Raw genomic sequence first — 144,179 nt, 5'->3', positions numbered from 1 at the left:
GGACCACCTTCTGTTCGCCAACAGCGTAGGTTTTGAAGTGGTTGGATACTGAAAGCAAGTCTGGTTTATCCTCATTGTCACTTTTGGCTTTAGCCATGATCTTTTTAGCCTCACGTTCTGCCTCTGCTAGGGCTTTATTGCATTTTCGGCACCCAGCTTTTGTAAGCTTGGGTGTTTCTGGCTCTTGAAGGACGATTTTCTATTTGTGCCTTCCCTCCAAGGATATCTTACTCAATTCCTCGCCACAATCCTTTGAGAACTTATCGTGTACCTTAGTGGCCTCTAGGTACCTTAGCCACTGGGCATCGTGGGTTTTCTTTGTAATAGGGCATTTTGTCAGGCTATATACCGTTTCTATTTTTGCCACCGTCTGAGGCGCTAAGCACTGCCCATGGCTTCATGCTATAGTACCTTCTGTACTTGATGTCTCCCCTCCTGATTCCTCATCAATGATCTGCTAATTAACCATGCAGATAGAGGTCGTGGGGACGGTTTCAGATTCCAAATACTAGGTTCCCTTGGGTTGCATCACATCAATGATAGCCAGCACATGCATCCAATTTTCACTGAAGTCCAGAGGGTGGAAGTGACGCATACATTTTCATTTCCTCTTCATCCTTGGAATCTCCCTTCGAGGGTTGGCATATCTATATAGAGGTGGTTTGTTTACGACTAAATCGTTTTATCAAACAACTGTCCCTCCATGGGGTGTGCTTTCCATGTTCTCAGATCAATCTTTAAGATTTGCAAATCCCTATGTACATACACATGATCCAAGGCCCAATCATGCACCAATTTGGATTCCCTCATGAAGGGTCTCCCTAATATTATGTCATATATGTCAAGTTGGTGCAAGAAGTCCAAGACCACGAATGTACGATGATAGCGAAACATAAAAAGTTTGAATTTAACATTCTCCAGAAGCCCAATGGGCCTCAAAGATGTTCCACCAGCCATTTAAACGATCAGATCTGCTTTTTTTAGATCGGGTTTTTCTCAGTTTTCCTAGCAATGTTTTGTAATGATACTAACCCCCGCCCCACCATTCGAATAGCCAGCGCGCCTGGTACCCATTATGATGAATTGGAATGGTAGCATTTGTGTCGTTGCTTTCGTAGTAGCGTCCTAGTTGGTTAACTGCTATCTTAATGACTCGGGTTTTCCTTGTATGCCTTGAGTCTTATCTATAGTATCGGCTGGCTTTAGTCTGCCCTCTACCCATTCTTTTACGTCTGTCCATAGGGTTGGTGATTTGCGTAACAGTTGTCCTAATGGCATTTGGACAGGCATGGGTAGCACAGCCGCGCGAGACTTCCTATGTCTCTGGGTTCTTTGGAGATAGAGGGTTCTTCACATGTAGGTGTCTCGTATTCTTCCATAGGGAATGAATGGATGTACTCCCCCAACCCATTTTCCTCAAACATTCTGGATAATGTGTTTGCTTGGGACTCCTCTTTTGTTCCTTTCAGAATTGGGGTTGGCACATCCAATTCCCTATCCCGGGTTGGCTCGTTTCGTGGATAAACTTTATCCCTTACCCGGTTGGCTCTCTGCTTGGCTTCATAAAGCCGTAGGTACTCTTCGACTAAGGCCTTGGTATCTTCGAGCTTCCTTATTTCCTCATCGGCATTGGGATATTAACCGATCCCCTTAGGAGTTGTTGGTTGCTCTCTTTGCTTTTCCTGGTCATATCCTCTATGATTGATCCCTTGACACTCGTCTTTCTTCGATTGGGTGGATCCGGTATCAATTGTATCTTCTTCGGAGGCTCTTCGATCAATACTTGATTGATCTTAGCCTGTGGTGGTAGAATTGGTGGCGGCGGCAAAGGTGAATCGTCTTGTACCCAGAACATCCACCTAGGTAAATAGGAAGAGTTGGGTTGTCCATTAGTAGTGCAGTAATCTATATAGGTGGTGCCAGTAAAGCCAATGGGGCTCTAAGTGCTTGTAGCTATACAACATTTTACACATTGAAGTGTCATGATTTCTTGATTTTACACAGTGAAGTGTCATGATTTCCTGATTTTACACAGTGCTTATAGCTATACAACATTTTACACATTGAAGTGTCATGATTTCCTGATTTTACACAGTGAGCACAATAGAGTAATGGCCTTGCTCTTAACTGTGGACACTCGGTGGTGGTGTGATTAATTTGCACACATAGAGCACCACACCAATTCCCTACGGGGGTAAAGGTGATTATGCCCATGCCCAGATGTTTCTCTTCCTTCCTGGCATTACTGAGCTTATCCACTGTCATGTTTTCGACTTGCTTGCTTTTTGAGTTCCAATTTCTTGGTGGCGCGAGACACGCGAAGTCGTAGTTGTTGAAGATGTTTTAACATCTTCTGGTTGCGGCGATTCTAACATGTTATCTTCATATTCAATTGCCAGTTTTTTGCAACATGCATCAAGAGTAGCAGGTCGGCGGGCTAGTACCAGGTAATCATGCATTTTATGGTCTCTAACCCCTCTCCGGAAGCAAGGCAACAAGTGATCATCAATTAATCTCTCCTAAAGTTTGCACCTCGAATTTAAGTGCTTAAGATGAGGAACATAGTCTCTCACATTGACTCATCTTTCTTTTGTTTGATATTATGTAATTGTGCCAAAGGGCTCCATCTGTCTCACCACTTCGGGCAAAACTGGGCACAAAAACATTCGTTAGTCTTGTGAAGTTATCCTCATGCTTAAGGGTTCGGAACCACTGATGAGTTTTTCCTTCCAATGTCAGTGAAAAGGCATGTATCATTGTCACATCACTGATTGGCCCGCAGGTTTCACATGTGGATTCGAAAATCTCTACATGTTGGATAGGATCCTCGTCCTCCCCCCAGAGAACTTTTGGACAAGTTTTGAAATGATATGGGGTTTCATCTAGGAAGGTCGGGATTCTAGAGTAGTGCCTAGTTCTCTAACCATCCCGTGGCCCATCTCTGTCGCCATATTTAACAGGTCTGCCCTTGTGGCTACATGAAGGTCCATGGTTGGATCTATCGTAGGCTTGCGAGGAATTGCTGCCTCCCTTCTTAGACGTCGTCCCCTTCCTGTATTGGCTCTTCTAGGTATTTTAGGTCCATGGGATGGTCAAGCCGCGGTACCTTGGAGTGACTCCCCATTAGTCACCTCCGTACATGTTTGCGGAATCAAGAGTTTCATGTCTTGTAGGAACATAGGGTTATTGATCATGTGCTCAATATCCTTTTTGGTGTAGAGTCAGTCCTCTACTTCACCTGCCATGCTTGCTAGGTTACCCTCCTCTTCTATGGTAGTAAACCTTTCCTCCATTTTGGATTCCTCGTTTATGGGTTCCAAGTTCGGAATCTCTCCTCCCTCACTTCTATCCATAACTATTTCTGGTTCCTTTCCTCGTGACTGGAGTGGGTTAAAACTTCCCGTTTCCTTTTGCTCAGCTCTCGTGCTTTGAGTATCGAGCTCTTGTTTCCTTAAGCTCAATTCTTGTAGTTGTCTTTCCACCTCACTCTGTTTGAGGTTTAACTTTACTTTCTCGGTGGTGGGGGAGAATATTTGACCCGTCCTAGCTGCACTTTCTATGTCTTGTCTTATTTGGGGGGTGCCTGTATTTGACAGCCTAGAATTCGACATTTGGAATGGCACTTCTTGTCGTGGACCGAGTCAAGCATTGGTTGATGGACCCATGCCCGCAGATTGCGCTTCTTCATCATGATTGGTTTGGAGACCGAAAAATCCCCGGGCGATATCAATGATACCATTGGACTTGGTTGGGGAGGGTGGTTTCTCCTCTTCCCCCAAACCCAACGTATCTTAGCCCTTCTTCCATGGACTCTTCACTACTAGTTTCAGCAATGGTCAGGTTTCTTAAAACACTCAAGTGTGTGCTTGTGGAATGTCTGACCCCACACTTCTTTGATAGGAAGATCCTGGGTGATTCTATGCACTATCATCAGGCGTAAGATCATCTCCGATGAGTTTTCCAGATCTTAAGTGCATGTATATATGATTTGATTTTGCTTCCGATTCTATCGCTGTGTTTTAGAAGCCGTGAAACTGCAGAGAATGGTTCACGGCGTGAAATTACAGGAAATGGTTCACGACGTGAACGTTATCCTGCACTTTCACATGCTCAAATTTTTTTACCTTTCGGGTTAGATCCCGTGTTTTTGATATAGGCTGCCCTCCTTACCCAACCCTTGTGGCCCTGGTCTGTCTAATCGTTGAATTTGGCCAACCCGTGAATCTGCAGTGAATGTTTCACGTCATGAACTAGGAAGAGTCTCACACTGTGAACAATTTCAAAGGGGTTCACGTTGTGAACCAGGAAGGGTTTCACGCCGTGAACAACTTTAGAATGTTTCACGTCGTGAATGCTTTACTGAACTTTCACGTGCTCAGAAATTTTGGCAGACTTCGCGGTGTTAGAGGTGTCAAGATAAGGTTGTCTATTTTTGGAAAGGCAATCTCGTGATTTTCGGTGTTAATTGCAACACTGATTTCCTGAGCAATTCGTGGCGTGAAATTGCAGGAAATGGTTCACGGCGTGAAACCCTTTTTCTGCACTTTCATGTGGAACTTCCCGTGTCGAAAGTTGTGATTTTGGGTGCGTAATACTTATCCAATTGATACTAAATTGATTGTGCCACTCCTAAGGAATGAAATGCAAGTTCTTGGCACAGTCAATGGTCCCTTATGTTTTTGATTTTCATGAATTTTTGAAAACGAAAGAAAACCAAAGACCAACCTGCTCATTCACATTGGTGATTTCAATGATGCGAATATTAAAATTAACAAGAACAAACAGTGAAGCTTTATCCTAAAACTACTCCACCATAAACATACACAACATGACAACCAATTTCTCACAACTTCTTCCTACCACACACATCTTATCCATTCATTTTCCACACAATGCGCTGCCACACACATCTTATCCATTCATTTTCCACACAATGCACTACCACACAACTTCTTCCTACCACACACATCTTATCCATTCATTTTCCACACAATGCACTACTAGAATGCAAGAGCAATAATCAATCCTATGCAATGGGAGCTGAAACTCCAAGAGGATGGAAAAAATAAAGGTGTTTCCCTAGCAGCGATGCCAAAAATGTTATGGACTACCTCACCTCCAAGAGGGAACTCTACACATTCACCTAAAGGATGAGCAATAGATCACAACTGTCGTAGGGTACTTACCAATGCTTCGAACTTGAGTCCCTTGAGGCCTCCAAGCTCACTTGTTAAGCTCCAACCTCCAAGCTGTCAATGTAGAGTTGCTCACACCGTCGCATCAGGTAATCACTCTCTCTCACTCTCTCACACAAGCATGAAAATGGCACAATGCTAGAATGCTCTCACTTCTTCAATCTCTCTCAAGACACAAGGGAGAGCTCTCTATAGCACAAAGGGGATTGTGTCTTTTCATTATGAGAAAATGCCTTATATACATTTGGCCCTTATTCACACTTGGGCGCCCAAAACTCATTTACTAGGCCTTGGGTGGCCAATATCTCATAATGCACAACTTTTATAGTGCCGTTTCATGACACTTATTAATGTCCTCAATTGAGGATCATGTTTGTTAATCCAAAATAGGATTAACACATGTAGCCTATTTGTTGGTAGTGTGCCTGGTTACAACTTTCACAGCCTTTTGTCTAGAAGTTGTAGCGTATGACTTGGTAGGTGGATATATCCTCCAAAACTGTTCACTAAGGCCAAAACAAAAAGGTTGCTATATCTAACACAACGATTCCGACAATAGTGAAGTGAAAAGCTGCAACCTATTGATACAATTTGATTCTTTGGATCATCTACCTTTTGAAAGCTTCTAGAATCTACTTCATGTAGTTCCACTGGTAGACCTACCCATGGCGGCTACCCCAATGATGCTCGGAAGTTTGTGAACCCAGCCTAAGGGTAGTTACACTCCAATGGGGATGGCAAGTAGAGATCCAATGGGAATTGAACACACCACCTAGACAAAACCCACCCTAGTAGTTGGGATGGCAAGTAGAGATCCAATGGGAATTGAACACACCACCTAGACAAAACCAAGGGCCTTCTATGTTTTGAGGTCCCCGGCGGCGGCTTTCGCTTTCTTGTGTGCAGGCATGCTTCTAGGCATATCTGGGTCCAAAACTTTTGGTGCTGTCCATGGGTGCTTCTATGCATGCCCCATCTTACCTTTGAAAGTGGTCGCATCTAGCCCTTTGAAGATGGAGGCGCAGCAGAGACCCATGAAGCTTCTGTTCGTGGAGATGGGCGTTGGATACGATCAGCATGGGTGAGGTTTTACGCTTGGTGGGCAGTAGCTTTTGTAAAATTGTGAAATCTGATTATACGCGTGCGTGCGTGCGTGTAGGCAGGACATCACTGCAGCAGCCGTCCGCGCTTGCAAAAATGCCATCAGCTCAAACTCCATACCAGCATTCCGAACAGGTTGCTCTGCTAAAAATAAAATTCCTATGTCTTGAAAAAAAAAAAGATTCTCAATTTTAGTGCTGTGCAGACATTTTCTCTGCACAATTTCTGATCTGGCTTTTAGTTTTTGTTATTTAAATGTTCTTTATCTTGGACATATTTTGGTCTTTGAAGGCATTTAATTTTTAAATTTCTATAGACCAATTGCATTTAAAGGTGCTTTCACAAAAGAATGTTTTTCCCCATTTCTAAATGGTGCTCTAAGAAGCTTAGATGTGGCTTATCCATGACGAAGTTAGTAGGTATGAGGTGTTAAGCATTGATGCTAGTTTTATACATTAAATCCAAGGATTCCTCAATACTTAAATGTGCGGATTTATCCAGGAGCAATTCCAGGAGTCAGTTGGCAGGAGATGAAGCTAAAGTTAAAACTTGGTGTGCCAAAAGCCACTCAAGACAGCCTTGATATCGAGAAAGTGAAAGCAGTTTTCCCCTAGTAAGTACCACCACATATGTTTAATAGAGTCCAATATTGCAGATCAGTCTATTCTGTACCTTATCATTTCAAAACAACAAAGCTTAGCAAAAGGGAGAACACAGCTGGTGGATGGGTGGATGGATTGTTTTGGAGGGCTAGAGGGAGAAAGGGAGAGCATTAACATCTTTTGATGCTGAGTGCGACCTCTGAGGCCCAAACCAAAAGTACAAAAGTGTATGCAAGATCTGAGAAGCATTTTCCCACAAATTAACCCTTTGTACAAATCATTTCTTTGCTGAGAGAGGACAACCCATTCTTTGATAGAGCTAGTATTAAGATATGCCATGCGTACAAAGTCCCTTAGATGTGAAATGAGAGCTTTGCATGAGGAATACAAGTCATGAAGAACTTGTGTGGTGTGCCTTGTTGGGGTGGGAGAGACATAGTAACACACCTTTTATTTCTACTATCAGCCATGGACTTCGAGTTCTGGTAGTGATATGCTGGGTGGAAGGGTTACATAGGAGTGGTTCACCATCCATTGTGCTTATGAGGCACTTCCTCTCCATGAAGATGACGCCAGTAGTTTCAAATTCCTCAGTTCCAACGTGTCAGTGTAGCAGTCAAAAAATCAAGCTATCAGATCTACCTCACGTCAGGATAGTTTTGCAGTTTAATTGTAAAGTTATTTCTAGCTTTCTACGTTGTGTGCCATATATCTCGAAGAACCGTCCTAGCTTCATTGAGGACTTGCCTGAACTCCCCCATGGGAAATGTTAGTTACGGTATGTTTTGAACACGTGTACGAGTATTGAAAGTATGCATCAAGATATGATACATTAAGTACATTCAAGTTTTTCTATTTAAAAAACATATAATTAAATAATAGGAAACATTTAACGACTTATCATTCATGACTCACAATTATCATGAACATGCTATCTTAAAAAAATTTGGGAGAATAAGCAATGGGGAAACTTGGGAGAAGCAAGGGCATGTTGTAGCATCCGAGGAAGGTCAATCGTCGCAATGCAATCCCAAGAAGTACTTCAGAGGCAAGCGGAGATCTTCCCCGCTTACCGAGGAACGGTTGGCAAAGGCATGAAAGGACAACCTATGCTTCGAGTGCAATCAGCCTAGCCATCACTACAGGGATTGTCCGAAGAAGAAGTCTTAGGGGGGCAAGACTTGGTACAGGTTATGGAATTACAAGGTAACTCTTTAATCTTTTCTATCATTTGGATAGTAGTAGTTATGAGGGGTGTCAGATTAGTAAGGCTGCCTATGGCCGGCAACTCACTCCGAGCCGAGGGATCCGTAGGCGGCCATTAGGTGCAGATTCTGTTTGACAATGGCCCTACTCACAATTTTGTCTCTTCATGTTTTGTAATTCACCTGGTCGGGTGTGAGTACTACCTGGCATTGTCTCGTAAATAATTAACACTTAAATACTTAATGAAATGAAAACAACACAAGACAAAGACAATGCTGAAAATGTAAATCGACCCCCCCCCCAAATACCAAGTATATTGTTGGAGTATTTTATTTTATACAATGTTCCTTGGGCTTTTAAGCCATATTTTCCATAAACAAGAAATTTGAAAACATATACCAAACAATATATTCCGTGATGATTCTGTCGATGTAGAACTTTCCTAGCAACTCCTCACCTCTCACTGGAGTGAAGCAATCGCGAAATGGGTGTTTTGGGTCCACGCGACGACTCGCATCTCTAGTGTGCTTGTACTAGCACTTGGATTGTAGCCTCACGGTGATGGAAATGTTGAGATGAAGAATTAGCACTGAAGGTCTTTCTTGAGCACAAAACCTAGCAGGACCAGACTCGTAGATGAATTTTTGTCGCATAAACATCAATACTTTCCCTGCAAACTCCACCAAAGATAGATACTTTCCTCGCAAAGTTTTCTAATATGCAACGTTCCCATATTGTCAAAAGGAGCTCTCCAAAATAAGCTCGTCGTCGTGTGTAGCCTGTCAGATGTTGGGTGTCTAGGTAGCGTGCATCCGACAAGTGTCCAACTACAAGTGCCAGCCATCCAGCAAACATAACAAGTGGCACTCCATGTTGGTGAATCATTGATGGAAGTACCTACCACCAACCTCTTTATCCGCTACGTGCGCTCTGTGGCAGCCATCCAGCAAACATAACAAGTGGCACTCCATGTTGGTGAATCATTGATGGAAGTACCTACCTACCACCAACCTCTTTATCCGCTACGTGCGCTCTGTGGCAGTTACTAGGTCTATCACTTACCTTGGAGGACCGCCACTTGCACACCATCAACAAGGGTGGTGTGCCCCTAATATTGGCATTTAGTGGTAGGTTGCATTGGAAAAGAACACACCTCATTCAGTGGCGGCCACTTTATGGTCCAAATGGTGCACCTACTCACCATGGTTGGACCACTTATATAAATGAGCAATCTTGGGATTGGCGAGATCAACCGGTTTTAGTGAAGGAATGCAATTGTTCTTATTCTTCTTCATTGTCTACATACTGTGTATGTCTCTTCTCTTCAAGTGTTCTATTGAAGTGTCATTTTGCCAATTGTTGGTTGTCACGTCTCTTGGATGCACGTCAAGCATAGTGTCTTGTCAGAGTTGTGTGCATGCATACTGAAGTGGGGCAATGTAGTCGCACATCTCCCTGGTCAAGTAGCAACTCCCAAGGCATACTGCCACGAAGTGAATTTGTGACACAGTTCGGTGTCACAAACCCTAATGTGCCGGGCAGCAAGGTCTACTATAGGTACGCTAAAATTCGATGATCCTGATGGGGACTTTCAACAATTAGGAGTTCCTTGTGAGTTCTAGAGTCTAGTGTTGCATGCCCAACATGTGCTCTCGTGTCGAGTCATCAAGTCCACTGAAAAGCCCCTTGTGAATTCGTTGTTACAGTTGTAGGAAACCTAATTTCAATTTTGTCCCTCCCTATAGCCCTCCTCCACCCTTACCCCTACCTTCACTCATGGCCAATGCAAATCTAGACGGAAGAACTCTTGGCGATTGTGTAGGGACATGTGAATGCCAAGCTGCCACGACGATCATGTGCAATGCTTCTTGGCCATGTCCAGAAGGAGAGGTTTGGATAGGGAAGACACATGTGGTACTCTTCCCTTCCACCTTGGAAGGATCGGCTGACAAATGGTTCAGTCAGTTTCGAGTGAACCACTTTGCCATGTGGACAATCTTGTGTAACACACCTTTCGTCCAACAAATCATTAGGAGCGGGTGTTGCAGGAATTGCGTCTCGGTGAAATAGTCTCTAAGCTCATGATAGAGGCGATTTGTCTTGGTGGCCTGCTTGCCTACCCATCCAATATACTTCATGGTGTGTTGTTGGGTGAATGAGGCTTTCGCGGGAGTTCCAAGATTGCACAGTGCCTTGTGGAAAGATTTCTTGAACCTTGTAAGGTCCTACCCATGCAGGGACTAGCTTCTTTGCTTGTTTAAGGTACCGAGCCTGGAAAAGGAGCACCAAGTCACCTTGAGAAGAGCGCGGCTAGCGACGTAAATGTTGATCGTGACATGCCTTGCTTTTGTGCTACTTTGCTTCAAGGGCCAGGTTGGCAAGGGCACGGGTTTCTTCCAAGATTGAGAGACGGTTGATGGAGGAGGAATGAGAAGCACCAAAGCAAGAGACAACGAGGGTGCCCACCCGGAAAGAATCATGGTTAAATTTGAAAGGGGAGATGACATCAAGCCCAAAGGCCAACTCGAAGGGGCTGTATTGAGTAGTGTGGATTTATAAGCAGTGTGAAATGCCAGAGTGTGCCAAGAAGAGCATCCACCGATTTTGCTTGTCACAAGCCTTGCGGAGAAGGTGACAGAGCACTTTGTTAGTGCTCTTGGAAGACCTAAAGATGTGTGAAAGGCTGTTTTTTGTACATCTTAAGGCTTTATTCTCACTTGATGGTAGCTGCTTTTAAGATCAATGTGAATAAAGCATGATGAACCATCCAAGATATCATCAATCCTCGGTTAGGGAAATGGATTCTTGATAGTTGTCTTATTTAGTGCCTTGTAATCCACACACATATGAAATGAACCATCCTTTTCTGCATGAGAAGACCATGTGAGCAAATCGCGAAGAGCTTGGTCGCACTAAACTCTTCTCTAAGAGTTCACCAACTTATTTCATAATCTTCTCTTGTTGGTAAGCACTAACATGAAATGCGAGCCTATTAGGAGGCGAACTATCTGGCCCCAAATCATTGTGGTGATCCTCTGGCCAAGGAGGCATTTCATTTGGCAATGTATCTGCAAAGCAATCTCTTTACTCACTTAGAAAATTCAGCGTATCATGAGTGAGAGAATGCACATTGCTATGTTCTAGATCATCACGCATAAAAACCAAGTACAAAGAAACACTCTTTTTCATTGCGTTATTGATTTGTACATGAGATACAATGGGTTTAGTATCACCTGATATGCTTGCATCTATAAGATGCTCTCAGCCTTTGTGCATAAAAGAAAGCTTGTTTGTCTTATAGTTCTTGCAAAGCTCAAGGTGAGCATGCCACGATTTGCCAAGCAATACTTCACATCCATTGAAAGGTGCAATAAGAAAGTTCTTGTCACAAAATTCCTCACAGCTTCTGTTTTCTACTATTCATGTGTGGGATATGGAGCGTGGCATGACATACATGTATGGTTGGTGGAGCTTGACATGGTGTGTTTGTATGGCATATGGAGTCTGACATGATAGTACACGTGTGGCTTGTGGAGCCTGACATGGTGTACATGTATGGCTCATGGAGCCTGACATGATGTGATTCCTTGGGACTAGCTATCCTGGAGATTTTTTGTATTTATGTTCTGAGAAGGTTATGGAAGGATCATGAGCCCTGATCAGATGGGTGTTTCTTCCAGTCTAGCTGCACTCATGTGTGTGTAAAACCGGTCTATGGACACATAAAGCGGTAATTCATTCACAAATAACCTGGACTTACTCAGACACACAATCACAGAATCCTCGCTATAAAACCGGTCTATGGACACATTGGCCCCGAAGTCCGGCGCCCCTTGCGGTATTTCTTTATTGTTAAAAAGTTGGAAAATACAAAGCACGAGTGCAACAGAGCACTCTACTTGCACCAGCTGAGTTTTACAAATTCTGGGAGAAATTTGCCAGCATAACTGCACTAAAACTGTTCCATAACATCTCAGAATGAGTCCCAATTGACAGGCTCACTTCCATAGGCATCAGACTACCCAATGGAGTCCAAAACATCACAATTCAGCTTGCTGTAATTTTCTGCACAGACCTGTTTTCAGCTTTGTTTTCAGCCCAAATTAACCCTTGTACTGTCCTGGAGGACTTTAGCAAAGTCCTACTGCAGTTTGGCATCAACTGGGCAACATAACAGCCCAAAAACAGCACCTAAACAGTGCTGAAACAGCGTTGTATTGAAGAGGTTATTACCCTCTTCCGTCCCTGCTTTGGTGTAGGAACTAACTACACCGGTTCCTGTTCAAGGAGGCAACTAGCCTCTGCATATAAGCATGAAATTCACACAACTGTACCTGATTTTATCTGATGAGAGCATTACCATAGTCTGCAAGAGAGAGAAAGAGAGAGAGAGGCTGTGGGGAGCAAGCTCAACCCTCAATACATGAGTTGTAGGGCAAGGGAGTGCACCACAATAGCTCTTAACCTGCAACAATCCACCATAATGGCTTCAAATGAGCCTCATTCAGCCCAAAATCCCACGCTTCCCTCTTCCCAAAGTGGAAAATGCACATAAATTTGACACTTGGCACATTTTTAAGCCTTTTCCACATGCAATCTTCCAAGCTAAAAATCTCCTGACTGGTTCACATTCTCACAACAGTCTTTTGCCAGCTTTTGGTCCCCTTGACATTCTGCACAAATTGACGCGAACACTTTTCAATTCTGACACTGCCCAAAATAGCAGTTCCCTAGATTTTAGGGATGATGTCATCTGCATTCCTTCTGGTCTCCTGAGCATCTTTGACCACTATGGTCACTTCAGAATTTGCTTAGAATTCAAGATACATTCACATTTCGGTGGCGGCCACTTACTAGTGTAAACCGGCCTATGCCCTCATTCAGTGGCCATGTCCTGGACACTGTCATTCATCTTTCAGTGCAGTTCTCAGGCTTAGCCAACCATTGGTCCAAAGTCCCACTGGCTGATCCATTCTGACATTGCAATGGCCCAAGCCCTTCCAAGAGATCCCGAGGGAAAAACAATAGCAACCAAAGAGAAAGAAAAGAAAAATATATATATTTATAAAGAAATGTAAATAAGGAAAACAACTGCAAAAAGTTTCACCTCCTGGTGACATCGGCAATGGAACCATAAAACCGGTCTATGGACACATAAAGCGGTAATTCATTCACAAATAACCTGGACTTACTCAGACACACAATCACAGAATCCTTGCTATAAAACCGGTCTATGGACACATTGGCCCCGAAGTCTGGCGCCCCTTGCGGTATTTCTTTATTGTTAAAAAGTTGGAAAATACAAAGCACGAGTGCAACAGAGCACTCTACTTGCACCAGCTGAGTTTTACAAATTCTGGGAGAAATTTGCCAGCATAACTGCACTAAAACTGTTCCATAACATCTCAGAATGAGTCCCAATTGATAGGCTCACTTCCATAGGCATCAGACTACCCAATGGAGTCCAAAACATCACAATTCAGCTTGCTGTAATTTTCTGCACAGACCTGTTTTCAGCTCTGTTTTCAGCCCAAATTAACCCTTGTACTGTCCTGGAGGACTTTAGCAAAGTCCTACTGCATTTTGGCATCAACCGGGCAACATAACAGTCCAAAAACAGCACCTAAACAGTGCTGAAACAGCGTTGTATTGAAGAGGTTATTATCCTCTTCCGTCCTTGCTTTGGTGTAGGAACTAACTACACCGGTTCCTGTTCAAGGAGGCAACTAGCCTCTGCATATAAGCATGAAATTCACACAACTGTACCTGATTTTATCTGATGAGAGCATTACCATAGTCTGCAAGAGAGAGAAAGAGAGAGAGAGGCTGTGGGGAGCAAGCTCAACCCTCAATACATGAGTTGTAGGGCACGGGAGTGCACCACAATAGCTCTTCACCTGCAACAATCCACCATAATGGCTGCAAATGAGCCTCATTCAGCCCAAAATCCCACGCTTCCCTCTTCCCAGAGTGGAAAATGCACATAAATGTGACACTTGGCACATTTTTAAGCCTTTTCCACATGCAATCTTCCAAGCTAAAAATCTCCTGACTGGTTCACATTCTCACAACAGTCTTTTGCCAGCTTTTGGTCCCCTTGACATTCTGCACAAACTGACGCGAACACTTTTCAATTCTGACACTGCCCAAAACAGCAATTTCCTAGATTTTAGGGATGATGTCATCTGCATTCCTTCTGGTCTCCTGACCATCTTTGACCACTATGGTCACTTCAGAATTTGCTTAGAATTCAAGATACATTCACATTTCGGTGGTAGCCACTTACTAGTGTAAACCGGCCTATGCCCTCATTCAGTGGCCATGTCCTGGACACTGTCATTCATCTTTCAGTGCAGTTCTCAGGCTTAGCCAACCACTGGTCCAAAGTCCCACTGGCTGACCCATTCTGACATTGCAATGGCCCAAGCCGAAGCTTCCAAGAGATCCCGAGGGAAAAACAACAGCAACCAAAGAGAAAGAAAAGAAAAATATATATATTTATAAAGAAATGTAAATAAGGAAAACAACTGCAAAAAGTTTCACCTCCTGGTGACAGTGTGCATGACTTTGATTTTATATTTGGATGACTTGTTTTGTTTGCCTGGACAATGCTTGAGATTACTGCCTGCGTTGTCCATGGGCTGGGGACACCTCGGCACCCTGTGGACATGTATGCGCACACCTGTTTGGGATTGATAGGTGGTCTACATGTGTTTTGCAGGTGGTAAGTGTCCCAAAAAACCCAATTTACAGCTTTATGATTTCACATACTAATAATTATGTGTGTAGGTTCACACACACTTTTAAGTGACCGGACAACTTATAAGTTGTACACGCTAGACATGACTTATTTAATACACGTGTTGGCCAAAAGATGGGCTCTGGGGGACAAGATTTGGGCCATCTGCATGTAGGCGCCCCGATCTGGACAAGATTTGGGCCATCTGCATGTAGGCGCCCCGATCTGGACCTAAAAAGCACATGTTTCAACTATTATTGGCGGAGGAGCTCTATTGTTGGGAAAAACTCCAGTTTTGCTCATGCGCATGCTTTCGGGGTGCATGAGAGTACTGGTCGACCAGTTTTACAGATTGCTACAGCCACCGACCGTGACAGAAACCCACCAGGTGTATGGGAGATGCTGGCCGAATTCTTCTAGACGCTGTCCTACTGCTGGCCGACTGTTTTACAGCCCTGAAAAGTGGCTGGCCAGGTCATTAGACAGGGGAGAAGAGCTGGTCGATTCATCTGGGATAAATTCACTGCTGTTCGAAGACCGTATGGCTTGTGTTCTGCTGCTGGTCGACTTCCCCTATGGCTTCTGAGAGCTGGTCAATTGCTGTAGACAGCCCTTCAAGGCTGGTCGACTTACTCTGTAAGCCAGACAGGTGGAAGATGAAGATGCAGAGTTGTCCTGGGCTGATGTGGGAGTGCTATGGGCTGTCCATAGTTGTCGTGCATGTGCTTGATGCTGGGAATGCTCTCTTGTGCTGAGGATCGTCATCAAATTTAGCATATGTTTTGTTTTGCTTTCGTACTGTACTGGAAGAGATAGGTGCTTGCCAGTGGAGAATCCCTGATCACCTGTGAAGTTTGTATTTGGAAGCAGACTCCTTTTTGGTAATGTAACCATCAAGGGGGAGGGGTCGGCCCATCTTTTGGCCCCTAGTGTGGTGTATTGTGCAGAGTTGTCATCTTTCCTTTATCTGGCTGCTTATGTGTTTATTCAGTTTTCATGATTGATAAGATTTCCGTGTTACAGTTGCCCTTCCATTACATTGGTATCAGAGCTTGGCTTTCTATAAAGCTTGTGCCTTATTATTTATATGATACTGGATATGGCTGTAAGGAGTCATTATCCATCAGAGAAGGTTGGGATTTTGAGGTAGCCCTCGTCTTACTGTTGCGCCTCGAAAGAGGTTACTTTTGGTTTAAGCAGCAATGAGCGTGTGGAAAGACTTCGTGGCTCTCCTTTATGTGTAGGGGCACTGTTGCACCCTTGCAGTCTATTCAGTATCATACTTGGGAAGTTGGTAGAGAGTGATTCCGGGGCCCGTAATTTCTTTTCTTTCTAAAAATCTGGCAGATACATTATGGCCAGCCAGTCAGATCATTATGTGGAGGACTCTATCACCCGTATTCATCGCATGCGGGAAGAGGATAGAGACAAGGACCATGTTGGGGCTTTGGCAGATAACGATCCACTGTTGTTTGCTAGGGCTGAGGGTTAGCAGGACCTTGATGCTTTGATGAATGAGCTTAAAGAGCTCCGTGCTTTGCAAAGGGACTCGGATGTACACAGAGGGTTATTGAATCAAAGTCTCAATTTAAGGTTGATGTGGTCACTTTTGATGCAATTGTCCAACAAATGGGAATTGACAAACCTCAAAGAGTTGGCTGTTGCTTATTTGAAAAGCCATGGTGATGTTGTTTCCGATGATGAGGGCAAGTGGGTCTTCACACAGCAACCTCGCAGGTTATCCCATGAAGGGAATTCTGATGATGTTGTGAGAGGGCATGCAGCCCGAGCAAGTGATGTAAGTGGATATGCAGCCCGGACAGATGTTATGAGGGGGCATGCAACCCATGCAATTGAGGTGAGAGGGCATGCAGCCCGAGGAGATGATGTACATCGACATGTAGCTCGAGCGGATGATGAGGGGTTTTCAGCCCATATGAGAGATGCAGAAGATCTTCATGCATTGTCGGCGATATCTCCACCTTCTAGGTATGTTCATGCTCCTAGAGTTCCATCCAGAGTGGAGGGTGTTGCACGGGAAATCAGCCCTAGACTTGGGCACCATCGCCATCATAGACATAATGAAGAGGATGAAATTTTAGAGCGTCGTGATGCTCGTCACAGCAACAAGTTAGGGGACAAGGACATCAAATTCGAGAGCTATAATGGAAAGCTGGATACCACCAAGGCGCTTGCTTTCATAAGGCAATTCGAAATAGCCTTTTGCACCAAGGACTTCATTGAGAAATCTATGCTCAGGCATGTGGGCATGCATCTTAAAGAGACTGCAAATGATTGGTGGATGGCACAGCTCTTGGATAGGACGACAACTCGTACATGGAGTGCTTTCAAAGAGCAATTCTATGATCAGTTCCTTTCTCCTCACTTCAAAAAGGATGTATGAAAGGAATGGGATTTGCTAACTCAGGATAATGGCGAGTCCGTTTCCTCTTATGTCTCAAAGTTTTGGCAGATTCTTCTCAAGGTTACACCTTTCATGACGATTAGTGAGGACGAGAAGAAAAGAAAGTTTGAGTTAGGGCTTTATAGGATCATTCAGAAGAGCCTTGCATTGTATCCCCACAACACTTTACAGGAGCTCATATATTCAGCTACTATTTTTGAGGAGCTACATGGCAAGGGAGCATCAAAAAGACAAGAATTCAGCTCATACAAGGGAAAATTCAGAGCTGGAAATGAGCAGAAAAAGGGTGGACAGCCACCTAAGTTTGTGCCCAATGAGTCCAAAGATGAAAAAGGGGCCTCGAAAAAGAAGCCGGGGGGTAAAAAGGATGATTCTAAGTTGTCTAGACACCACATTTTTGATTGCACGAGAGAGGGGAAGTGTTTCTTATGTGGGAGCAAGGATCACATGAAATCTCAATGCCCTCAGAATCCCAAAAGGAATAATGTGCAAAATACAAAACCTAGTGTGAATGTTATACCTGATGTTCAAGGTAATATGGCACATGAGCCAAAGAGCATAATTCTATGCATAGCTTGGGGCAAGTTAAAGGATCAAACAGCTTTATTCTTTTGATAATGCATCCACAGATAACTTGATATCCATTCAGATGGCCATTGCTCTTGGGCTAAAGGTCGAGGAATTGGGCATGGACTTTCATGTAGATGCCTTTGAGGCAAGGAAGTCAAGGTCACTCCCATAATTGGGAAGCTTCGTAGACAGATTTAGGGATATTTGGATCATGAAGACTTCCTCGTAGCACCACTTACGGGATGTGATGTGATACTTGGGATGCCATGGGATTATTGTTTGGATCCCAAGATTTTACACAAAGAGAAGAAAGTTATGTTTACTCATAGGGGTAGGGAAGTTTGTATTGATGCGGGTACTACTGGGAGTACCATGTAAAAATACGTAGCGGAGATGATAACAAAATCTGAGATCACAAGAGCAAGTAGAGTGCAGAAAATAGACAACACAAGAGAAGGAGAGAGATAGGCGTGTAACTCTCAAGATCCTGCAATGAAAACAAGATACAATAGGTGGGGGGCCATGGGGCCATTTTATATAGCCCCATGAGTGCAGTCGGCCAGTAGAAGGACAGCCGAGAGGACATAAAATGCCCACGACCAGTGAAAACCATCAGTCGGCTAGCATCTCAGGGTCGGCCCTCACATGTGTGGAGTCGGCAAGCAGCAGAGAGCAAATGGGACTGCGTGTGACCAGTCAGCCAGCATCTGATACAGCCGACAGGTCCTACACTGCCTCCCACACTCTGGAAAAATAGGGAAAAAATACGAGGAGTGAGGAAAAATGATAAAACACCTACAAAGGGCGGGCACACCCACAAGAGAGGCCCTGGTGTCTGATAAAGACAGGAGATGACTTCTAACACTCCCTCTCAGCTCTTGGTTGTGAAATCAACCCTAGGGAGCTGGAGTGCCGCCTGAGCGTAGCCTGAGGTCGATACTTCGTGAAGAGGTCCGCCGCATTGTCCTCCGTCGAACAATAAAGTAGCAAGATGTCACCAGCCAAGATCTTCTCACGTACAAAGTGATATTGTATCTCTATGTGCTTGGTCCGGGCATGGAAGACCGGGTTCCGAGCAATAGCTATACAACTCTGGTTATCACACTGGATGACTGTTGGCTCCTTTTGTGGAAACCCAATCTCGCCTAGCAGCCTCCGCAGCCACACAACCTCGCAAGCAGCACCACAAGCAGCTCAGTACTCTGCCTCTGTCGAAGATAGGGCAATAGTTGGCTGCCTCTTACTACTCTAAGAAACTGCTCCTGAGCCGAGGGCAAAACTGTAACTTGAAGTGGATCTCCTCGTCTCTTGATCTCCTCCCCAATGTGAGTCACTCCAACCTTGGAGTCTGACTCCATCCCCTCCTGTGTAAAAGAGTCCTAGATCCTTCGTACTATGCAGATACCGCAAGATCCGCAATCCTGCGTCCCAATGAGACTTCAATGGCATCTGCATAAAAGAGCTCAACAGCCCCACGGAGAAGCTCAAGTCCAATCTGGTGTTCAGCAACCAGATCAATGAACCAACCAACTTCCGATACTGCGAGGCATCAACTGGCTCACAAGGATCATTAACAGTTAACTTTGTGTTTGGGTCCATCGGCGAAGTAATAGGCTTGCAGTTCTCCATCCCAAAGGCCTCAAGCAACTCATGAACATATCGCTGCCGAGAGAGAAAAAACCCCCTCTGGGTCTGCCAGATCTCCAATCCCAAAAAGAAGTGGAGTAAGCCTAGGTCGGTCATCTCAAAGTCTTTTGACAAGGTAGCCTTCGTCACGCCAACGTGCTCCACATGACCGCCGGTGAGAATGAGATCATCCACATAAAGATGATAATCGTAACCATGCCGCGTTCCTGAAAGAGATACAGGTTGGGAGCTCTGAAAACCAGTCCGAACAAAGAAGGAATTGTTGGAAATAAGTGCACACTAGGTGTACTATTTCTCTAGTCTAGTTTCAGTTGAGTCTTTGTGTCTTGAGTCTAGTGCCATGTGGCACCTCTACATTTATCCCATAAGTCAGTCTACTCAATCTTGTACTTCTCACCTATATATTGTAGGTGTCACATCAATGAAAGTATCAATCTTGTGTCTTGTCTACACTCATCTCAAGGTATGTCTAAGCTTTGTGTTTCCTTTTAGTCTTGCTCTCATTTCAGTTTCAGTTTTAGCTTTGTCTCTCCCATTTTTCACAACATGGTATCAGAGCAGTGCTACTATGCTGCATTTTTCTTTCCATTTTCTGAACTGCTTCATCACTGCCTCGCCACTGAAACCACTGTGTGTTTTTTATTCTTTCCGCTGACCAAAATAAAGGCACGTCTGCTGCCATCAGATCTTTTAGCGCCACTGCAGCCCACCTGTACCTCTCACAATGCTGCGTCGCTTTGCTGCAACGCTGCCCACCTAGCCACTGCCACCTTTGCTTGTTGTCTGTCATTGACTTGCTGCTGCAGCAGGTCACCCACCTCTTCGTGCCTACTGCTCACCTGCTCGCGCCCCGCTTACTCCTGTCCATCATCAATCTATTATCATTGTACGTGCTGCAACCATTGTCTCTTTCATTTGAGATTGTCACATCTCTCTCTCTCTCTCTCTCTCTCTCTCTTATCCATTCACCACAATGGATGTTTTTCACCCTCCATAGCTGGAGTCTCTCCTGGTTGACATGTCTTCTCAAAAGGCATTTTCCCCTTTGTTATTTCCCATTTCCTCTCCATCTTCACATGTGGGTTAGCTGTCCATTGGACCAGCCAGACCTGCAGCAGCAAATTTAAAGCAGCAATCAAGTGTATGTTGTGTTCTATTTTCAGTCTACTCTCTATCTCTTGAAAAATAAAATAAAAAATAAAATAAAAGGTAAAAAATAAAAATCTCAATACTTAATTTCATTGACTTCTCTATCTTGTACGGGATTAGACACTGCCCTTGCATTTCAGCAAGTGGTAAGACCTTCCCTTCATCTATCTGTCTCTCATGTACGGGATTAGACACTGCCAACTATGGTAAGACCTTCCCATCTCTCTCATATTTGTCTATGCTTTCATGCTATCTACCACCATTGATCACCAATGATGTAGATCATGGGGTAATATCATGTCTATTTGTCTACATGGACTTATCTTAGTCCCTATCCAAGAGGCACCCCTGCATTACCCACTCTAGCAGGAGGATTGACCTTGAGGAGGGATTATCTATCTAGGTCCATCTCTCTGTCTATCTACAATCAGTCAGTCTCTCTGTCTATGTGTCTATCCTGTGTGTCTATCTTGTCACATGTCTTTGACACTCTTATCTATCAGTCTATATGCCTCTCTTTTGTGGATTAGCTACCCACATTCTCTTGGCATTTTTTTGTCTATGTCCCCATTTATCTTCTATTTGTCAGTCTCTCTCATGTCTATCTGAAAGTCTCTCTCTCTGTGGGACCACTCTACTGGCTGATTGTCTCTCTCTCTGTCTGTCTATGATCCACTCTTGTTCCTACCCTTGTGGACCCATATGAGGATATCACTTGAGGAGGGGTGTCTCAGGATCTTTTGTCTCTCATGTCTTGTCTCTCAGTCTATTAGTCTTTATGTCTGTCTTCTAGTCTTGTCCATCTTGTCTTCTAGCTTGTCTCTCAATCCTTGTCTAGTCTCTCTGTCTTGGTTTTATCTTTTGTCATGTCATAGTCTTGTCTTTTTGTCTTCCTCCTAGTGTCCACTTAAGGAGGGTGTTGGAAATAAGTGCACACTAGGTGTACTATTTCTCTAGTCTAGTTTTAGTTGAGTCTTTGTGTCTTGAGTCTAGTGCCATGTGGCACCTCTACATTTATCCCATAAGTCAGTCTACTCAATCTTGTACTTCTCACCTATATATTGTAGGTGTCACATCAATGAAAGTATCAATCTTGTGTCTTGTCTACACTCATCTCAAGGTATGTCTAAGCTTTGTGTTTCCTTTTAGTCTTGCTCTCATTTCAGTTTCAGTTTTAGCTTTGTCTCTCCCATTTTTCACAACAGGAATGAATCTTCTGATTCCAAGCCCTGGGAGCCTGCTTAAGACCATAAAAGGCCTTACGTAACCTGTAAACCATCCCTTCTGATCCTAGAACAACAAAGCCTAGACAACATACACCTCCTCCTGCAGGTCACCATTAAGGAACGCAGATTTTACATCCATTTGATACACTGGCCACCTCTGAGAAGAAGCAAGGGCAAGAACGGTCCGAATCGTGGTCATCCGTGCTGTTGGTGCAAAGGTATCCTCGTAGTCGATGCCTGGCCGCTGAGCATAACCTTTAGCCACAAGTCTGGCTTTGTGTTTGTCCACCGACCCATCTGACGCATATTTGGTCTTAAAGACCCATTTGACACCAATGACTGACTGTTTCGATGGCCTCAGTACCAACTCCCATGTTTTGCTCTTCTCGATGGCATTAAGTTCCACGTGCATGGCTTTCCTCCAAGTATCCTGTGACAGGGCTTCCTTAACGGAAGTGGGCTCCTTGTCCCGCATAATACGAGACATCAAAGCATAGTTTACTTGAAGAAGCTCCGCTATATTGCTTTTGTCGCAGACTCTGCGCGATCTTCGAGGGCCATCCTTTGTGGTCCACTCGGAGGGTAACTCCGTGACACCCAACTCCCGAAGGGTGTCCAACAACCACCTGGGTACACGAACAGATCGTGGAGCCTTCTGCTGTTGCGGGGGCTCTACTCCAGCTGCGGGCTCAACCTCCTCTACTGACTGAGGTGGATCAACTGGAACAATGGTCTGGGAATCATCATCAGACTCTTTTGGATCCAGAAAGAAGTCACGGGACGGAGTCATGTGCCTGGAAGCACCACTGTCAAGAATCCATTCCCGGGTATCCTTTGTGGTGAAGCCAACTGCCTCCTCGCTCGAAGACGATGAAGCATTGGAGTCCATCATCTCTAAGTGCACAAATGTAGGAGTCTTTGCAGTTGAGGCTGAAGAATCAGCACTCTTCCCAGTCCGCTTGGGACACTTCCTCCAGTAGTGGCCTTTCTCACCACAATCATTACAGGATCGCTCGGCCTTCAGTTTCTCTCGTTCTGTTTCAGGCTTCTTCTCAGAAGACTCCTCCGTTGAAGCTTTCCCTTTGCCCTTGTTGTTATTTCGGCCTTTCGGCTGTTGGCCAATTAAGGCCTCCGAACCTCCGCTGTGAGGAGGGTTTGTGAAACGTTCTTCCTGGTCCAAGACCATGGGCACAAGCTCCTCCAAGGTAATGGTGCCGAGCCTGCCCCCACTAGTAATCAAAGAGGAGAAGAAAGTGGAATACTGAGCACGCAAGTGGGACAGCAAAGTAATGGCCATATCTTCTGATGATACGTCCTTCCGAGTCTGGAGGACTTCCTGCTGAAGGGCGTGCAGCTTGTTAATGTGCTCCCGCATCGTCGATGACTTTGCAGGGTTCATGACCCGCATCTGCACTTCCAAGGAAATCCTCTTCATGGGCATTACCCTGTTATAAAGAGAAACCAAGTGCTGCCATATGCCATTGGCCAGCGTCATATACTTTACGCAATTGATTACGTGTGGTGTGCAGTTGAGGAAGATAAATGACCGGACCCTGGTGTTGACACGATCCCACATGTGCCTGTGCCTCGCGGTCCTTCTTCATTGACAGTAACTCCCCTTCCTCTGCTTCCGGCCGTGGAACCTCGATAACGATGAAATCAGCAAGGTCATATGACTCTAGCACAGACTCCATCATCACCTTCCAAATGCCGTAATTGTTCCTGTCCAACTGACGGTCCTGTGGGAACGTGGGGAGAGTTGGAATCTTCACATGCTTCTCAGCCATCTCTAACAAATCTGCCATCGCGGGGATGTAACTGAAAAGGGTGGGTGGGTGGGAAAAAAAAACTTTAAACCTGCAAGTGGCTGTCTAGCAACTTAGCCCGCCTTCCTCTTGCTACTTCTCTTCCCGAACAGTCCCTAACAGTTCACCAATCAGCAACGTAACAATCCCCCTCTTGCTCAGAAAACTCCCAAGATCTTTCAAGAGCCTAGGGCTCTGATACCATGTCAAAATACGTAGCAGAGATGATAACAAAATCTGAGATCACAAGAGCAAGTAGAGTGCAGAAAATAGACAGCACAAGAGAAGGAGAGAGATAGGTGTGTAACTCTTCTCTGTTGGGGTAAAGGCGTTATGCCCACCCTTATAGTGTGTACAAGCCCATAAGTTATAGTACATAGTACACTTAGTACTTTTAATGTACTAAGTGCACTATGTGTACTAGTGCAATATACATGTGTGATAGGGGAGTCACACACTCATATCATGAGTTGACTTATCCCCACAACTCTCTCTCTCTCTCTCCCTTGTTCTTCTCTGTGTATGTCTCCCACATGAATTAACCTAACCCTAATTCTCCTACACAACTGGTATCAGAGCCTTCAGTTCCTTCGAGGACAAAGAAGTGGGATTTTCTTCAGGTGTTGCTGAGGACAAGGCAGCTGCAATTGCTGACAGTCGTCTTTGAGCATGACTCTCACTTGATTCTCCATCAACTTAGTGGCAGAGCTTGACGACCAGCTAGGCAGGCAGCGCAGCAGGTAGCCTACGCTGCCCAACAGGCAGCAACCAGCGCTGCCCAGCTTTTCAGGCCCAGCTAGGCGTCGACTGGCTGCTGGGCGTGAAGCGAAGGCTACCACAGCCGAATAGAGGCGAAGGCGTGTTAATCGCTGGGCGTCAGTCGTCGGCTGGTCCACAAGGCGGATAGAGCTCGTAGCGCTACAAGGCGTGCAAAAACGCTGGCCACCTAGGCGAGTGGCGCTAGGCGAAGCCAGGCGAACACGCGTATGAGCGAAGAAGCGCTGGCTACTAGGCGCTAGGCGTGGGCAAGCGTGTAAGCGCATATGGAGTCGGCTGCAACATGAGTCCAAGGCAGTAAAGCGTATTAGCGTGGAGCGAACACAAGCGCACAACTGGCCGCGTAGCCAACAACAGCAGGCGTATATTCGAACGTGCAATCAGCCAACACCTTGCTAGAGGTCTCCGCCTCAGTTGTGCAGAAGCCGTTGCCCTTATTGCTTCTCGAATCCACAGCAACAAGGAGGAGCAACAGCACCAAAAATCATCAACCCCACTTTCCTGCAACAGAAAATCAGAAATCAAGGTATTTGCCTCAAATTTTTTTTGGGGATTTGCAATTGAGCAGGTGCAATCATTAATTGAGCAGATACAGGCGCCGAATTGCTCAATTTTTGAGCAAAATTGGCAAAATTGGGTGACATTGGTCACAATCAGGATCAATTTGTAGGAAATTGGTCACAATCAGGATCAATTTGCAGGAAATTGGATGTCGAAATTTGGGGCTTTTGATGTAATTGTGCAATTAAGCACTCATACATGCTGTATGATGTGAGAAATCGCACATTTGGGCAAAATTGCAACAAATTGCAGTGCAAATCAAGGGGCTTTTGTGCCGATTTGGTTGATTTGCATGCAGGCAATCGCATTTGATGCTGTGGATAATGTGCTGATGCCTTACAAGCACTCAATGTGCCTGTAAATCAAGGGGCTTTCATGTATTGGATGTATATGTGACGAGGGGGAAGCATCGTGAACACTCTGGATGCCTTCATGTGCGTCAATGTACCATGTATGATCAGAAATTGATCTTAAATCAAGGGGCTTTTCAAGTTTGTATGCTTGTTGAGCTTGACAAAGCAGCAGGCAAGACATTTATGCCTTGAATCCTCAAAAATCAGCTTGCAGTCAAGGGGATTTTGCCCAATTTCTGTTCGGGACTGTTGTATGCAGTGTTCGTGACTGTAAAAGTCTGATTTTCACTCATTTGGACAGCCAGGAGAGCATTTATTGCTACTGTTCCTGCTGGTACAGATTTGGCACAACTTTGTGCAAGTTTTGGCATGGCTGTACACTGTTTTGAGTGACCAAAAGGCTCAATTTCAGCTGCTGTACTTGCTGGTACAGGTTTGGTACATCATTTGTGAGCAATTGGTACTGTTGTACAGTACTTTGGAAGGGCAACAGAGCACATTTAAGGTGTTGTCCAAAATCTGCAGCAACCAGATTTTGGTGATTTCATCACATAAAGTGGGAGAAAAGTTGCATTTGTGCTTCCGCAGTGGGAGATAAAGCTTGGGAGAACAACTGTGAGCACTTTGTGTGCTTTTGGTGCAGTGTTTGCACATTTTGCAGGGAGTCAGGCATTGACAGGTTGCATATTGCTATGGCAACCACAGGTGAGAGCTCTTCATTGCTTCACATCAAGAAGCTTGAAGGCTCGCATAATTATGATATTTGGCAAACCCAGTGCTACAATGTGTTGCTTCAGAAAAAGCAGCACAAGCCTATCAAAGAAAGGGGTGTAATGCCCGCTTCTCTTACTGCTGAAGAGTGGGAAGATATGGATGAGCTGGCAAGATCTACTATCATGTTGTCTGTGTCAGACTCTTTACTTTTCAGCATTCGTGAAGAGAAGACAGCTTGGGGAATGTGGCAGAGATTGCAGGACTTGTATGCCCAACAAAGTGCCTCAAGCAAAGTGTATTGGTTGAAGAAACTCATAGGTCTTCAGATGAAGGAAGGGGCGTCTATGACAGCCCATCTAAATGAGTTTAATGGTATTGTCAGCCAGGTCATTAATCAAAAGTTGGCAATGGACGATGAGTTCAAAGCCACTTTTCTCTTATGCACTTTGCCAGAGAGTTGGGACACATTCAGGACAGCCACTAGCAATTCGAATGCTATGCTGTCATATGCAGATGTTGAGGGTGCTCTTCTTCAAGAAGAGATGAATAGGAAAAACAACTCTGTTGGAAAGTCCAATGCAATGAATGCACGTGGGAGATCCCAGCAAAGGGGGAAAAGCCAAGAAAGGGGAAGGAGCAAGTCTCGCTCCAAAAAGGATTTGGAATGCCATTATTGTGGCAAGAAGGGACACATTAAAAAGCAATGCTACAAATGGAAAAATGATCAAAAGAAAAAGGGAAAAGGTAAAGACAAAGAGAAAGATGAAGCCAAAGATGTAAAGCCAAAGGGCAAAAGTGGAGTCAAGATTGAAGAAATCAATGTGTCACATGCAGGTGGCAGTGAGGATGAGGTCCTATTTACGTCTTCACTTGATGCCCATTCACTTCTTACAGGTGGTCATGGTATGCACTCGTGGATCATTGATTCAGGTGCCTCCTTTCATGTCACAGGTTGCAGAGACTTGTTTGTCAGGTATACTGCTGGCAATGAAGGAGTGGTTTATTTGGGTGATAACCATGCATGCAAGATTCTTGGCAGAGGTGATGTGAGGCTTGTATTTTCAGATGGCTCACAGCTTATGCTCCATGATGTCAGGCATGTGCCTGAGATCAAGAAGAATCTGCTTTCTACTGGACAGCTTGATGGTGCTGATTATGTTACCACATTTGGTCGTGGAAAGTGGAAAATTAGTAAGGGCTCACTGGTTGTTGCCAGAGGCTCTAAGGTGGACACTCTTTACTTTATGCATGCAGGTGTTTGTCACCATGCTAATGTAAATGCAACCGAGCTGCCGGAAATTTCTATGTGGCATAGCCGGTTGGGACACATGAGTGTCAAAGGAATAGAGCAATTGTCTCGTTTGGGTTACTTGCCTTCTCTAAAATTTTCAAGTTTTCAGTTTTGTGAGCATTGTATATATGGCAGGCAACTGCAGTGCCCCCACAAGAAAGCTCTTGGACAGAAAGATGCTCAGTTAGAGCTTGTGCATACAGATGTATGTGAGATGCCTCAGCTTTCTTTGGGAGGGGCAAAATACTTTGTGTCTTGCCACACGCAAGGTGTGGGTTTATCCTCTTCGTTTGAAGAGTGATACATTCTCAGTGTTTCAGAAGTTTGTTGCTCATGTTGAGAATCAAACTGGCAAAACACTGAAGGCTTTGCGTTCCGACAATGGTGGAGAGTACATGTCTAAACAGTTTCAGGACTTTTGTGATGCTAAAGGCATCAAGAGGGAGCTCTCTACTCCTTATGATCCTCCACAAAACGGGACAGCAGAGAGGATGAACAGGACCATACAGGAGAAGGTCCGTTCTATGTTGTCACATGCTGCGTTACCTCATGGTTTTTGGACTGAAGCTGTTATGACAGCCGTTCACCTTATAAACAGGTCACCTAACACGAGGCTTGGTGGGAAAGTGCCAGAGGAAGTATGGACAGGGAAGCCTCCGTCATACAAGCACTTGAGAGTGTTTGGTTGCGTTGCGTACGTGCACATACGCAGGGAAATGCGCACCAAACTTGATCCTAAGTCTCACAAATGCATATTCCTAGGATATGGTGTCAGAAGTGAAATGGGGTATAGACTTTGGGATCCCGTGAATAGAAAGATCATACGCAGCAATGATGTCATTTTTGATGAAACATGCATGTATAAGGAGCCTGCAAGGCAACAGGAGCCTGGCAGAGTCATCTTTGATGATGATGGACATCATGGACAACAACAAAGGGCTGTAAATCAGCCATTACAGCAGGAAAACCAGCCCTTAAATGGTGCTGAAAATGGTCCAAATGGACAGCCAGAGATGGCAGAAGATATCCCTATGGATATACCACAGTTAGAGGAGATACCGGGCATGATTTTTCAGCCTTATGGCATGGAACAGGAGCCACCAATGGGTGATATGCAGGCTGGACAGCAACCTGCAAATGATGGTCATTGGGTACGGAGGTCCACAAGACCCTCCAGAGCCCCTGACAGGTTTGTTCCAGGGGTTGACTACTTGATGCTTACTGACTGTGGGGAGCCCTCATGTTATAAGGAGGCTTTACAGAGGGCAGACAAGGCTCTTTGGGAGCGTGCCATGAAGTCAGAGATGGATTCTCTGCATAAAAATGGAACTTGGAAGTTGGTGCATTTGCCTGTAGGCAAGAAGGTTTTGCCATGCAAGTGGGTATACAGGCTCAAAGTTGCATCTGATGCAAAGCCAAGATACAAAGCCAGGTTAATGGCTAAGGGCTTCAAGCAGGCAAGAAGGTTTTGCCATGCAAGTGGGTATACAGGCTCAAAGTTGCATCTGATGCAAAGCCAAGATACAAAGCCAGGTTAGTGGCTAAGGGCTTCAAGCAGGAATATGGTGTGGACTTTGATGAGATCTTCTCTCCAGTGGTCAAAATGACCACACTTAGAGCTGTGTTAGCCTTAGTTGCACATGATGATCTGGACTTGATTCAGATGGATGTGAAGACAGCTTTTCTTCACGGTGATCTCCATGAGGAGATATATATGCAGCAGCCAGAGGGTTATGCAGTGAGTGGAAAGGAGAAGCTTGTATGCAAGCTGAAAAAGAGTCTTTATGGGCTCAAACAGGCACCAAGAGAATGGTATCATAAATTTGATACATTCATGAAATCACAGAAATTCAGGAGAAGTGACATAGATCACTGCTTGTACACCAAGAAAGCTTTGGATGGCAGTCTATTGATTCTCATTTTGTATGTTGATGATATGTTGATTGCCGGGAAATCTCGTAAAGAGATGGATGCCTTGAAGAAGAGGCTGCATGAAACCTTTGATATGAAGGATTTGGGTGATGCAAATCACATCTTGGGTATGCGGATACTTCGGGACAGAAATCAGCATGTGTTGTATTTGTCTCAGAAGGAATACATTGGCAAAGTCTTGCAGAGGTTCAATATGGACGGGGGGGAGAAGACTAGTACTCCTTTGCCTCCATATGTGAAACTCAGTGCTATGGATAGCCCACAGTCGGATAGTGACAGGGCTGATATGGCCAAGATTCCGTATGCTTCAGCTTGTGGCAGTCTCATGTATGCCATGGTTGCTACTAGGCCGGACATTGCATTTGCAGTGGGAGTGGTTTCTAGATACATGGCCAACCCTGGCAAGAAGCATTGGGAAGCAGTGAAAGGTGTCATGAGATACCTGAAGGGCACATAGGATATGTGCATTTGCTTTGGCAAACAGGATGCATTAGTGCATGGTTACACGGATTCGGATTATGCCGGTCATCCAGATAACCGGAAGTCTACTACCGGTTATGTGTTTACATTCACAGGAGGTGCTGTGTCATGGATATCCAGGATGCAGAAGTGCACTGCCTTATCTACTACAGAGGCCGAGTATATTGCAGCCACAGAGGCTTGCAAGGAGGCATTATGGCTATCTCGGTTAGTGGTTGATTTGGGTTATACAGGGGATATTCCATTGTTGCATTGTGACAGTCAGAGTGTCATTCAGTTGGCAAAGAACCCTGTTTTTCATGCAAAGACGAAGCATGTGGATGTGAAGTATCACTTCATCAGAGAGGTGATAGAGAACAAGCAAATTCAGCTTGTTAAGATTCATACGGATGACAACCCGGCTGATCTGTTGACAAAGAGTTTGCCTCCGAAGCGGTTTGCTCATTGCAGACACTTGATGGGCATTGGATGAGGCCAGTTTCAGCCTTGATATGGCCTTGTATATTATCATGTACATGCTGATTTTTCTTTTCCTTTACTTAAGGGCACTTTGCCTTTAAGTGGGAGGTTGTTGGGGTAAAGGCGTTATGCCCACCCTTATAGTGTGTACAAGCCCATAAGTTATAGTACATAGTACACTTAGTACTTTTAATGTACTAAGTGCACTATGTGTACTAGTGCAATATACATGTGTGATAGGGGAGTCACACACTCATATCATGAGTTGACTTTATCCCCACAACTCTCTCTCTCTCTCTCCCTTGTTCTTCTCTGTGTATGTCTCCCACATGAATTAACCTAACCCTAATTCTCCTACACATTCTCTTTACACAAGATCTCGCAATGAAAACAAGATACAATAGGTGGGGGGCCATGGGGGCCATTTTATATGGCCCCATGAGTGCAGTCGGCCAGTAGAAGGACAGCCGACAGGACATAAAATGCCCACGACCAGTGAAAACCATGAGTCGGTCAGCATCTCAAGGTCGGCCCTCACACGTGTGGAGTCGACCAGCAACAGAGAGCAACTGGGACTGCGTGTGACCAGTTGGCCAGCATCTGGTATAGCTGACAGGTCCTACACTGCCTCCCACACCCTGGAAAGATAGGGAAAAATGGGAAAAAAATACGGGGAGTGAGGAAAAAAATACAGGGAGTGAGGTAAAATGATAAAACACCTACAAAGGGTGGAAGAGAGGCCCTGGTGTCTGATAAAGACAGGAGATGACTTCTAACATACCATACCCGTTGTAAGCCACATTTCTATTTCCAAGGCAATAAAGAAATCAGCTTGTTCTTACTTGGTCTTTGTTCGTGATAATGTTGAGCATGATGCTGTGTAGATCAAGATAAGATTGATTTCTTAAGTGATTAAGCTGATTGTTTTGCTGACTCCCTACCTGGATAGTTACCCCTAGAGAGGCCAGAGGATCATTGTATTGACATAGTCCCTGGTAGCTCTTTTCCTAACGGAACTCCTTATAGGGTGAGTGCTACTCAACAGGACACTCAAGTGAATGATTTACTTGAAAAAGGGGTTGATAAGGCCAAGTTCTTCGCCTTATTGTTCTCTAGTTTTGCTTGTGTAGAAAAAGGATGGGACGTACAGAATGTGTGTTGATTACAGCGTCTTTTACAAGATTACCATCAAGAATAGGTTTTCGATTTCTAGAATTGATGATATTCTTGACAAACTTGAGGGAGCTGCTTGTTTCAGTCGCATTGATCTTAAGAGTGGCTACGATCAGACTAGAGTGGTACCTCAAGATGTGCACAAAACGGCTTTCAGAACTTCATTTGGGCTATATGAATATTTGGTGGTGCCATTTGGTCTTACAAATGCTCCCGCTACTTTTAATAGAATGATGGACATAATTTTTAGACCTCACTACAAGTTCACATGAACTTTTTTTGATGATATCATTATCTTTTCAAAGAGTGAGGTTGAGCATAAAGAACGTCTCGCCATTGTTTTTGAAGTGCTTAGGAAACACAAGCTTTTCATCAATGGAAAGAAGAGTGAATTCTTCTTGTTAGAGATCCATTATTTGTGGTGGCATATCACGCAGACCTCAAGTGCATGTAGTGACTACCGCCTATCATCGGGGCTTGGCAGGGATGCGGGATATGTATGCTTTGGATGCAGTTTTTCATCTTATTTGGGCTGATCTGAATGATGGTACTACTGCTCCATCTGATTCGATTTGAGATGGTTTTTTGATGATGCAAAACCGTATTTGTGTGGTCCAAGAATTGCGCCAAAAGGTTATGGGAGAGTGTCATGCTCTTATGTAACTTAGCAGAAATTTGATTGGGAAAAGTATTTTTGCTATTGATTGAGTTTGCATACAATAACATTGTGCATTCTTCAACTAATAAGGCTTTCCCTCATTCCATTGGGAAGAGTGCATAGGCTCGAGATTGGACATCATTGGTGCTTCTACAGCCATGTACAGTTCAGCCCAACTCTTGGCCTTCAGAGATCTTGCGTTTGGCTTATCGTCAATCCATCTTCAAAGATCTTGCGTTTGGCTTATCGTCAGTCTCTTCAAAGAAACAGGATAGGGGGCCCTTCATGTCAGAATATGCTGCGGAGATGAAGACAAAATTTGAAAACACAAGAGCAAGTGCACTGCAGAAAAACACAACAATAGAGAGGGCGAGAGAGAGGTGTGTAACTCTACTATATACACAAGAGAAAACCCGGAATACCCAATACAAACAGTGTGGGGGCTAGGGGCCATTTTATATGGCCCCTAAGAGCCAGTCAGCCAGCAGCAAGGACAACTGACATCATCAAAAAGACACCGATTTGCTGAAGTCCCAGTCGGCCAGCACACGTGTGCAGTCGGCGAGCCACAGAGAGAGACGGGGAGCAGCAAGAGCAGTCGGCCATCACCTAGATCAATCCTAGAACCATAGGACAACCTCCCACACCTAGTAAAAATAGGGAGAGTGGGGAAAAATGAGAAAACACCTAAATCGGGCGGGCACACCCACAACAAAGGCCCTGGTGCAAACATACAGAGAGGAGATGACTACTAACACCCCTCTCAGCTCTTGGATGTGGAACCAACTCCAGTGAGCTGGAGTGTCGCCGGAGTAAAGACAACGGCAGTGACCATGACGGCCACAACGGCGGAGATGTCGTCCTAGAAGCCCAGCCCGCTCAACCTCCACCCCTTCCCCCCATCAACCTCCACCCCCAGCCCCTCACCCAAGCACTAGCACACAGCCACCCCCACCCCCTCCTGGCACCACAACACTCCTCCTCTTCCCCTCCCAATCATCTACACCCCCCCCCCCCGTTTTCCCACCTCACCCTCACCTCCCACATTGACATTGAATTTCGGCATGCCCACCACTCATTTCCAAGGATAGCCGTGGCACGAAACCCAATGTTTCATGCACGCACTAAGCACATAGAGATGCATTATCACTATGTCAGAGAGAGGATTCATGCAGGGGAGACCACATTATCTTACTGCTCTACACATGACAATGTTGCAGATCTGTTCACGAAGGCTTTGTCTTGAGAGAAGTTTGAAGCTTTCCGCAAAGCTTTAGGCTTACTTTTCTACAGAGAGTGATCTGCTATCGACCTTGTACATGTTCACATTGCCACTACAGGAGGGTTTATTGGCATATATGCTATGAGTTATGCCACATATACTATGAGTAGTGCCACATGTGAACATGGGCTAACCAAGGGCACTTTTGTCCCTTTGGGTTTTTCCCCTTGGATATTAGGTGTGAAAGGACACCACACTTATTTGATTGTATTATGATATTGTGGAGTCAACTCCCTTGCACCACACATCTTGTATCCATCTACTTTGAGTAGCAATCACTATCTCTCACACTCTCTTGAGAGCTTGCTGCTGTGTACCATCTTGGTGTGTGTGTGTGTGTGTCTTTGTTTCTCTAAAACCCTAATCCCCAACAGGATAATTGGGTTGGGTGGCGGCCGTACTCCTCGAGGCGTCCCCTTGTCGCGCGCTTCTTCCTGAGGGTGGGGTGCATGAGGGTTTCGATTGAGGAGTCGGATGTGTCGGCCATGGTGAGGGAGGGTGGTCAGAAAGGGAAAGCTTAAGAAAAAAATTTGCAAGACTTCAGGTAGGCTGAAGGCTGAAAGTGAGGAAATTAGAGGGTGGGGCCCATATATATAGGATCTAGAAGGATACGACTGTGGTAAGAGGCTGGTAGAGGCGTGGCATTCCGAGGAAATAGGCGTACCGTTTGAATGGTACGAGTGTACTTGTTGGAGCAGCGTTTGGTACCAGTGTGGCATTTGGTTGGAACGGCCGTGTCCTTTGAGTGGTGAGGTTGGAAAGGGTGCGGCAGTTGGGGCTAAAGTTGGAATGGCCGTGGCACATTCGAGACGGCCATGGCAAATAGCGATGAGAGTGGAACGGCCGTGGCAGTTCATCTAGATGTTCGTACGGCCATGGCACTTGGAATTTTGAATGGTACGACTGTGGCAACTTTGAAGTGCTGAATGGGCCGTGGCAAAGATAGAGGTGAATGGTATGGCCGTGGGAAATTTGGTACGGTCGTGGCAAATTTTTTTTTTTTGAGGCACCCTAAATTAGGTTTTGTACCCTTGGGCTATGTTGCCAGCACTCCATTGGGGATTTTGTACTGACTGTGTGTCCAATTCACCAAATGGAGGAGTCGGTTCCAATTAGGTGATGGCGAGGTTGGGATTTCCTTGGGAAGTTTAGAGGCTGGTGACGAGGGAGTACCTGAGACTTGATAGGTTGAGGGTTGATTGGGAGTACTCCGATATAGCTTGACAATGATGGGTGGAGGAGCTGCCAACGTCGAGGGTATATCTTTAGTATGGAATGCTAGCTGCGGTTGGGGGGTCACAGTGTCGTCATGAATCTTTTGCGTCCCTTTCTCCTGCGCAATTGTTGTGGTGGAGGCCACTTTGGGTCTCCGTTGAAGGGTGGGTGACTGCGGAGTGACAAGAGTTGGGAGTTGGTGCCTTGGTGATTTGGGGACCCAAATGTGTCGATTGCCCTCATAGAAATGTTGAGCCTGTAATAGAGGTTTTAAGATCCACAGGAAGGTTGTTGTTGGGCAGGGCTGAGGGTGTGATTGAGGATAGTGGGGCCTTGGAGAGCGTTTGGGACCGCGTTTGTCCTGTACCCTGTGGGCTTGTGGTTGTCAAATTGGTTGCGTGCGAGGGGGACGAGGAACTCGGGGTGCCGGTGTGTGAGGATGAGAGTTGGATCATCGGGGGATCCACAAGGTAGAAGTGCCCTCATAATACCCTTGCGCGTTTAGGAGCCTTTGAGGTACCCATAGTCGAGAAGGCGTTTGTTAGTGTTGTTAGGAGAGTTAGTGTGGTTAGTTTTCTGTGGGGGGTCAGCAACTTGTGTGGTTTTTGAGATGTGGGATTGGGCTGTTGTCGAGTGGGGTAGTGGAGGATGTGAGAGCCAGTGGTGTGTGCGGAGTGGGGAGCGGCCTCTTTTTGAGCTGTGTGGATTGGAGGGTGGAATGATGTCGATGAGTGGAGGGGTGAGTTGTTGGCATGGGGGAGCAACGGGTACGGGTTCTTCGTCTGTCTCATGAGGACAGTAACTTGGCCTGTCATGTGCATCATAGATGCCATGGACATTCTCAGGGCTAGATCCAGAAGAGGCAACCAGATAAAGAGTAGAACCGAGGAGTACAGAGCACTTGTGGCAGAGTAGACTGGCATGGAGAACAAGCTGAAGATCAGAAGTGTGTCGGCTGCAGGACATTGGTGCTGGCTGCATAGAAAGGACTGTTGGCTGCTCATGGAGGAGGTCGGCTGAACCAGCATCAGGCGCATCAAGATCAAGGCATCAGGTGCATCAAGATCAAGGAGGATCACCCAGTCGGCTGAATTAATAAGCATTTAATGCATTAATACTGGCCGACCAGCAGTCGGCCAGTCTACCCTTTGTCCAAGGGACCTATAAAAAGGCCCAAGTACTCATTGTTTTAGGCATTCAATCCCACTAGGGGTTTGGATCACTAGAGGTCCCATAGGGGACAGATTTTAGGGTTAACCACCTTTTTATGAAGGCAGCCAAGGGCTGCAAGATATGTACCCTTTTTGTACCATAGTATATACTGAAATTCCAGCACTTCTCACTCTCTCTCTCTACTCTCTCTCTACCTGCGTTTTTGCATCAAATGGTGCGTTTTTGCATCAGAAGGTTTCCAAGAGTGTTTAGGGCTGAAAGAAGACTACCCAGAGCTTCCGCGTGTTACATTGGTATCAGAGCATCAGGCCCAGCAAAGCTAAACACTGATTCAGTCCCATATGATGGTGTACAGGTCCAAGGTACAGGAAAGTACACGGATTCGAAGCCCAAGGCGGGAACACAGAAGCGGGAAGAACTCCCAGGAGGTTTGTTGGTGGTGTTCCACAGTGCCAGATGGGGATGGCAGTTCCGTGACCCAGATAGGTTCTCAGGTAACGGTCCCAAGGGAGGTTGATCCTCCAAGGGTGATGTGAGAGTGCCAGACTCAGTTCCAGGAATGAAGACCAAGACGGTGTTTCAGAGCCAGGGCAGGAATGGATTGTGGACTAGAGGAAGACCAGATGCATAGATCTTCATCAGAGACAGAGTGGTTTGGAGAACAGACTGGATTTTCAGAGAAAAAGGGCTGAGGGGGATGTCATGTGCATCATAGATGCCATGGACATTCTCAGGGCTAGATCCAGAAGAGGCAACCAGATAAAGAGTAGAAACGAGGAGTACAGAGCACTTGTGGCAGAGTAGACTGGCATGGAGAACAAGCTGAAGATCAGAAGTGTGTCGGCTGCAGGACATTGGTGCTGGCTGCATAGAAAGGACTGTCGGCTGCTCATGAAGGAGGTCGGCTGAACCAGCATCAGGCGCATCAAGATCAAGGCATCAGGTGCATCAAGATCAAGGAGGACCACCCAGTCGGCTGAATTAATAAGCATTTAATGCATTAATACTGGCCGACCAGCAGTCGGCCAGTCTACCCTTTGTCCAAGGGACCTATAAAAAGGCCCAAGTACTCATTGTTTTAGGCATTCAATCCCACTAGGGGTTTGGATCACTAGAGGTCCCATAGGGGACAGATTTTAGGGTTAACCACCTTTTTATGAAGGCAGCCCTTGAGGCAGCCAAGGGCTGCAAGATATGTACCCTTTTTGTACCATAGTATATACTGAAATTCCAGCACTTCTCACTCTCTCTCTCTACTCTCTCTCTACCTGCGTTTTTGCATCAGATGGTGCGTTTTTGCATCAGAAGGTTTCCAAGAGTGTTTAGGGCTGAAAGAAGACTACCCAGAGCTTCCGCGTGTCATGAGGACAGTAACTTGGCCGGAGGCCAACTGTAGGGTAGCCCTCCTTGCATCCCAGTCAATGTTGCACCGGTTGTGGTCCATCCAATCCCTTCTGAGGAGTATCTCTTCGCGCATTGTTTTTGCAGGCATCACGTAAAACTTCCCTACCAAGGGATTATTTCCAATGTGGAACAAAAGCGTGACTGTGCCTAAGCAGTGAACTTCTTGAGATGCCATTGTTGTGACTGTGGTAGGAGTATCTTTCAGTGGGGGTTTCCCGAGGGAAAGCCATGTTTCGTGAGACATCAAATTGTAATTAGCCCCTGTATCTACAAGAGCTAATTTTTGGATGAAGCGCGTCGGGGTGGTCATTCCTAAACATAACCAAGCAGGCTTCACCTCTCCCATTCTTCCTCTTCGAGGTCGAAATGCGTAAGCTTGGGGCCAAGAACTCCATTGGCATAACCGCTTCAGTACCATAGGTCAAACTGAAGGGTGTGGCATTGGTAGTTGCCATGCAGGAAGTTTTATAGGCCCAAAGCGCTACCGACAACTTCTGTTCCCAATCGTTGCGGTTGGCCTCAACAGTTTTGGTGTGAATGATGGCACACAAAACTTTGTTTGTGCTTTCGGCTTGGCCATTAGCTCAGGGCTAATATGGGGAGGACTTTCTATGAGTGACAAGGAATTCTTGTAAGAGGAATTGGATTACTTTATAAATGAAGTGCGTTCCATTGTCGCTCACAAGCTTAAGGGGGCTAATATGGGGAGGACTTTCTATGAGTGACAAGGAATTCTTGTAAGAGGAATTGGATTACTTTATTAATGAAGTGCGTTCCATTGTCGCTCACAAGCTCAAGGGGCAACCAAAGCATGTGATGACTGACTCGTATAGGAATTTTGCGGTGGAGCGTGCATGAGCTTTACTAGTAACTCGAGTTTCGACCCATTTGGTGCAATAGTCTGTGGCAGCGATTATATATGTAGCTTGAGTGTACCAAGCCACGGAACTAATGGGACCAATGAAATCAATGCCTCACTTTTCGAATGGTTGCAAGGACACAACAAGGTTTAGGGGCATGCTGTCGGTAAAGCGGGGGATTGCCGCTCGTTGGCATTCATCGCACCGCTTGATGTATTCTGCTGCATCAGCCATTAAGGTGGGTCACCATAACCCGGCTGTGAGGACTTTGCGTGCAGTGATATCTGCTGCAAAGTGTCCCCCAGCACAGGGACAGCGAGCCTGTTCTAGAAGGAAGACATATTTGTCTTCATGGACACATCGTTTGAGAATCCTGTCTTTTCCTTGCTTGTAGAGTTGGCCTGCAATGAGTTGGTAGGGGACTGCCGATTTAATTAGGCATCGGGCACGGTCCTTGTTTAGGAGGGGGTCCATTGGTAAGCCATTGGCTAGAAAGTGTGCTACCTCCTCGTCCCACTCAGGAATTAAACATAATTGGAATAGGGCGTCATTTGGTAAATCATTATCAACTCCCATTGGTGGCTCGCCATTAGGGATTCTTGACATGTGGTCTGCCAAGACATGCTGCGAGCTCTTCCTCGTTGTGACGGTGAAGTCGAACTCAAGTAAGATCAGCAACCCCCTGGTGATTCTTCTTGTTGTACTTACAGGGCTTGTTTACCAGGTATAGAAGAGCTTGATGGTCTACAAAGAAGATAAATTTGGTCGCCAGAAGATAAAAACTTCTTAGTGGTGTAAACCATGGCCAACCCTTCCCTTTCAGTCGTGGTATAATTTCTCTCGGCCTCGTTCAGTTGGCGGCTGGCAAAGTTGATGGGAAAATCCATCTTGTATTCACCAGGTTGGGCCAGCACACATCCAACAACAAAAGCAGAGGGGTCAATGTGGACATGAAAGATAATGTCCCAGTTGGGGGACCTAAGAATAGGAGCACTAGCCAAGGCTTTCTTGAGGGTCGTGTAAGTCTATTGTCATTCCTTTGTTCACTCGAAAAGAATTAAGAGTCTGTAAAGAGGTCGAGCTATATCAGCATACATAAAAATGAATCACCGATAATAGCCAACATATTCTAGGAATTATTGGACTCCCTTAAAATTGGTGGGTGGGGGGCAGCTCGAGGATGATGCGCGTCTTGCTATCGTCCGTGGAGATTCCTTGTCGGGAGACAATGTGTCCCAGGATAACTTTATGCCTAACCCAAAACTGGCATTTGAGTGGGCTCAATGAAATGCGATACAGCCTGTATCTTTCTAACACCTTACGTAAACAGTCAAGGTGTGCCTTCCACGAGGAGTTGACGCAGAGCTCATCCATAAAGACCTCAAGGAGTTTCTTAAGATATTCCTTATAGGCCGTGCACATTAATCGCTAGAAGGTGCCGGGGGCATTGGTCAGCCCTTCAGGCATGACGCAGTATGCGTAAGTTCCCCATTTTGTGGCAAAGGCTGTTTTGTGCTGATCCTTGGGGTCGATCAACACCTGGTTGTAGCCGGAGAATCCATCAAGGAAGCTGTAGGCTTCCTTTTCTGCGACTTGTTCAAGCACATGCTTCGTGAAGGGTAAGGGATAATGATCCCATATGGTGGTGACATTGACCTTTTTGAGGTCCACGCACACTCTTACCTTCCCATTCTTTTTGAGCACTATCACGATGGGTGATACCCATTCTGTGTGCTCTATTTCGTAGATGAATCCGGCGTCAATGAGTCTATTGATTTCTTCTCGGACCATCTTGGAATACTTCGGGTTCATAGGATAAGCTCTTTGTTTGAACGGTCTTGATCCATCAACCATTGGAATGGTGTGCTTGACTACTTTGGGAGGTACATCTTTCATATCCGTGTACTCCTAGGCGAAGCAATCCTGGAATTCTGTGAGAGGAGAGTGATGAGCTCGGTCTCTTCCTCGGTAGAGAGGTCGTCTCCAATGTATACTGGCCTCGGGTCTTCGCCCGGGCATGCCGGGTTAATTTCTTTTACCTTGGTTGGACCATCATATGAGGTCCTTGGTTGTCCGTTGTGGGACCTTTGGGCCGAGTCATATTGCACAAATCTGTCGGCCATCTGGAAGGTCTTGAAGTGTTTGGGCACTTGTTGGTCTCTTCTGGCCTAGTGCTTTCTTCTATCAGTTTTTTGGCTTCTTTTTCTGCCAGCGCTAAGTTCTTATTGCGTGCTATGCGTGTAGAGCGGCAAAGGTTTTCCAGTTCGGGTTTGGGATCAACGGGCTCCATTGGCTTTGGGGTGGTCGTGTGGACTAGAAGGGAGCTATTTGTGAACTCCTTTTGCCATATTTGGTTGAAGTGGTCATGTGCTTCAACCGCCTCTACATATTTTAGCCAGTGGGTGTTTGAATCGTTAGGGAAAACATAGCGTTCTGGCCCAGGGAATCCATCTGGCTTGCAAGTTCTGTGTGAGCGTGTTTCCCTTGATGGTTCCGCTTTATTGGCCCTTTCAAGTTCCTGAGTGGCGACATTAGGCAAGTATGCAGTGCTAAGCATGTATAGAGATGTGATCTCCTGCATGTTTGCTGTAGTAAACCTAGTTCCCGTGCGCCTTGGAAGTATGTCCAGGGTAGCAAGGGTATGCAACCAATTTCTTAGAGTCTTCTAGCTTTGGAAGAGGTGCACATTCCTCACTATCCTTTTCATCATCTAGTGTTTTATGGCACGTTTGACACAGATGGACTGCAGTGGATTTGGTTGTTGTTACTGAGTCCTCTGTGAAGGGTCTACCGCTCATGGGATGTACCTTCCACGTGCCTAGACTGTTTGATCTTTTCTTTGAACGTAGATGTGGTCAATATCCCAATCGTGGATCATTTTGGTTTCCCTCATGAAAGGTTGCCCAAGGATGATGTCATATGAAACAGGTTGACGTCCGAAGTTCATCACCACAAAGGTGTGGCAGAAGGTAGTTCCAAGGATCTTTATTTTCAAATTCTTCAATAGACTAATGGGTCTAGCGGTGGCTCCGTCAGCGAGTTTGACCAGTAATGTTGTGTCATCCATGGCAAGTGCTCTCCATTTTCCCCAACATTGTTTTGTAACAATGCTCACTCCTTCTCCCCCGTCGAGGATTGCTGTGACCTGGAGGCCATCGAAGGTTATCGGCAATGCAGCATTGAGTTCATCGACTTCAAAGTATTGTTTGAGCTTATTTACTCGAACTGTGGGGGTGCCAGTGATCTCGTGGGGTTCAACAAGCTTGTCTTCCTCCGACTCATTAGAGCTGTCTAGCTCTATGGATTCTTGCATGCCTGCCCTGAGGCGTCCCTCCATCCAATCCTTCAGATCTTTCCATAAGCTTGGGCTCCCTTGAAGAAGATGCCAATGGGGATCTGGATCTAAGAAGAGAGGAAGGAAGAGAGAAAAGCAATGTCTCTAGGAGGCGGAGGTTGCTCCATGAGGAAGATTGCTTTGGCTTATTCTTAAGCTCTTATGTGTATACGGTATTTGGATGTGGATCTCTGTGTCCGTTCTTTTAAGATGGTCATCCTTCAGATTTCTGAGATATTCAGGTACCTGGTTTCCCTGGTGGGAGGTAGTTGTCGCAGTGGGTGCTGCTGCTTGTGTTGGCCTATGTGGGGGTGATGGGTTTGGGAGCTCTCTAGTATATACATGAGCTTCTTCAGTGGGTCTCATGTTGGAGACCGAAGGACATGGCTCAAGGTTAGTAGTAGGGGGCTCATCTTCTATCTGAGCTTAGTAGTCCTTGACCAATTCTTGGGTTGCCTAGAGTCTTTCCTTCTCCTCTGTGGGGTTAGGGTATTCGGCAAGCTTTTTAGGGAGCTGGTTAGTGTCAATCTGTTCCCTGGCTCTGGTGGTTGAGTGTAGCAAATCTTCCTCTTTTGATGAAGAGGTTAACACGTGTGGTCGTGCCATCTTTCGAACCACTCTTGATAACTACCCGGCTATCTCCTTGCCGATTTTCGTAGTTTTCTTTCTCGAGCGTCTAGTTGCTTGTGCTTGTTCAGGGACATTCTTTGAAGATAAGACCTTTGCTTGTCTCTGGTGTCGCGAGGTTGATGCCTCTGCTGCAGCATGAGCTGCGGCCCTTTTTTTGTTTTGCAATCTGGTTATGGCGTTGAGAGGGACCGTGTGGATGAAGCCGTCTCTTACACTCAACAGGTTAATGCTGGTGCTGGGATTAGCTTCACGAGCCTTCCCTGTTGTCCCTGGTCTCAGCGGACAATCCTTAACATATGGTCTATCCCACACCCAACATATGAAGGGGTTAATGTGGAAGTGCCTACAAAGGTACTTGCCATCCCTTTCTTGATTGGACACTCAGCCACTCGGTGAGGTCCTGCGCAATGATAGCATTGCTTGGGTGGTCGTTTAGCCATTGTATTCATGTCGTGGCCTCATGGCATTGGGGCAGCTAAGTACACTGGAAATATTTGGTCACCCTCCATCACGTAGTGGCTTAGAATTTGGGAGGGTGGACTGGTTGGCTCCAGAGGTTCGTAGGTAGGTGCTTTGGGAATTTCCCCCTCGTCCCCTTCTTCAAAATTTCTTAGTCAGGGTTAGCTGACGAACAGGTGTGACTCGTGGTAATGGGGGTTGAGGTGGGAGAACTGGCGGTGGTAAGGACATTTCGGGTACCCTAAGAATTTCTCTTTGGGCCTTTTCTTAGGCTGGTTGAGGTACATTGTGAAGAGCAGGTGCTGGCAAGGCGAGTGGTTGCCTTGGGTTTGCAGGTAGGGCTTGAGATAGAGCGCGGGCTTGAGCCGCCCTTTGTTGATACTAGTTCTTGACTTTGTGATTGTCCCACCTTTGGCAATATGTGCAATAGAGGGTGGAACGGGGTCACAAATGTGGACACTCCATGCTGGTATAGTTAGCTCGACAAATCGGGCACCATACTAGCTCTCTCTTCGGATAGAGATGGGGTTGGCCAACCCGATCCCGGTCTTGGCCGGTTCTCCAATGTTGGGTCATTTGTTGCATTAATGCAGCGGCCAACTGCTCGACTTGTTGTCCAGAAGTGGACTCTTTGCTCTTTCCATCAGATTTTGTGCTGGTGGTCTTGAATGAGGCTTTTGATGTACCCTCATGAAGTTCTCGAGAACGTGTTTCCTTGAAGTTGTCCTCAAAGTCCATAGCACTCCTGCAGCATTGCTTGAAGGAGGTATGGGCCAAGGCATACAAGGTAGTGTAAGGGTATGTCATCCAGACCTTCCAGAAATCTCCCTATTAACCTTTCATCAGAGAACTTGTCTCTGGTTCTGCAGTGGGAGTGGAGATATCTAACTCTGTTGATGTAGTCTCGGATGGTTTCACCATCCTTTCCATCTGCTACCCTGACGAGAATATCCAACCTTGAAGGCCTCTTTCAAGGCTTCGAAGGTGGCCTTGTCCTCAGCTTTCAAGGACCTAAACCATTGGCCGGTTTACCGTCTAGGGTGAGGCCAAAGGCACTCACCTTAACTTGATCTTCCACAAAGGCTTCATACTTCTGGTTGAACATCTCCAAGTGTGGGATGGGGTGTGAGGGCAAAAGGACGAAAGGACCAAAAGTATGAGAGATCAGAGCAAATCAACATAGCATGCAATGAGTGAGTGTATATATGATAAAATCCAGTACAAGAGCTTAGTGTGAGACTCCGAAGGAGCAGAGAGGGCTGCTGTCCTGTGATAATGCTGAGGGTGGAGAAGGCCACAATCCAAGGCAGATGGTAGGCTGCTGTCCTGAAGAAATGAGCAGAGAAGGCTGCCGTCCCGATGTCGAGGTCAAGGAGCAGAAAGGGGCTGCTGTCCCATGAGCTGTGGAGAAAACGCTGATATGCTGATGTAAGCGCTCATAATCTGCTGATCTGCTGCGCTGATGTAAGCACTGATGATGTGCTGATGTAAAACGCTGAATGTAAGCATTGCTGATGTGCTGATGTAAAACGCTGAATGTAGCAGAGAGGATGCACAGCCAGAAGATGCGATAACTCCAGCAGCAGCAGCAGGTAAACGATGCACTGCCTGAAGATGAAGGAGCACCGGCTGCAGCAAGACTCTAGATTGTGATGTATAGGAAGTGAATAATGTTGAGTTTCTTTTATATGCTTGAAGGACGGCTGGTTGGTCAGGGTAAACTTGGCGGACAGCAGCAAAGACAAAATAAAGACCAAAAATACCCAAAAATACCCTTTTGGGCTGGATAAAATGGCATGTTTTCACACACCCCCTCTCAGGCCAAAAGGGGACCATGAGAGAAGATAAAAAAAAAGGGGTTTGAAGAGGATCATGAAGAGGAATGGGGCATTGGTTTGTCGATGGTGTAGAACCGTTTGAGTTTGGGCGGTACTGGATCAATGCCGCATTGCAAGAGGTTTTCACATGCATGAATGTCCATTTTTGGGTTTTCATTCACACATCGTCCCAAACACAAAAAACAGAATGCTATGCATAGGGAATACAAGATGGTAAATGCAATGCAGTGGGTTTTCACATGAGCTGTGGCCTCATGGGGTTTTCACCGACTCATGTGCCCAATACAACAATGATAAAAAATCTAAAAGGAGAGGAAGATCCCCCTCTCAATATGCGGAGGGTAATGGTGGAAGACTGATGCCGATCCGTTCGCGAAGACGCTCGAGGATGGGCCGGTTGACGGACTTTGTAAGGATGTCTGCATGATTGTCCACCGTAGGAATGTACTGGACACTGACGGTACCAAGCTCAACTTGTTCCCTGGTAAAATGAAAATGGACATCCACATGCTTGGTACGGTTAGAAAAAATAGGATTGCCAGCAAGGGCAATCGCACTCTGACTATCGATGAAGATGGTAGAAGCGGTGTCAATGGGAACGCGCATCTCTGTAAGAAGTTGATGAAGATACATAGCCTTAGTGGTCGCGTCATAGAGGGCCCGATATTCGGCCTTAGCAGAAGAACCTTCAACGGTATCTTGCTTCTTGCTAGACCAAGAGAAAGGGGCAGATCCGAGGGAGTACCAATAACCACCATGAGAACGCCAAGAATTGAAATCACCGGTCTAGTCGGAGTCCGTGTAACCACGTAGGGTGATCCCACGACCATAGTGAAGTCCAAATATATAGGTACTTGCTGGATAGCAAACAATCCTCATTGTTGAACTTCAATGTGGCCCCTTAGGAGTATTGAAATACTGACTTAAAATGGAGCTTTGCCACATGCGTTTTGGCTTGAGGCTGTCATGTGTGCTGCATATGTACTCAACAGGTGTTCCACTAAGGCCTTGCAGTCTGTTACTCCATACGAAGCTTGGCATAGGAGGAAGCCTTTTATTGGTCACTTGCGTGTCTTTGGTTGCTTGGCCTATGCTTTATGCCTGTGCAACAACGTAGAAAATTGGATGATAAGGCTGTCAAATGCATTTTTGTTGGTTACACTGCTGAGAGCAAGAGTTACAGATTGTATCATCCGCAGTCAAAGCGTATCTTGATTAGTTGAGATATTGTTTTTGTGGAAGATGCTGTGCAGCCTTTGTTATCATGTACCAAAGAGACGGTGTGAGCTCACGGGATGTATTTGATACGTTGTTGCCTCTGTTTATAGGTGGGAATTCAAATGTAAGTCCTAATGAAGCAAATATTCAGCCTATGCAGATTTCAAACGACATCATCGATCAGCCTATTTCTGATGCAGATTTGCAGGATGTAATTATGAGGATAGGACTGAAAATGAGCAGGCTAGAGGTATGCCTAAATGGCTGGTACAAACCTTGCATGATAGTAAAATTGATGCACCTATTTCTAGTCGTACTCGTTTAGGTTTTCAGCATGCCTCTTATGCATCAGATTGTTATGCTTTGGCTGTGTCTAGTATGTGTGAAGAGGAAGAACCTCTTTCATTTGATGAGGCACAAAAATTAGAAAATTGGTTGGCTGCAATGCAAAGTGAATATGATGCTATAATGAAGAATGGTACATGGTCTTTGTGTGATTTGCCTATTGGTAAAAAGGTCATTGGATGTAAGTGGATTTTTAAGTTGAAACGAAAGCCAGATGGCAATGTTGATCGCTATAAGGCTAGACTTGTTGCAAAGGGTTATGCTCAAGAAAAGGACATTGATTTTGATGAGACCTTTGCTCCCACTTGTCGTATGACTACCATTCGTAATTTGTGCATTGGCAGCTCATAATGGTTGGAATGTACATCAGTTGTACATAAAGACTGCGTTCTTGAATGGAGATTTGCATGAGGAGATGTATGTATCGCAGCCTCGTGGTTTTGTTCAAAGAGGGCAGGAAAACAAAGTGTGCAGGTTGAAAAAGGCTTTGTATGGTTTAAAGCAAGCTCCACGAGCTTGGTATGAAAAGATACATGTATATTTGACTGCACATGGTTTTCAGAATAGTCCAACAGAAAGCACTTTGTATGTTAAACGTGTGTATGATGTACATCTAATCATTGCTCTCTATGTCGATGACATGCTGCTCACAGGACCAAATGAGAGTCATATTGCTGATTTTAAGGCTGATTTGAATGCCTCTTTTGAGATGTCAGATTTGGGGCATTTGCATCATTATTTGGGGATACAATTTAAGCAGTGCGATGGAGGTATTGCTTTGTGTCAGACAAAGTATATTGAGACATTGTTGCGGAGATTTGGCCTTGAAGAATGCAAGCCTATTACTACTCTAATGGAGACAGGTTTGAAGTTGAGTCTTCATGATGCTGGAGATCACTTTGATGTCACACTCTATCAGACAGCTATTGGTTGCCTCATTTATGTATGCATTACGAGGCCGGACATTCAGTTTGCAGTCTCACATGTGAGCATGTTTATGCATAGCCCAGGGTCTCAGCATTGGAAGGCAATTAAACGCATCTTTCGCTACTTGAGTGGCACCATACATCTTTCGCTGCTTGAGTGGCACCATACATCTTGGGTTGTTTTATCCCAAGAGGGGATCGTTGCCGCCAGATTTACATGCTTTTTTGGACTTAGATTGGGCTGGTTGCTATGACACAAGAGTGTCCACAAGTGGTTTTTGTTTCATGCTCGGTAGCTCATGCATATCTTGGTTGAGCAAGAAGCAACCTACTGTGGCCACTTCTAGTTATGAAGCTGAGTACAAGGCAGCTTTCATAGCTACGGTTGAGTGTGTGTGGCTCAGACGGCTTATGGCTGACTTGGGTGTTGGACAGGAGTCTGCCACCTCTATCTACATTGACAATCAGAGCGTATTGGCAGTTGCGAGAAACCCAGTTTTTCATGCTCGCACAAAGCACATTGAGGTGCATTATCACTATGTCAGGGAGAGACTCTCAGCAGGAGAGATCAGCTTGGCATATGTACCAACACAGGACAACCTCGCCGATCTTTTCACAAAGGCGTTTCCTCGTGAGAAGTTTGAAGCTTTCCGCAAAGCTTTGGGCTTGCTCCCCTTCGTGGACTGATCTACTTCGGGCATGGTACTTCCCTATACATGAGTGTCAGCTCTCGTTCACACCATCACTCCCAGGGGAGATTTGTTGCCATATATATTGGCAGTGATGTGTGTGAACATACTTACGACCGCCGGGGCACTTTTTCTCTCCTTAGGAGGTTTTTTCCCCCGGCTTGTATATACGTCCATCATTCTAGGGCTAACTAATCTTTTGTACATTGACACAATCTAATACACTGTGTGTTGTGTGCATTCTTGCTTCTTCTTCTCCAAGCTTTGTGTGCTTTCCTGCAACCCTAATTCCAACAATTTGCTGTCCTTTTGGGAAAGCCAATACTTCTTCGTGATGCTCTGCTCAAAGCCTTGAAGTTAGGACTCAAGAGGCAAAAAGTGAGCACAAAACTTAGCCTTGAAATCATTCCATGTGGTTGAGGCATCGTTGGAAATTTTTTTAGCCAACCACCAATAGCAAGTCCGGGTGAATTCGACACTAAGAAAGCTTTGGCCTTCAACTCTCAGTTTGAGATAGCCTTTTGCAATTAGGAGCTCTATGAGAAGTGCATTTTGTGTTTAATGAAGTTCTCAAACTTGATTGTATTCTCATGAGACTTGAATTACTTGGTCCCTTCTTAGAAGAAGGGACCACGTACTCAGATTTCAGTTTTTCCTTCCGCAAACGATGATTATGCCTATCTACATCTCAGTCTTGATCATCATCATGTGGAAGAGTGTCAGAACTAGGTGGGATATTGGGTCTTTGGAACAGAAGACTCGTGATGGGAAACTGCTGAGGGCTTCCTCCTGATGCAGGGCAGACCTAATCCTTTTCCTAGGGGTTCCCAAAGGATTCAGTCGAATGGGCTTCTTGAAGACATACTCAGCATCTTGGTCTTTGAAAATTTCTCCAGTCTCAGCCAAATAGGACAAAGCGAAATCACGGGGTTCATATCCCAATTCCTTGGCTTGCCCCATGAAATTCTCATATTCTGCTTGACACTTTGTGGCATCCAAAATCGTCTTGATATTGGGGTCCTCCTATAGATTTTGCAACATAAGGTCCTTGGCTTGCAACTCTCCCCATAAGGCCTCTGAATCAGAAATTGAGTCTCCACGATCAACAACTTGTACTCACAATGTCCGTGCCACATGTGAGTTTGAATGGCGTGCCATAAAGCTTAATCATTGTTAAATAGTGAAGAAAATTTCCTTTTTGGACCGTCTTCCGATTCAAAACGGTGACGAAGCAAGGCTCTGAACCAATGTAACTGTCTGGGGTGTTTAAGGAATTAATTCAACCATTTGGACAAGCAGTCGCAGCTGTATGAGGGGCACAGATGTATGGCCAGATGTACAGAGTGGGCATACAAGTACGGCAGTATGGTACAGTCATACAGCAGCCTGCAGAAGTGCGCCCAGCTCATGATGATGGCGATGATGATGAGGACGAGCTGGTGGTGAGGATCTGTGTACAATGGAGCACAAGAGCTCCCTTATATATACACAAAGGTGGCCTTTTGGGGGCTTTTTATTTAAGTTAGCTTTCCCCCAAAAATTACAAAGTGGGCGGCCTTTTAGAATAAAGTGGCCTCCCACTATGTAAGTATAGTGGGGAATACAAGGTTTACGAGGTTTTCAACCAAAAAATTAAGGGAATCCCTATTCAAAGACAACATGTAGCTATGTGAACAAACAAGTCATCCCACATCTCCACTGGTTGCATAGTTCCGAGCATCATCACATACACATGCTCAAGCACAAATCCATATCACAAGCATACTCATTCTAGTGCTATGTCAACAAACAAGTTATCCCACATCTCCATTGGTTGCATAGTTCTGGGTGTCCCCGGCTCTTTGGACAATATGTAAATTGTACATGCAAGCAGCATGGTCACATACACATGCTCAAGTACAAATGTAACACTGGTCCAAGAATCGTACCCCTTGCCAAGGATCCGAGAATCGAACCACTTGTTCCTAATTATCTGGAATCATACGAGTTGATCCTCTACTTGACGTAGCAAGAGCTCAAGATAACCCTTGTATAACTCTTGTATTAGCACTTCAATAAAAGGGGCTATGTGCCTAATCTTTTGTGGACTACATCTTGTGTCTATTTGAGTTGTTATGCTGTTTAACATGCTTATGTAGTGCTTATAGATTTGTGGTAAATCTCCAATATGGTATCAGAGCCATCCTTCTTGGGAACTCTCTCTATGTGAGGAGTTGTTTTAGCTCTTGGTCAAGTCCTTTGTGAAGCATGTTTAGCTTGTGGTTGAGCTCTATGTGATGCTTGTTTGGGTAGTAGTTAAGTCCAAATGGTCACTGGGAATAGTACCACATGACTCATTTACTAGGCTCCAAAAATAGTATCACTTGAGCTAATAGCTCTTGGAATAGTACCACTTCGCCTAATACACTCACATAGACTCTGGGGATAGTACCACTTGAGTCTAGTGCTGGCCAAACATAACTTTTATTACCGAAAGAAATGTTAATACAAAGATATTTAGGGGATAATGCAAAATGGTGAGTCTTGGTGCAGAAAATGATCTCTTTTGTCTATAGATGTCACTTAAATTTCTAGGATGTGACCACAAAATGCCATAGCAATACCAAAGCCATATTTGCCTGTCGGTAGCTATTGCTATGGTCCTATAGACCCCACAACACTGTATCTGGTGCTGGTGGAATTCTCGTCTCATGAGAGAGAGAGAGAGAGAGAGAGAGAGAGAGAGTATTAACGTCTACGGAAGGCCAAAGTAACGACTGAAAACAAAAGAAAAGTCACACTGATCTAATCCTCTTGGTGCCATACATTATATACATTCACCACAATATTCTTCTATAAATTGGGGTTTGGGTTTGGATTTTGGATGTGGCCTGGAATAAGAGAGAGAGAGAGAGAGAGAGAGAGAGAGAGAGAGAGAGAGAGTATTTCTTTGGTTGATGCAGTGGGGACATTATTGATGTGGAGGTGGTGGACGGTGGGTTGATTTGCTCAAGTGGAGTTGCTTTGGAGGCCATGGGTGACAAAAATGATGATTGCTATGTAGTCAATGCAGCAGTTTATGTTGGTTACTAAGGGAATATGACTTGAGGGCTGTGAAGTGGGTGAATGGGATGATAAAGCATATCTTGTATCCATATGGATCATAGAATAGGGTTGGATGGGTCAAAACTAAAGTTTGAAACCTGCCCTAGTACGGATATCTTATGTGCACGTAAGCATGTGGTTGAGAAATGAATGTAAGAGGATGGTGATTTCTTGTAATTTTATGAGGTAAATGTATCTCTTATCTTTGGCCCAATGCTTGTGTCAGTCGGTTTATCTAAGGGCATATTTTGATACACATCAATTGGTGAAGCTATCTTATTTTTTAAGCTCAACGTTGATAGAGAGAGAGAGAGTTAAATGACTGAGGAAAGATAAACTGTGCATGTTTCTACAGACAGCAATCGACAAACCTATTTTATTTCTAAAGGCTCAACACTAATAAAGGTCTTGGTAAGATGAAGGAGATTTGTTACTAGGCTCATATTCCCTATTGGGCTAATGATGGCAATAATAGAGGGGGCTAGAGGAGTGGGTTGAGCCACACTTACGGCCATGAAGGGTATGAAGCTCGGATTACCTGCTGGACACTTGGTACAAGTCTATTTTGTGTGTTAAACCATGTGACAAAAATAGCAGCGATTTTCCTTTTGATACTGAAGCAAACCCCCTCTCTTGCCTTGGCCTTTCGGTCAGGCATCAACTTGGATTTGGTCTCTGTGGGAGACTTGAGCTCGAATCACTTGATGCCTACAACTGACTCTATTATTGATAGGTTGATCTGAGTTAGGCACACTAGACTGGAGATGGAGTGACTTGAGCTACAAATATAGTAGTGGAGCGTATGGAGCTAGGAGTAGCCGTTGGTTGCTTGAGGCAAGTTTGTTTTGTGTGTCCAACAACCATGTGGCAAAAATAACATTGATATTCCTTTTGATACTGGAACCTCTTGTATAGGTCAAAGAATCCATTTTTACCTTCCTTGGTCTTTTGGTTAGCACCAACTCTGATTTGGTCTCTACAGGTTTAGAACTCAAAGCACCGGCGGGTGGGCGGTGGAGTTTCTCTAATTTAGGTGCATTAGACACAACAATTCATGACAAGCTGAATTATATTTGCAAGACTACATATGAAAATTATGCATATCCCACTAGAGAGTATGCTCCAATCCAAGTAGAAAAGTACCCTTTTTCTCCCCACAACTACTCCAGTTGAGTAACCTTAGTGGCAAAACAAAGCATGTGGTCCCAAGCTTTAGAACTCGTTCTCCAATCCAAGTAGAAAAGCACCCTTTTTCTCCTCACAACTACTCCAGTTGAGTAACGTTAGTGGCAAAACAAAGCATGTGGTCCCAAGCTTCAGAACTCGTTCTCGAGATAGTCGAGGTGTGGTGGTGACAAGAAATGCTCTTCTCGAATTTATACCTTCGGTACTTAACAACCCGGGTTATAGGATTTATGTTGTTACATAACTAGTCTTAGTACCTACCACATGTAAGCCTTGCATGTCAGACGACTAGCATGAGGAGGGTTTGAGTTTACCATTGTACTTATTAAGCATATTTTTCTTTGGTAGATGGTGGACACCAGGGTTTAATGTTGAGGGTGTGTGTGAAATTGTTAGAGAAGCATCATAAAAAACTTTTGACCGTCTTATCCTCTTTGAGGTTCGTAGCCTCCTTGGATTTGACATGCCTCTGATCCTCCTTAGCTCAAACGGTGGTCCTTAGTATGACGATGTTCCTCTTTGGATTTGACATGCCTTTGATCCTTCTTGGCTCAAACGGTGGTCCTTAGCACGACGAGTCTTCTTAACTTTGCGTGTCCGTTGTTCCTAGTCAACCTCGAAGTCCAATCTCATGCAATGTAGCTCAAGCATACACTTTTTCTCTTGCATGTGCTCCAAGGCAAGCACATGTTCTTTCCATTCTTACAAGGGGTTATACATACTACATTTGCATCATCGTGGAGTCCATCTTGGAATGGTGATTGACTCTCCACTAGTGTTGGTGCTAGTGTGCTCTCCAAGATTTGGAGGCCCAAGAAATCTCCTTCTACATGGCATTCTCTTTGTAGCGACTCAGTGTGGTTGGCTCAACACCTTTTCTAAAGGTTGTAATAACCTCCACTAGAGAACTTGAGTGGGCGGCTCTATGGTTTTTGTGAAGATCAAACAAACCACCACTCAAAAAATTCATGCTTTAAGGTGCGTTAAACTGATTATTGAAGAGAATAGAGAGAGAAATAGTGATACCAATGTTACATGTACTATCAAAACATTCATGCTTTAAGGTGTGTTAAAGTGATTATTGAAGAGAATAGAGAGAAATAGTTACATGATTTGTGTTGTGTTCAACATGTTTTCTCTGACTAAAAATGTGAGACGACTTGTTTCTAGACAAGGACATTGCATGGATTTGATTGCTTGTGAATGATAGTTTTGTGGACACACAAAAATTTCAAAGACACAAGGGCTAATGGAATTTCTTTATTTAATGCATTGATAGTTGGCCGGTCTTGCAGGTGGATTTTGTGTTGCTTTGGTGATGACCTTGTTGTACAATGAAGAAGAGAGAAGCTCCTCTTTCATCGGATGTAGTTTGTTCTTGGAATACCACATCGTGGCTCACTATGATCTTCTATGTTTAAGTATCATAGAGCCGATATCCTTTCAACTCCATGATATAACCCAATAATTGTAACCCAAGAAGATGCATTTTGAGCTTTTGGCACCTTATTTGGTTCTCTTAGCATCTAGAATATATATATAATATTCACACCCAAAAACTTGTGTGCAATTGAAAGTTTTTTACTTCACGAGTAGGCTTATAATGGAATCATTACTCAAGTAGGCTTATATGGGACTCATTCCTTTGATAGCCGTTGTTGCACTGTTGTTAAGAATATAAACAATCGTGTTAATTGAATTAGGGGTATATGCATGCTGAAATGCACAAATGTCCCAGACAGTACTAAACAACACAAGCTATTAGTGGTGGAGAAAACAACTTGAAATGTTTCTTTTATTAAATTAAATGCATTTTCTTTTCCCACTCCTCTTTGGGTAATTATGCATTTGAAACAGCTTTTGTTTTTAGATGAAAAAAACTGGCCATCTCCCCCACGTCGCCTTCTGTCTTTGTCTCTCTCTATCTCTCTCTCTCTCTCAAGGTCTTTCCAACTGCTTCTTCTCGCCTGCCCTGTTCGCTCTGCTGTTTTCCAGCCCATACTTCCTCCGTTTACTCTGTTTTGTAGCTGCTCATATTGAAAGAAAGCGTGCGTCTTCAAGATTAAGCTTCGTTCCCATCACCTCTCTCTCTCTCTCAGTTACAACAACTCTCTCTCTCCCATAGTTACAGTGACTCTCTCTCTCTCTCTCCCACGGTTACAATGACTCTCTCTCTCTCTCTCTCTCTCTCTCTCTCTCTCTCTATCCCTCTGTCCCTCCCTCTCTCAATACACAACTGAATACTCTATTAGGTTTCTCTCTCTCTCTCTCTCTCTCTCTCTCTCTCTCTCTCTCTCTCTCTCTCTCTTTCAATGCACAACTGAACACATTCTTTGATTCAAGTATGATTATCTTCACTGTTCTCTCCTCGTTTTGGCTCTGCAAGAGAGTTGACTTGCACCTCTCTCTCCCTCTCTCTCTCAATACACAGTTGAATACCCTATCAGGGCTAATGTTTATTGTCGCCTCGAACTCCACATTCTATTGAAAGGTTTTGTTTTTCCCAGTTTTAATTTTTGACTGAATGCTGTTCAGGTTTTATTTGTTTGGGTTTAGGCATGATGGAGAATATTGCGTATATTCCAATACAATTACATCAACAAAAATCTTGCAAATGTAAGATTGCTGCATCGATGGATTGTACACAATGTGTTATGGAACAACGTGGGCTGATAAGGGAGTATGAAGCAAAGAGGAAAAGAGAGCAACGTGCGAAAGCAATATCAAGATATGAAGGCTGCATATAGGATGATGTTGACGACAAAAAGAGATAGGCGATTTCTTGCAATATGGTTAAATATTTTCGGAGACAGACTCTTGGAATGGATGAAGAAATCAAAAGAGACATTTTCAAGAGATTTCTTGGCCATCCCTCCTTGAGAGGCATATATCGGAATGAAGAGAAAGGTGTTGAAGCAGCTCTCCTACGGGGGTGTACACAATAGCCTTGCTATGGTGGTGAAGCAACCAAAATCTGTAGATCAATTGTTTTTCAAACAATCCAGTTCAACAACGGGGCAATTCGATTAGCCAAGAGGTGAAAGAGTTGCTGTTCGCCTTTTGGTCACATCACACACGTGTTTCACCAAATGAGAAGGATGTGTGCCGCAAATGAATAGGGAGGAAGTCATTTGTGCAACACCCGATTCATTTACTTGAAGTCCCTTAAGTATGCCTCTTGTTCACACAACTACTAGTTATGGGTTGATTGTTGATAGGACTACTAGTTGATGGACTACTTACTACTAGAATATTATAAACTACTATTTAGGAGACTGTATGACTAATTAAAAGATTGGACAACGATTTAGTAGAATAGACTACTCATTATAGTAGACAGGACTACTAACCAGTAGATTGGACTATTGATTGTAGTAGAGAAGACTACTAATTAGTAGACTGGAGTACTGTTTAGGAGATTGAACTTTTAATTAGTAGACTGGATTACTGTTTCAGTGATTGAACTACTTACTAGTTAGTGGTTAGTAGAGTGGACTACTAATTAGTAGTCTGGAATACTGTTTAGGAGGCAACTACTAATTAGTAGACTGCACTACTGATTAGTAGTCTGGAATACTATTTAGGAGGCAACTACTAATTAGTAGATTGCACTATTGATAATAGTAGACATGATATTAATTAGTAGTTCAGTCTCCAAACAGTAGTTCAATTTACTAATTAGTAGTCCAGTCTACTAATTAGAAGTTGCCTCCTGAACATTAGTCCAGTCAACTAATTAGTAGTCTAGTCTATGAATTAGTAGTTCAGTGTTCTATACAGTTGCTCAATCTACTAATTAGTAGTCTTGTCTACTATTAATAGTAGTTCAGTCTATTGATTAATAGTCATGCCTCTTTGGATCGCTAGTAATATTTTATGCTAATTACCTCTGCTTCAACATTATTATGCAATGTAATAAACACAAAATTTTATATTGCTTTGCAAGTAGAACTTTTCTTGGAATTCAAAGGGTGGCACCCAGATATTGCAATTCAACAACTCTCATTTGAATACTTGAAGCCTTATTTTGTAAGGAAGTTAAAATATAGATACACATGTTGTTGTATTCGGCATGTACAAATGATCTTCCTCAAAGATTCAATGAACTTTATGCGATAGCCTAGGTTGTTTGTGCAAGCAACTATGAGATATGCCAAAGCAAGGGTGGTAGTTCAACATGCAGATCTATTGATCACACCTTCAAAAGTGTTACGTCTATTTGGGAGGTGTGCTATGCGAAACGCCTATAGCTTCTAGTTTTTATCATCTAGACTGCACAATGGGACGATGTAAAAAGTGTAGGCCAAAAAATTTGGTTTTTTGCCGACACGTGAGAGTTCTCATAGCCAAATAGTTGTTCTAGTGAAGGTTTTTGAGGATGTGGCTTACAAGGGTAGGGGTGGAATAACAACCTTACAAAGTTTATTCGACATAACTTTATATACAAGTGGCAAGCTAAGCAGTTTAAAGAGTGTGTGATGTATTTTCCATCTAACGTTGTTGTGTCTATTGTTGACTTTACGGAGAACTACTCATTTCAAGAGCAAAATGAGATTCAGTCTATGCATTGGTATTCAAAGCAGGTAACTATTCTTGTGCACATAACGTACATTCGAATTGAGGGTGAGATTCAAATAACTGTCCATTTCTTCATCTCTGATGATATGAAGCATGATACTCTATTTGTGCAACATTGTTTTATGCTTCATTATACGTGGTTGGAGAAATAGGGGGTACTGTTAAGAGAGCACTATGTTTGGTTAGATGGCGGAGCATCCCAATTCAAGCAAAGAGACCATTTTATTTTGTCGGCAGATATCTTGGTTTGACTGGCTTGAAGATGACATGTAATTATTTTGGCTGCTCGGGACATGGTAAGGGTGAGCATGATGGAGCAGGGGCTGTTGTGAAGAGAGCCCTCACACATAAACAATTGAAAGTGGATGCTGTGCGACTACTGTGCTGCTGATGTGGTCAACTTTCTTCGGTCGAATTTGTCAGCTTTCTTCGGTCGAATTTGTCAACTTTCTTCGGTCGAATTTGTCAAATGCAGCTCAAGCTTCCTACCCATCAAAGGAAATATTTATGGCTAGATTGTTTTGGCTACAGAGGTTGACAGATTAGTTTTGTGGGACTGCCAGCCTATTGATAAAACACGTTCTATACATTGCATGAATGGGTTTTCAATGACTAACAACATGAGCATTAGAGCATAAAATTTATCATGTTTTTGTAGTGCTTGCATGCATGGTGCATGGAAAAGACGTTGCAACAAAGCATATGTGCAACAATCGAAATATCATATCATCGAGCCCATAGCACCAAGTGTGCACACGAATGATGACATCTTTGATGATGCCACCTATGAAGGACACCATGAGATTCTCAGTGATGCTGTGAGCATTGGGGACAATTTTGCTGTTAATGCAGAGGTTGGGAATTTTGAGGGTGTGGAGTTTTACATCATAAACCATTGGAATCAGTCAATGATGAAAGGAAGGTTTTTTTTGATTTCAGATGCATTGTACGAATCAATATACAATAACATGCCACTTGACATGTAATAAACCTACATTTTATTTGAGTTTAAGAAACATTCAAGATTCCAATTCTGATCACTATGCTCTCTTCTTGTCTGTCTTCTCTTCTCTACTGTCTTGTATGCAACTGCGGGTCTCTCCACCACACACGTACACTCATGAATAGTTCATGTGAATGTACTGGACTATTACTGTGGTGCATTACATACATTATGTCGTCTAATAAAAATCACTTTACTAGTCTAATTATCTAATTTGTTTACTTATAGTATTCTATTAGACCCTTATAGTAGTCTATTAGTAGTATATTTCTATTCTACCCTATTATTGACCTTATGTAATAAACTAGTAGTATCCTACTAGTACGCTATTAGTAGTAGGTCCCTTAATAGTAATCTGGGTGATCCATGAATAGGATGGCAACTGGTCTAGATGGCTTTACCTCTAGTTTGTCCACAATGTCTAAAAGTTGAGCATAGATCCAGTCCCATTTTATATGCTCCATCCTCTTCTACCTTGTCGGATTTAGTGTTATGACCTTTGATCGCGCATGTTTACGTATTTTATTGTTTACATAGATAAATAAATGCCATTTTTTTGCATTGTGGTCACCCTAACGCAAACGTGGTATCCAAAAGCACATGTTACTAACCATGAGATTAATATCATCATTCAAGCACATCAAATATGGACAAAAAGGGACAATAATAACCAACAAAAAAGTGACAAGTGTGGCCAAAAAAGAACATGTTCCAATGAACATATATTCCAAAATCTTAATTAAGTCTAGTACACGTCCTAGAAAGGACTTAGAGTACTTGTTGATTACATTGAAACATTGACTACAATTGCTTGCATGCTCTAGGTCTAGATGGTGCAATAGTAGAACATGGTGAATCTTTTCTGGGTTTCTCTAGTGTATTGTTTGTCCATGTTACTTGTTTTCTTTCCTTTGTGTCATGTTGCCGAGGTGTAAACTACCTGGGAGATAGAATCCCACCTCCAATATTGGCTTTAGTCTTTGGTTTCTTCCTCTTTCTTACGGTAAACTTTTGCAAAGTGCAATCTTGTTTCTCAAGGCCTTGTCCTGCCTCAATGCCTAGCATTCATGCAAGTAAACCAATTTGAAGCTATGAGAGACTGATAGAAATGCATTAGAATACCAATTTGAAGATATGAGTGATGAAAATAAATTATGACCCTTGAGCAAGTGTATTACCTTCAGCAAGCAATCTGTTATATCAACAACCTTTTGCTTCTTTGATTCTCTGGACATAATTTCTTCTTCCATTCCATATGACACATTCTTTTCACTAATAGGAGTACCTGGGGTCTTTTCACATTCTAGAGATAACATATCAGGGTAATGCAAGGTCAGTATCAACGTACTAGTAGACTACTATTAGGGATAATGATTAAAATAACAAAATATTACCAAGGGCAACATGTTCATTAGATGTAGTAGATCCAACTGATTCACCTTGAATGACAACTACTGGAATTTTATCTGGCTAAACATTCAAGAATGGTTATTAGAAAGCTTACTATGTAAAATATCTTATTGTGGATGTATCAATGCTTTTTCTTCATACTTGCCCTGCAGACTCAAAACAAACACTATTGAAGTCAGACTACAAAGAGGGCTTGTACACATCAGACATAGCATTGGATGGAGTTCCATTTGGCAAGAGAGGAAAAGACAACATAACAATATTAAAAAACACAAAAAGTCACCTAGGTTAATAGTAGAAATACTATAACAACATACCTAATGACTTATTAATATTAAAATTTTCTAGTATATATTTTCCTAATAGTACTATCAGCACTAATAGTACTACTATTAGTAATAAAACTAATAGTCCTAATAGTACTAATAGCTCATAAATAGTTTTAATAGACCAGTAGAGTCTTACTAGTAGTAAAAGTACTAATAGAATCCTAATAGTATTGGCAATACAAGGAGTAAGAGACTCATAAATAGTACTATTAGTACTAATAGCTCATAAATAGTTTTAATAGACCAGTAGAGTCTTACTAGTAGTAAAAGTACTAATAGAATCCTAATAGTATTGGCAATACAAGGAGTAAGAGACTCATAGAATCTTAATAATAATATCAATGAAGAATGGCAGTGGTTTCGATTCTCAAGGCCTCCCATGCTCTTGAAGGGGAGGATGACACCATTGCCATTCTCCCCTTTCATTCTTCAAATAATGGCAGTGGTTCCATTTCTTGAGGGCCTCCCATCACCTTGAAGGGGAGAATCGCACTGTCATTCTCCCTTACATTCAAAAACCTAAACCTTGGATGGACTACCAAAATAGGTAAACTATATGAACATATCGTCAAAGATGCAACCTTTTCTTCCATGTTTGTCATCTCATCTGAGTGCCTAAGTAGCTGTAATGTTGAATTGCATGCCAATATCTGTGCTGTGAGTTGTTGAGCTTTGCCAGCATCTGCAGTTTTGCAATTCAGCTTCCAACGCAGCCAACTTAGAATTAAACCCCTTGAAAGCTTCCATAACACCTACATTGCTTTGAAGCATGTTCTTTCATTCGCTATGTGCTCAAAGTTTGCCTTCACATCCTCTACCCTCCTCTTGCTTTGTTGAATTAGGGCAGCCAATCTACTCATATCTTGTGAGGTGTACACAAACCAAGTAGGCTCTTGTGCGATTTGGGTAGTCTTATTGTCACGCTAGGTTGTTTAGAGTCAATGCTGTGAATAACCCGTTGGATTTTTTTCTCTAGCTTCCCATGTCCTTTAACATTTGTATTAACAGACTTTGCAAACTCAGCCCATGCAACCCTGTACTTTCCTCTGTTTTAGCAGAGTAAGGGCTGTTGTGCTATTCTCATAACAAAACCATGAGCAGCGATGGAAAGCTCATGATTGATGGGCTCTCGGTGGTACACCTTATAATGCAAGGTCACCATTTGTGTATGGAGGTGATCCCTGCACTTCACAATTTTTCTTGTCTTAGGAACCTAGAATACTGATAGCCAATCTTTGACTGGTATGTCTACATCCGTCAATTTCCTCGAGTTGGCCCCTTCCAAGCTAAGCCCATGCTCGGTATGAAAATTGTGCTTTGTGTGACAATATCGCCTTAGCATGGGAAGCTCAACAAACAAAGGTACCCAACGAGATGTGCTTATTTTAGATGCCGTTGTTGTGATCACCCTCTCCGAGATGACAACCTGGCAGCACATGAGAGCTCATGTTATTGAAACAAGGAGAGAATGAATGGAAATAGAACATGCATCAGTGATGATAAACAGACGCACACCTCTTTTTTTTAAGCATGAAGTGTGCGTCGCCCCACCGCAATGGAACCTTCCACACTTGTGCATCTCCTCAGCTTTCTCCTCCAAACTCTGCAGCAGCCGAGCATGTAGAACAGACTAACGTGCACCCGTCTTCTCCAAACCCTGCACGCCTCCTCAGTCGAGCATGCAAAACAAATGTCTCCTCGAGTGTGTGTCGCCTCCCATCATGAATAGACCCTTTTCTTCAAAATGATGGCACAAAATAGTGGCAACATAACCGTTTTCTTTTGTTATTTAATACTTAGTTTCTTTCAATCAATTCTAGCCATTTCTTAAACTTTTCAAAAGAGGCTTAATACTTTTCGCTAAGAAAATACACCCAAATATTTCTACTCTAATCATGAATTAATGTAAAAAAAATAAGAAGAACCTCTTAAGTACAAGTGCAATCTTTTCACATATATCAGCGTGTACAAATCTTGGCCATGAAACTGGCATCTTGGTCCTAAATTGGCTTCTTGCTAAAAGGGTTTCAGTGCTACTTACCCATGTAAGCTTCACAAATATCTAACTGTCAAAGATTGGTGACAAAGGCACAAACCTCTTTAGGCACGGGTAATATATTATCTATATCTTTGATTGGGCACTTTGTTTCGTTGCTTAGTGCCACCATGATAATTCTTAAGGGAGGAATATCAATCCTTGTGAGATTGGTCATGTACTTAGAAGTGTCACTATCGAGAAAGAGTCTAAAAATCATCATATACTACAACATTGGTTATCTCACTACACACTGCCAATAGCTTTATTGATTGGATTCTTTAATGTAATGTAATCTATTTTGGTGTATCTTGTATATATGATGCCAAAAAGCTTGTATTGGCTCTCAAATCCATGTAAAAGGCTAATGTTATACACCCTAAGTCTTTATCTTGCACCCTTTTTTGGGGAGAACATCTTATTGCTCCTCTTGCTTTAGCATAGTGTTACGGATAAAAGAATAAGGAAGGTGTATATGACATGATTTTTTTTAAATCTTTTGCATTACAAGGTGAAGACCATTGGAAATTTGGAAAAATCTTGTCAAAAACGGATGTCTAGACATAGCTTAGATTTCAATTTTGTTCAGTTTTTACTTTCTTGTTCAAATTTTGTACTTCTTTTTCCTTTACAAAAACATAAAAAACGTAAAAATCCATAAAAATTGAGCTTAATACTTCTAATTGTTAGAATTGGGTGCATTCATGCTTGATCTATTCACTGTATTAAAAATTGAGCTTAATACTTCTAATTGTTAGAATTGGGTGCCTTCATGCTTAATACTTCTAATTGTTAGAATTGGGTGCATTCATGCTTGATCTATTCATTGTATTAAAACAAACCAGCTCAAAAACCTCAAATCTTGCTTGAAATTTACTAAAATTAAACACTTGCAATCGTATGTCTTATACATTGTACCATTATGATTGTACTTGTGATGAACAATGGATAAAATTATCCATTCCAAAAAATAAAAAAAATTTCACATGGCATATGAAATCCGAAAATCTCTGATTGTGATACTTATATGAACATTTGGTTTAATGCACTTGAAGCTAGGAAACAACGTCCCTCTGGAGTGCAGCTACATAGAGTGCAGTTACATAACTAATAATATTAGCCAAAATGAGAATGAAAATGTGCATTGTATATGATGGGGTAACAATGATACCAATCAATGTCCTTATCCTAGAGTATCAAATGCAATGCCTTACTAATAGAGAAGAGTAACATTATATATGATGTGGTAACAATGGTACCAATCAATCTAGAGTATGAAATGCCTTGCCACTTGCTCTACCTGCACCACTACGACTAACCATAGCAGTAAAACAAGCTTAGACACCAACAACTAGTGTATTGGAATATAATCAAAGGGGAGTATATAGTGTGCTATGCTAGAAGTTTCGGCTTACCTCCACAACCACTAGCACTTCCAATCAAGTGTTGATTAAGAAACATCTTAATAACTTAGCATATGATTTTGAACCAAATCCACCTTTCATGGTAGAATCCCAAGAATATTTACTAAGCTAAATTATAATGGAGTTATTATTCCAATGGTTTCCCAAGTAGGGGTTTAATCCCAATGTGAAAGATCTCAGCTCTCAATAGCACCTAGATCTCCACTACAATGCTATCATTGTCAAGGACCACATAGGGTTGCAGAATTCCCAATGAAAGGGCTATGAATACATAAGTACTAACCTTAATGGCTCCAACGTGTAATAAGTGTAGCTTGGAACATTTGTTCAAGAATTACTCAATGTGAGCACCCATAGTGTGTTTTTTAGTTCTAGACACTACTATCAATGTCCTTAGTGTACCTCTAGCTCTCTACTTCTAAGATCACTACTAAGAAAGTATATTGGCCTTACTAATGAGGTGGAACTTGAGATGGGAGAAATGCTGTCATAAAAAGGTTTGAAGAGTATTAGAAAGGAGGAAATCTTGTTCAATGCAAGAGCCTATACATGAAAATGATTCTCATTAGCCTAAGTATTAGAATGAGGTGGAACTTGAGATGGGAGAAATGCTGCCATAAAAAGATTTGAAGAGTATTAGAAAGGAGGAAATCTTGTTCAATGCAAGAGCCTATACATGAAAATGATTCTCATTAGCCTAAGTATTAGTATGTGACTTAACTTGAGCAAAGATGACATTCTATACGCTAGGTAGAACAAGGGTCATGGATAGTATATAAGGCATGGCAATTGAGGTTCACAAGATTATGTGGACCATCTGATAAACTAATGTAAGAAGTGAAGTTAGAAGTCACGGGGAATTGAAAGTCAAAGGGGTAAAAATCTAATTAATGTGAAGGAGAAGATGGGTAGATCAAAACATTCTTGCGTTTAGCTTCTTTAAAAGGATTAACAATCAAGCATTGTTACAACATAAATGATTTGGTTTTTTTGTGTGTGGATGTAGTCTAGATCACTAGGCTAGATCACATAGACACCATCAAGAATCATTGAGGGTGCTCCACAAAAGGTTCTCCAAGAATGACTGGTTAAAAAGCGAACATCTTTGAGTGTTGCTAAAATGATGTGATTGATGCTAGAGGATTTCAAATTCAATAGTAGCATGATTGGGATACACAAATATTAGGTCTCAATGCTCCACCCTCATATTGTATTCTCCAAGAAGCACACCAACTAGCTCATATTGTTTTGTACGACACTAGCTAACTCATATTTGTATAGCCCCATTAAGAGGTGTTGAGCAGCCTTGGTTGAGTAGCCCATTGGGTGTCCTCGTATTCACATAGGATGGTGGCCTAGGGAGCCATACACTTTAGAGATGGCTTGGGTTAGCTTTGGCACACTGATGCACACCACATATCCCACAATAGTCCACAAATGGAGTAGGCAGATTTTTTGGAGGATACCATGTCATGGATTGTGGGGCACCCAAACTGAGCACAGATGGCCATGAGAGTAGTTTTTGATAGACATAAACCCTATACCACTTGCTACTACCAACCTTGTCTAAGGTTGGAGATAAAGGGATGCAACTGCTCTCTTTGCCATCATCACTAGCATGGAAGATAATGTGTTTAGCATATCTCCACCATTGCAAAAGCATGGGCTTTTTTGCAGAGCCAATATGAGAATATTAATCCCTCAAGGACTCAAAATCTTAAAAATTAGCTTCAAATGACGATGAAGCAATGGAGGTGTTTCTCTCTAGAATCAAAGATTTCTATGACCAGGTAGGTGTCTACAATGGCCATAAGTGCATACGCTCTCCTCGGAACCCACTCATCGATGTCTAAAAGGTATTGCCACCTAAATATTACAGTTTTGTTAAAACTTAAAATATTTGTGTCGTCTACTTGTCTCACATTTGAGGAGTTCAACTCATTATTTCAGGATGAGGAGATGCGGATGTAGAGAGTTGCAATGTTTTTGACCATGTTTTCTCCCCTAATATTAGAAGCAAGGTAAGGGTTCTAACTCTTTGAATTACAAGAAAAAGGTTAAATCCTTTTACTAAGAAAGGACACATACCCAAAGAATGCATAAAAAAGAAGGTAGATGCCAAGAATGAGACTATAAAGACTAATGAAGAATCTAGTCCATATTATAGGATTTGTATATTACCATTGATGAAGAAGTGTGCAATGAGACAACTAATGTTACAACACATGATGATTCTTGAATCATCAACACAAGGGGGCTTCTAGACACATGACAATTCTTAAGCATCGATATTCCTCCCATCAAACTTTGGCATGAGAGATATGGGCATCTCAATATGCACTCTTTCATGGTTGCAAAAAGGTAAGCTAGTTGAGTAGTTGCCACCAATTTTTGATAGTCCACATGTGGCTTCCATGATGGGTAAGCAACACCAAAAACCCTTTCCATAAGAGGGTAAGCGACACCGAAAACCCTTTCTATAATAGGCCAAATTTAGGGCCAAGGATCTTCTTTAACTCATACCATGTTGATCTCTGTGGAAACATAAGTACACTTTATGGCACAAAACTTTAAAAATCAAATTGCACAATAATAGAAATTGAGAAGAATATTGTATTTACTAAAGTGATACAATAGATAGTAAATTCCCACATGCGTCTCCTCATGTGTGAAGGGAACTCCGATGGATCAACTAGAACTATACTAAGAGGAAGATAGGAAGAAATAGACTCATAGTGAGACGGCTGATGAATTGTGAAGAAGAGGCTGACTGTGTATCTATATAGGCCTCTATGACATGATTGCAAAGGTCCACGATCATAGTTGGTGCCACCATCCATGGTGTAGACTCCACCCATAAAAATGTGCTAGACATTGCTGTGCAGTATCCCCACCTCCATCTTGAGTCGCATTCAGGCCTTGCAATGTCAAGACATGGTGTCCAAGTATAAAGTCTACCCACTCCATATACGAGGACCAATATGAGATAATAATCCAAGGCATGTAGTCTATTTTGATAGTGTGCCAAATCTAGTAAGCCATCTATAAACCATCTACACCATTCTTGTTTCATCTTATAGAGTGTCTTTAGTACTTACAAATCTTTCTTTTAGGAAGGGAAACTATAAAACATGTTGGCTACTCTGCATATATACCTCCTCTTAGAGGTTCCAGTGACGAGGAAAGTAGATTTTGCATTAATTTGGTAGGTAAGCTACCCCCTTTGTGCTCCCATTACAAGGAGAGTGTAGATTGTGGAAGCTAAAGTGGACCTAAAATTTCAATCCTTTAACTTGTGTAAAACCTTTAGCAACCAGCCTTATACTTTTCCAAAGTCTATCAAATATGTATTCTTCTTTGTAAGTCCACTTAGTAATTACCTTACATTTTGCAGGTCAACCCATAAGATCCCAAGTGGGATTTCAAAGGGTGGAATTATATTATTTACTTTCATGGTTGTGCCATCCAATTTAGAGTTCCAGTTACCTTGTCAATCCATAAGATCCCATTGGGTTTTTAAAAGGGTGGAATCATATTATTTACTTGTATGATTGTGCCATTCAATTTAGAGTTCCTTGTGTTTTAGCAAGATTGGTAGGCTCATGAATCTTAAGCACCTCTGACATAATATCATTCAAATGAATTCATAGAATACTATTGAGACCATGGAATCAAGCAATCGTATACCACTCCTCATACTCCTCAACAAGATGGAGTTGCTAAGATGATGAATTAGATCTTAGTTAAAAAAACGTATAGCATACTCTCAAGAACAATTTTTATCTAATATGTTATGGACGTAAGTTGCGATGGTAATAGTTGTGTATCTTTAAAATTGAATTGCAATTAAAGCTTGATATTCCTCATCTATAATATTTAGATGTTGTGCATATAATCATATTTTTTAGCATTCATCTCCTATCTGTACCATACTGAGTGAGGGCCTGTGATGTGGGTGTACCTACCTGTGTGAGGACTCTCTGTTCATGTTCATGTTTTTCCCATTTTTCCACTTTTGCTTGTCGTTTGGGGGAGCTGTTTTTCCTTGGTCGACTTGTACGCTAGGAGGGGCCCTTCTAGGGGTTGGCCAACCAGGTTGCTCTGGTCGTGGGCCAGCTGACCATGCCTTGTGCTGGTGGCCAACTAGGCTTGACCTAGTTGTGGGACCATGCAGGCGGCTGTAGGCCTATTTCTTTTGGCGGACTACAGTCCCTTGCCGATATATATTGGGGCTCATGCCCCCCCTCACATTTAGCAGAGTTCGACACCACATCTCCTCTCTTGCTCTTCTGCAGTTTTCTATTCTCTGAATTTTGTATCATTTTCGTTGCACATTCCGACATGGTATTAGAGCCCCACGTGGCTTGAAGCTTCGGAGAAGGTGAGAGCTTGCAGGGTCACTGTTTCTTGGTGCTGTGATTGGAGAATATTTGGGTTGTACAGGACGTGGAGAAGTGGGTAGAAGGCGGACGTCATTGCTTGGACAACCACCTTGCAAGAAAACGCAGCCTCTTCTCCAAATTTTTTCCCACTCATCCTCCCTTCACAAGACCACGTGAACCCCCGAGATGGTGCTAGATTTGCTCAAGATGGTGGAGAAACCTGTGAAGATCCCCACCCTCCCGACGTTCCTGGTGAACTGACAGTTGGATGGGAAAAACTATGGCATTTAGAAGGTGTTTCAAGGCCAAATTTGGATGACTTTGTCGCGGTTGGTGTTTCAAGGCTAGATCCAACAGAGGAGGACTCTTCACTGTCAGTCAAAGAGTGGGAGGCCCATGCATGGTTGTGGGATCATGTCAATGCCCATGTGCGCTCTTTCATCTTTCTTAACTGCACACCCTAAGTGATCAATCATATCAAACACATGACGCTGGCTCGAGGGATTTGGTAGCACTTGGCCTCTCTATATAGGCCCTTGGCCTCTCTATATAATCAAGTATCAGCCATGAAGAGAGTTTCCTTGGAAGTGCAGATGCGAGCGATGAATCCAGCAAAGTCTTTGACGATGAGGGAGCACATCAACAAACTCTAGGCTCTTCAACAAGAGGTTCTTTAGGCTGAGAAGGAGATATCATCAAAGGACATGGCCATCATCCAACTGTCTCATGTGTCCTCTCAGTACTCAGCTTTCTATTCTGCTTTGATCACCAGTGGGAGGCTCAACACCATTACTTGGGAGGACTTTGTGCCGATGATCATGGAACAGGAGGAGTGGTTTTTTTGAACCCTCCACAGGAGGGCAGAGGTTCTGAGGCTTTGATTGGACAATGGTCGAAAGGCCACAAAACAACAACAATAAGGGAAGGGAAGTCTTCACAGCAGTTAAAGGCTTCTAAGAAGAAGCTCGACTCAGATTGTGATGCATTAAAGGCCGAGTGGACCTGTAACCATTGTGGCCAGAAGGGTCATTATTGGAGGAAATGTCCTTAACGAAGCACCGAGAAAGGTGCAGATTCCTCAGCTCTGCAGCCGCAAAGACTCCAGCTTTTGTGCACTTGGAGATTATGGACAACGGATCTTCATCTTCTTCGATCAGGGAGGTGGTGGGTCTCACTGTTGGGGATACTCGGGAATGGATTCTTGATAGTGGTTCTTCTAGGCACATGACTCCTTCCCAAGAGTTTTTATAGGACCTTCGGAGGCAAACAGGTCACATCTTTATTGGTGAAAAGTCCACTATCCCAATTCACAGTGAGGGCAGGTTGGAGATCGTCCCCGATGGCAGTGGGGGAAAGGATTCCTCCCTAATAATTTATGTTTCTTCTCTTGGTTTTCATCTTTTGTCAGTGCATGAGGTTTGCAAGATTGGCATGCGGGTGAAGTTTGATGAGCATTCAGTTGCTATTTGGGATAAAGCGACAGGCCAGGTTGTTTGGGAAGACGGAGTGGAGAATGGGATTTACAAACTCTCAACACTCTCTTCTTTTATAGGTACTTAGCTAGGTGATTTGTGGCATTTTTGTTTTGGCCACTTGAATGTGGATGCATTGCGGTGGGATTTTTGGGACCAGATTATGGATGGCTTGCCAGATGTTGGCAGCAAGTAGGAACATTGTAGTTCTTACATTCGTGGGAAGCAACATAGGGAGTCTTTTCCGAAGCAAGCTACCAAGCGGGCTTCGAAACCAGTGGAATTTATTCTCACTAACTTGTGCGGGCCTTTGCAGACCCCATCCTTGGGAGGATTCTTGTATTTTATGTTGATTGTGGATGATTGTAGTAGGTTCACATGGGTGTATTTTCTGCCACATAAGGACCAATCCTTTGCTCGATTCAAGGATTAGTATGCTTTAGTGGAAAAGAGATTTGGATTGCAGGTGAAAGACTATTCATGCTGACAAAGGAGGGGAATTCTCTTCCAATGCTTTTGTGTAGTTTTGTGTGGAGAATGGCATCAAGTGGGAGCTGGCCAATACATTGGTCGTCTTCAGAGAATGGAGTAGTTGAGCAAAAGAACTGGACTCTGGTGGAGATGGTGAGGACGATGGAGCAACATCGCAACCTTCCTCATCCACTTTGGAGAGAGGTTGATGACCTGTAGTGCCTAAGATGACTCCATTTGAGGCTGATTTTGGCAAGAAACCATATATCTTCCATTTTTGTGTTTTTGGGAGTAATGCCTATGTTCACATTCCAAAGAAGCAAAGGGGGAAGTTTGACTCCAAGTCCCCAAAAGCTTATTTTTGTGGGATATAATTCTCTTTCCAAAGGCTATAAGTTATATGACTTGGAGCAGAATGAGGTTGTTGTCACAACGGAGATGTTGTCTTTGATGAGCATGTTCTAGCTTCCACTCTTGAGGAGCCACCACTTCTTGGAGAGCCAGATGAGTATGAGGATGAAACCTCGGCTATTGTTCCAACTAGCCAGTAGGAGAGGTTGATCCCGAGGTTGGAGATATAATTCTCTTTCCAAAGGCTATAAATTATATGACTTGGAGCAGAATGAGGTTGTTGTCACAAAACGGAGATGTTGTCTTTGATGAGCATGTTCTAGCTTCCACTCTTGAGGAGCCACCACTTCTTGGAGAGCCAGATGAGTATGAGGATGAGTCCTGGGCTATTGTTCCAACTAGCCAGCCTCAGTCAGTAGGAGAGGTTGATCCCGAGGTTGGAGATGTGCCACATTAGCAGCACTAGGAGACTCCGCGTTCTGTTCAGGAATCGAAGTGGTTGTTGGATACCATTCGCGAGAGTCTGGTGTGACGGAGTATCCCTTTGAGTGGACCACAGAGGATGGACCTCGAATATCACATAGAGTTCATGACAAATGTCAGTCAGAGGAGCATTTACAGGTAAATTATGCCTTGATGTCTCGTATCATTCGAGACAAGGAGCCTACTTTAGTTAAGGAATCTCTTTCCTAGGAGACTTGGATAAAAGCCATGCAAGTGGAACTAGAGGCCATAGAGAAGAATGGGACTTGGGATTTGGCCTCGAAATCGTCAGTCATTGGTGTCAAGTGGGTCTACAAAGATGGGTCTCTGGGGACAAGCACAAGGACATACTTGTGGCTAAGGGCTATGCTTAGCATCGACTATGAGGACACTTTTGCACTGACAGCTAGGATGGCTACGATTCGGATAGTTCTTGCCCTTGCCTCTCATTAGCAGTGGTGGCCCGGTGTATTAGATGGATGTTAAATTTGCATTCTTGAATGGTGACTTGTAGGAGGTGTATGTTGAGAAACCTCTAGGCTTTGAGGTTCTGGGCTCAAAAGGTATGGTTTACATGTTGCTGTATGGTCTGAAACAGGTTCCCAGGGCTTGGAACTAGAAGATTGATACTTTCTTTCAGAAACAAGTTTCGAGAGATCAGTTACAGATCCAGACTTGTGTCTCTTGCAAGAACGTGGTATGGTCACATTGATTATCCTCTATGTGGATGATCTTGTCCTCATTGGCGTGGAGCACATAGCCGTGATGAAGGCTGCCTTGTCAAAGGAGTTTGAGATGAAGGATTTAGGCTTACTCCATTTCTTTTTGGGATCGGAGATTTGGTAGACCCAAAGTGGGTTCTTTGTTTCTCAACAGGCGGTATGTTCATGAGTGCCTTTGGGATGGAGAACTGCAAGCCTATTTCATCTCCGATGGACCTGAATACCATATTGGCCTTGAGTTTTCTAGTGGGACTGTTGAGCTCATTTATGCAGACACCTTTGAAGACTCATTGGGACGCAAGATTGCGGATCTTGCAGTATCCGCATGGTACAAAGATCTTGGACTCTTTTATGACATTGGATGGGGATCGAAAGATCGAGTCAGACACTCCGAGGTAGGAGTGACTCAGATTGGGGGGGACGATATCCAGACATGAGGAGATCTACTTCAGGATACGGCTTTACCTTGGCTCAAGAGCGATTTCTTGGAGCAGCAAGAAGCAACCAACTATTGCCTTGTCTTCCACACTGAGGCAGAGTACCGAGCTACTTGTGGTGTTGCTTGCGAGGTGGTGTGGTTCAGGAGGTTACTTGACGAGATTGGGTTTCAACAGAAGGAACCCATGGTCATATAGTGCGACAATCAGAGCTGCATAGCTATTGCTCGGAACCCAGTCTTCCATGCCCTGACCAAGCATATAGAGATACAATATCTCTTTGTTTGAAAGAAGGATTTGGATGGTGACATCTTGCTAGCCTTTTGTTCGATGGAGGCCAATGCGGCGGACCTCTTCACGAACCCTCTTCCTAAGCAGATGCTTCATCAGTACTCTAGCTCACTGGGATTGGTTCCACATCCAAGAGCTAAGAGGGTGTTAGCATTCATCTCCTATTTGTACCATATTGAGTGAGGGCCTGTTATGTGGGTGTGCCCATCCGTGCGAGGACTCCTTGTTCATGTTCATGTTTTTTCCATTGTTCTAGTTTTGCTTGTCATGGGGGAGCTATTTTTCCCCTTGCCGACTTGTAGGCCAAAAGGGGCCCACCTAGCGACTGGCCGACCAGGTTGCTTGCTAGTCGACTAGGCTTGACCTAGTCGTGGGCCCATGTAGGGGACTGTTGGCTTGTTTCTATTGGCCAATTGCAGCCCCTTGCCCATATATATTGGGGCTCATGCCCCCCACACATTTTGTACCACATATACTTGTGTATATAGTAGAGTTTGACAACACATCACCTCTCTTGCTCTTTTGCAGTTTTCTGCTCTGTGATTATTGTCTCCTTTCCGCTGCACATTTCGACAATATTCCCAATGTTGAAAGGAAGAAGCTAGATAAAAAATCTAGTAAATGTATATTTATTAGAAATGTTGTCAAATAAAAAGCTTGTGAGTAGTAAAATTTACTAGATAACAAATCTAGTAAATGTAAATTTGTTAGAAATGTTGTCAAATAAAATCTTTGCTTATGAGTAGTAAAATCCTGACATCAAACGAGTTTTTTCTCAAGGGATGTCTCATTCAATGAAGATCTTAATGCACCAAATAAAATCATCAATAATGATGATTAAGCTTTCATTTGTAAAGTTAAAACAATTGGACATAGATATTACATCCACCAACTCAATTGAGATTCTCAAAGACAAGAGACCCATTGTTCAAATTTTGAGGAATTAGATCCAATCCTTAGTGGCCAAGTTTTCCATGTAATATATTGATTTACAACATGGCTTAATGACCATTTCATAAAATAACTAAGCCAAAAAGGTAAGTGGAAGTCAAAGAATATAAGATCATTCAAGCTAACAACACTTTGGAACTAGTCAACTTACCTTCGGCAAGTCCACTATTAGTAATAAGTTTGTCTATAAGGTGAAACTTAAAAGTGATGAAAGTATCAAACAATATAAAACTAGAATGGTAACAAAAAATTATGACAAAAGAAAGGAATTGGCTACAATAAAACCTTTGAAGCAGTTGTTAAGCTTAACACAATCAAGATGATTGTCACTCTTGTAACACTTCAATTGGCCTCTATATCAGATGTATGTGAAAATGACCACCTTGTATGAGGATCTCAAAGAAGAAGTGTACACAAGGACAAGAGGATAAAGTATGTAAGCTTTAACAGACTGGCTTGAAACAAGATCCACAAATGTGGTATAACAAGATCAATATACACTTCAATCTCAAGGGTTTAAGAAAAGCCTTTTAGATTCTAATTTTTACAAAAATGTGTGCATGAGAGACAGAGAGAGATTTTGTAAATAAAAGATATGTTCATTGTGACTGTAAACTTATTTAAGGAGTTGAATAAATGAATATTATATAAAAATGTATGAAATCATAAAGTTCTTACATAGACAATATGGACAATCTACTGATTCTACAAGCTTCTACACAGAAAGAATGTAAATTGAAGTTAAAAGTGTTCCAGACGTGGGTAGTATTTTCTTAAATAACACAGAAAAACAGGGTAGTATTTTCTTAAATAACACAGAAAAACAATGTAGACTCCATGCAACAAATTTCATTAAAAAAAAAAAAAGAGTTGTTTGAAGGCAACAATAAGGACTTTGAGCTTTTAGCATGCACATTTTTCAAGCCTTATGTCTATGTCCACACCTACGCTTTTTGATAGAAGGAACATTTAACTTTCAAATCAGCCATTGCCCATGTGAGCTTTCAAGTAGAGGTGACAGCAACGAGATAGCCATTGAAGGTGGGATAATAAATTTCTCACCCACCAATAAGCAAGATGTGAAACATCATAAGCTAGCAAGTCAAGCAACATAACCTTCTAAAGTAGGACTTTGGAGTACAACAGCACTTCAAACAGGAAAAGATTCATGTGTTGGAGTGGCATTGCCCCATATGATATTTTCTATGTACTGTTACTAGACAAATCCTCTTACATTTTGCTGCTTTACCCTAGATCTACATAACCTCTTTTGATCAAATAAAAGTATGGACCCTTGACCAACATCACATAGGCAACAATTCATCAACAAGCTCCCAATCATCTTGAACCCTTTGGCGCTTTGCACACGTCTTGGGGACTGACTTTTGTGGCACATGAGAACCATAAGGATCCATACTCAATCTTCCCAAATCAAGGAATGTGGAGTCAAAGAGTCCTTTCATGTGATGGATCTTACTGGTTCTTTCTGCAGATTTGAGTTGAGAAAAGGGCTCTAGTGACCCCTCCTTCTGGAGTTTATGTAGACGGGCTTCATAATCTTGAACCTCTTCTTTCTTCCCAAGACTTGTACACATATTCACCAAGTACCTTAAGCATTCCAAATTATTTGGGTGGTTCATGAGAATCTCCTTGTGCTTAGCTATTGCTGCGGAGTACGATCCAATTCTTCTGTAACAGGATGCCACCATTAATTGCCATTTCACCTGTTTAACATACGTCCAAACATTTTTCAAACATTGGTGTCATGAACAATGCTTGGTGAATGCATCAAAAACCCCTGAGCATTTTTCACGTGGTCATGTTAAGATGGTACAAAAAAATTTAATAAAAGGAGAAGACCCCTATAATGCCAATTTATTATATGGCAGTGCCACTCCTCGTGTGGTCCTTCACAAGGAAAAGATAAGAGGAAGTCAGCTTTAGGCTTATCCAGCAAACATGGACCATTGTCATGTATGTTTGCATATTAACCTGATAGTATACATGTGCACATACATACATGCATGCACGAGCACACATACATACATACATACATACATGTGCATGTGTGTGTGTGTGTGTGTGCATGCACGCATGCGTGTATGAGTGGTAGGAGAGATACCTACATGTGTGCATGTGTGTGGTGTGATTTAGATACCTCATTGGGTTGGATCTTTGAAGCCAATTTGAAGATAGGTATTGCTTTTTCATAAAGCTCATGCTGGACATAAAATGCGCCTAGAAAGGTGATAATGTCCATGTTTGCAGGATGGACCCGGTGTGACTCATTATAGTAATAAAGAGCCTTAGTCTCATCATTGCACTTGGTGAAGAGGCTTCCTAGCAGTGATAGAACTCCAGCATCATGCATTGAGCTTGTGATTACTATTTCAAGCCATTGAATTGCCTGTTGTGAATTGCCCATCAAGTCACTTAGATGCCCAACCTGCCATCAGAGGCGCCCCTTTGAAAAGGTTAGACTCAAGAGAAGAAATTTCTTTTTACACACCTCATTAAGTGATTAACATGCAATCAAACTCCTGTTGATGGCCACATTCCATTTTCTGAACTCTTGAAGTTGCAACACACAAGATTAAACGAGGAGACTATGGAAACAAGAAAACAAGGTCAAGGCATCTTCCGATGTCATGTTGCATCTCACACAAAGTTCAAAAGAATCAGAGTATTGAATGGGGAAACATACATACTACATGAAGAAAGGCCCCAAGCCATAAAAACAATCATGACCAATGTTCTATGTACACCAGAAAAGCCAGTACATCTCTCTAAAGTAAATGTTGGATATCAATGCTCCACCCTTGTCAATGCAAGAGAGAGACGAGATTGTTAGTTTGAAGATTCTTGTTAAGATAGCAAAACTGCACAGCAAATGGCAGATATGACAGAGATAACTAAGCATGGAAGGCTTTACTACCTGGTATAGAATCTCCAAATTGTTTGGAAGCCTTTTAGCAAGCTCTCTGAAAGTTCCCAAGGCTTCAGGGAGTAAACCGAGCTTCTTTTGTACCAAACCCAGATTGTAGGTAGCCTGCACACAGTTTTCTTCCACTTCAAGTGCTTTCTTGTACAACGATGCAGCACCTTCTGTATCATCCTGTTGTGTAAAACAAAGGGGGGAAAAAGCAACAAAGATTGGCAATTTAATGAAAGGAAAAGAAGCCATCCATAAGGGACAAATGTTAACTCACACTTATGATAGTGCAGATAGGTAGTGCATGTAACTGAGTAAGTGTGACACATTTAGATGGCATGTGCAAGATGTAGCCTAGTACTATGACGCATGGCAGCCAACTATTTAAGGCTTAGGGTAGTGCATGTAACTAAGTGCATGCAGTTTAGTGTAGCTCATCAATTCTCATAATGTTTAATTAAATAGAATGCCTAAAATCTTTTGAATGAATAAACATGAGCAATTACCTTGGAAAATAAACAGTTTCCAAGATTGACTAGTGCACATGGGTTTTGATGGTTTCTACTTATGGCAAGATCTGCATATTTTTTGGCATTCTCAATGTCGCCCTCTAGAAAGTACAAAAATGAGAGGTTTGTGGATGCACACGTCTTCAAGTCTTTCTCTTTCCTTTCAAAAGTTTTTAGCAGAGATATAGCCTAAACACAACCACACAAATTTTTCTTAAGCCCAACGAGACTCCACACTACAACACAGGCTAACCTTTCAATGTATATGATAATCATAAGGAATTACTTGGACAAAGCTTTTTCTGTGCAGGTATTGGATGGCTTTGTCCATCTCCATTTCATGTGCAAGAGTTACATATTGTTGATCTTTCAAGATATTGATGACCCAATCATAACCCTCCACAAAAGTGTTCCCTATCACTGGAGCAATGATTCTTGCTGCTGTGAAGATGTACTTATGAGCCTGGCTTTGTCTTGATTGAAGCTCTATATGTAATTCATCATTCTGCAGAAAAAGAAAAAAACAATAACAACAGTCAAAAGAAGCAGGATCAAAAACAAGGGTGCATGGCGGGCATTTGCACCTGCAGGCATATTTATGTGCATGTGGATGCGCAAGCATGGGTCTGTATGTGTGCATGTATGTGGATGGGTGGGTGGGTGGGTGTTTGAAGATATATTGGCAGAATATATATTAAATCTACAAAATCCGACGCAAATGCAAACCTTTTGGAAAGATGCTGGTTCCTCCTCAATATCATCATCAACCTCTGGATCATAATGTCTAACCAACAGCATTTTAGTCAAGCAGCTCTTCATTTTCTCTGTGTTTCCCACTATATAATAGCAAACAATCAGATTGTAGCCCGATTGATGATCATATTTGATCTCCATAACTGCTTCAAAAGATTGCATGGCATCCTATTATTGCAGGGTGTAAATCCATTGGTTAAGTGGAGCTGCAGTCAAATAGCATTTTGTTAACTGACAACTTTTGAAGCAACAATAACCAATACAAAATATGATATATAGTTACTTGAAAATCTATTTTCAAAAAAGTATGTAAGATAATACACTCTCATCTATGGTTTCTATAAGTGGCACATAGGCTCATTAATGAGAATAGGGGTGGAAGCCCACTGAGCCGTGATCCGATTTAGACCATTGCTATGCTCTAGCCTTTCGCCCAGGAGAGTTGGCCCTGGTGGTATGGGATGCTAGGTTTATGTGAGGAGCTTTTCTAGGGGAGCTGTAATTGGAAGGAGAACTTGCTAGCTTCTCCAATAACGCCCAACCTTGCACGTCTAGTTGCTTCTGCAACCCCTATGCTGAGTGTGACAGTTGTACGCTTAAGTATTTGCAAAAAAGGAATAGAGACTATGTCTTGATTTGGTCCCTTCACTAGCTTTGGTCAATGTTTTGGGGGAAGCCCACACACAACGGAACCAAGGTGAGAACGGGGATTTTCCACAGGAGGAGTAAGCTGAAGCATTCACTGACAGGGATAGGGCTGAAAGATGGTCACAAAGCATGTGCGTCATAGGATTCTAATCATTTATGTGACTTATAAGGTTTATGAGTCAATGTGTTCAAACCTCATTAAAGTTTGGTTGGACATATTATTATTTGGGGTTGGATTCATGGATATGGCGGGAAAATTTGTGGTCCACAAAGTCAATAAAAGCCAGGTGCCCACCTTTTATGAGATATTTTTATAGTTTGGACACTAAATATGGCAAGTTTGGTCATTTATAGAGTGACTGGCTAAACAAAGCACGAGCTTGGATATTTTTAGCAAGGAAGGCCACTTTTGGCAAAAAGGAAAAGCAGGGACCATATTTAGAGAGCCAGTCGACTCTATCTTAAGGGGCATGGGCTGAATTCATAAAAGGCATGAAGGGGCAGCTCTTTTGGATAGATGCGCACAAGAACACAGGTTAGCAACAGCTGGTTTCTCTCTCTTCTTTTGCCTTTGATCTGGCTGATTGCTGTTGTGGAGTTTCCACCTTGTGCCGTTTCTCTCTCTTCTTTCGCCTCTGATCTGGCCGACTGCTCCTGTAGAGTTTCCACCTTGTGCCTGCATCAGCGCTGGCCATACTGCTGTTATGCAGTTCTCTCTCTTCTGGCCGCCTGCTGTGCCATGTTTTGCCTCTGCTGATTGCCCTCAGGCTGGCCGAGAGCAATATGGTTAACTCCCTCCCTCTCTGCTGGTCGACACATGGAGGCCGACAGCAGTGTTGTGTTCAAGCAAGCCAACAACAGCTGGTTTTTCTCTCTCTGTTGTTTTGTTGCTGCTGAAGCTGGCCAAACAGCAGCTGTTATTCTCTCTCGCGCTCTTGCTCAAGATTGGCTGTTGGAGAAGCTGGTTGAACAGCACCTTCACAAGTCCTCTGGGTTTTCACTAGTGGAACAAGCTGTGTACAGAGGGACTGTTTTGGCGGGACTATTTTGTCTTAACTTTGGGAAGAGAGATAAGTTAGAGTCTCTTGTATGCTTTGTGGAAAGCTGACCAGTACACTGTGGAAAAATCTGGTGCTGTCTGCACCCTCACCTTGAATTCCTTGTAAAGCTTCTATGTAATAAAGAAGTTCCTACGGTGGACCGGTTGTTCCGGCTTAGTGTGCTGTCTATTTGTACTTTGTGGCTTCCTGCTGTATATTCTCTGTTGTTGGGTTTTATGCTGTGTATGCACCCAGAGGAGTGCTAGTGATCATCAGTAGGTTACTGGGGCACTTTTTACTTCAGTTAGTGGAGGTTTTTTCCCCCAGTTTAGTTCAGTTTCACTTATATGCAGTTTATAAGTGTTTTGGTCCACCCGGCACATTTATGGCCGGACATGTGAACACTTATCTTTTAGGGTCACTATCATGTGGCTATTGTACTTGATTTTTATTCATTGAAGCATATTGGAAGTCCTGTTCTCTCATCTGGGTTTCAACGCTTGCTTGCTTGAACCTGTGTAAACCCTAACCCTAACCCTTGAGTGCCTTCAATTGGTATCAGAGCATTGAAGCTCTACATTGCTCAGCCCGTACACTTGTTGCTGCTGCCCGTACAGCATACGTACATCCAGTCAGGCGCAGGCTTCAGCATCTCCAGCCCGTACACCCAACCAGCGCCGTCTTCAGCTGTAAGTGTGCGCTAGCTGCCCGTACATTCACTACTGCACGTAGCCTTCAGTCGGGTACAGTATGCCGCCTACAACTACTGCACGTAGCCTTCAGTCGGGTACAGTACGCCGCCTACAACTCCTGCACGTAGCCTTCAGTCGGGTACAGTACGCCGCCTACAACTCCTGCACGTCGCCTTCAGTCGGGTACAGCACGCCGCCTACAACCTCTGCGCTCGTGTACCAGCCAGTCTGCGCCACCTGCCCGTGCCTGGTCGCCTTCAGTCGGCCTTCAGCCCGTACATCTGTGCGCCGCCTGCATTGCCTTCAGTGACTGTACCTGCCCGTACAGTCAAGCGCAGCCATCCTGACGTGTACCTGCTCACACTTTCTGTATCTGGCGACTGTACCTTCAGTGCAGCATTCAGTGCTGCGTACCTGGCGACTGTACCTGCAGAGATACGTCTGTATGCTTTCGTACCTGGCTTCCGTACAGAACCAGTAGACTGTACAAGCATAGTACAGTCAACAGTACCTGCAAAAATAACACAACCTACACAGTCATTCGGTGGTAAGCATTAAAATACAGTTTTTGGGCATTTTTATTTTCTCTGTGAAAAATATACAGGCACAACAGGCAGATTTTCTAGCAAGAAAATATACAGGTTTTTTGCACAGTTTGGGTGCAGCAAATTTGGGCATTTTTGGGGCATTTTGGCATTGTGTACGCCATTTGCTGCTCTACTCAGTCATTGGTGCATTGAGCTGCACATTCAGAGGATTGAGAGTGCAGGCACATTTGGGTGAACTGTATTCAGTGGAGTACAGTTGTTATCAGGGTTTTTGCTATTGGGTTTTTTGGTAAACAGGTACAACATTGTGCGTAAAGCATAATGGCAAATCAACAGCAAAGTGATGTATTCACATATTTGTCTAAGGAAGACAAATTGGATGGCACGAACTACTCCTTGTGGAGTTTTATGCTGAAAAATGTGCTTGTGGCAAAAGGTCTTTGGGATTTTGTTAGTGGTGATGAACCACGTCCAGGTCCATTGGCTCCAGAGACTCCTCCCCAAGGGGGTGCTCGTGGACGAGGACAACAGGTACAGGCTCAAGGACAGCCATTGCCTGTTCAGAGAACAAATGCTCAAAAGACATGGGATGCCAGGGATGCACAAGCTTTGTCACTCATTGCATTGTCAGTACAGAGGTCCATTATACCTCATATTCGTTCAGCTGGCTCTTCACAGAATGCATGGGTGACTTTGGAGCAGATGTATGCTGCTCGTAATGAGGCTAGGATCTCATTTTTGAAAAGAGAGCTTGAAAATCAGAAAATGAATGAAGGAGATGATATGTCTAGCCACTTAAACAAGCTACAGGATTTGAGAGAGCAACTCATCAATGTGGATGAGATTATTCCTGAGACACAGCTTGTGTCCACCATCTTGCACTCTTTGCCAAGATCTTACTTGGCTTTCCATACCTCTTTGAACCTCAGCATGTTGAACCCCTCAAGTATCAGGAACTTGTTGCTCTCTTACTACAAGAGGAGCAAATGAGGAAGAATATGAATATGAACATAAATGCTGAACAAGCATTTACTACAGGTCAAAAGGGGAAAGGAAAAACTCAGCCAAAGAGTGCAAATCAAAATTCAGGTGATGGTGGTTCTTCACAGGATACCAAGAAAGGTGATGGACAGCCCAAGAAGAAAGGCAAATGTCATTACTGTAAGAAGCCAGGTCACTACATCACGGAATGTAGGAAGAGGATTGCCAAAGAGAAGGCAAAGGAAGCTGGGATGTCAGTTAATGATACTTCTAAAGCTCCTCCAGAGACTGCTTCTTTTGTTGAGGACAGGGATTACTGTTTTTATACATGCAGCTATGATGCCTCTTGGTCTTCACAGGCACTCAGTTTGACAGAGCATGCATGTACTTGGTATTTTGATAGTGGTGCCTCAAAACATATCACATCTCGCAGGGATTTGTTTAGTCATGTTGGCCCTGCCCCTGTTGGCAAAACTGTTCAGTGTGCCAACAATGCTTCATATCCAGTTTGTGGCATTGGGGAGATTCAGCTTACAGCCATTGATGGCTCCATTCTCCGCCTTACAGATGCCTTATATGTACCAGGGATAAAGAAGAATTTGTTGTCCATTTCTTCTTTAGCACATTGTGGAATGCAGGTCTACTTTGATGATGATAAATGCATGGTCAGAGACAAAGCAAATGCCTTGACCTTGATGCTTACAGTTACATTATGTCATGGACTTTATGAGTTGGATGCATTTCAGCCAGTGGATCAGTCTGCTTATCATGCATTCACTCTTACTCCAGCTATGGTTGATGCGGAGTTATGGCATGCTCGCATGGGGCATGTAAATTTTGGTAGTCTTATGCTTATGCAGCGACATAATATGTTTACAGATCTACCTCTCATGGAGAAGCCTCCAGATCACATTTGTGAAGGATGTATTTTGGGAAAAATGCACAGGTTTTCCTTCCCACGTGATCAGGCTCTAAGAGCAACTGCAAAGTTGCAACTTATACACAGTGATCTTTCTGGTCCCATGCAGACGAAGTCATTAGGTGGTTGCTTTTATTTTGTTATTGATGACTTCTCTCGTATATGCTGGGTCTATCCTTTGACATAGAAATCACAGGTATATGATGCATTTTTGGCCTTTGTAGCACTTGCTGAGACAGAATCAGGATGCAAGGTGAAGACTCTCCGTTCTGACCGAGGGGGGGAATATATGTCACATGTGTTGAATTCCTTTCTTGGGAGTAGAGGTATAAAACATCAGTATACTACTCCTTACACTCCACAGCAGAATGGGGTTGCAGAAAGGAAAAATCGGTCACTCATGGAGATGGCCAGATGTATGCTAAAGGCAAAAAGACTACCACATATCTTTTGGGTGGAAGCAGTAATGTGTGCTTGTCATATTTTGAATCGATGTCCCACAAAGGCATTGGTTTCTATTACTCCTTTTGAGGCTTGGCATGGCCGCAAGCCTTCTGTATCGCATTTTCGTATCTTTGGGTGTCTTGCATATGCACACATACCCAAAGAGTTGAGGAGGAAGCTTGATGATAAAGCCACAAAATGCATTTTTGTTGGGTATAGCCGTGAGAGCAAGGGCTACAGGTTATATGACCCACTATCTAGGAAGATATTCATCAGTCGGGATGTGATTTTTGATGAAAAATCAGAATTATCCATGGCTGGTTATGAGGCAAATCAGGCTGAAAATGATGTGTTTGAAGGTCTACTACCCATGGAGTTTCATTCCACAGTTGGTGATCCAACTCATGAGGGTACTGGACATTCCGCAATGCTTTGAATTTGTTTCCTTTTGGTGGATGATGTACAGTGATCACATATCACTCCAGGGGGGTTTGTTGGGTTTTATGCTGTGTATGCACCCAGAGGAGTGCTAGTGATCATCAGTAGGTTACTGGGGCACTTTTTACTTCAGTTAGTGGAGGTTTTTTCCCCCAGTTTAGTTCAGTTTCACTTATATGCAGTTTATAAGTGTTTTGGTCCACCCGGCACATTTATGGCCGGACATGTGAACACTTATCTTTTAGGGTCACTATCATGTGGCTATTGTACTTGATTTTTATTCATTGAAGCATATTGAAAGTCGTGTTCTCTCATCTGGGTTTCCACGCTTGCTTGCTTGAACCTGTGTAAACCCTAACCCTAACCCTTGAGTGCCTTCATCTGTTTGCTATTGAAGTGTCTCTCTTCTGTTTTGGGTCCCCTATCGGTTACAGTGGTATCATAGTATAGGCTTGCTTCCAACAATGAGGAAGAGAAAAGATCAGTAGTGGGGACCACACTGACCAACAGTTTTGCTATTGAGAATGGCCAACTTATTCACTTATGGCATGTGTCAAGAGCATGAGCAGTAGACAGCTTGGTCATGGATTCACATAATTTTATCCTCGAAGTATGGAGCTAGCTTTACGTGCCCGTGCTCAACACTCTTTCCATATGGATTATTGTGGATTATAAATCAAGCTTATAAGCAAGCTATATGGAGATATATCTGGGAATATCTTATGGATATGGTGAGGAGACATTTCTTTTGGCTTCATGACGAATCCAACAAAGAAAAGCTAAACCTTGACTAGATTGAGTTTAATCTTTCTTTTCTCGTCTCTTTGTGCTAGTGTAGTTCTCACCTATGCTTGCTCACTTATGTTGTTGTAATTATGATGAGGAACACGCACCTCCTTGGTTGTGAAGATGAATCAGAATGAAGTTGAGAGAATGCTTCTGATTTGCTATTCATAGTCTAGAAAACTTAACAAAACCAATCATGCTCTAAATCTCTAAGCATGTGCTAATTGCCTCCTACTTTTTAAGAGAAGATTGCTACCTCAACTCTCTAATTCACAACTTCCAATTTAGACTTTGTATATGAGCTAACAAAGATCAACAACTTGAGGCTATGCTCTAAAGGCTCCAACTTATGGTGTGATCTCAACCATCAAGCTGAAAGAAAAAAAAGCATCAACATGACCGATGCCCGATGACTCCAACAATCGGTGTGATCTCGACCATCACGACCGCAACAAAAAAGGGTAACAACATGGGCCTGATCAAGCCTCAACATGCACTCATAGCCACCATGATAGCTATAAATCAGAGTACAGAGTAGACTCTATCCTACAAGGATGAAGAAGATGAGAAGAGATATGCTCTACAAGACTGAAGAAGATGAGGAAAGCTAGCTCTAATACCAATTGTGAATAAAAGAGAGGTCGCATGACTTAACGGACCTTTTCGACATAACCCTGAACAAGGGCTCACTCACAACATTCATTGTACCCATCAAAATGGTGTCTTGAGTGTACCGGTTGATGTAGAATGGCCAAGTGGCACCCTAGTATTGTAGGTGCACGTGACATCCCCTCTTGCTTAAATTGATGGCACGAGTTGCATTGCCTCCAAGTAGTCTCCCAAAAATGGTGGGTACTCCTTGAAAAAAACCTCGTCCAACCACACGGCTTCATGTGTTCTTCGGTCCTTGAACTTGGTAAGAAAGCCTTGCAAGGAATCAACATCACGAACTTCCTAAACCTATCTATGATGGTCAAGCACGTCATATTTCTACTCTCTCTAGAAGCCTCACAACGAAGTTGTTAAGTACCTAGATACTAATCTATGGATTAGGGACCTAATCCAACGGGGTTAGGAGCCCCAAGATTAGGGATTAGCAGGCAGATACTTGGCTAGGGTTTCTGGACTACTAAAACAGGCTTAATAACTATTTATAGCAACTTAGCTATTTATGGCATAGTTATCACTATATAAGTAAGGGCCTAGGTTATTATGAGACAGTTGTGCCACTAAGGGTTTGGTTTGGACCAGGAGAGCAGACATGCTCATGCCGTGCACGTGGCAAGTACAAAGGTTGGCATGTCGAAGGCCTTCGGGCAGGCTTTGGTGGTATGGAACGCCAAAGTTAGACATGGGCCTATGGGATTGTGCAGGAGCCCTAGCCTTGGCTCAAGGGAGATCTGTGGATGCCGTGTTTGGAAGGTGAGCTAGCCTACTACCTCATTATGTGGTTTTGTACAACCCTGGTTTCAGGTGTTTAGGGCAGATCTAGGAAAGGATTGGTATCGTAGCAACTCTAATGCAGAGGTTGGTATTCGTGTCTAGGCGTAAATGTTTGGATACCAAGTATTTCTTTCATCGCTTCTCTTTTCCTAAAATGAATTGCGCTACGAAGTCAAGGTTTGCATGATGTTGTGTGAGAGAGATGGGAAGAAACGTTGTTTTTTATGTGTGTTTGGGCTTGATCAAGTACCTGAAATATGGCTTGGGTGTTGGCTGAAGGTGTAGGAGGCTGGGAAGTAGCCACCTTAGGGCAGCCTGGCTAAGGGCTTAGCCAAGCCATGCTGGCAGCAGCCAGCATATAGGCTAGCAGAAGTCAGCTCACAAGCTGGCAGCCACCTACAACAGGCCAAACTCAGCGCAAATCCATGGTGAAGAAGCAGCAGACATGCGCAAGAAAGCCGCAACACATCTGCATAGCAGCAGGCTTGGTCACTAAAGCGGACTTTGACGCAAGGATGACCTTGCTTGACCAACAAATTTTAAACCTTACCAACACCATTTTGTTATGCACGCAACACCGATTGGTTTGGTGATAGCTGGGGGGAGCTGGGGCAGCATTGGTACCACCTTCTTTTGCTCCAGAGCCCTATACAGAGGAGAATCAAAGTACTCACACTTCATGAATGCTAAGCTTGTGTAGAAGTTGGGAGTGGAGATGGAGCCAGGTGATGACTAGTATCATGTTGACATGCTGTTAGGCACACAATTGTGGGATTGGCTAGTGTCACATGCCTAAACCTATACAGAGCTACTCGAGGCCATTAGATTTCATGATTATGAATCTAGATAGAGTAGATGTTATTATAATCAAGAGCGGTTTCATCCTAGAACAATGCCGTGTATATTGCAAAATCACTAGCATTAGTCTTGACCACAAATAATCTGCGAAGATCCGTGACAAATCCAATACAGGTGCTTCCTTCACCTTAATCTTGAGAGCTTTAAAAGCCTCATCAAGCTTCTCATTCCCCCAAGATGTCGGATTGCTGGACTTATGTCCTCTTCTTCTCCCAAGGAGGCTTGTGAAAGATACGGTTAATTGTCCACAAATTTCTCTAATTAGTCTCTGAAATCATTCATCATCTGCTGGAAAGTAGCAAGAGCATTCGTGAGCCGAAAAGGTAATAAAACGAACTCATAATGGCCATATCGCGTGTGGAATCCAATCTTAAAGATATCTTCCTTAGCTATCCGTATCCAATACGAAGGTCAATCTTCGTAAAATAGACAGCTCCGTGCAACCTATATCAATCAAATCATCCGCTTTATCTTATCATAACTTTAGTCAATTCTTTATAGTTGACACACATTTTCCAACTTCCGTCCTTCCATCCAATGTCCCCCAAGGAGATTTACTCTTACGAATCTGACCCAATCTGAGATATTCTGATAACTGTTAGGCAATCTTATCCTCTTCCAGTTGGCTCATCCTATAAGATGCAATACTCACAAATTGAGACCTTGGAACTAGATCATTCTTATGATCAACTGATCGATTGGGTGGAAGACCATGAGGCAACTTAGTTGGGAAAACATTGGCAAACTTTGCCGTGATGTTCTCTAAAGCATGTGGTGATGTTCCCTAAAGTGTGTGTCTCCCATACTGACTGATTGGGCGCAAGACCATGAGGTAACTTAGCTAGGAAAACATTGGCAAACTTTGCCCTGATGTTCTCTAAAGCGCATGTCTCCTATACATCAAGACTAACCAAATTAAAATCACAATTAGCATCAGATGACATGGTATCTAGAACACATTGAAACGCTTCATAATTAGAATCCTTTACTATATTTCAAAATCCAATTGAGTTTACAAGAGTAGTGTACAGGACATCAAGAGCATCCTACAGACAAAATTGGACAACATCAACGACGAAAGATAACTTAGGACCCTTCAGGCTTCTAGTCTATCTGAACATCGTAGCAAGAATCTTGATGGTACACAAGTCAGATGGCACACTCGGGAGAATGAGCTATATGCGGTTATACATGCTCTCAAAACTTGGCAATATTATCTTTATGGAACCAAGTTTGTTGTGCTAACCGACTACTACAAGTATATTTGTGATAGACCTGAGTTGAGGGGGAGAAAGGCATGGTGGGCTGAGTTTATGCAAGACTTTGATAAGGAAATAAAGTATCAGAAGGGTAGCTTGAACTGAGTGGTAGATTCCTTGAGTAGAATTGGGGAGGTGGAACTCTTTGAGCTTTACTCAGATTAGGACTAACCTTTATGACTCTTTGAGAGGGCTATGTAAGATTGACAAGTCATTTTGGTCGGTATTGTGGGCAAGTCCAACAGGGAGCTCCATAGATTTAGACCGAGACTCAAGAGTCATGCCATCTGTGAGTGTGAAAGGTGATCAATTTCTTGTCTAGAATGGACTGTTGTTTCGGAATGAGAAGGTTTGCGTACTGTAACATGGGTGCTTGTGGAAGCGTGCTTATGAATTAATTGATTGCGATTAACACCTAATCATAGACTTAAACCCATGTACAAATTCATGCTCAATACCCAATAGAGAGATGACCTAATCTACCATGTATTACTAACATGAAACATATACAATGCTGAATAGAGATACTCAATGGTAGCACTGCTTCTGAGTTCTCAATGACTCAATGATGACTGATTGATCAATGAATCCATATGGCTAAAGCCTAGACATCTATTTATAGTGTCTAATGTTGGTGAGTTGGCTACCAACTCTACCAACCCTAACAATAATGTCCAACTAGATGTGTTCACACAATAACCCAATAACTCTGTCCATATTGGGCTGCTCCTTCGGCACCTGGACAATATTACAAAGATCTAACACAATAGCCCTTGCAAACACATAAATCCGGCCACATATTCAACCTTTGGGCTGGCCAATGGGTAGAAGCATGTCCACGTCACACTCGGGAGAGCATGCACGTGACACATACCAGATAACGCTAAGATCAGGAAAAGGATCATGTATGAATGTCATGAACTTTTAACAGTGGGTCCTGGGTCATCCAAGAGTACAGCTAGCCTATGGTTTGGTAAAATGGACATTTTATTGGCCTAAGATGAAGACGTATGTTCAGCACACTGTGGTAAAGTGTCGTCAATGTCAAGTGAATAAGGTTCAACACATTAGGGTCGGAGGTATGCTACATCTCAAGAGGTAAATAGAAGAGTATTTCCATGGACTTCATTGCATAGTCACCAAGACCGGGAAACGGACCAGGATCGAGCCAGATAGAGGAAACGAGACTGGGCCAATTAAAGGAAACGGAAATGGTAAGAAACGACACGTGTACAACTTAATGCGCGAAAAACAAATACTTCAGTACGCCATAGGACTCACATAATTAAAAATACACAAAGTATTCAAAAAACATTAAAAGAAGTGGACATTTATTTGCTCAATGAGATCTCATTATGTAGTACACTGAAATACCTCAAGATCATGAGGCTCTACATAAGAGTACAACAAGACAAACTAGAGGGGGATCTCAATGCCAAGGTCTAGATCTAGTAAATCATCTGAAGGAAAAGAGCCTGCACTGCTAGAACTAGCACCTGTGTCCATGGGTCCCAACGGTTGGGAAGTGTGCTCTGCCTAGATCGAATACTTCCTCTTTCCCCTACTGTTGGTGGTGCCGGTCCAAATGGACTAGCAGTGGGGCCAAAAAAGGAAGGCATGCCACCCATGGAGGATCTACTGCTGCCAACACTCGGTACTTAGGTGCTTTGTGAAGCACCCACATACGAGCTAGGGTCGATCGCAAAACGCCGGGTCTCCTAGCTGATGCTTGTGTACGAGTCGCGTTGTCTTTGCGACGAAGCTCCTCCCTCCGAGCATCGCTAATGCCCAAGTAGAATGTTATCTCATGCCCTGAGATATGAAGCAAATGTGCGCGAATTCGAGTAGTGCTCCCAGTCTTACTACCATGGCAATATTTGCATTTCCAGTGGTGATTACCTCCTGTTCTTCTTCGAGCTGGACCCTGCCTGAGCGCTTGAGGCCATGGAAGATGGAGACTCTAGTGAAGTAGTAACCATGTTCAGCCAAAGTGATTGACAATTTAAAGAAAAAAAATGTTGACAATTTTCAAGAGAAAGGAGAAGACATATAGGATGACTCAAAAAAATTGCTTCTACTAAGATGATGAACATTTCAGAGCGGGGAGTTACAAAAGAGGTCTTCAAATTTCAAAGTGCATTAGGAGGCACTTCCTCTAGTTTTGCCACATTGGGTGGCTCAGGATTGGGGACCTCTTCTATAGTGGAAGGAGGAGAAGATTGGTTTGGCTCGTAGTTCTGCCACATGGGAGCTTTTCTCCTACAAACATGTGGCAGACGTCCACAATATAAATCCGGAGTGAGTGTAATGGGAGGACACCGACATCATTTGGCACGCAAGAGAATTGCATTTGGTAAGGTCAATGACGTTTTGAGCGGCAAAAGACATTGGCAGTGGACGGTCTCGATGTATTGTCTTTCGGCAACGCACGAACGACATTGACATGGGATGTCATTGAAGATTTCAACTATAGAGTTACTATTTTTCAAAATATTTAAGCAATTAAGCAAGAGCTTGTAATCAGACAAATGGATTTGATTTTTAAACTAAATGCATGAGAAAAAAATGCAGCAAGTATATGAAAATTTTGTCACTCACATTGCTTGGAATGAATAGAAAGTGCCTCCCCCACTTCCGCCAAGCGCTAATGCCTCCCCCGCTTACGCCAATGGGCAAGAGAGAGAGAGAGAGAGAGAGAGAGAGAGAGAGAGAGAGAGAGAGAATGTATGTGTGTGTGTGTGTGAAAGAGAGACAGAGGGAATGTGTGTATGTGTGTGTGAGAGAGAGAGAGTGTGTGTGTGTGTGTGAGAGAGAGAGAGAGAGAGAGAGAGTGTGTGTGTGTGTTGTTGGAAATAAGTGCACACTAGGTGTACTATTTCTCTAGTCTAGTTTCAGTTGAGTCTTTGTGTCTTGAGTCTAGTGCCATGTGGCACCTCTACATTTATCCCACAAGTCAGTCTACTCAATCTTGTACTTCTCACCTATATATTGTAGGTGTCACATCAATGAAAGTATCAATCTTGTGTCTTGTCTACACTCATCTCAAGGTAACTCTTTGTCTTTCATTTGTGTTCTTGTTTCATTTCAGTTTGTTCTTGCTTTCATATTTCCAACATGGTATCAGAGCAGGTTTATCCTGGCTCCCCTCATCTTTGCCCTTGTTTCCTGTGAGCGACTGCCCCTCTTCTTGCTGCAGTCATTTGGTTCAGAACAGGCCGCCGCCTTTACTGTTGGCCGCCGCCTTTGCTGCTGGCCGCCGCCTAGCTGGGAGCTGCCTCACGTTTTTTTTTAATTTCACCATTTCTATATGTTCGCTTCAGCTTCTGTCCTCTAGTATTGCATGTTGTTCGCTTCAGCTTCTGTCCTCTAGTATTGCACATGCAGCTCGTCATATCAAGTAAGCAACCCGCCGGCCTGAATTTTTCTGTCCGCCCACTTTCCTGCTGTCCACCCTGTTCAGACTCATACAGCCCGCCATACTGTTCTCCTTTGGCTGCCTTCTTCATTGACTCAAGGGTGCGCATCATCTAGAAGAAGCTGCAGATCGACTTTCCTCCAACGAGCTATTTGCTGCATTCAGTTCTGCCATCGCTTCCTCTTGAAGAGTATACAAGGTACTGTGCATTGTCTTCTTCAGTTCGCTGGTCAATCCTTTTCTTATCCTCATATCTGTAAACTGCTAGTTCCTCATGCTTCGATGGGCTGTCACATGCTATGGCCCTGACAAGTGGTGAGAGAGCCGGCTTCTAAAAACAGTTCGGATCTCTTCTCTCATTCATTTCTGCAATCTTGTAAGGGAATAGACACTGCCCTTGCATTTTAGCAAGAGGTAAGACCTTCCCACATGGCCTCTTCTACTCATTCTCTCATGTCTATCGACAAATTCAATGGGTCCAACTTTCATACTTGGCAAATCAAAATCAAGTGCCATCTTATGAAAGAAGGCCTGTGGGATGTTGTTCACCATGCTGCTCCCGAAGATTCCGACATTGAGCAAGTTATCACTTATGCTCCTACTGCCAAGAATGACAAAGCCTATGCTATCATCTTGCTCGGTCTTGGAGATGATTACATTCATCACATCTCCGACATACAGTCTGCTTCTCGAGCATGGATCACTTTGGATACCCTTTTTGGACCCCGCTCTAAAAACTCTAAGATTGCACTTATGATCTCATTCTTTGATCTATATATGCAGGAGGGAGCTACTATAGCCTCTCATGTCAATTATTTTCGCAGTCTTATGGTTCAGCTTGCATCAGTGAAGTCCCCCATCTCCGAAGATATTGCTATTGCTGTGCTTCTCAAAAGCTTACCTGACACCTATGCTACTCTTGTCACTACCTTCAAGTATCACAATAATCCTACTCTTGAAGGTATCATCAATGCTCTCCAAGAAGAGGAAAGAACAAAACAACAAAAGGTAACTGACACTGCATTTTTAGCAAAGAAAGGAGGTTCTAAGGTAAGAAAGCCTTGCACCCATTGTGGAAAAACTAATCATATGGAGAAGGACTGCTTCAAGGCTCATCCATGCACCATTTGTGGCCGTGATAATCACCGGGAGAAGGACTGCTACTCTAAAACCTCTACATCAGTCCCTGCATCTACCTCAGCCCATGTTGCTGCAGCATCTACATCAGCAGATCTTGTTGTTCATTCCTCACATGATGAGGAATGGGCTTTCTGATTACTTCACCTTTCTTGTCTACCACTTTGACCACCGATGATGTAGGTCAAGGGGTTCTAGTGTCTTACTCATTATGCTTTTTGACCTCTCTCTTGTCCCTACCCAAGAGGCAGAGATTGCCCTTGAGGAGGGGATGTCTTCAAGGTCCATCTGTTTGTCTACAGTCAGTCTTCTGTCTATCTAGTCTTGTCTGTCTGTCTATCTATTGTCTGTCTATCTGTCTATCAATCTGACTGTGTCTTGTTTTAGATCCATCTTGTCCCTACCCTTGTGGACCCATATGAGGATATCACTTGAGGAGGGGTGTCTCAGGATCTTTTGTCTCTCGGTCTATCAGTCTTTATGTCCGTCTTCTAGTCTTGTCCATCTTGTCTTCTAGCTTGTCTCTCAATCCTTGTCTAGTCTCTCTATCTTGGTCTTATCTTTTGTCATAGTCTTGTCTTTTTGTCTTCCTCCTAGTGTCCACTTAAGGAGGGTGTTGGAAATAAGTGCACACTAGGTGTACTATTTCTCTAGTCTAGTTTCAGTTGAGTCTTTGTGTCTTGAGTCTAGTGCCATGTGGCACCTCTACATTTATCCCATAAGTCAGTCTACTCAATCTTGTACTTCTCACCTATATATTGTAGGTGTCACATCAATGAAAGTATCAATCTTGTGTCTTGTCTACACTCATCTCAAGGTAACTCTTTGTCTTTCATTTGTGTTCTTGTTTCATTTCAGTTTGTTCTTGCTTTCATATTTCCAACATGTGTGTGTGTGAGAGAGAGAGAGAGAGAGAGAGAGAGAGAGAGAGAGAAATTGTGCACTGTACTCTATGCAGGTTTGTACTTGTGTGCACTGTACTCTATGCAGGCTTCTACTTGTGTGCACTATACTCTATGCAGGTAACAGGTACCCAGAAGGAAGGTTTTATATATTTTTTTTCTAAAACGTTAAGCTGGGCTTGAGCTAACCTTCTAATAGGCATTTTTTGCTAACGCGCATTTTTTCTTTGCTAATGTTTTTTTGCTAACGGGCATAGAGATGCTAACGTCGTTTTTTGCTAACGTTTTAGAGATGCTAACGTCGTTTTTTTGCTAATGTTTTTTGCATGTCACCGTTTTTGCTGGTCGCCTAATTAATTGCAGCTCATCGTTTTTTGCTTTAATAGGGGCCTACAATGAGTGGGAAAAGGAATTCAATTAATTTATGAGAGGAAGTGGGTGGGTCCAACTAAGGTGGGTCATAAATAACTGACGTTATCAAGACATACCCCTTTTCTCTAGCGTAGCATTCTAACCGTGTCCACCATCGTCCACTGCTTTTCATTCTCGTGCGGACCCACTCCACCGGAAACCTACAACAAAGGAGCTTGAAACATCTCCACTGCAAACAGAACAAGGCAGAGGCATATTCTCCTTTGAGGAGAAGATTGAGCCCCTTGCAGTGGACGGTGTCTCCATTCTTGGGATGCATTAAGGCACCGTCATCCCATGGCTATCGACCTCCTTATGCCACTGCAAAACATGCTCTTTCGGCAACATTGCAAGTCGCTGCTATTTGCTTTATTTCGCCAGCCATGTATTTTTTGGGGCCACGTCACTTTTAAAAAAAAAAACCAAAGCTCACAGGAAACGACCGTTTCCAAATAGAGAGAGAGAGAGAGAGAGAGAGAGAGAGAGAGAGAGAGGAAACACTGTTTTGATGTCACATGCCACGTATTCAAGTTTCCTCCCGTTTCTGCACTTACCACATTTCTGGCTGCCTGTTCCATCGTTTCCTGTGACTATGCTTGATTGTAGGTTTGCCACGAGCAAAGGGCCTGATGCTATCTGGGGTGTGGTAGATAGATTGACGAAGTTGGCACGATTTTTACTTACAAAAGTGACACTGGGCGCAACAATTTATTGAGCAACTAGTCAAGTTGTATGGGCTGCCTTTTGATATAGTCAATGAAAGGGACTCGAAATTTTCTACACACTTTGGGCAATTGGTTTTTCAGAGATTGGAGACTACGCTGAGTATGAGTTCCTCCAATCATCCTCAGTGTCTGATGGACAAACACAGAGGGTGAATTAGGTTTTGAAGGATATGCTTCGTGCATGTCTCCAAGAAACCACCAGATTGGGGGAAGTACATCTCGATGGTCGAGTTTGCACAACTTTGCCCGAGTTTCTAACTCGAAAAAGTTTTCCATGGCTGCTATGAAGGAAACAAAGTTCTTGATGCCTACTACCTAGACCTAGACTTACTACATGCAAGACTCCTACATGCAAGACTCTTACATGGAAAATAATGAATGGATCTACTGCAAAACCCTATGCAAAGGTCTATGCAAGCTAATACACATTGGCTGTGGGCTGCCAGCCACCTAGTGCTCTGATACCAACGTTACACACATTGCAGAAGTGTGCTTAGATTGACACTGATTATGCTGCTAGTTAACGCTAATCACATGGACTGTACACAAACGATAAGGATGAATTGACCTAAGCTAATGTATATTGCATGAATGGAAATATACAATTGATAAAGTGCAGATCTGTAAGAGATCTAGCTGACTTGTAAGCTAATGCTCAATTTGCTGTTTTAGCTAGTCTTGGGCTGAATTTGACTGCTTGGAAATGCCATTCTTCTAACCCACAACTTGTCTCTGCTGCTCTGAGGACTGCCATTCTTCTGACTCACAACTTTCTTTTTTCGGAAAAGAGATCCTTCTATTCATTACCAAAAAAACAGCCATGCAGGCTAAGTACAAACTCAGCTCCATAGAGGGAGCGATAATCAAAGTGACAAAGAAGGGGCGGGGGGGGGAGGGGGGGGGTGGTTGTGCTCCTCCCCAGGCTGGCCGCTCTAGGTGGGGGAGGCTACTTCATTTATGTTAGCACATTCATCCCTAGATTCTTCTCTTTTATGGTGCCCATTTGGTCCCTTTTGCATGGCCCTTGCTTGTGGGCTTGCCACCCCTTTTTCTAGTATTTTTCTAGGATTTTTCCCTGCCTTTCTGGCATTTTCAAGTCGGCCTTGTCCAGTAGCTCCAGTCGGCTTGTTTTGCAGCTCCAGTCGGCCAGCTTTCCCCTACTATAAATAGTGGGTGCTAGCCTCTCTTTTCTCATTCAGTCTTGTACATATTTTGCTCCCTCACTTGTGAGACTTGTAGTGTCTCTTGCTTGGGACTGTTTTGCTTCAGTATATTCAGCATAGTTTTCTCCATATCTCTCTCTTGCACTCTTTGTTCAGCACATTCTAGTGCCACTCTGCTTCCGCTCTGTGCACTCTTTCAATTTAGTGAGAGGGGGAACAACCATACCAGTGGTCTATAATGCTAGGTGGGCTCACCACCACTGTTAGTGAGAAAAAAGCCGTGACACCAAGTCCACAGTAAGGTGTCGCGGCGCTTCCCCTTGCAATCATAACTGAAGGAGTGCACAGAGCGGAAGCAGAGTGGCACTAGAATGTGTTGAATAGAGAGTGCAAGAGAGAGAGAGAGATATGGAGAGAACTATGCTGAATATACTGAAGCAAAACAGTCCCAAGCAAGAGAAGCAAAACAGTCCCAAGCAAGAGACACAGATAGTCTCGTAAGTGAGGGAGCAAAATATGTTCAAGATTGAATGAGAAAGAGAGGCCAGCACCCACTATTTATAGTAAGGAGCTGCAAAGCAGGCCGACTGGAGCTACTGGACATGGCCGACTGGTAAATGCTAGAAAGGCTGGAAAAATCCCAGAAAAATAGTAGAAAAAGGGGTGGCCAGCCCACAAGCAAGGGCCATACAAAAGGGACCAAATGGGCACCATAAAAGAGTAGAATCTGGGGATGAATATGTTAACAATAACCACCCTGAAGCTTCCCCTAGTGTCCACGGAGGGTGTGAATGATATCAAGCCATATGCTTCGGATGGACTCCGCTAGTGGGATGGGGGTGCTCACTACAGCGAGAAATATGCCATGTAGAAATACTGCTGCAAATCTCCTATCTTTGGCAAGAGCTTGGAGTCCACTAAAGAGAAGAGGGAACCAGAATTAGATCTGTCGAGATCCGATGATGAGCAACCTGCAGTGCCAATCCCCCACCATCCTCCTCATATGCCATGGCTGCCTCGGCCTCCGTGGACCAAGCAATTTGTGCCCCAAGTAACTGTGCGGAGGGGGAGCCAAATCCATAGCGAAGATGCAGAGAATCCTTTACCAAACCTGCTGAGCCTTCAAACAATTCCAAAGGCAATGATGTTGGGACTCCTATAGATGGCCACACCTCAAACAAATTGATGATCTTCCTCTGATGGCCAACCAAGTGCCAACCGCTAGTTTCCGGTGGCTAATTGCCACATAAAGAGTGTAATCTTCTGTGGCATCTGAAACTTTCCCACACCCTCTTCCAGAAATCTAAAAGAAACTGTGGAGGGAGGCCCTTGGATTGCAAGTGCCCCGCTGTTGCTCAAGTGCCCTCAATCTCAAGCATGTGAATCCTGCGGCCCAGTCATGCTATGTACTCAAAGAAGGGAGTGCTGGGAGCCTCCTCTCTACTAGCAAAGGGATCTTACCATTTCCACTCTCTTGGGTCCCACTAAAGGCAATGAGCGCCCAGGCAGCCCTCCCATGACCATAACCGCCAAAAGACCTCTCTGGCCACCTTGGCCAGTGGAGGGTTGATGTACCAACCATGCTCGTGGAAACCAATCACCCGCACTCTTTGCAAACCCCTTCTGACCCACAACTTGTGTCTACTGCTCTGAGGGCTAGCACTTGCATAGGTTTCTGATGTGGTTGTTTTTTGGTCACCGTCACTTTTCACACCCAAGAAATATTATCATAAATATTATTCTTTGTGTTCATACTGTGCCCCAAAAATGTCCCACATATGGGTGCATGTCAAATATGAGGTGTCTATTGGGCTATCGAATCTACTCCAATCTGATCTTATTCTGCACCTAAAGCTTCCCTTGAGTCTACTAATGCTGAGAATAATGTCCACGTGGCACTCATGTAATTGTTGCAAATGGTAGACCATAATCACAAAAAATGTGTTTCTAGCTGACAAAACTGCGAAACGCTTCTATAAAAAATTTGAAACCTCTAAAAATTACCATTTCGTAAGATTTGGGGGTTGGGGGGGGTGATTCTCCCCCAAAAATGCCTGTTTCACATGGGCAAGCTTTTTTTAACCATGTTTCGCTTCTTCGTGTGCTGTTGTCAAACTTGCTGCCACACCATCTTCTCTCCTCTTCTCCCTTTCTCTTCCTCTCTCTTCTTCTTCTTTTTTTTTCGTGAAATGGTGTTTTATATTATATGTAAAATGTACATCAGCCACATGGCTCACACAGAACCTATGGCCCCAAACAAAACCCCCACAAAAGATCCTCTAAAGGATCATGACCATGCAAACCTGTACACTAATAAGAAAGCCTCCTAGCCAAATAAGCATCCAGATAAAAGCATCAAAGATGAGCCAACCGAGCCGCCGTAGACCATAACGAAATAACATCTGCATCCAGTAGCTGAGCTGAGAGAAGAGAAGAAAACTGCCAAAGCAGCAAACCGCGGATACGTAGAATGTGCCCATGTATTCCAGACAAGGAATCAAAAATGAACCCATTCCGTGTAGTCCAAATATGCCAAAGTCCTGTCCATCTAAGGAAATGGAATATCACAAGGTGGCTGTCTGAAGTAATGACTTGAGGACAAATCCCAAATATCCACTGATGAGCCGAAACAGTAGACCTCTCTACTGCCTCCCAAACGCGAGAGACAAAAGACCAAATCTGACGGGCCACTGGACAACTCATGAACAGATGCATAACTGTTTCAGTGCATGTCGTGCAGAAGAAGCAAGAGGCCAGTGTAATTTTACGACGGCTCAGCTGATCCCGTGTAGGTAACCCTCCCACCAACATCCTCCAAATGAAAACCTTACCTTGGTAAGGGAGTTTAGACTGCCAACCACGCATAAGAGTTTTCTGCCACCATGATTTAGACTTGTGCAATCCCCACACCTTATTGGCCTTGGCTGAAACCCAATCTTTCTCTGATACAAGCTTATGATAGACCTGGTTAGCTGAGAGTGATATCAAGTCACCAGATTTACATAGTGCCCAATCAAGCCAAGGCTGATCTGCAGATGGCCGAGGCAATGGAGTAAAAGGCTCAACTGCATCCATGATGTCAACCCATAGTGGCTGAAATGTCCGAGGAACCCTAAAGTGTTGCCGAATACGACGAAATGAATATGGCTTGTCACGACCAGGTATCACAGCATCTCGGATTCTAACCAAGCCTAGCCTGACCATGCGGTTGAGTCGTATGCGTGAAGCATCTCTGTCTGGCCAAACAATGACACGCGACTCCACAAATGTTTCGAACTGCAAAGAGTTCAAAAGTAGTCTTTCATGACCAGGATCCCACCGAGCCAACAGTAGAACTTCATGCCAAGAAAGGAGAATATGCGATAAAATGTGTGATGAGCGAATACGGACAGGATGAGCCGCATTCACAATGTCCCACCATGAAGCCTGCACACGTGTCCGCCCATGTGACAATCCCTCCAACTCAATCAAGTCACGAGCCATGAATACCCAAGGCTGCTCTTGCAAACACATATCCTGAAAAAGCGCCCACCTACGCGCCACCATATGCAAGCGGACATCCAGTAAAGCAGCCCCACCCATTCTTTTGGGCGTCGTAATGTGATTCCAAGCTATCCATGTTTGACCCATAATATTTCCTTGTCTCTTCCACAGCATAAACCGAATGGGAGCAACCAAACGGATGAGAGATTTGTGCGTCCAAGGTAGCAAAGGCAAAAAATAGGAAATCATGCTAAGCATAATAACCTGAGCTACCTTAACCCTCACATGCATAGGCCACCCTTGAGCTTTCCAATACACAAATTTATCTGAGATCCGAGCAGCAATCCAAGCAAGAAGCGCTTGGGGGTCCACATCCACACCCACCGGATATCCAAGATGACGAACAATGTCTCCGGTATGCACCACACGGCCTTGCCACCCTAATGCCTCAAGATCAAATTCCGTGCATACAATGAGGGCTGATTTTGATGAATTTATTTTCAGCCCAGAAGCCAATGCAAAATTATTCCAAGCTTCCATTGCTCGATCTATATTGGCTTTTTCGGCCCTGAGAAACATAAAAGTGTCATCCGCAAGGGCTTGAGCAACCAATTGCTTGCCATGAGGGAGATGCAAACCAACCACTTCACCATGCGATGCCATAGCATCTAGGCTCGATAACATAGGATGAGTGGCAATGGCAAAGAAAAGAGGGCTAAGAGGACAGCCTTGCCGGAGAGAACGGGTGAGAGAAATACCATCCGAAAGTCCTCCATTAAGCATAATCCGCGTGATAGAGCCAGAGCCAAGTAAATGCACCAAATTAGCCATTTTGGGACCAAAGCCCATGGCTGTCATTAACTGAGAAAGGAAAGACCAGCTGACATGATCAAAAGCTTTTTCAAGATCCAGCTGCACCATCACAATCTCTTGCTTCTTTGCCTTGACATAATCCACTCCAATCTGAACATTAAGAATATTATGCAAAATATTCCTGCCATGCACAAATCCATATTGATATGGATGAACAAGAGTAGGAAGCACCTTCTGCAAGCGATTGGCAAAAATCTTTGTAAAGATTTTATACATAATACCCATAAGTGAGATCGGGCGCCATTGAGCCAAAGAAGTAGGCGAAGGGACTTTGGGCAACAAACGAAGTATGCCCAACTTCCAATCTGCAGGCATATATCCCTCATCCCAAACCCTTTGACAAATAAGCGTCAAAGGCTCTGCAAGCTGATCAGCATATTTTCGGAAAAACTCATTTGTCAAACCATCCCAACCAGGGCTCTTTCCCATGGGAAGTTTGGAGAAAACAGCTTCCACTTCCCCTTGAGTAACAGGAGCATCAAGCTGAACCGCCACATCAGGGTCAACTTGATATCGTACTTCAGCAAACAATGACTCCCTTGCAGCCAGGACAGCCGGTGAGACATCCTCTCGAGGGGCAAGCAAATCTTCATAAAACCTGATGCAATGCTGAATAACCTCAGAAGGTTGAGTAACAAGGTTGCCTTTGGCATCCATCAGCCTAACAATATTCTCACGCATATGTTTTTGATGCAACTTATCATAGAAGCGATGAGATTGACAGTTAGCATCCCGCAAAGCATCAAGACGTGCAAGTAGTTTAAAGCGAACATATTGTGCTTCCTGCACCCTAGATAGCTCCTTTTTCAGCCATTCTATGGCATCCGCAACTTCAGCATCCATAGAGTCAGTAAACATGAACGCCTGCAAGCCCTTTAAAAGCGACTCAAGGAGGGCCACATGCTGTTTTTGTATAGAGGCATTAGCAAGACCATAATGCCGTGCTAATTTCCGAGTGTTGGTAAGGAACACTGGCCAAGCATGATAATCAGCCATGGACACTCTTGTGGAGAAATGTCGTATCAACTGACGCATATAAACATCAAAAACTTCATGCTCCAAAAAAGTGTGATTTAAGCGCAAAGGCAAGCGTCCCAACAAGCCTTTATATGCATCCACAGGATGATAGACCATTTCAAACACAAGCGGCCAATGATCTGACAAAACCTGTTGCTGATCAACCATCATAGTAAGAACCTCTGGCAAAAAGAGATCTTGATGTAAAATATACATCCTATCCAATCTAGCATAAGTGCCCCGAAACTGTTGTGAGGCATAAGTGTAACCCCTTTCATCTGAATGCAACCAAGACCACATGTCTTGTTTTAGCGACCTTGCTGCAAAAGCTTCCCACGTCTTTCTCTCCGGGCCATCCATTACAGAATGAGGCGACGTGGCTTGCTCCCTGGAGACACACATATTAAAGTCCCCCATCACAAAGCCAGGATGAGAGATTGAAAGAGCACACAAGTCATTCCACAGCAAACGGCGTGCACGAGCATTATTTGGAGCATACACCCCTAACAACCATAAAGGCGTATCATCCCAAACAATCTGTATCACTAGAAATCTTCCATGAACATCCTGAATCACAAGAGAAGGCTGAAACTGTGAACGAACAGCAAACATAACACCTGACTGCGAAGCAGGATGTCCGCTGTAGAAAACATGAAACCCCTTATATACATAGGCTTTGCCAGCCAACTTATGCTGCTTATGTTCAACTGCACACAAAACATCCCAACCATGACAAAAAGTTGTACGCCAAAGCCTGAACTGCTTTTGGCGCGAAGAAATACCCTTTACATTCCATTGTACAATTTTCATAAGCCTTCCCAGAAAAGGAATCAACAAGGCCGTGTACTAGGCCCAGGACAATCTGCCAAATCACGAACCTTTTGAAGCATTGCATTTTTAGACATGGTATTTGTGATCTCAGACTGCCCTTGGAGTTCCCGAGCACGTGTCAAAGGGTAATGACCATCCCATGGCGAGATGACCTCACCCTTCGAACCAAACACAAGAGGCAATTGTTGTTGTGCTTCTTTTGTTAGGCGACTTCTAATAGGATAGCGTTCTACTCTATCCACCCCAAGAGGCCCTGTACCCTGAGAAAGTTGGCCTCCCGGCCTCTCAATCCTGGTCTGTTGTTGCTGGGCACCTGAACCCAAAGAGCGACGAGCATATGTATGTAAGGACCCCTGATGAGTACGCAAAGGCCCCCGCCAAACAGCATCTGAGAAATCCCCCCGCGGGGCAACAAAATCGTGTCTTTTTACCACGTACTTCCACCCATGGCTGCTCAACCTCATTCTGAACATCCACATGTACATCCATGTGTTGGGCATCATGTGAAGGAGCATCATGCTCATCTTCCACGGGCAACTGCCCATCAAGGATATCCTTTGTAGCAGCAACTTGTTCTTTCTTAGGACATTTGGAGACAAAGTGGCCCATCTCACCACATTTGAAACAGTGGCCAGCAAATGTATCCCACCTCAATTCATACATTAAAGGTTGCAGCCCAGCCATATTGACACGCAAATGTGTCGGCCTAGGTCTCCCAGTATTCCACAACATGCATAGACGATTTCGGTTTCTAGATGTCATTCGAGGCACCACCAAGACATCACCGATACCTCGCATGAGACTTGGTAAAACACGCCAAAACATTGGTGGGAATTGTTTCACTTCAACCCAAACTGGGCAAGCCTGGCGCAACATATCTTGGTACTCTACCATAGGCTTCCACGGAACCACATGAACCAACTGCCCATCCAAAAAAAGTGGCACCTGCTCCAAGACTGCCCTACGGGCTTCTAAAGTGCGAAAAAGTATTTCATAAAAGCCTCTCGGACCATCGTAAATCTCCTCAAGTGCCTCAGGCGACACCAAGCGGCCCAGCCATGCTCTAAGACGAGGCAACAATGGAATACGCCCAGTAAAGAAAAAGATAGCAGCACAATCATGAAAATCTGCTAGCTGTTGTAGCAACAAAGGAGTCTCCATGCATACATCAGCCACACCACTATTATCTACTGCAGCCATTTGCACCCTATTTGCCTTCACATATTCTTGCAGAAGCTCACCTGTGATCTGCAGCAAACGTGCAAACTCCGGAGAAGGTGCCTGAGAACTTTCCTCTGCATTCTCTTCAACATTCACCGGAGTATAGCTTGCATCAACATCAAGCCTTTGACGTTTTTGTTGCTCTGAGGCATCTGAAGCATAACCCACATTCTTCTCGATCATCTCCTCAATAAGATCCATGTTAAGGCTATTGGCAGCCATGTCGCCAACAGTAGCAGCCGGGTCATCCAAATCCATGTACAAAAGCAAAGAAAACTCGTTCTCTCAAACCCAAATTCAGCACCTGCTGCAGTGCTGGCTGGAAACTCTTCTGTACCTGCAGTACCTGCTGAAACCCTACTGTACCTACAGTACTGGCTGGAAAGTCTTCTGTACCACCTGCTGAAACCCTACTGTACCTGCAAGTCACCTGCTAGAAACCCTACTGTACCTACAGTACCGGCAGCTGGAAACTCTTCTGTACCTGCAGTACTTGCGGAAACTATTGTACCTGGAAGAACCCCTACTGTACTGCAGCACCTGCTGGAAACCCTACTGAACCTGCAGTACTTGCTAGAAACCCTAGTGTACCTGCTGTATTTACAGTAATACCTCTTGTTGCAAGCAGCTCCACTGATAACGAAAGGCAGTTCTCCTCTCTCTCTCTCTCTCTCTCTCTCTCTCTCTCTCTCCTCTCTCTTCTTCTTCTCTCCTCTTCTTCTCCCTTTCTCTTCATGTCTCCTCTTCTTCTCTCTTCTTCCCCCTTTCTTTACTTCTTTCTTAAGATTGGGGAGGGGTGGGATGCCGATTTCGAGTGGGCCGGCTTTTTTTTAACCTTGTTTCGCTTCTTTGTGTGCTGCCATCGAACTTGCTGCCACACGAAGACCCACACCATCTTCTCCCTTTCTCTTCATGTCTCCTTTTCTTCTCTCTTCTTTCCCCTTCTCTTGTTCTCCCCTCTTCTTTCCCCTTTCTTCAATGTCTTGATTTCTCCCATCTCCTCTTGAATTTCCTCCTTGACTTAACAAATTTGGGCATCTTTTTGCCCATGTCTTGAATCTTACCCAATTTCTCCCATTCTCTCTTCCATTTCTGGGGAGCCTTCCTTATCAAGCGATTTGTCAATTGTTGTCACATCAGACGGTTGATCTATAGTTTTTTTATCTACTTTTTTGATGTACTTTTTTTTAATCATACCTTTCTAATCAACTTTTAAAAAAAAAATCATGTTAAGTATCTACTATGCTCTATCATGTGAGAGCTCCAGCTAACTTAGTTTTGTAACTCTAAGTCTCCACATAGTATATGAATCTAGATTCTAAATTGGTGACATTTTTTTTTCTTCAGAAAGGAGACTTCTATTAAGTGTGAAAGAATTTTACAAAATGGAGATTTCACACCAAGAAAGGTGGAGATCTCAACCAATCAGGAGCCCTGTGCTGCCAATAGGGTCCCGAATGAGAGGACGTGAAAAAGATACCAATGTCCCACTCTCTCATAAACTGGCCGCGCTTCCTCTCCGCAGCCCTCGAAGATCCCTAGATTCTGGCCCAGGTAGCCATGATGGTGTGAATAATATCACTCCAAATCCTGCAAAGACACTGAGAAACAAAAATGGGAGTACCCTCAATAGCCTCGGTGCATCTAGCCTTCCAGATATTCCAGGCTGAGATGCTAGCAATAATCTCCCAAGAACTGTCTGACCTCTGTGCCGGAGGGACAAAGTGTGAAAGTAGCAAATCTTGAAGACAACACTGCCGAGCAACTCCTTGCCTAACCATAATGGCCAAGCTCCTGTCAGTCCCTCGAATCTCAGCTGTGGCCCAGACTGTGTCAACCAAATGATAGAACCAAAAGAAATGATAGCATCCCTCTTAATCCTACCAAAGAGGTGAGCAATCGCAGACCAAACCCTCTGTGCTTCCCTGCATTCCCATAAACAATGGTAAACTGACTTCGAAACTCCTGCACATCTAGGGCATGCTGGGCAAGCACCAGTAACTGACCTCCACTGATTGGTGGCCAGACCACCATGAAGAGAAACCCAGATAAAGGAGGAAATCTGTGGCTTCCTATAAGGATGCCACAATCTCCGCCAAAAAACCCTCTGAATGTTAGTTGAAATGCCGTAAGATTCTCAATGGGGTCTAAGAGTAGGGACACTCTGAATGTGTCCCAAGATAAGATGTCTAGCATTCCGCACCGTACAACTGAAAAAAGGCATGCTTTTCAAGGGGTTACAAGCATCCTTCCACACCCACTCACCGGGGTCCCAATGCAAATGTCTGATAGGGCAGCCACCATACAACCAAAGGCTAACACTCTCTGTGATCATCCTAGGGGGGGGGGGGGAGCAGGGGGGGAGTCAACAAAAATGTGCTTCCTATCCTGCCAACAACTCTGACTGGAGGAATCTGGGGGCCCTCAATAAGGTCCTGCACGTCACATCTCTCCAACTGCCATCCTATACAGAAAAGAAGACCGGTACATCATCCTCCCTAGGCAAGGGGAGACCCATAACCTGAAGAGGAACACCTGTCCTAGAAAAAACCCCAAACCAAGAATGATGATGGTCTTCCAAGAAAGATCCAGTAATCCAGTGGTTGGGAATGGCTGCGTCAATCTGTGCAATCCTCCGACTAGAGCCTCTCAAATGCTGCGTGAGATCCAATCTCTGTACCTTGGTGAGGTTCTGAAACCTCTTCCAAGCCAACACTGTGGGACAAAGCGTCTCCCAGCCAGCCCAAAGAATATGCATAGCTGCCCCAAGAGGCCTATCATGCACATCTAAGATCAAATCATTCCACAGAATGGGCTGCCGGTTAACTTCCTCTGCTGAACGCGGGGGAATGTGTACCAAAAAACTCCTCATGCAGTCCCACGCCCGTAGGAGGGACCTAACCACGGGGGATGAAGGGGAGCGGTGAACTGCATCCAAAAAAATAAAGCGTGAGCTGAGAGTCCAGTCACCTCCGCGAACAGGGACACACTTCATGATCTGCTGCATGAGAAAGTCCTTCCATAGCTCAGAGCCTGGAAGAAAGCCCCTAAAAACCAGCTTACACAGCAAAGCCTTACATTGCACCTCAGGGTCAATGATATTCAATCCCCCTTCCTGCTTGGGCCTGATAATGGTTTCCCAAGCAACTCTAGCCCCGGTGTGTGCATGTCCATCAAGCCCTGACCAAAGAAAGTTCCGAATAAGGCGACGAAGCTGTCCAATGCAGCCCTTATGAAAAATCCAGCACGAAGCGATAAACCAAGTCGTGGCTAGCAAAACTTGGTTAACCACCAAAGCTCTAGAGGCCAAGTCAAGCTTCCTCCTACTCCACTGATGGAGTTTGCTTTTAATGCTTAAGAGCACAGGAGCAAACTGTTGTGCAGGGGAGATGTCAACACCCACCTGACAACCAAGGTATCTAGCAGAGCATCCTCTCTCAATCCAAGTAAAACCAAGTAAAACCAACATCCTCTCTCAATCCTCTCTAGCAGAGCATCCTCTCTCAATCCAAGTAAAACCAACATCTGTACCCCAATCTGCAAGAGGAGAATCACTGATCCAAAAACCAACTGACTTATGCCAATTGATAGTAGCTCCTGCTGCCAAACAAAAGGCCTCCAAGGCTGTCCGGAAAGCACATAAACAAGCATTTGAAGCCTCAAGGAACAACGCCGTATCATCTGCTAACTCAGAGTCCAAAAACTCTTCCTCCATACACATAAAGGCAGCCTGAGACCCACAACACCAGGGGCAGCCCGAAGAAACCTGCTTATAGCCTCAGCTACAATGAGGTACAGTAAAGGGGCGAGGGGACAGCCCTGCCTCACTGAATGGGAAATCTGAAAACGCTCACCACGCCCCCCACAGGCTAAAACAGTACTATGAGCCTCCCTGTATAGGCAAGACACACCTCTGATCCAGTTTTGGGAAAACCCCATGTGTGCCATAGTGCCCTCCAAAAAATCCCAATCCACTCTGTCATAAGCTTTTTCAAAATCAAGCAAAAGAATGGCAAGAGGCTGCTGACTAGCCTTTGCCCACTCAACAGCTTCCCAGAAAGAAAAGATGTTATCAAATATACTCCTTCCTTGGAGGAACCCATTCTGGGTATCATGGATAGTCCTTTGGAGAATCAGCTGCAACCTTATACTCAAGGCTTTAGCTAAGATTTTATATGCAGATCCAAGGAGGGCGATGGGCCTCCATTGCTTGATGTCAGTCTTGTCCCCACTCTTGGGGATAAGGTGAATCAGCCCCTCCGTGAGGTATGGAGGCATCATACCCGACAACCACATTTCCTGAAGGGCAACAGTGAAAGCATCTCCAATATGATCCCAAAAAAGAATAAAGAAGGCGGGAGAAAGACCATCATCCCCGGGGCATGAACCACTGGAAAGAGCATGCAGTGCGTGAAGGAATTCATCCTTCGAGAAAGGGACATCCAGGGACGAACACATAGCATCTGTAATGAGCCTGGGCATGCACTCCCAAACTTTCTGCCGTGCCACATCTCTCTGAGGGGAGGGCACCTCTGCAGTCAACAAAGACCAATAAAATTCTAAAGCAATATCCCTCACCTTATCAGGCTCAATCTGAACCTCACCCTGCGAATCCTGCAAGTACCTCACAGAGTCCCTGCTATGGGAAGGCCCGTGTGCTGAAAAAAACTCTTTGTTGCATCTGCCACTAATCTGAGTCCAAAAGGCCTCGTTCGCATGAAAGGCGAACTCAGCCCTCCTGTCCATGGCCAACTGCAGCTCTGCGTCAAGAGGTCTGTAATCCAAGTCGCATGTGGATGCTTTTCATGTTCCCTCTCAAGAGCAGCAATCCTACGCCTACTAATAGCTCTCTGCTTGTCCAGAACCTCTTGCTTCTTAGACAAGGCAATGCTATGATAATGATGTCTGGTCGAGTTAGCGCAATATTATGACGAGGATCAGGACTGTCACAAGATCTCCATATCTCTTTGATCTCAAGGGAAATGTCAGCATCTAGATAAAGAGAGTCAAGGATACGGATACGGGGAGAGGCCGAGCGAGCCCCAGGCTCCCTGAGACACAAAACGACGGGGCAATGATCGGATTTGGTGGTGCCAGACATAATAGCAATGGTGCCTCCTCTGTCCAAGGACCAATCATCCACATAAAACCTGTCCAGACGTGCAAAGATGCTCTCATCCCCGCTCTTGTGGTTATGCCAAGAGAAAGATAAGGAATTTGGCCTTCTCTGGAAGTCATCCTCAGTCCAACAATCCCTGCCAAAAAAGGAGAGCGTGAACCTCTCCCATGAGGCTCGCTCCAAAGGGTGTAAACCCCTTTCGCATCCACCCTTCTTGTCAGAAGGTTGCTTAACCATATTAAAATCTCCTCCCACTATCCAATGATCAACCTCAGGAATGACATTTGTAACGGTGTCCCAAAAGGCCACCCTTTCACCTCTCACATTAGGTGCATAGATATTCAAAATTCCCAATTTTTACCCTCATGCATGATCAATATCCACTGCACTCTAGCAAGGATGATAACACCGTGCCCAATAACATGAGGTAAAATAGATGCTGCCACTGAAATACAAACACCCCCTCTAGTCCCAACTGTCGAGCACCAGAAGGTGTGGCCAGAAAAGCATCTTACCAGTTTTGCCACACTGAGATCTATCCAATTTGTGTTCCTGCAACAAAACCACATCCATAGACCCTCCTGTAACAGTAGGGTGAAGCTGGTCCTTCAGAAGGCGCTTCCTACCACCGGTGGGAAGCCCTCCAAGGCCCTGAACATTCCATGAGACGATTCTCATGGAAGAGAAGAGGGTTTAACCCCCGATCTAAGAAGACGATGAGCAGCCTGAGGACGCCTCTCATAATGCTGGAGGACGGGAAAATCCATAGGGCAAAGTCCACTGACATGCCCTTGTCCGAGGCCCTGCACCGTGCCTGCATATGTACGAGAAACTTGTTCGCCCTACGGGGCATCAAGGGCAATGGCATCATGCTGAACATCCTGCATATCGCCCCCTCCAAGTAGAGAGGACTCCACAAAATCATCCTGATCAGAAATATCATCTCTCTGCAAAGATGCATCAGCTGACACATCCCTCTGACCAGAAACATCATCTATCTATACATGATCCGAGGAAGCCTTCCCATCAATCGCACCAGGGGGGCGGGCGTGAGAGACAGCACGCCATACCTGGCGGACTGAAGGACGAGAAGGAACCAAGGGAGGTGGCGTCTAAGAGGCACGCTTACGAGGCCTCATGCGACCTCGAGCCCAAGGACAATCTCGAGCAAAGTGACCTTGTTGGTGACAAACCCGGCACTGATCGGGTTTACCTGCAATCTCCATACGTTGCTTCAAAGGGCCACAAGGGCCCGGAAGCAAAACATAGTCCTCAAAGAGCTCAATGTCACGGGCAAGAACCATGACCCTGGGGACAGCATCCGCCGAGGCAGTGACCACCTGGGCAGAAGATGTCGGCAAGGCATGAAGGGGGAGCACTTGAAGAACAAGCCCAAAGGCAGACCCGATGGCCTCTAACATAGGCCAATATGCGCGCGGAAGACCTGGAAATCTGAGAGTAATCGGGAAGCAGTTCCGGTCTTCCTCAACAGGGTCAAAATAGCTGGAGTAGGGAAGAAAAAATATCTTCCTCGGGCCCAATGGCAAAGGAGTGCCCTCCAAAACCTCTAAGGCTACGTCCTCAAAATCAAAATCCACTTGGAAGAAACCTCTTCCAAGCAACCTGACATCTCGAAAGTGTAGAGCGAGGTCGGAGGGCAGAGCTGCCAGGACCCAATCCCGAGCCTGGAGACGGGACGGGTGAGATCCAAAGATTCTGGCAATGAGGGTCATTTTGGAGTCTTTCTCTATTTCGGCGTAGAGGACCGCAAGCTCGGCTTTGGAGAAAACAATGGTTCGCCGGGCCGAGGGAGAATGATTAGCCATGATGCTAATCTAAGAAAAAGGCCGACTTGATCCGGGATGAGGAGAAATCCGAACCAAGGGGAAGAGGAAGGCGTTGAGGCGGAGGAAAGGAAAGGAGGGTGGAAAAGGAAACAGCAAAAAGAAAAAGGGAAGCAAGGGGAGAGGCTGATATTTTAAAGGCGAAGAGGGGCGGGGGAGGGGCAGCACAACAGCGTTGCGCTGAGGAAGGATGGGAGGTGATTAGAGGAGGGGAGGCGAAACGATGAACGGAGGGCAAAGGCAAGGAGGGGAGGTGGAGGAGGAAAGGGGGCGAAGAAGGAAGAGAAGTGAAATGGCATAGCGAAGGAAAAAACGAGGAAGAAGGAGGGGGCAGCGATGAGGGAGGGAAGCGAAGGCAGAGGCGGAAGGGAACGATTCAGGCGATGGAGGAAGGAGGGGCGCAGATCGGGGAGCTCTGAAAAAACGAGGAAGAAGGAGGGGGCAGCGATGAGGAGGGAAGTGAAGGCAGAGGCGGAAGGGAACGATTCAGGCGATGGAGGAAGGAGGGGCGCAGTTCGGGGAGCTTGCGGTTTCCTTGACCATTCATGTCGTCTTGACCTCTATTGGTGACATTTTGATTTGAGTCATGACTCACAAACGATGATATGTAGTATGTATTATGCTACATGCATGTTATGTTTTGAATTCTCAATGTTTTAAAGTTTCTTTATGTTTTATGCGTGTTTTCATCATTACATTGTTTTTTGGTGGCTTCTATAGGTTTTTCAAATATTTATAATTTATGAAAATATTGGTTTTTTGAAACCTCGCGGTTTCTTAGCCTTGGGATGAAACCTTTCAAAACAAAACTGCAAAAACCTCAAAATGAAAAAAACCCTCGGAACATTTCTTGTCACTACATGATAGACGACTTTAAGCAAAACTTGTGATATCTTTCCTTGGGCAGGCTAGGGAAGCAGGTTATGACTAGAAGCTGCATGTTGGCTGAGATACAATGATTTCATTGAGCGAAATACGCAATGGCATTACGTGATGCCATAGGGTTTCTCCAGGGAACATTGGACATCAAAGCCTCAGACTCGAACTCAGTTTGGATATTGCTGCGGCTAATGACTTAGACAATAGTGATGCATCCTTGTTGATTGAAGAGCTGCATGTAGCTGGTCTTGGGGATGGTTACAGACTGGTCGGCTGCCTGAAATTCTGCACACAAAGGTGATGGCTTCCGTAGCTACAAATGTCACGAGGAATTGGAGGGCTGCCTCAGAGAGGGTGCAATAGAGTGTCCTTGGTCGAGGATGACGGAGCAGCTCTCATGGAATTCTCGAGAAGGGGTGAGCCAAAGCACAAACCCATCACAAGAAAATGCTGCAAAGGGGGAGGATAGACAGGAGGGAGAAAAGGCGCAGGCAAAAGAAAAACGTAGTGAAACGAGGGACAAGCAGGATGTGCATTTACATTATACACCATCCACGTGTTTCTTTTCCAAGATGCTTCAATAATATCTCCTAATCCATGTTCCATAAAGTCTTGTCAAAAACTCACAAGGTCATCAAGTCCAAAGCATTTCTGTCCTCTTGGAACTTCAACAACACAGTTATTACACACCCCCACCCCCACTCCTACTCCCACTCCCACTCCCACTCCCACTCCCACTCCCTCTCCCCCTCCCCCGCCTTTTTCCCTCCACAAACAAACATAGACATGAATTCACATACACACAAAAAGGTTAAAATATAAATTCAGATAGATAGGAGACAAACTTGGTATTGTCCTATTCGCATAAGAGCATTTCCAATGTTTCTCATTATTCTAAACCGTGTCTCTTTATATGAGTTTGGAGTCTGATCAAGTGCCATCCTGTACATCTTTATTGCCAAAGGATAGTTCCCTTGTTCATAATAAATGTTTCCCATGTTGATCCTCAACCTACCTCCTTGTGTAAACTGCAAAATCAAAACTTTTGTTTGACTTTGAATACAAAATTTGATGCCATTTAAATCCTTTATTTAAAAAAATGGTTTCTTGAGAAACCTGAAAAAAAAGCCAAATAATAAAAAACGAGATGGCATGCTAGAAGGTACGACGCAAGGTTTATATTTTTTTTTTTTCCAGAAAAGAGATCCTTCTATTAGTTAAGAAAGACGCCAAAAGTGGCTACAAACAACCTTCCCAAAGGAGGTACTGAAAGACATAATGACAAAGAGCAGGTGCACTACCCCATTGCTGGCCGCTCTCTGTGGGAGGCTACCTCATATAACAAGTGGGGGGGGGGGGGGGGGGGGGGGGAAGAGCCAGACAGGAGGCCTATAATGCCAAAGAATGTCATGTCCTTTCGCCCCGAGAAGAAGGGTCCGGGGTGCCAGATCCGGAGGAATGCCTTGTGGCGTCCCTCCATCCTGTCTGAATCTCCCTGAAGTCGCTCCCAGTGACCACGAAGGGTGTGGATGATGTCCAGCCAGATGGCCTATACCGTCTCTGCAGGGGGAGTGGGTTGCTGCTTGATGGCCTCCCTGCGACGCTCCCGCCAAATGTGCCAGACAATGAGGCTGCTGACCAGCTCCCATTGCTCGTACCCCTGAGGATGCCAAACCGCCGAGGAGAAATCCGGGGTAGGAATCATATCATGTAAGGAGTTGCCAGAAAGTTGCAGTGCTGTGCTGCCCGGCCAGTCCTCATATCCAAGCACCGGGCCGCTAGAAACTGCCCATGCAACTGTGCCCCAAGTGATGGTCAAGGTGACAGAAGCGCCCACCAGAACCATCCTTACAGCTCTCTGCCATACCTGCTGGGCCTCTGGGCAATCCCATAAACAGTGGTGCTGCGTCCCCTCGCAAAAACCACACCGTGGACAGACAAGAGGCCGCCTACCATGGGCCACCCAAGTCCCAACTGCCAGCCCCTTGTGCGCCACAAGCCACAGGAAAATAGTCACCTGCCGAGGCCGGAAGCTCACCCAAAGACGCTTCCAGAAATCCCTCAGGAAGCGATCAGAGATCCCTTGCTGCCGCCAGTGCGCCGCAGCTGCTGGAGTCCCGTCAATCCTCTGACGCCAAATCCTCCTCCCCAGCCAGGGGATGCCAGGGATGTCCTCATCAGACAAGGGGTCCCTCCAAAACCACTCTCCCGGGTCCCACTGAAGCCAGCGAAGGGGACGCTGCTCCCAGATCCAAAGTCTCCAGGTGTCCTCATCCTCGATTGCACCAGGGGTAGGGTCTACATGCCACTGGCACCCATAAAAACCAATGACCCTCACCCTCTGAAGAATGCATCCCTGGTACTCCTCCGGAGATGAGGCGACCCTCCGCATCCTGCCATCCTCACCGAGAAGGAAAGAAGTGCCGTCCTCTCACCCATTCTGAAGACCGCAAGCAAGTTCTCGTGTTGTGTGAAGGCCCCAAGCCACGGGGAGGGGGGGGGGATCCGGGACAGGAGTGGTCCACTCCTGAGGATTGGTAGACTGGATGTCCGTGCACATTAGCTCTCTTCCTCTCAAACCCTGAAGCCATGCTGACTGCACCTTGGGGGAAAACTTCTGGAAGGAGAACCACTCATCGAGGGAAGAAGCTGGGCTGGAGCTCAGAGGCCCCCAAGAAATATGTGGCCTCGAACCATGTGTTCGCTAGGGGTGTGAAGGAGGGGGTTCCACACCAGTGGCTGACGGAGCCTCTCCTCGTCGGTCACAAGGGGTGGGTAGTAACTGGAAAAGTGCTGACCTAAGGTGTCCCCACGCCCTCAAGAGGCTCGCTGCAAACCTCTAAGCCTGAAACCACGAGTCTTGATCTCAGTGAAAATCCATCTGATACTCGGGGGCCAGGGGCCGCTGAGGGTGGGGGTGCGGCTGCAAATCCGGGCCAAAAGAAACTCCTTCCAGGGCTCACCTCCTGGCATGAGGCCCCGAACTAAAAGCTTCCCCAACAGGGCTCTGCTCTGACAAACTGAGTCGATGATGCCGAGGCCACCTCGCTCTCGAGGCTGAATGATCACCGACCATGCCACCTTGGCCCTCGCGGGCCTGCCGTCGCCACCAGACCAAAGGAAGTTGCAGATCAACTGCTATACCTGCCCAATGCAGGATCTAGAGAAGGCCCAGCAAGAGGTGATATACCACATCGTCGCCAGTAGGACCTGGTTGGCCACCACCACCCGACCAGCCAGCGAGTGGCGTGTCATACTCCAATGGAGAAGCTTCTTCCGAATGCTTAGAAGAAGAGGGGAGATCTCAATGCCCACATGACAACCCAGGTATCTCACGGTCGTACCTCTGGGGATCCAGTGAAAAGCCTCAATTGGACACCAAGTTGGAGTGGTCGAAGTGCCCACCCAGAAACCACAGGACTTGTGCCAGTTGATCAAAGCCCTGGAGACGTTGCAAAAGATCTCTAGGGCCGCTGCAAACCTCTCAAGGTTCCCTGGGCTGCTGCCCTCTAGGTAGGCTGCCGTGTCGTCTGCGAACTCAAGAGTCTAGAAGCTCCTCCATCATCCGAATGGGAAGCCCCAATCACTGAAGGCCTGTGTCCTGGGCCACCAAAAAACTGCTCATGGCCTCCACCACAAAGAGGAAAAGGAAGGGGGCTAGAGGGCAGCCCTGGTGGACTAATCTAGAAATACTGCATCTCTCTCCCCGGGCACCTTGTAGCAGAGCCAGACTGTGTGCCGAGGAGTAAAGGGCTGTCAAACCGCAAACCCAAACAGGAGGGAAGCCCATCCGCACCATCGTACCCTCGAGAAAAGTCCAATCCACCCGGTCGTAGGCCTTCTCAAAGTCGAGAAGTAGCACAACGAGATCCTCCTGCCGGAAATGAGCCAGGGCAGTGGCCTCCCAGAAGGTGAAGATGTTATCCAGAATGCTCCTATCCTGGATGAAACCTGTCTGCGTAGGGTGTATCAAATCGGGGAGGTGGGGCTACAAGCGTCGACTGATGGCCTTGGCAAGGATTTTGTAGGCCACCCCCAGCAAAGTGATGGGTCTCCACTATCTAATCTCCAGTGGGTCCCCCCCCCCTCCCCCCCTCCTTGGGGATCAAGTGTATGAGACCCTCCGAAAGTCTGTCCAGAATCTGACCCATCTCCATGATCTCCTGGAATGCCTGTCTCACACCATGGCTCATCATCTCCCAGCCACTTGAAGACCGTCCTCTCCCGGGCACTTCCCTCTTGGAAGCACCAGCAGGGCCTTCTCTAATTCCCCCTCAGAGAAGGGGGAAGTGAGAAAGTGCTGAAGTTGCAGACTCACCACCTGTCTGGTGTGGCAGTACACTGTATCCCGCAGCTCCACCATCCTCGCCAACACCTCCTCTGCCGACAGAAGGGACCTGTAAAAATCCGTGGCCACCTCACGGACTCGGGGGGGATCCACTGCAACGCTCCCATTGGCACACCGAAGTCTGCGAACACCCTCCCTGCGGTGCCAGGGTCCAATCATCTTGAAAAACTCCCGAGTCACCTGATCACCTCCCTGGGTCCAAAAGGATGCGCGGGCATGAAACCTGAAGTCCTCCCGCCTCTCCTCCAGAGATCAAATCTCAGTCCTGTGGCCACCTCCATCCGCTCCTCCATCCAGGGGCTATCGAGCGAGCACTCCTGGAGCCGCTGGATGGAGGCTAGACTACACCTCAAACTCCTCTCCTCCTCACAGTAAGCCAACAACCGTGCTTGGGCCTCCTTCCTGAAGAAAGTGCTGATCTCCTGGAGCCCCTGTCAAGGTCTTCAGCTGCCTCCCCCGGCCAAAAGACAAGGGACTGCCAGATCTCTGCTACTTGTGCCGCCACCTCCGGCTCTGCGATGAGCCTGTCTGGAATCCGAGGGCAACAACCCCCCCGAGCCCCTGGCCGAGTCCCCAAGAAGCAAAAGGACCAGTACGTGGTCCTGGAATGATGCTGACAGCTTCGCCCCTGTCACAAGCCCACTCGTCCACATAGAACATGTCGATCCTAGAGAGGTTAGCCCCCTCAGCGCTCTGGTAAGACCTAGAGAAAGAAAGGCTGCCCTGCCACCGCTCAAACTCTGAGAGGTGCCACGGATCCTGGCCTCTGCAACCCAAAAGAAGCTCCTCCCAGGCAGCGAACTCTAGCCCATGTACTGTGTTCTGGCTGCCGCCCCTCCTGTCTCCTCGGGGTCCTCAATCATGTTGCAATCTCCACCCAGACACCAAGGGTCTGCCTGCAGGAGGGACTGCCTAATCTCTGCCAGAAATCCGTGTGGCCTGGGGCTGACGAAGGGGCGTAAAGGTTAAGGAAGTCAATGCGAGCGTCCACAACCTTGAGAATGATCCACTGAGCCTGCCAAAGGACAAGAGTGCACGAGTCAATCAAATCCGGGAGGAGATGCTCATTGACCGAGATGCACACTCCCCCCTGGTTGCCCAAGGGGCCAAAAGTTGCTGACCAAAATGTGTGGCTCTTGCCTGGGAGAATCTTCCCGCAACACCTTGCTGTGCCTGCCAAGAGATGATGTTCCTGGCGAAACAAGATGTCCACCGGTCCTCCCAAAACAGCCCTCTGAAGCTCCTGACGAATGAGGTGGTGCCGTCTCAATGGGGGCTCCTCCAAGACCTCGGACGTTCCAAGAAACAATCCACATGGCTAAGACTGGGGGGGGGAGGGTAGAGGCTATCTTCCCCCTGAACGCGAAAGCTTCGCCCCGCTGGTTTGGAGGGCAAATAGTGATAGGCGGACCTTGGGCATATCCTCTACATAAATGTAATGAAAAGCAGGCTGCCCTGGGGGTGTCATGTGAACCAAGATGAAGAGAACTGCCGCCTCTTGATCAGCGTCATTAGATCCCAGAGTAGCCAACTGAAGCCGCATGCTCGCCCAGGAGGAATGAAGGGTGGAGGCCAGCCTGGTCTCAAAAAACTGGGTGGCATAGGCCAGCATCTCTCCCTAATCTTAGACTCCACCAGGTCTGGAGTCCACGCCACATCTAGCGCAACGCTGAGCGGGAAGGAGAAAGCCACTACACTAGGAGCCACCTCTCTCTGAGGGGCTGGGGTCCTCGACGGATGGCATACCACGCAAATCCGAAGGGGCAAAGGCAAAACCGTAGTCTCCAAGGTGAGGTGGTCACGGGGGATACACCGAAAGAATCCATAATCAACTGGCAGGCCCATGATGCGTCCAGGGCTGCCACCCTCATCTCCCGGAAAGGCGGTGACAAGGGAGGCGTACATGCCTATCTCAACCTGTCTGGAGTACCTGTAGGCTGAGTCCTTCGGTCACCGACACCTCTCCAAGGAGGAGGCATGGGGCTGCGAAAAAAGGAGGGAGGCGGAGCGGTAATGAGGAGAGGAAGGGGGAGAGGTGTGAGGGCCATCCGGGGGGGACGGTAGGAGCGGAAGGGGGTGCGGAAGGAGGAGGGGGAGGAGGGAGAGGGAGAGGGGGGGGAGGAGGCAACACCGGAAAACTTGGGCGAGGGAGCTCCGAAGAGGACTTAGGAGAGGGGTACCCCTGCGCCGGGGGAGGGTGGGGTAAAGGAGGCTCCAGGCAAGCGACCCCACGGGGAGTGGGAACTACCGCTTCCACGGTGGGTGTCATGTGCACAGTGTGTATCTACCGTGTGCTACACGCACACAAGACTAGCTTCGAGGTTTGGGGAAGCTTGGAGCTAGGCAGGCTGATTGGCAAGCTGAGTTAGGGATAGACTAACGAGCGGGCACCCAAGTATGGACGGGCGGGCACCCAAGTGTGGACGCCCGATGACCGGCCAAGAGCCTATAAAAGGGTGGCCAAGGTTAGTCATTAGTCATATAGAGTCTCGCGTGTCTTTGTGAGAGCTCTATGGTCTGGAGCCTGGATCTAGTGCAAACGTGCACCTGCTTTATGTAGCCGAGGCCAGCAGCAATCTCGAGGCCCGCAAGGGTAGCTTTGTGGCGGTATGGGACGACGAGGTAGAGATTGGTCGGTACCTTCATCTAGTTAGCTCAGCTCGTGGCTCGGTGGGGACAGCCAAGACTTGTGGGCTTGCCCATGGCTATCAAGGTTGGGAGGTGAGTCATGCCTGCACCCTGTTTGTTGGTTGTTTGCAGGTTTCGGGTCTTGTACCACGAGCGTTCTACGAGGAGATCCTATGGGGATTTGAGAGTGGTATTAGAGCAAGCCTCGTGAACAAGCAAGTCGGTAGGTAGAGAAGATGACGTCAAAAGAAAGGTATGAGTTCGAGAAGCTTGCTGTTTTTTCTGTGCATACTGCTGTTTTTTCAATTTCAGCACGTTGCTTTTTCATCGTAGGAGCCCGTGGTGATGAAGATTTTGGTCTTGTTATGGGTTGTTTGCTTTGCAAAGAAGAAGGCTGGATGTGTGTGTTTTCAACTGTGTAAACAATTTGAGAAAGAGAAGAAGTGAGAGAGAAGTAGAACAGCCTGTCGGCTGTGCGAATCTATAAGAGAGAGAGAGAGGGAGAGAAGTGACGCTTGAGTGGCTGCACAGTCCACGTAAGCGAAGCAGGTAGGCATGTGTACGCAAGCAGGCTGTACACGCAGGCACGCGAGTGTACTTGCGCACGTGGGCTGGTATTCGCAGGCAGCAGCAATCGGCCAGGTGTATGCGCAGGCAGGCGCTCGTGCGCAAAATATACGCAGTCATTCGTAGGTATGCGCAGGCTTGTATACGTGGGTGTACGCAGGCAGCAAACTCCAGTCGTATGCAGGCGGGTGGTAAACGCAGGTAGGTGGGTGGACTTGTGCACGCACGCACGCAGGTAGGCGGCGCTAAGATTGCCGTAGAGAAAACGCGGAAAAAGCACCCGATGGGTGGCGGGGTTTTTTTTAAAGCTTTTGTGAAAAAAAAAAAAAGACCCCATGCCTTGCTTTCTGTGTTTTGAACCTGCACCCAAGGTAAAAAGGGTTTTTAAGAAAACCCAAGTATTGCTTTATAAGTGTTTTTTTTTTCTTTTTTTTAATGAAAATAGAATATATATATATATATATATATATACCCAAAAAAAAAAAACACAAAAGCAAAAGCTACGTAAGCTTTTGGGGAAGCCTATAAATTCTCCTTAAGCGGGCTTCTTGCCACACATCTCTCAAGCTCTCAAGATCTCAAGCTCTCAAGTTGTCTAGCAGTCTTATTTGTGCAAGATCATTTTTTTCTCTCACCTTGCCCTCTTCAAGATGTCGACCCAAGAATCGGAGTTGGAGCCTATTCTCGAACGTGAAGACCTGCCGGCTACAGAATCCATCGATGCCGATCTTTTCAACGATTATGTTTCAAAATCAGATTTCCAAGAGTTTAAAGTTGCTCTCAAAGCTTCTTCCTCGGAACATCAAGCACAAATCGCCGTACAAATGCAGGCTTTACAGAACTCCATCTCTTTGTTGACCACTACCCTATCTACTCTTTTGGGTATGGATACCTTGGCATCTGCTTTAGGCCCCAATATTACTCCGGAACAGTTAGGGGGCGAGCAAAAGCAGTGTACCAAGGAGATAGTGGACACTTGGCTACATAAGTGGCAAGTCCATTTTCAGTTTCATCCATATGACGATGGAAAAAAGATCCAATTAGCAGCAGGTTTCCTCTCAGGCAAAGCTTTGCTTTGGTGGAAGAAACTCAACCCTAAACCAACGACTTGGGCACAGTTCGAAGATGTCTTCAAGAAAGAATTCCTCAAGAAAGAGGATGACTATGATGTTGTTGCCCGGTTTACTACTTTGACCATGACCTCGCAGAACCTCACTTATGAGGTCTATCTCCAGAAATTTAGGGACTTGCAGATGAAAGCTACGAAGATGGATTCCACAACTCTTTTGGGTTTCTTCGTAGCCGGTTTACCCAACTCATACCATTTACAGGTTAAAAACAACAAATGCAAAACTTTGGACGAAGCCATTCATTCCGCTCGTATCTATGATGATACAATGATCTCTTCCAAGTCTAAACCCGTTACCGAGAAGGGGAACAAGCACAAAAGGAAGTTTTCCGCACCAATGGCTAGCACGACTGAAGGAAAGTCTTCGGACCAACTTTCGAAGAATTCAACTTTGACACAGCGAAGAAGAAACGTCTCCTGAAGGCTTTGAAGCTCAAGGAGGAGGGACGTTGCTTCATCTGCGAAGAAAAAGGACACGTGTAACAAGTGCCCAAAGCAAAAGGGTGCAAAGACCAACGCAGGACCCAAGCCAAAGGCAGCCAACCAGTTGTCTTTGACAGGTACGTCAGTTACTGTACTTTCTCGCCCAAGTACATGTTCTGATTGTCTGTTCAACTCTTAAGTTTTTGGCTTGCATGATCTTCTCCGAGTTTATGTGGAGAAGTGAATGGCCATAGAATCCACATTCTTCTAGACCCTGGCAGCTCACACAACTTTGTTAATTACAAACTTGTGCAAAAATTGGGTCTTGACACAACACCCAGCGATCATACCTATGAGGTACGCCTACCTGCAGGTCGGCAAGTATGGGATCGAAAGGTGGAGATGCTACCGATCCGGATTCAGGCTTAAGACTCTTCAAGTCCAGATAGATTGGTCTAGTCATATTTTTTCTTTTGAACATAGGAACACCCAGTATAGGCTGAAGCCTTCGCCCCTCACCCTGCTCGAGCTGCTGCTTGCTCGCACCCCCCCCCTCCGCGCCCTTGTGTGTCTTGCGCCCCCCGCCCTCCCCCCGCCCCCCCCGCCCTCCCCCCCTTGCGCGCTCTCCCCGCCCCCCCCTTTCGTTTCCCGCTGCCCCCCCCCCCTTCTCTGCCTTTGCCTTTCGTTCCCCGCTCTCCACCCCCCCCCTTGCGCGCTTTCCCCGCCCCCCTTTCGTTCCCCCGCCCTCCCCCCCCTTGCGCGCTTTCCCCGCACCCCCTTTCGCTCCCCGCTCCCTTTTTTTTTTCCGCCCCCCTCTTTCTTCCACCCCTTCCCCTATGTCTTCCGCCCCTTCCCCTCTGTTTTTTTTTTCCGCCCTTCCCTCTCCTCCCCTCCCCGCTCCGTTTTCTCATGCAGCTTGGCTCTTGCAGGACCCCCCGTTTATCGCTTCACCCTCGACTCAGCTTCAGACTCTGATGGAGGCTCCTCCCGCCCCACCCCAGAGGGACTCTTCCACAGCCCCCTCGCCCGCCCCTGAGGATACTCCCATCAGGCTTTCTCTTTCGCCAGAAGAGGAAGCGAGCCTCGCCGCAGAGGTGGAACGCCTCCAGGCACATTCCACCATATGCCGTATAGTTGGCACCCGCCCCAGCAGAGGGAGATTCGGGATCTACTCCAGGTCCGCCTTCTTGCAGATGTGGGCAAGATCCTGGACGTTCAGTTACTGGGCCGCGGACACTACCAGATTGAGTTCGAGACAGCCCAGAGCGTGGCCCAAGTCCTAGCCGTGAGTCCCCTTGACATCAGGGGTGCTCAGGCTTCAGACCTTGGCAACATGGTTTCGACCCAGCAGCGGCCGAGCAGGGAGAGCGCCTATTCCATGTTACAGTTTGCTTTCCAGGACTTCGCCGCGAGTACCTTCCGCTCCTTTCTAGGATAGGATCATTGGTGGGCTCGGTGCTTGAGATGGCCCCACAGCAGCTTCAGTGGTGGCTAGAGCAGCTGGCCTGCCTTCGGTCAGAGTTTTGGTTCCTGACATCTCCTCCCTTCCGAAGGTCATTCAGTTACCTAGGATAGGGGGGGGATGGATCGATCAGAGAGTAGAGTTTTCGAGGCTCCCGAACCAGTGTTTTATATGCAGGCAGGTCGGCCACCTGGCCAAGGCCTGCCCTCGCAGGAGACCCCAACCTTCACCGTAGCAGCAGACCCCCGATGGCCCGCCCACAGATGCGGCTCGGCGGCAGGCAGCCTCCGGGACACCTACTCAGCCCACAGAGACCTCGGATTGGCAGCCTGGACAGGGGCGCTGTAGAGAGAGAGAGCCACAGTAGCATGCCTAGAGACCGACGCAGCAACAGTCACAGCCTCAGCTTCACTGGGTTCCAGTGAGGAACAGCTTTGCTCCCCTCTAGGAGGAGACCCCAGCGCAGGCTGAGGATCAGGAGATGCCAGCACCCCCCCCTTCGCCCTCACCCCCCCCTCCCCCTCCCCCTCCCCCGTCCCCCCCTCCCGCCTCGCTTCCACCTTCGCCTCCTCCCGTTCCCGCTCCCGCTTTTTCAGCGGCTCCTTCTCCACCCCCTTCTCCCCCCCCCTTCCTCCCCCTGCGCTCGCCTCAGCTCCCCGGGAGGCACTGGCAGTTCCCTGGCGTTCACCTGCAGTCCGGCGGGCACTGAGCACCGACCTTGCTCGAGCACCGTAGAGGAGACCTACCATGCCGATTCGTGCTTCACGGATATCCTCTATCCGTAGTCGGTTGAGTAGTCTCGACACTAGACAGCGCTCGGAGGCTTTCGACTACTCCTTCACACGCCTCTTTGGAGCGGAGGGCCCCCATGAGCCAGCACCCATCAGAGTTCATGTGGTGATACCTCCGGCCCGAGGGGAGGAGGCACTTGATTCAGCGGTGGCCTTCTCCTTCCCTCTTTGCGGCACTAGCGACTGAGAGTGGACTCTAGATCTCGCTCTTAGTGTGTTGAAGACTCAGGCAGTTGAGTTTTCTCACCATGTGAGCGATTTGGAGATGACAGATGTGATAGGCCGACTCTGGGACTTGGCACATTTCTTTGATACCGGGAGTGCGGATGCCTCCGGGATTCAACATTTGGTGGTTCGCATAGTGGCAGACCTAGCACAAGACCCTAGCTATGTATGCATACATGAGGTTTCTCTCTCCGAGCGGGAGGCAGTCGCTATGGGACACAGCCACTGGGGCCTGGTCCGAGACTCTTGCAGCACACCGGGTGGGCAGATTCGTAGCCGCTCGGATGGGGATTACTCTCCATCCAAGCCACTTGCGAAGGCCCGCCGTATGGCTGAGACAACCTCCACCTCAGCAGGTCATCCATCAGTATTGATATTCTGATGATGCAGGAGCACCATTTGAGTGAGAGCAGGATTCGGAGATACGGGTCGGTGATGCCTAGTAGATGGGACACATTTTGGTTTGCAGGCTTTGGCCCCTTGGGTGGGCAGGGAGGAGTATGTATGGTCATTGCGGATGTATGGCAGCAGGCCATTGTGGATCGCGGGGTCATTGTGCCTGGTAGAGCACAGTATGTTATTCTGAGGATGCACAATGAGCACTTTGGTGTGCTCAATGTCTATGCGCCCAACCATGCTAGTGCCAGAGCAGAGTTCTGGACCCTTGTTATAGATGCATTGCCCGAGGCCGCACATTGGTGTGTTGGGGGAGACTTCAACATGCTTGAGGACCCGGCCGATAGGGTGGGAGGCAGTCATGTTACAGTGCACGGCACGAAGCTTGCAGCTTGGCAGCCATTTTGTATGACACTGCGGATCACTGATGCATGGCAGCATGAGGCTTTCTCTCGCTCTCAGGACAGTCTTAGTTTTTCTCGGTCGGATCGCCGGTAGGGAGGGACTAATCTATCACGGATTGATCGCTTCTATGTGGGCGACAGGTTCGGGGAGCGTGGTGGCTCCATTGGCATTCTCGCTGGCACCTCTTTTTCAGACCATGCGCCAGTTATTTTGACACAGGAGGAGAGGACACGGGAGACCAGCTTGCAATTGAGGATCCCAGAGAGGATACTTACAGATCCCAGTCTTTCTGAGGACATTGAGAGGATATGGCATGATAGCCAGAGCTCTGACCTGGATGTAGCAGGCCAGTGTGCCCAGGGACTCATCGAGCTCAGCTCTTTTCTGCACGCTACAGCCTTGACACGGCTGGGAGAGACTCGAGAGCGGGAGCGTCGCTTGAGACGTAGCCTTGCTTCGCTTCAGTGTCTTCAGGAGCAGCTGCCTACATGTGAGTGGGTGGCTTCCCAGCTGAGCCAAGCACGCCAGGAGGTTAGAGAGGCAGAGGAGCAGAGACATGAGTTCTACTATCATCGCCACGCCTCTCACTGGACGCAGCTTGGTGATAGAGTGACTGGGGAGTTTTTTGAGATCACCGGACCCCGCCATGCTCGAGCAGGAGTACGCCAGCTCAGGAGGCATGACGGATCGTTAGCCCCCGCTGAGCCCGGGGAGATTAGAGCCATTGCCACCCACTGCGTTCTATAGAGACCTGCTTTCAGCGGAGCCAGCCACGGAGGTACGTGATGCTTGGAGACAAACTATGTGGGCCCATGTGTGCAGAGGAGGGTCACAGATCGTATGCGCACAGTTTTGGGTGAGCCTCTTTTCAGAGGATGAGCTTGTTGAGGCTTTGAGAGTCCTTCCGCGTCATAGTTTCCCTGGGGAGGACGGATTGACGCCTGCCTTCTTTATGTTGGGACCTTTTGGGGCCAGGCCTCCGCAGGGGCTTTCAGTATGTTTTGGACACTGGGGTGATGCCACAGGGCTTTTCAGAGGGCTTGATCTTTCTTATCCCCAAGGGGGAGGGAGTGTCAGATGATATTCAGCGTTGGAGGCCTATTACGATCCTCAATACTGTCTACAAGGTCCTAGAGTAGCAAAGGCCTTGAGTTTGAGGATCCAGCCCTTCCTTGGGGAGTTGCTTCATGCTACCCAGACAGGATTCGCCAAGGAGCGCAGTATCCTTGACAACATTTTCACCTTTTGGGAGGCGACGGCCCGAGCTAGATTTCTTGGTGAGGACTTGGTCGTGATGCTTCTCGATTTTGAGAAGGCATACGATAAGAGGGCACTATGCTTCGCCTGGGTTTTGAGCCAGACTGGATTTGAGGAGTGGCGGCTCTATACTCCCACAGCTCGTAGCCAGGTGTTGATGGCAGGAGGACGGGGGCCGAGTTTTGAGTTGACCAGATCAGTCCGTCAAGGATGCCCTCTCGTTCCGTTCCTTTTCCTCTTCTTTGCAGAGGCCATGAGCATGTATCTGACAGCAGAGGAGGTTGGTTTAAGAGGACTCCAGCTTCCAGTCCGGGGTGAGGACCTGCTCGATTCTGAGTTTGCTGATGACATAGGATTGTTTCTGCATGGCCAGGAGGCCAATCTGCAGAGGGCAGAGCAGTCGCTACACCGGTTTTTGGTGTGGCTTCGGGAGCATTGATCAATTGGCGCAAGACAGTGGCTTTTTGGATCAGTAGCGCTCCCGCTCCATCATGGAGCCCAGACCCGGGTTTTAGATGGATTCCTCCTGGCACAACAGTGCGGTATCTGGGATGCCAGATTGGACTTGATTTGTCACCTGAGCAGCAGATCGCCCCGCTTCTTCTGAGCATTCGGAAGAAGCTTTTATATTGGAGTACAGCTCAGCTATCCTTGGCTGGGAGGGTGGTGGTGACAAATCAGGTGCTTTTAGCGACTATGTGGTACATCACGTCTTGCTCGATCTTCTCGAGCTCTTGCATCAGCCAGGTACAGAGGCTGATCAGGAACTTTCTTTGGTCTAGGCGGGATGGTCAACCGGCCCGGCGGGCTAAGGTTGCTTGGGCAGTTATCACACTTCCGCTGGCCCAGGGGGACTTGGGCATTATAGATCCAGCTGATCAGAGTCGAGCCTTGTTGGTGGGGAAGCTTATTGTTCGGGGGCTGCTTCCAGGCGCTAAGCCTTGGAAGGAGCTTCTTTTTTAGCAGCTGCAGGCTAGAGCTCCCCCAACAGGGCACCAGAGATACGGTGGATCTTCATAGAGATGAGGAGGACAGGCCTCAGTAGAGGATGGGAGGACAGATTTGCCTTGAACATCCTGCGAGCTTGGGACCTGCTGAGACCGGGGCTTTCTCAGAGACCTCCCACTTGTGATGAGGAGCGGGCCAGACAGAAGCTCATCTGGAGCCCCGCGATACGCACAGAGCATGGTCATATGCTGGGTTCTCGGCCTCGTCTAGCCTGAGGACCATTGGCGGCAGGCCCAGCACGCAGTTTTGGAGATTGGCAGGCCTTTTGCAGCCTCCCGGGGGAGATCCAGGCGGAGAGGCTGAGTCACTTCAGAGGGGGGCTGATTATGAGGGATGACATTCAGGAGGCACTCACTGAGGAGTGGTTCACGCCTTTCGAGCCAGCGGCCCCACGGTGGATGGGAGCCTTTACACAGTTGGAGATCCTGATTGCTGTCAAAGCTTGCACTGAGGATGGTAGATGCCTCTACTATGAGATACAGGATGAGGGCAGACTTCAGAGAGTGGAGGCGGAGTCGCCTTTGGTTGCAGAGTGCATCTTTCAGAGGAGTGGCCGCCGCTTCTCGGAAGTGGCATATTGATCCAGACCCTGCATATGTGGACTCTGATTGGTGCATATGGGCATATTCTGCACGCCCCTTGGCCCGGCTCCAGTGGGACCCTGGCGAGTACGAGTGACATGATCCTTAAGCGTCCCCCAAGGCCACACAGATCACCTTTTTCCAGTACACTGTTCGGTTGGGGAGGCATATTTTGACTACGAGGAGGATGGTCTCTCCAGCTGCATCGGAGCATTGGAGGCTATAGGGACTCTCACAGGAGTTCCTGGAGGATTTTTGGACCAGGCTCTGGGCTAGCCGACAGGCACGCAGGATCTCGATTTTCCAGTGGCTGGTTGCCCACAGGGGCTCTGTAGTTGGCACCTAGCTTGTCTACAGTGGCCTTCCGTCGGCCTGCGTCAGATGCGGCCACCCATTGGAGACATAGCGACATTGCCTATGGGACTGTCCACATGCGCAGCAGATTTGGCTGAGGATTCTGCGCATTTTGGCCCCCCTCTCTCTAGAGGGCATGTATACGTGGGGAGCCGCTACTTGGTCGACTTCGTCAGGGCCTGCTCTGGGATACGAGACGGAGCAGGACAGCCAGGCCATCAGATTCATTCGGGGCCAGCCTCGCCTTGTTCCTTCACCGGATTTCTCGTCCGCCGACTGGACACAGGAGAGGGATCTACAATGGGAGCTCCTCAGTAGCCTCACCATATGGTTCACCTAGAGAGCCCGTTGTTTCAAGGCCTTTGAGGGGAGACTGGAGCCACCAGCAGAGAATGTTCGAAGTATCTGGCAGGAGTTGATTCACACCTTGCGAGGACAGTATGACCGCATCCGAGGCGACTCGGATCGAGCGATCTTGCGGCGCCAGGCCTTTCACACCACTTTGCGCAGCGGCCCCTTCTATACTCTACATGCGGGTACCCCCGATGGCACTACAGGCCACCTGTTTGGATTTTCCCCCCTCCTATTGTATGATATAGCCTCTCAGTTATTTGTACTTGTATTTGCACTTTTTTGCACCTAGGGAGAGTCTCCCTAGCTGCCTTGATTGCATCTCTGCTCTGCCTTCTTATGAGCAAGAGAGGGTTTTGTAGCCCAGTGGGTGTTATTTTTATAACTAATGAAAGGATCTTTTCTCGAAAAAAAAAGAAACACCCAGTATAGTATTTTAGGTGATTGTATACATCCCTCTCAGGGACCTCTTGTAAATACAATTGATTTTGGCAATATAATGGATTCTTCTTTGTATACTGCTTTCCATTGTGTATTGATTCCACTTTCTTCATTTCTCATACCTTCTATGGATGTTAATGAATTAAGTGTATTTGAAAGCAAAGAATTACAGAAGATACTTGATTCGTTTCAAGATGTATTTCCTAAGGAATTGTCATCGGGCTTACCACTTGAAAGGGCAGTAGATCATCGTATTGACCTGATCCCTGGTGCTCACCCTGTTAGTATTCCACCTTACAGGATGAGCCAAGCTGAGGAAGATGAGTTGGCCAAACAACTTGAAGATTATTTGAGGATGGGCCAGATCCGTCCAAGTAAATTACCTTGGGGTGCACCTGTGTTGCTTAGGAGAAAGAAGGACAACACCTGGAGAATGTGTATTGATTACAAGAGATTGAACAAGCTGACAATTAAGAACCGTTATCCTCTCCCTAGATCAAATGACCTGATTGACCGGATAGCCGGAGCGAAATATTTCATGAAGATAGATTTACGTACTGGCTATCACCAGATAATGAAAGGCATGTTGAAAGAACCGCCTTTCGGACTAGGTATGGCCGTTATGAGTTTCTCGTATTACCTTTTGGATTAGCCAATGCTCCAGTCACTTTTCAGCAGATGATGAACGATCTTTTTCGTGAACATTTGGGAAAATTTGTGGTTGTGTTCCTAGATGATACTTTGATATATAGTCGTACTCTTGAGGATCACGTTAGACACCTCACGATTGTCTTAACTATTTGAAGACAGAATCGGCTATATGCTAAATTAAGTAAATGTGAGTTTTTCATGATAGACATCATTTACTTGGGACACAAGATCACTAGAGATGGATTGAGCATTGACTATGACCGAGTTCAGAAGGTTCTGGCCTGGCCTATACCGCGAACAGTGAAACAACTTCGTTCTTCTCGGTTTTGTTGTTTTTCTTCGGAAATCTGTGCAAGAGTACTCTCAGCTCACACTACCGATGACCGACTTATTGAAAGGTCGTGGACGTAAGTCAAATCAGCCTATCACTTGGAATAACAATCTGGATATGGCCTTCAGACTTTTGAAAGATAAAGTCAAGGAAGCACCTATCTTAGCATTACCCAATCCTAGTCAGCCTTCTGTTCTTGAAACTGATGCCAGTGACTATGCCATCGGGGCTGCTCTATTTCAAGATGGTAGACCTGTTGCTTTTGAAAGTAAAAAGCTAGACGACACTCAATCTCGTTGGCCAATCCTTGAGAAGGAGCTTTATGCTGTGATTCACGCTCTCAAGGTTTGGAGACACTATTTATATGGCTCCAAGTTTGTGGTATTGACTGATCATTAGTCAATCAAGTATGTGTGTGATGCGAATGATTTGAGAGGAAGGAAAGCTTGATGGGCTGAATTAATGCAAGATTTTGATTTTGAGATTCGTTATAGAAAAGGGTCCATGAATAGTGTTGTAGATGCGCTTAGTCGAATTAGAGAGGTGAATACTTTGTCGTTCATCGAGATTTCTACTGACTTATTTCAGTCATTGAGAGGGTTTTGCAAGACTGATAGTTATTTTGGTCCATTTTGGCAGAAGATCCAGGACGAGAGCTCATTGATTGACCAAGACTCGATGATTGAGCAGCCTACCATTCAGGGTGCAGGAGGCCAGTGGATGATTCGGAATGGTTTACTATTCCGTAATGACAAAATTTGTGTACCACAGATCCCGGACATTAGGTCCAAGATTCTTAAGGAGTGTCACGATGCCCCTTCTGCTAGACACCCTGGGGTACACAAGACATTATCGTTAGTGAAACACACTTTTTATTGGCCAAAGATGAAAGGGTATGTAGAAGATTATATTCTCAAGTGTCAAGTTTGTCAAGCAAATAAAGCTGAACGCTTTAGACAGGCTGGGTTGTTGCATCCTTTGCAAATCCCAAGTAATAAATGGGAAAGTATTTTCATGGATTTTATTACCGGATTGCCAAGAACACATCAAGGCCATGATTCTATTTGGGTTGTGGTAGATCGCTTGACAAAAATGGCTAGATTTTTACCAACCCGGAAGACCATTATAGCTACACAATTAGCAAGGCAGTTTATCGAGCAATTGTTTAGACTGTACGGGTTACCACAGGACATAGTCAGTGATAGGGACTCTAAGTTTACGAGTGATTTTTGAAAACTTGTTTTTGAGAAGTTGGAAATAACTTTGAATTTGAGTTCCTCATATCATCCTCTCAATCTGATCGCCAGACTGAAAGAGTGAATCAAATTTTGGAGGATATGCTTCGAGCATATGTATCCAAAAGGCAGAGTTCATGGGAGGATTATCTTCCTATGTTAGAATTTGCATATAACAGTACTAAGCATACAAGTACAGGTTTTAGTTATTTCATGCTTATGTATGGTTTTCAACTAGATCACCTGTAACAGTGGGATTCTCAAGACTTCAGCATGATGCAGCACGTAATTTTTTGCAAGATATGGAAGAAATGTTACAAGTTGCGAAATCTATTAGAAGTGCTCAAGACTGAGACATATTTTATTCTAATAGACATTGTCACCCAGAGAATTCACTGAAGGCACGATGGTGTATTTGCGAGTTCCAAAAGATTCCGAGACTTTACGGACAGGTCGATCTCTGAAATTATCCCCTAGATATTGTGGACCATTTTGTATTACACGACGGATTGGTTCAATTGCATATGAATTGGATTTGCCTTATCATGTGAAAGTTCATCCTGTATTTCATGTCAGTAGACTTAAGAAGTACTAGGTGGAACAGAGTAGTTAGTTACCCCTCAAGAAATCATAGATGTCGAGGACATGACATTTGTTCCACATGAACCTGAAAAGATTCTTGGATTTCATGAAAGAAGATTGCGTAATATGCTTATCACGCAATACAAGATCAAGTGGAAGGATCGTGTTGAGGAGGACGCTACATGGGAGACATTGACTACTCTTCAGCGAGATTACCCTGGCTTTTTAGTGAGCTCAAGAGTGAGCTCTTAGAGGAAGGGGAGTATGTCATGTGCACAGTGTGTATCTACCGTGTGCTACACGCACACAAGACTAGCTTCGAGGTTTGGGGAAGCTTGGAGCTAGGCAAGCTGATTGGCGAGCTAAGTTAGGATAGACTAACGGGCGGGCACCCAAGTATGGATGGGCGGGCACCCAAGTGTGGACGCCCGATGACCGGCCAAGAGCCTATAAAAGGGTGGCCAAGGTTAGTCATTAGTCATATAGAGTCTCGCGTGTCTTTGTGAGAGCTCTATGGTCTGGAGCCTGGATCTAGTGCAGACGTGCACCTGCTTTATGCAGCCGAGGCCGGCAGCAGTCTCGAGGCCCGCAAGGGTAGCTTCGTGGCGGTATGGGACGTCACGAGGTAGAGATTGGTCGGTACGTTCATCTAGTTAGCTCAGCTCGTGGCTCGGTGGAGACAGCCAAGACTTGTGGGCTTGCCCACGGCTATCAAGGTTGGGAGGTGAGTCCGGCCTGCACCCCCGTCATGTTTGTTGGTTGTTTGCAGGTTTCGGGTCTTGTACCAAGAGCGTTCTACGAGGAGATCCTATGGGGATTTGACAGTGGGACCCGCCTCGGGGACATTAGAAGGGGGGTCCGCCACCGCAGGACCGCACTGACGTTGTGCCCACCAGTCTCTGAAGCAAGTACTGTGGGGGGGGGTCCTCCATCGGACTAGGCCCCGTTGGCTGCCTGCTGCTAGCGGGGATGAAACAGCTAGAAACGGGATCCTCGGGGCTCGCCCGGGAACCTGCACCGCCGTCGTACGACGGCATCAGCCGTCTGCGTCATCGTACCTCTTGCCATTCCCCAGAGCCAGGGGCACGCTGTTGACACGAGGACTTGTTAGGCAATCCATCCCCAGGGGAGGCGGGCTAAGAGGCGCCAGCGCATGGGGGCCGACGCTTGCTAGTAGTATCCTGAGAAACCAGCGAAGCGCAAGGCTGCTCTGGACGGGCATGCCTTTTGGGGCATGCACGCGCAAGATGTCCCATCTCCCTGCATATGAAACACTGGCCTGGGAGGCCAGAGTACTCCACCCTCTGGAAGACGGAGCCACCAGTGAGGAAAGGGAGCTCGATCTGGGACGGGAGGGCCTCCGGCGAAGGAACAATCACTCGAGCAAGGGGAGGCCCACTGCCCATGCCACCACGGAGGCTGCTGGGGGTGAAGTCTCTACCACCTGGCCAATGAGCTGCCCGAGCGCAGGAAGGATGGCCGGGAAAGCAGATAGTGACCGGGAATCCGTTGGCTCCAGCAAGAGGATCCGACGCCGGGTCAAAGCCATGAGTCCACCTCACCAGAAACACCCAAGCTGAGCGTAAGGCAGGGGGCTACAGGCTAGGACACGCTGGGCCGCCTCAGGGGAGTCGAACTCCAGCTGGTAATAACTGTGACCGAGTGGCTGGATGTCGGTAATCTTCCCGGTCTAGCCAAGGAGGCTGCCCTGGAGGAGATCCCGAAGAGTGCCACACGCCGGTCGATTGCCCACTATCTTGCAGACCAGGGAAGAGGCCTCCAAAACAGCAACTGAACTCGCGAGAACCTGTCTCTCATCATCAGATAAGCAGAGGCAAACGGAGGAGATAGACGGGGATGGTGGAGTGGCTTCCATGGAGTCCTCCTGAGGGAAGGTCCAGAGTCGTACTGAAAGCCTGAGAAGAACCCTGCAAAGAAAGCTGCGAACGAAGTGACCGACTGCCTCCTACAGGAAGCAGCCCGCCGTGGGAGAGTGGAGAAGACGGAGGAGCAGGCCGGAAATGCTCGAACACCACGAAGGGGGGGGGGGGGGAGGGGGGGGAGGAGGCGGTTGCTGGAGGTGCAGGCAGCGGCAGGGGGCAGGGACAGGCTCGCGAGCTCTTCACGTATGGTGTATTTTCTTTAGTTAATCGGAAGGTGTATATTACTACAGGAAAGACGAGAACTATAAATGCCATGGATAATCGAAATAGGGGAGACCATCCCTTATGTAGACCTCGTGTGCCACCCCATAGTTCCAGCCAAATGGAAATCTCCTCTTCCCCCCAACCCCAGAAAAAAATGATGGCCCTGCAACCCACAAAACTGTCCCTGGAAGCAGTCCTCAAATCCCAAACAATGTTCGTGGTGTGTGTACACTGCCCAAACATGTATGCTACCTATCTGGTTGTTGAGCCAGCCCTTCACAAAGCCATCGTGAGATCCTGTCCAGTGTCCAAACGCAGATGGATGGGGGGGGGGGTGCGTCTAGGCTGCTCAAACAAAGCTTTAGCTCTTAAAGGACCCTTAGCCATCCAGAATGAGGAAAAAAAACGCTGAGGTGGAGCAATAACCTCAATAACACGCATGGTATCTCTCATTAGGAGAAAGTCATAAGATCTTTGATGAGATTGAAGCTTCTTTATCTGTACGTCACAATACATATCTATGCCTGCTGTAGAGCTTTTCTATACTGCCCATCACTTCCCCACTCCACCATTGACCCTCTCAACTTGCTTTGACATAACAATATCTTTAGTTATGCATGAAAAGAATGACTCCCCCACATACCCAACTAAGTGTGAGAATTCTTCAATGCATTTAAACAATAAGAGCTCCAAGAACTCCAAGAACTGACATCACAAGTAGCCACTAATAAACAAAAGCCCTCTCCTAGGCTTTTGTTACTAATGTGTTCTTTGAGTTTTAAGTTAAGCTGGTTGTGCTGCCATGCAAGCGCCGTGTGAGGGCTCTGCTAACACTAACAGCCCCCGGGGTCTGTTTCAGGAAGTCTTGCAGCTAAGCATTAAGCTAACACATCTATTGATGTGTAAGCATACGCATACCCGGGTGTGTGAGTGCACGCCACACACACACACACACACACACACATTATTTCATGAATGTAACATTTACCTGCCTATTCTTTATTATTTGTGAATATGTACTCAATGCTTCTGAGAAAAGATTGCTCCTCTCATATTGGTATCCAAGGTTGAAACAAACCGAAAACGTCAGCTCAAAGTTCATTTGGTCTATCTGTACATAAGCAGAAATCGGTTATTGGAATGGTGGCCTCTTGTACCCACAAAAGTTTTAAAAAGGGTATGAAAATGTGAGGTTTTTCAATGAAAAACCTACCAGACCAGCTTGCTCACGATGTTTGCAAAGAAGTCTTTCTTTCTTCCCTGCCTCCTTGGCCTTTTCTAGGGCAGTGGTGTGATCCCCCTGTCAAAACACGTCACCACCTACACTCAACTGAGATCTACAGACCCTTTCACAAAGCCCACGTTCAATCCTTCGTTTTCGCCTCCCTCACATACAGAGAAAATGATTAATTGTGTCTTATAAATGATTCATTGAAGGACTTACAGTAAGATTTGCAGCTGCACTTTCTTCTAAGAGCTTGTGCACAAGCTGCTCCAGCTCTCTGACTTGCATTTCCGGGTTACCTTCATCTCTTCTTTGTGATAGAGGAGTCAAAGCACGCGACCCTTGGTTTAGAGGATCAAACTTGCTACCCTGTTAGGACACACCAAAATTGCAATCAACAAGAAAGAAGTTGTCATATCATGTCTATGTGTTAATTGATAGAATGATCTGAAAAAGTTTTTTGCTTTTGTATTATCATGAGTATAACTTCTTTTTGGCCCTTGATACAATAAGCTCTTCAAGCAGTATGGTCTCTACTGATTTGGGAGAAGAGGTGGAGGAGGGGGAGGGGGAGGGGGAGGGGGAGGGGGAGGGGGAGGGGGAGGGAAGGTGGGGAGGATGGTAAGGGGCCATATCAGTTTACATCCCAGTCTTGCTGTGGGGGATGACAGTTCATTATCACATGCACTCAAGGGATATTTATAAAATCCCTTACATGTAAATCTTGGCCTTATCAATCCAATAGAGGATGACATGCAAAATCAGCTCAAACAAAAATGGTCGTGAAGCTCCCCGGCTGCTAGTGCTGCGCCCCCCTGCTGCCTTTGCCCTCCTCTTCAAACCACCCACCCCCCCCCCCCCCTGCTAGAGAGGGAGAGCAAAGGAGAGAGAGAGACATTAGACAATGAACATCATGTTATGTAGCAAGAGGCTTTTACAATGGCAATATCAGCTAGCACATGGTGTAAACATGTGCCTGTCAAATAGGTTAGATGGATTACAAGTGAATATGGGAGGGCCCCTTTTATAGTGATGCTGGGAAGTTGGCCGGCTGCACCTTAGGAGCTGGCCGACAGCCCACGACCTACTAAATAGGAGAATAAAAGGATAAAGCCTCATAAATAGGCATTCCCCAAGTACACTGAGATGCACAATTTCTAACACCCCCTTTGCAGCTCATAGTGTGCAAGAGTTTGAAGAAGATAAGCTGATGAAGATGCAACCATGGATACTCCAGTATTGCGCAGTACTGGATACACCTTGGAAAGAGCACCTGCCAACCAGTTTCCTCGAAACAAAATGCTGCCATGAACAGCAAGGAACTTTGCTTGGCTCCAAATTACCACACGAGTGTGCAATGAACTCCAAGAATAAAATGATGAGCTGTTGGACACATCGCGCCCATTATCCCCCAACAGTGGACTACGAACGCATCACGTTGCAAAAATCTCGAACAATGAACTTGGAACTCATCCAGTCCATAATCTCTGCTACACCAAGCAATAGACTTGGAACACATCCAGTCCATAGCTTCAAAATAAACTTGTCTTGCCAGATATTTTTAATGCTTGGAACACTGACTCATGGATCCCATGCACCAGAAAATGGAGCTACTAACAGCCCCCTCTCCCGCCCACCACGAGCCTCCTCTAGCTGGAACCACATGGGGGAGAACTATTTGTATAACTATAGAAGTTGACCATCTAGGTCCTCCCTGGCTTTTGCAGCCTTGGGGACAGTGGAAGTATCAGAGTCATCATCCTGTATACGATCATTTTGCCCATCTTTGAAAACTTGGTCCTAGCCTGGGCTGTACCTTGGTCTTGCAATCCTTGGCCAAATGAACATGCTTTCCAAAAGAGTAGCAATGACACTGTCCTGTATGTTGCATTATAGCAAGTGCCTAATCCTGTCCACTAGGAGGGAACCTTACCTTCTCTTGAGAAACAAGGATAGATGCCTCCTCGAAGAGGGAACCCGTATCCACGGCAATAGCACACCTCTGTAAGCAAGCCTTTGTGCCACTAATGACCTGAACACTCCACAACCAATCTCGAACACTTCTCTAACGGAACAAGGTACGAGGAACAAACAGCCCCCTCTCAAAACTGAGAGAGAAAGAGGCTAGACAGTAGCAAATAGTCCACCAAAACTTGCTAGAAAACACCCACAAAGGAGGTAGATCTATCAAAGACTAGGCAAGTTGAAGATGCCACAAGTCTGTGGCACTGCACATATGAAGAAGAGAACCACAAACTGCTATTCCAGGGATCTAATCCAAACTCCAATACTATAAAAGCACACGACCAACAACCTCCTCTCAAGCGAAGGAAGGATTGAAACACCACCAGCAAGAGAACCTCCCCTACTACTCAATGCGGTGATCCTCAGGATGACTGGGTGGCACTGTGGCTGGAGATCATCCTTTAGCATGATGTCTTGAAACTCTGCTAGGAGTGTAATTGCCCTGAGTAGGGTTGAGCACAATCTTGTCACACACTTAAACTATCAATACTATTAAACAAGATGAAATGACACAAGACCAAATGAGATAGCAATGCTGAAATTCAAATGACACTGCAATAGGTCCGGAAAGGGCCAACCCCCCTTGTAATATGTTTGTATTATCAAGAATTTCTCAAGATACAAGCTTCATGGGCATCACATGCCAGATTTCCAATGGCATCCATGCAATGAAAACATTTGCAAACATGTTTTGTTGAAGTAGAGATTGATTCCATAGCTTTTGTCGAGAAGAACCTCACTCCCCAATCCCCAGAGTCTTGCAAGAAATTTTCATACCGCTGAATTTTCTAGTTTTGAGAGAAGAAACCAGCTTTTGATCAAGTTGTCGGCGATAGAAATGCTCCAAAGTATTTTCAGCATGTACATATCCAAGAGAAAGCAGCCGAAGAGAAGTCCCAAGGGCTGGACAATAGTGTAACACTCATTTGCTAGCTGCCCCAAGAGTTGGAAAAGCAAGAAACCATGCCAAAAGTATGCATATGGACTGGTTATGCTGAAAATTGCTCCCTTTTTCCTCCTCATGAAGTAGGCGCCAATTTCCCATGAAGGGAGGGAGATGATAAGCCTTTCCATAAATATTGTGGGTGGCCATTGGGCCACCTCAACAGGAGCCGCACCTCTCCCATAAGTGGAGAGGGTGCCCAATAAGCTATCCACACTCTTTTACTCAAAAGAGTACCTGATTTATGAGAGTTTGGCCGGCTGCCATCCAATAAGTGCCCAAACTCACTTATAACCTATCCGCCCAGTCTTTAATGAAGTGTGGATGCCTAAACTCGCTTATAAGTTGTCTAGCCATACGTTAATGAAGTGTGGACTTGCAGCACAATGAGCTAAAATACAAAAAAGCTTAAACAAAGAGTTCAGGGTCACACCTACCACTTGTCTACAGCCCACAAGCAAGGTCAGAATACAGATTCACGCGCACAATTCACGAGAGGGTGTCCCCTACCTGTAAACTAGACACACATATCTTGCAAGCAGTAAAACATTTCATGTGAAAATAGTTCCAGGCATGCAAGTATGCCATGCATAAGAATGTATTGATCAAATCTCCCTTTCATTTAGCTTGTAGTAGCAAGCGGTCATTCACGGCATAGACATTACATCCCCAGGCCAACCGGAATACTGTAATCTGGACATGGGCATGGACCAAAATCCCCAACCTCTCATATCCAACCTATTGGCCCTTGGTGTAGACATCACTCCCCTACCATGAGATGCTAGTTCACATGACCCTTGGCATAGACGCAAGTCTCCTACCCAAGGTGTCATGTCCGCACTATGGAGCCCCTCTATAGGTCCGGAAGCATAGAGAATGCCCAACTAGTGACAAGGAGACCATCCAATTTTTTTGGATAAACAGCCCACACTTTATCTTTTTGGAGACAAAGCATCGCCCCCCATCCTTCCCTTCGGTTAGATCCTTTCTACAGGCTTGGGATTTGTGGTGTTGCCACCAACCAGTGGAGATCGGTCGTTGGTGTTAGCTCAGCATGCCCAAGATGTGTAAGAGTTTCAGAGCCAGTCTACCATCGCTTATGGGAGTGCAGGAAATCACACCAGATTGGGACTGCGATAGCACCTCTCCTTGGAAGGATGAGGAGGGATGCTTACCTTTCTTTTGGTGCTATCATTTGGTTGACACAGCCCGGCCCACATCTCAAGTATGAGTGGAACAACAAGATCTGGTCATTCTGATCAGTCACGGAGTTATTCAACGATGCCTTGCAGCTTGGCACATTTGGAAGGCTACATGCACTAAGGCCATTGAGGGCACTTTTGATTTATGACATACACATTGCATTTGCAAGACTTGGAGTGATATCATCCACACCCTCATGGCCACTTAGGCCAAAATCCAAAGGCTACACAGAGAAAGTGCCGCCACTTTATGAGACCATATGGGATCATGGCATCTTTTTCATTGTCACTCATATGGGACCTTGTTGGCAGCACAAGGCACTTGATTGGTTGAGATTTCCCCCTTGTTTGGTTTGAAATCTCCCTTTTGTATATTTTTTCATACTCAATAGAAGTCTCTTTTCCGAGGGGGGGAAACCTTGGCCCTACAAAATACCCCTTTTTCATTTTTTTTTCCACAAGAAAGAGATCCTTCTACTAGTTTAAAAAGCAGCCCTAGATGTACATGCTCAGAACCCTCAAAGGAGGCAAAGAACAAACTGGGGAGGGGTGTTTCCCTCCATGGCTAGCCGCTCTCGGAAGGAAACTACCTCATAAACTGGCAGCTTGTAATGCCAAGTAATCTTGCAAGCCTGATCAGTGAGAAAGGAACCCGTGCACCATGTGTGTAGGAAGGCCTCTCGCCATCTACACATGCGATCTGACCTGCCTTGAAACTTCCCCCACTGACCACCAAGGGGTATGAACGATATCGGTCCAAATGGAGCTGATGGACTCAGCTGGAGGGGGTGAGAGTGCCCTTGCCCTTGATGGCCTCGCTACAACAGGCCCACCAAATATGCCATGCAGCTATGTTGCTAATGATCTCCCATCTCAGATTGGTGCTGCCCGGAGACCAGAGCTCACCTAATCTGTCAGGGTTGGGACTGTATCATTCTGCAATGACAGAGTCGAGGGGTCTGCCCCCCTGCTGTCTCCTCATATAAAAGAGTGGGGCCGGCCTCAATCTCCCAGTCAACTGCCCCCCAAGTGATAATACACGGCACAGACCGCACGTCACGTGTATGGGCGAAGGATCCTATGCCAAACCTGTTGCGTTTTGGGATAGTCCCAAAGACAATGCTGCTCTGTGACTCCGTGGAGTGGTTGCATCGAACGCACTGTGCCAACCGACCTCCAATGGGAAACCAAGTGCTGACTGCAAGGCTGCGGTGGGCTAACTGCCAGAGGAAGAGAGTGACCTTCCTAGACCAATAACTGTCCAACAGAAACTTCCAAAAATCTCTAAGGAAGTAGAAAGAGATGCCCTAGGATGCCCAGTGGTCCGGCTCCCTACGACCTTGCAAAGCAGGGAATTGGCCGCAAGGGAGCAACACTAGAAGCCAAGAGCTGGAGGTCTGCTTCGGAAAAATGGCAAGGGGCGTCGGCCTCGGTCAGGGATTTAATGAGTGGCGACATGGAGTCCTCCGCAATGGGTAAAGAACAGAGAAGCCGACTCTCGCTGAGTAAACAACCAACCCGAGCACTAGGACCTGTTTGGAGGGAGACGGGAGAGAGGGGGACGGATGGCGAAAACTCACGGATGGGCGAGGGCAGCGGTGAAGGGTGGGGGATATGCGAAGAAGGTGAGGGGCCAGCCACCCTGCCGCTCCGCATTCGTGCTCCCCTCCTCATTCACGCCCCATCTGCCTCGTTCGACCCCTTCTGCCTCCCTTCTCACACACCCCTCCGCCTCCGCCTTCTCCCAGCCATTTGCCCATCCCCATCCCCCCTTCTCATGCTGCTGTCTACCCTCAGGAGCAGGTAGGCAGCATGCAGGAGGAGGGGAAGGTGATGGCGAGCAGGTGTGCTCAGGAGGAGGGAGGCAGGGGGGGGTGTGCAAAGGAGGATGGGAGAAGGGCGATGGCAGAGGTGAGCAGGCAGGGGGGCCTCCAGCACATTGTCGCTGCTCAAGGGTGGCTTCCCCAAGCACAAACCCCACTGTAATACCCCTTTTTCTTTACAAACTTCCTTTATATTAACCTCTTTATGCTTTTAAGTGAGCAGTATGGTGACGTCTTAAAGGGATGTTTAGAGGGAAGAGGAGTGGAGGAAGGGGCGGGGTGTGCACTCCAATTTAAGGGCACATACAGTGACCCACACTTTCCTCAGGCAGGGGGTCCTGTGGTAAAGGTCCATAACTGTTATGCACATCAACATGCTCCTCAGAGTCTGCATCAGGGTTGTACCATGAGCACTGGGCCAGCCATTCAATATTTTAAAAACCCCATATATCATGTGCATTCAAAGGGTATTTATAAAACCCCTTACCTGTAAATCTTGGGCCTAAAAGATGACCCCCTTTTTCTTTTTCTTTTTTTTAAATCACTTAAACAGTTTCTGATGCAAATATCTTTCTTGTTCAAAAATTATAAAACCCCTTGTGTTGATCAACCTCAGGTGCTATCTTAAGTATTGTTAAGTGGACACCAGGCTGATTCTAAGAAAAAAATGTAAAAGTAAATCTTTTGAATTTCTGGTAGGATTAAGACATACAAAAAATAGAGATCTGAAACTCACCCTTGATGAATAGCCTGCTGCTCTCACGGCTGTCATGGGGCGGGATGCATCACCAGGGGTTCCGGACCGTGCTGACAGACTATTGGTTCTTCCAGTACTAGATGGCCTCCATAATGCCAATGCTTGAGGTGTAGGCGTCGGGTTTCGTACTTTCGCAGATGGACATCTTGGAGTCTCGGCAACAGTTTCGGCCTGCAATTCAAGGTTGCTACCACAAGGATCACACATTCCCTCATCATGAAACAATGCATCATCCCATAAGATGGCAGACTATATCTTACATCTACTCAAGGACAATCAAACTATTTTCTACAATAATCTAGAGATCAAAAGAGGCATCTAGAAAAGATGACCATGACAGTGGACAAAGGAGAACAAAGACCTTGGTACACAACAGCCCAAGACAATACTAAATGCATGGGAGGAAGTAAGCTCCTATGCTTTTTTTTAACCAAAGTTGAATCTCGAATATTATTCCCATTTATCAGAGACATGAACCAAAATTGGTTTGATTGCCTGCCAAATGAGCCTTGAAATCCATGGCCAGCGAGATAGTCAACTTGTCATCTATGGGATCTATTTACATGATCATGCCCCAAACGCAGTTTTAGAGTGAGAACACAGTCTGCCAAAAAATGAACAAGGAGTTCACTTAGGAAAGAAAGGAAGGTCTCAACGGTATGTAGGTGTCTCACCTTCCAAATATGCCATTGGAGTCTGCAAAAAATTGACAATGCATGTAGACAGACACCTTTTAACAGACATCTTTTAAAGATGAAATACATACAGCTATGATGCCTATGATCTCCAGGTTTCAATTCATACAGCTATGATGCTATGATCTCCAGGTTTGTATCTATACAGCCATGATGGCTCGGATCTTCAGGTTTGTATGAAGACAGCTATGATGCAATTAAGGCCAAGTTTTCATTTGCAAACCAAGCTCTCCACAAGCAACCCAAAAAATGAGCTGAAAAATAATTCATATCACTAAAAAACACTTAATCAAGTAAAGCAACTAAGTCTAATACGTTTGAAACACTACACCTAATATTAAAACAAAAAAACAAAAAAACCAAAAGAAAGTATGCACCTGGGAGCCTGAAGCAGAGGGTGGACGGCTGAGGCCAACAATGTGGTCATACACGGTGAACTCTCCTCTGCCAAAGGGCTCACTAATTTTGCGGTACTGGGAAAAAAAGAGAGAAAAAAACATGAAAAGGGATTATAAAGAAGGAAATGGGTTTGAGAGAAAAACAGTACATGGTGGTGTTGGTGCTTGTCGCCTGATGAGGTGAGGGGCCGCTCTTCTTCGTCGTTGTAGAGGTCATAGAGATCGTTGTATCGCATATTCCTGAAGTCCTTGGAGTCCTGGACATTGGAGGCGGCCCCAAACAGGCTCCTCAGCATACGAGCCATTGTGCCCTTGCCTCTCTCCAACCCCCGGCAAACTTCTTAAACAAGAAAAGTCCTAACGGAATGACATTTTAGCTTGGCCTTCTATTTATTAACTCATTTGCTTTCATTTAAGTGAAATTCTTGCTGATATGTCAATATCCAATGGTGTATTCTTTAAAAACAAAGCTTGCTGATTTGATGGCTAGGATTTATTTTCCCAAGACCCAAGACAGGCATACACAATGGGTTGATGCATTTCTATACGGGTTTTTACAAATCATCCCCACCTAAGCTTAGTGGTAGTGCTTGTGCCTCTTACAGTGGGTGTATTGGGTTTGCATGTGCCTCCCAAAGTGGGCGTAATAAGTTTGCATCTACACTCATGTAACTTTAATACCCTCTCTCGTTTTAAAAAATGTTTGAAAACACATGAACACAATGTGCATGCATTTTCACACGGTTTTTTCAGCATTGGTGTAATAATTTGAGAATTCACAATAGGTTGTGGCTCATGAATTTTTACATTAGTATTTACAAACCATTCCCCACAATGCCTCTACATTTCCACATGGTTTTTTCAGCACTGGTGTAATTTGAGAATTCACAATAGATTGTGGCTCATGAATTTTTACATTGGTATTTACAAATCATTCCCCACGAGTCTATACCCACAATCTAGAGGAGAGACAACAAATCCTCTTTGTTTGTCAAATCATTCCCCACCCAAGTTTGGGCCACCAAGATTCTTCAATATTTGTTTATCAAACTCGATTCTACACCCACAATCTGGAGGACAGACAACAAATCCTCTTTGTTTATCAACTCATGGTGGTGGGCGCACACTTTGGAGTCCAAAGGAGAGTAAAAATATTAGGGTCGTTACAAAGTACCTCAACTTTTCCCCCCATTTTAGGGTGGGCAGGGAGATGGAGAGGGGAGACTCCCCATTCATGAGAATGGGTAGGGGAGATCTCCCCCTTTTGTTGCTAGGATTCCCCACCTTTTACCCCCTTTTCCACATGTGCGTAAAGGTGCCTTACCTTCATTATCTAAGCTGGCACATCAACTAAGCCCTCCCTAGTGCCAATAGATGTTTCTTCAAGCAAATGCTAGAAAAACCTAACATGTAACTCATTTTTCCCATTCAAAGTCAAGAAAATCCTGGCTTAAATTTTGACATTGCAGTTTTTTTCAAGCTAAAAACATTGTGTATTCTAGTTATACTCTTGGCATTATGTCTATTTTGGGTGCTAAACCTTGATCAGCTTTTTAATTTCCTTATTTTTATTGGTTGAAAATTTATTGTCTTAAGCATTCTTGCTTCAAGCTCGCGTAATGAGAGCCAGACAAGCCACCTCTCCTACTTGTAATTTTTTTCTTCAAAATGATTAGTGAAATTCTTCTAAATGGACATGGGTTACTTGTACCAATCCATCCATAGGACGATGGTGGTGAACCCCACCTAGAAGACTTTTCACAACATAGTGATCTACCATTGAAGGCATTCTTAAGCATTGCCATGGGATTTTGTCAAGCTTCTTTATCTTTCTTGCCATTCTCAAGAGTTCTTACGCAAATCATGAAAAGGGAGCTTGATTACAAGCATTAGGATGGTGTTTTTGTGTCAATCATCAATGTCTTATCTTAATTCAAACATTAACATGGAAGTTTATGGATTAACCACCACTAAAGGCAGATTATAATTGCATTAGAGGCTTCCATTCTTGACATCAAATCATTTTCTTATCATGCCATTGACATACTCTTGCAAACAATGATGAAGATTCTTGTGACTTGGATGCATTTGGAGATAATTTGATTGTCTAGCATGCCTAGTAAGAGCCACATTTTATGATAAAGATGGCAAAGTTTGAAGCTATTGGTGATGCAATGGTAATTAATAATGGTGCAAAGGGATATTATAAGCATGAGTTCTTCGTGCACTTGATGTAAGTGGCTTGACTCTATCTTTTGAAGCAACATTTCATTGTAACCTTCGTTCTAAAATAAAATCTAGTATGTGGAAGAGGAGTACCCATGGCTAGAGGAGTAAGAGGGAGCCATGGGGGAGTGTTTTCATGAATCTTCCTTACCATGAGTGCCTTGGAAAAGTGGTAAGGAGGAGGATTAGGTAAGCTAGAGAGGAGGTGGTGAAAGTAGCCACACACGACATCGACTTCTTCTTCATTGGTTACTTGGCTGAGTCTTCCTTGCCCTGAGTGCCTTGGAAAAGTGGTAAGGAGGATTAAGTGAGCTAGAGAGGAGGTGGTGAAAATAGCTACACGTTGTTGACCTTATTTTTCATTTCTTAGTACTTGGCAGCAACATTGGTCACTTGGACAATGAATTCATGCAATTTAATGGCAATGATAAGACACATGTATGATACATACATTGGTATTGGTACTCTCTTTAATGAGTATTAATTGTTGGATTGATCCCTAGATGTGGTGGATTGACTCTTGCATCAATTGAACTCAAAAACCATTGAAAGTGATCATATAGCTTGAAAGAATACTGCACAAGCTTCGAGTTAAGCTATCACGTATAGAAATCGGAGTTTGAATTCTTGACCAACTTGGCAATTTTCTACTAGATGTGGATCTTGGATAGCATTGTATACACTTAAAACTTTCAAGATTTAGGGTGTTGGACATCATTGTATACACTTAAGACTTTCAAAATTCAGGGTGTTGGATAGCATTGTCTACACTTATAACTTTCAAGATTCAGGGTGTTGGATAGCATTGTATACACTTAAAACTATCAAGATTCAGAGTGTTGGCTAGATAGAGCTTCTTAAATGCTTCTCAACAAGCCAAAGAATGCAAGAATGGGATGGGCCAAAGTACATAGTTGATTTTTTATCATAATAGTCAAAATAGAGAGTACTTACCCCTTTGATTTAAGTCAAACACATAATAGGTTTGTTAGTACTCTTCAAGAGCTTCACATCGAGCTACAGATCACTCTGTTTGGATCGCTTGTTGAGGATCTACGGCCAATTTTCTATTTTCAGCTGCTAATCACAAAAGTCCAAACAAAGAATGGTAAGGGCCTGCATATTTGGAAAGTAGGGATCATAAGCTTTACATCAAGCTAAAGAAATCCTAAATCCAACATCACTTTGGGGTTCAATAAATCGGCTTAGGTTTTCATCTATGCCACGGGAAAGATCCAAGAAGTTTTCAAAAGTGTTGCAAGATGCCAAAGTGGAGCTTGACAATATGGTTGCAATTGATAAAGATAATGTTGCTCAAATGCATTTGGGTGGTGATAGTCATACACAATGGATCAAATGCATGACATGGATGAGAATGTGGATACCATGGGGGGATGATTAGTACAAATTGTCTAATGAGCATGGAGATGCAACTAATGATAATGATGATGCATTCTATGATGGAGGTCATGATGGATAATTTCAAAAAGAAACAAGAAAATTTGATTCTTCCCTCATAAATGAGCTTAAGGGGGAAACCATGCATTATGGTGGCAAATCATCTTTTGGTGCGACTCATGGTGTAAATCCACCAATGCATGGTATACAAGGAGTGGGTACTTCTTCTAGGTTGTATGAAGAAATGGCATCTCTATCAAGGCAACCCATGGGCATTTTAATTGGCAATACAAATTAGAGTGGTTGTGCTAATAAGGAGAATCATCCACCATCACAAACCATGGAAATAAACCATTACCAAATGCCTTCTTCATTACAAAATCAAGACAAAGGGCAACCCGTGGGCATTTTGATTGGCAATATAAAAATGAGGGTGGTCATGTTAATAAGGAGAATCATCCACCACCATCACAAACCATGGGAAGAAATCATTACCAAATGCCTTCTTCATTTACAGAATCAAGACAAAAGGGAAATGTGTGACATGATTTTAAATGAATGGATGGCACTTAGAATGATAGAAGACCTTCTATAAGGATGCATTTGGATAACACTAATTAAGAGAGGGATGAATTCAAAGGGTCAAAGACAAAGTAGTTTGCACCAAATTCAAAGGAGAGAGTGATTCCAATAACACTAATGAAGAGAGAGATGAATTTAAAGGGGTCAAAGACAAAGTAGTTCGCAACAAATTCCAAAGGAGAGAGAGATTCCAATGAGAAGTTTGAAGAATGGGTCAACAAAAGGGACATGTATTTTCAGCTCAGTCCAAAGAATAAAAGGGATAAAGCCTATTTTGCC

General features: G+C 45.2%; 2 protein-coding genes across 7 annotated transcripts; one reads left to right on the top strand and one right to left on the bottom strand.

Annotated features, from left to right (window-relative positions):
• The first annotated feature begins 6,034 nt into the window (after positions 1-6,034).
• Positions 6,035-50,734, top strand: LOC147623066 (50S ribosomal protein L34). Its single transcript, XM_086821110.1, has 4 exons — positions 6,035-6,276; positions 6,355-6,431; positions 6,798-6,909; positions 50,379-50,734. The coding sequence occupies exons 1-4, from the start codon at positions 6,104-6,106 to the stop codon at positions 50,506-50,508; spliced, it is 492 nt and encodes a 163-aa protein (XP_086677236.1). The 5' UTR covers positions 6,035-6,103; the 3' UTR covers positions 50,509-50,734.
• A 22,326-nt stretch (positions 50,735-73,060) lies between these two features.
• LOC147623065 (uncharacterized) lies at positions 73,061-140,056 on the bottom strand. 6 transcript variants are annotated; one of them, XM_086821104.1, is made up of 13 exons: positions 139,844-140,056; positions 139,674-139,769; positions 138,581-138,772; positions 132,071-132,220; positions 131,840-131,926; positions 131,615-131,737; positions 110,160-110,342; positions 76,212-76,406; positions 75,772-75,990; positions 75,483-75,674; positions 74,980-75,159; positions 74,203-74,490; positions 73,061-73,768 (listed from the first exon to the last, which is right to left on the bottom strand). In XM_086821104.1, the coding sequence occupies exons 1-13, from the start codon at positions 139,997-139,999 to the stop codon at positions 73,349-73,351; spliced, it is 2,481 nt and encodes an 826-aa protein (XP_086677230.1). In that variant the 5' UTR covers positions 140,000-140,056; the 3' UTR covers positions 73,061-73,348. The 6 variants fall into 6 exon arrangements, with proteins under 6 accessions (XP_086677230.1, XP_086677232.1, XP_086677231.1 ...); XM_086821109.1 differs by having other exon boundaries at positions 73,562-73,733; XM_086821106.1 differs by lacking the exon at positions 75,483-75,674.
• Between the last annotated feature and the right edge of the window lie 4,123 nt (positions 140,057-144,179).

Source organism: Cibotium barometz, chromosome 27, assembly GCF_041138505.1.
Source record: "Cibotium barometz isolate CiBa-2024 chromosome 27, ASM4113850v1, whole genome shotgun sequence".
NCBI classification, from domain to species: Eukaryota; Viridiplantae; Streptophyta; class Polypodiopsida; order Cyatheales; family Cibotiaceae; genus Cibotium; species Cibotium barometz.
This window is presented reverse-complemented; position numbering and strand designations above follow the sequence as displayed.

Excerpts from the sequence above, each read along its gene's own strand:
- LOC147623066 (XM_086821110.1), top strand. The coding sequence starts at position 6,104 with ATGCTTCTAGGCATATCTGGGTCCAAAACTTTTGGTGCTGTCCATGGG. Across the intron at positions 6,277-6,354 it reads GTTGGATACGATCAGCATGG|GCAGGACATCACTGCAGCAG; the intron begins GTGAGGTTTTAC and ends GCGTGCGTGTAG. Across the intron at positions 6,910-50,378 it reads GTGAAAGCAGTTTTCCCCTA|TGGGGACATTATTGATGTGG; the intron begins GTAAGTACCACC and ends TGGTTGATGCAG.
- LOC147623065 (XM_086821104.1), bottom strand. The coding sequence starts at position 139,999 with ATGGCTCGTATGCTGAGGAGCCTGTTTGGGGCCGCCTCCAATGTCCAG. Across the intron at positions 131,927-132,070 it reads GTGCAGCTGCAAATCTTACT|GGGGATCACACCACTGCCCT; the intron begins GTAAGTCCTTCA and ends GTGTTTTGACAG. Across the intron at positions 75,991-76,211 it reads AACCAGCATCTTTCCAAAAG|AATGATGAATTACATATAGA; the intron begins GTTTGCATTTGC and ends CTTTTTCTGCAG.